At 36.6% G+C, this 144,179-nt stretch overlaps 2 protein-coding genes across 2 annotated transcripts; one reads left to right on the forward strand and one right to left on the reverse strand.

Annotated features, from left to right (window-relative positions):
• The first annotated feature begins 36,910 nt into the window (after positions 1 to 36,910).
• Positions 36,911 to 86,366, forward strand: CCDC39 (coiled-coil domain containing 39). The gene is made up of 20 exons (XM_039221198.1): positions 36,911 to 37,061; positions 44,397 to 44,516; positions 46,358 to 46,504; positions 47,647 to 47,805; positions 48,554 to 48,646; positions 48,739 to 48,867; positions 52,407 to 52,598; positions 55,403 to 55,506; positions 55,839 to 55,971; positions 58,975 to 59,169; positions 60,084 to 60,248; positions 62,885 to 63,022; positions 64,554 to 64,762; positions 77,795 to 77,918; positions 82,942 to 83,101; positions 83,524 to 83,630; positions 84,126 to 84,266; positions 84,417 to 84,596; positions 84,737 to 84,822; positions 86,207 to 86,366. The coding sequence occupies exons 1-20, from the start codon at positions 36,972 to 36,974 to the stop codon at positions 86,364 to 86,366; spliced, it is 2,832 nt and encodes a 943-aa protein (XP_039077129.1). The 5' UTR covers positions 36,911 to 36,971.
• A 220-nt stretch (positions 86,367 to 86,586) lies between these two features.
• On the reverse strand, positions 86,587 to 105,811 carry TTC14 (tetratricopeptide repeat domain 14). The gene is made up of 12 exons (XM_039221199.1): positions 105,509 to 105,811; positions 104,894 to 105,018; positions 104,595 to 104,794; positions 103,584 to 103,668; positions 103,292 to 103,421; positions 102,862 to 103,017; positions 102,418 to 102,489; positions 101,904 to 102,023; positions 101,678 to 101,800; positions 92,272 to 92,389; positions 91,236 to 91,345; positions 86,587 to 90,394 (listed from the first exon to the last, which is right to left on the reverse strand). The coding sequence occupies exons 1-12, from the start codon at positions 105,667 to 105,669 to the stop codon at positions 89,485 to 89,487; spliced, it is 2,310 nt and encodes a 769-aa protein (XP_039077130.1). The 5' UTR covers positions 105,670 to 105,811; the 3' UTR covers positions 86,587 to 89,484.
• Between the last annotated feature and the right edge of the window lie 38,368 nt (positions 105,812 to 144,179).

Here is a 144,179-nt window from a genome sequence, read left to right on the forward strand (position 1 = left end):
CTGAAGCCCTTATATCCCTTTGTCTGAAGCCCACACTACTTCTGGAAGGTCATTGTTAGTTGCAGCTGGAAGCATCCTGATTAATACATATTCCCTCTTCCAAGTTTAGTGTGATAAGCAAATAAAAGCATGATTCTTTAGTGTTTTAAACTATTGCAATAGTATGTGGTTGTCATCATCATGTCATTAGATATGAAAATGTTGCTGTCAGTATGCATGGGTTAGGCGATCACACATTTCTACCAGCAAAAAATGTTTGAGCATGCAGCTTTGATTTCTTTATTTATTAGATACATTACTGTGCATATATCCATGATAGAGTATATATTAGATATATATAACATTGCATATTATTATATACATTATAAAAATTCACAGAAAAGGAAGCAACTACAAAGAGAAATAAGAAATAACTAATTTAAAATCATTTATTTTGTTCACTTACATCAAAAAACTTTACTAACAGCATCATTATTATTAAATTTTTATAAAGTATCTGCTGATAATACCTCATTGCCAAATACTGACACAGAAAAGGTCAACATATAATGAGCAGTTGTCTTTAAAAAAGTATCACAACTCTCCTCATTAACTTCAACCACTCTTTTAAAGTGCTTTTTTTGAGGAAACTACTAGCAAACATCTATGACATACCAGACTTTTCATGGTCACTCCCAACCTAGTTCAGATGTAAAGATTCTATTTTTTAACTTTTTAAAAACTGTTTTATTTATTTCTGAGGAGAGAGAGAGAGAGAGAGAGGGAGAAGGGGAGGGTCAGAGAGAGAGGGAGACACAGAATCCGAAACAGGCTCCAGTTTCTGAGCTGGCGGTCAGCACAGAGCCTGATGTGGGTCTCGAACACACAAACTGTGTGATCATGCCCTGAGCCAAATTCAGATGCTTAACCGACTGAGCCACCCAGGCACCCCAGTCAATGGATTATCTTATGTCCTCTTTGTCTATGAGCTCCCCGCATTGGGATCCATCAGTTAGATATCAATTGTGAGCTGCTATTAAAAATTAACAAAGCCTTTATACAAATCTGTGTTTTTTTTCAAAAGCAGCAATCATGAGATAACATATCAAGACAGTTGAAAAACAGATCCTAAGCAACAGACTATTTTAGTTGACACACTGTTAGGAATGCAATGGCTGTATGCCATGCATAGATCTAATGCAGTGGCAAAGGTTTATAATGATATGAATTAGAAAGCTTGTAATCACAGTCACAAGTACAAAATAAGACTAGTTGGTGCTAACAGGGAAATGGAGGAAAAACAATACTAAGTCAATGAGATTTCTTCTACTGGGTAAGGGACAGAACTAGGAATTTATCATGGTGTAACCAAATCTCAAGAAGTATTATCTTAAACGCTTTTCACAGCAATAGAGAGCAAATAACATTTTCATTTATTTGTGGTAAAATTTAGCTGGATTGAAAATAAGGTAGACATTGATACATCTGGGTACTCTGAGCTCTTGGCAAGTGAGTTATACTATGTAGCCAAAGTGTATTGCTTCCTAAGGACTAAACACTCAACTGTCAACCCTTTTATTATATTTAAATTTTTCTAGTTTGAATTTCAATCATTTATGTACTAAGAAAACATTTCCAAGAGTCTTCTATAGGTTGTTATAGATGGCTCATCTGAACTGTGTAAGACCATTTGTTACATCATTAAGTAACTCTACACAGCCACTGTGCTCGAATTCATGCTTTGCTTTTTATCATCTCTCCTCTTTTCTTTTCCTTTTACATAGTCACTTCTTGTTAATAAACTAAGGTCTGCTTCTCCAGCCCTTCTCTCCCTTTCTAATTTGCTGCTTTAAATCACGTTTGGCCTTGAAACAAGTTAGAAATGTCCATTAAAGACTAAACTGGTTTTGATTACTGGCATTAAGTTCTCTCCTATGAGTAGCCTATAAATGTTACTGCCTGGGTATTAAAATATACATTTTGGTTACTTAATATTCTTTTTTTTTTTTTTTTTGGTGTTGGGATTGGTGAGGAGGCTACAGACCCATGCTTCAGAGTGGGTAAACTGTTACTTAAGCACACAGTGGTTTCTGCTTTTGACTCGGTGGTAGTGGATTCTTTTAAACTTGATATATCCGTTGGTTGCTAAGCCTTTAACACACAAAAGATAATTATGATTCATTTCCTGTTATCCAACTTCTTAAAAATTTTTTCTCTCAGAACAGGGAATTTGGAAAAACATATAAACATCCTAAGAAATGCCAAGAAGGAATCCTGCACTGAACACTAGTGACACTATTTAATTTTTGTTATTGCCTTATTCTAAGACCAAAGTGCAAAGTATTAATTGAACATGAATTGTTTCTTTTTGACTTTAGAAAATTCAGAGTCATTGCCTAAATTTTTGGCTGAAATAAAGAAGTAAATGATTGAAATAGTAACTAAAATAAAATAAACTATGTATTATTTGCCCTACAATAACTTTCAGATTATTTGACTACTTACCCAAACTACCTAGGATTGACAGTGTCTACTTGATATTTAAGTGCATTTCATAATAGATTTTGTTTGCAATTTTGAAATTATTTAAGACCTATTCTTTGAGAAGTTACAGAAATTTAGTAATCACACAGAATAAAGTCTAATACTACTGCTATTTTCTATCTGCTTTTCATTCAGTTTTCAAAGCATTCTGTCTATAACATTTTTTTTTTTTTTTAGCTTTTAGAACAATGCCAAGAGGCAAATGGGGCAGGTATTATAACTATTTTACAGATGAGAAAACTGAGCCACTTTAAAATTGCTCAACTAAAGGACTCACCAAGGTCATAGAGCTGGCTTGTAATTGGTAGAACTGGGATGTGAATGCTGAGTCAATGCCTTTTGCCCTTCAGCATGCTGCCAGAGGGGGCAGTTCATAGAACTGATAGAAAGTGAATGCTTGGTAAAGATCTACTGATTAGGGACACCTGGCTGGCTCCATCAGTAGAATGTGTGACTCTTGATCTCAGGGTTGTGGTTTCAAGCTCCAAATCCTAAAAACAAAACAAAACAAACAAACAAAGCAACCCAAGAACCTATGGATTAATTGATTGGCAAAGAAGCAAGTCATCTCTAACTGAAGTGACAAGAGGCCAGCAAGGATCTTAGAATAGATCAGGAGAGGACCTAGCATGTGCCTGTGTATTTTCGTTCAGTCACTGCTGGACCCTGTTTTTCTGTGGATAAAATGGCCCCAGGAGTCCTTCCCTGGCAGTGGCGGTATGTGTTATGTGTGGACCAACTCTCCATTTAACTAGTATTAAGAAGTGACCATAATAAACTATTTGTAAAAATAAATAAATAAATAAATAAATTGCAGAGCTTAAATTAAAAAAAAAAAAAAAGTGACCATAGAAGAGTGACAAAGGGAGTCATCTCCTTACTAAATAGGCTGAAAAAAAATGTTCAGATTTACTGCTGTTAGAAATAGCAGATCTTTGACATAAAACCCATGTGGAAAAAAACCGATGGAAGTTCCAGTTCTTCCAAGTTCAAAGTTCCAGGACTTCAGAGTTCTGTTGTTGTTTTTTTGAATCTTGGAAATGGACTTTAGGATGATGTAGCACATATCAATACATATGATATTTTACAATAATCAGTCCTTTGTCCCAAGAAGTTAATTTTCTTTTTTATTTAGCATAGGACATTTCCTAGGAACTTACTAAAGGGCATGCTACAATATTAAGAATTCTATAATTAATGTTGGCCAGGATTTGAATTTAAATCCTTTACTTTTCAGGGTCTAATTAAACTGAGACATTATTGTGAGTGGAATGAGACATTTTCCTGACCAACCGTATATTAATGGTTTAATGTGTAAGGATTTTATGTTAAAAGTTTAAAACATATTTGGAATAATGCGTTTTCCTTTGAAGTTGACTTGAGTGAAAAGTTATCTTGCCTTAACATAAAAGGAAATCACCTTTGATATAAGAGGCCTTATTAGGGCAAATATTATTTTATTTCTTTACAATACCCAGTAGCTCTAAAATACACCATAAGATTGTAAATATAATTATAGGCACAACAGCAAGATAACTGCTATAGTTTAGAAGGTTTTGGTTCTAAATTACTAATTCATTTTGGATCACATTTTTAGCTGTTCAGTTGAACTCTCTGGGGAATAATGTTAATATTTGCAGGTAGCTTAACTGCAAAACTGTTGATATAATACAATTGTGCATTCAAGTGCTTAATTTCAGGTTTTACTTGGGCTATAAAAGGTGGTTTAATATATGTTCTACAAAGTAAGCAATAAGAAAATAATCATGTTGATGTTTATAGTGTACTCTACAAAAGAAATACTATTCATTTTCTGGTAATCATTCCCCCCCCACCAGCCCCCCAGAACTATAAATTGTATGTGTTAACAGCATTAACATCTTAGATGTCTACAGCATTTTTTTTCTCGAATGATTCCAGTGCTTTGTACATCTATTATTTCATTGATTCTTAATATCACTGTTAGAGTTTCGTTACATTTCAAACTTACTAATCAGTGATAATTGAAAATAGTATTATAAAACTTAAACTGAAAGACAAATGCATAATCTGAAGTTTACAAACTATAAAAATTACAAAAACGACAAACCTCCAAAACTACTCTGTTCCATAAAAGAATATTCTTAGATTTCACAAAGACCAACGTATTAGTTAGATTATTTAAACTCAACTAACATTGAATAAAATCATCAGATATAAATAAAACAGCCAGAAATGCTACAAACTAAGCCTTCAATTTTTGTGTAAAATAAAAGTATATTTTCATACTCATACAAGCGTATAGTCTTCTTCTGCCCTACTTCTCTGATCTTAGGAAGAAAGGATCCAGTTCTTTTGCTTTTTTTCAATTTTGTCAAATTAGAAATCATAGATCTTAGGAGAAGGGGACAAGGAAGTGCGACACAGGTCAAACTAAGGGCCCAGTGGACTGAAAAGAATGCTGAATATGTTTTCCCTGAATCTGCTTTCTGGAGTTGGCTTATCAATGTCTTGCAGTAGTAGTAGTAGTAGTAGGTCACTCAGATCTATATTCTTCCTGCAAATAGAAAAGTATATAATATAAAATAAATAATATAAAAGTATATAAAAGGGTATAATTCTCACAAAGCCCTCAGATTAAGGCTTAGCTCAGTGAAAGGAATGGATGAACACTCAGAGATGTTTAATATAAGATTGAACTTGGACAAATTACCTTTGTCACCACCAGCAAATTCCAAAGTTGGATCTCTTGAAATTTACTATGTTTGGTTTCGGTAGCACAGGGGTAAAGTTTTCTTCCAACTGGGAGAGCATTTCTCCCAATTCCCAAGTAAGTTTATTCAAGACAGCACAAGGCAGAGCTCAAATTCTTCTGTTGAGAACTTACCACGACTCAAACCATAAGGAAATCTAAAGAAGGCTGACAAAATGCTTCTCTGCTCCCCTCCTACACCAAGAGAGAGATAAAAATGGAAGATTTGCAGAGGGAACTACAGTGTTTGGAACACACACACACATTTTTAAAAACCCTACCACTTTGTCTTATTTGCATGAGCACAAATCGCTTTCAACTTAATGCCAGAGAAAAAGGCAACATTCCCTGTGATGACTTGCTGAAAAGCTCACTGTATTTGTTTGATAATGGATTTTAGTTCATTGTCATGTACTTCACTCTTCATCAGCAGGAGCACTTCAGGGTAAAGAAACAGGCTTTTACCACACTGGAACAAAAGCTATATAAGAAAAAAAATCCTGAGCAGATGGAATATTATTTGCATTTGCACAAATAGTGCTTTTTAGCACAATTCATATTTCTCCATTGTGAGCTAAAGTAAGCCAGATGTGTCTACAGCATGCTGCAGACACAGAATCGGCTTTTTGTTTGTCAGACTCAGAGGTCTCAACCTTATGATATCTTTGTACTTGTATATCCATTAGTTTTATTTCAGTTACTTATCAGGAGGGAAAAGAAGAAAGTGGCACTATATATTTAAGACCATTGCAGAGATGGCCACATTAACTATTTTTTATTTTCATAAATGAGGATCAAATAGGTTTTAGTTATCTGAATGTCCATCTAAAGGTCTAGATGATGATGTGAAATTAAAAAGGAGAATATAAGTGCAATAAAATTCAGTTGTCTGTGATTACATTAAATAATCTTTGACATATTTTTTGTTAAGTATCTCTCAAGCAAATTATTTGACATGACAGAATTAAAACAGAATTTTAGGTCTGAAAGGGATCTTTGACACTATCTTATCCAACTTCCTCATTTTACAAGTCAGGAAACTGAGGCTCTGGAACTGAAGCGATGTATATGGAGTGGTACAAACCGGATTGGAGCCTGGGCTCCTGACCTTGAATCCAGTCCTCTGTCTCTGTATCAGCATTTAATAGAAGATTTTACTTGGGCTCCAAGCTCAAAAAGGTTTGATAATATAGGCTTTGGAAAAGTTAAACTAATGAGTTTTTATCAGCTGTTAGTGTGTGGTGTCTGCGTTGGACCTTTCGAAGAGCAGGAAATAGCAAAGCAGCCTTTCCCAAAGTTATTTGGGACCCCCTTTTTCCATTATACACACCAAAGGTCACTTGTGGAGAATATTTTTTTGGGGATTGCAGCAACGGAGCACTATATCTTCTCTATGGTAAAAATACAATAAACCAATTGAAAGAAATCACAGGGAAAAAAATGAATGACTTCACGTTTTGGGAAAGATAAAATAAAGGTATTCAACTTAAGTAAAAACAATGAATGACACATATATATTTTTAAGTAGGTTTATATCCAACATGAGACTTGAACTTACAAGATCAGGAGTTGCATGCTGTCCTGACTGAGCTAGCCAGGTACCCCCAAACAATGAGTGATATTTTTAAAGATACTAGACACTGTTTTTTTTTTTTTTTTGATCGGTTAACATTCTTTTATTTCATTTCTTAAACCTTTGCTTTCCGTGTTATTCACAGTGTCTTATATATAATAGTGTGCTCATCCATCCATGCTGATAATAGAGTAGTGGCTGCTTTCCACCTGTGCTAACCAGGGTCTAGTGGGAACCTGAGAGCCATTTTTAAAAAGATTATTTTTTATTTGAGAGTGTGTGGTGTGTGTGTGTGTGTGTGTGTGCAAGCAAAGGAGAGGGGCATGGGGAGAGAGAGAAAGAGAATCTTAAACAGGCTTCGTGCCCAGCATGGAGTGAGATGCAGATCTCGATCTCATGATCCTGGGATCATGACCTGCGCCGAAATCAACAGTTAGACACTCAACTGACTGAGCCACCCAGGCACCCCAGGAGGGCCATTTTTATTTGGCTTTGAGATGCTCTCATTCATGTTCATTTATTCATGATATGATGGAACCCCTATTATATATCAGGCACCATGCTAGACACTGAGAAAATAGAAGTAAATAAGATAGAGCACTCCTCCTCAAGGAGCTTATAGTCAGTTTAGTTAGAACAACAACAAAAAAGAAAAACAAGCATAAGAACAAATCCAAACAAGTAAAAAATATATCAAGAAAAAATAGGTATGATAAAAATACATTATACTTTAATCTATATAAAATCTCCTAGCATCCTCTCTGATATCATCATATATGATAAGTACATGTAATAGGATGCCATGGAAGCAAATGAAAGAACATATTATACAGACCAAGAGATTAAGGAACCTCTCAGCTGAGACCTGGAGAAAAACCAGATGTCAGCTATTGTTAGGCATGATGAGAAAGGGAGAAAGAAAAGGCACTCTAGGCCATTCTACAGACTAGCAAGTACAAAGAGCAAGAGGTGAGTGAGGACATGGTATGTTCTATGGGTTCCGGTGCTAGTGTTTCCATGTGCTGGGGCAGAGATTATGACAAGGAGGTGAGAAGATACAAGGCTGGAGAAGTGAGTAGACACCAAAAGATGAAGCTCTCATGAACTGTGTTAAGGAGTTGAGACTTTATCCACTGAGCGGTGCATTATCAAAGGCCCCTGAGGGATTTTACGTGGTCAGATTTGCACTTCAGGATGATCACTCAGCTTGCTGTATGGAGAGACAGGGAGGCGGCAAGGCTGAAAGTACACAGACAAGTTAAGGCCGTGAAGTCATTCTTGAGGAAGATGGTGGTGAACTAGACATAGTGATGGTGATGGCAATAAGTGGGCAGTTTGAAAAACATCAAGGAAGCAACATATGCAACTCTTAGTGATGGATGTCTAGTGTTGACTGAGAAGAGAGGACTCTAGATGACTAGGTTGCTTTAATTCGTCATACTTGGTTTAGGGTTGTTTTCTATAACCATCTGACAGCAAAGGAGAAAAAGTGCCTTTACTGAGATTTGAAATGATATAGAGCCACAGAGATGCAGATAAATATGTTTTTCCCTAAAAGCTAAAGTTAAAGGAAAAAAAAGTTTTTAAATTTATTTCTGAGAGAGAGAGAGAAAAACAATGTGAACAGGGGAGGGTCAGAGAGAGAGGGAGACACAGAATCTGAAGCAGGCTCCAGGCTCTGAGCTAGCTGTCAGCACAGAGCCCGATGCGGGGCTTGAACCCACGAACTGCGAGGTCATGACCTGAGCCGAAGTCAGAAGCTTAACCAACTGAGCCACCCAGGAACCCCTAAAGGATAATTTTTAATCTCTTTTTATTGTAAAAATAGAAATATTTGTATCTTTTTTTAATTTTTAAAAAAAATTCAAAAAAATTTATATGTTTATTTCTAAGAGAGAGAGGGAGGGAGGGAGGGAAAGAGGGACAGAGAGAGAGGGAGACACAGAATGCGAAGCAGGCTCCAGGCTCTGAACTTGAACTCACAAACTGTGAAATCATGACCTCAGCCAAAGTTGGAAGCTTAACTGACTGAAGCACCCAGGTTCCCTGGCAAAAAAATTTTTTAAACTCATTAATCAATGAAGGACTGTCATTGAAACAATTAGGATCATATATAAGGAGACTTTGAAGAGCAGAGATATGCACAAGTAGTTAGGAATGTAGAAATGAACACACTAGTAGATGGAAAACTGGTTCATATTCTTTAGGGCAATAAAGTGGTATGTTTGAGGTTATCTTTTCTACAGCGCAGAAGTCAATTATATCTCTACTGGACAAAATTTATTTCTGTTGCTATTACCAAGAATAATTTGCATTACTATTTGGGTTTTGTTTGTTTTAAAAGTAAACTTCCACCTTTACAGAATAAGATAGTTATTAGAAAATTAATTGGTGGTACTATACATTGCTACAAACACAGATAAATCTTGGATAAAGGGTCCTAGGAGGACATTAAATAATTCTTTATGCCCATTTCCAAGTTTTGGATATTTTTCCTGACACAATCATGTCCTCCCTTTTGGTTATATGTATTAAAATTTTTTTCTATTGTTAAAAAAAACTATCCAATTTGTTTCACTTTCAGGTTACCTACACATTTCTTTATGTCCCTTTATCAGTCACCTTCTTGCAAAAGTTGTCTAGACTTTCTGCCTTTAAAACCCCCCCATTGTCACTTACGCAACAGTCACTATAATCTCCTTTGAAACTCAGCATTTCACTAGAATTGCTATTACAATGATCATCCAAGTCTTATCTGCCCAACCTCATGTCATAGTTGCAGACCTTGTGCTACTGGATCTTTCTGAGCATTTGGCACTGCTCAGCATCCATATTTTTTGAAATGCTCTTCTCCCTCCTTTCCACGTCTCCATTTTCTCCTGATTACCCTCCTCTTTGACTTATCTCTACTCATGCATAAATTCCACACACGTTTCCTGAGTGGCTGGCAGGTGCCAGTTACTTTGTCAGAAAACAGAGATACAGAGATGAGTAAGACACAGAGTCTGGTAAGTAGAAATACATTTATAAACAAATAATATCTACTATTAGTCCAGTGCTTTCTGTGTGCTAGTCACCGTACCAAAAGCTTTATACGTATCCTTTTTTTTTCTCAAAATAACCTTGCTAGGGAGGTATTTTCCTTCCCACCATCCTTTTTGTGTCTTACATAGGAGAAAATCATGACGTAAAAGAGGTTAGATAATTTGCCAAAGGCCACACAACTAATGGATCACAGAGTGGAAATTCAACCCAGGTCTTTCTAAATCTGTAGTCTGTGCTCTTGTTCTCAGTGCTACAGAATAAAAGTATTATAAGAATTACAATAAGAATATTATTGTGCAAAGTCCCAGGGGCTTGGCACAAAGGTTGAACCATTCAGTTCTATTAGATGATGAAGAATGAAAGATCCAACAAAACCTCGAAGTAATATTATGATTGTGTCATGTCATTACAGATGAATATACATTCATGAGGTAGACAAAGGGAAAAGAGCACTCTAGAGGGAGGGAGCATGAACAAAGGCCTACTCTTTAAATGCTGCTGTTTTCATGTCTAGTGGGTTCACCTTTTGCTATCTTTTATTTCTCACTTTATGGGCCATCTGTGAACAATTTCATCCACTCTAGAGGCTATAAACACTGGAATAGATATATTAGTCTCAAGTCTATATATCTAATGTGATCTTCTTATGGATCACCAGAACTATATTGTTAACTCATTGGATGGCTCTATTTGGATATTCCATAAGCACTTTAAATGGAACATGATTTTTTCCCTTCCAGCCAGGGTTTCCTCCTATATATACTTAGATTAAGCTGATTTCATAATCTTCTAAGATTTCTTATGTTTCTGCAATATTTAAGACTCAAAAAAAAATCACTGAGAACTGTTATTTCCCTTTTTTAAACATCTCTGATTCTCTCTTTTCCTCCTATTCTGGCTGCTATAGCCTTAGTTCAGTTGTTTATTATTTCATTGAGAATATAGTTTTCTAATGGAACAGAAGCAATGTAGCATAGATATAATAAAATGGAAAGAATATAGACTTTGGAGTGAGAGAGCAAGCAGGGGAGAGGGGCTGAGGGAGAGAAGAAGAGAATCTCGAACAGGCTCTATGCTCAGTGTGGAGCCCAATGCAGGGCTCCACCCCACGACCCTGAGATGAAATCAAGAGTCGGATGTTCAACTGACTGAGAAGGTCTTCTTAGAATGAAGGTAGGCAAGATAGATTCTTTTATTCGGAGTTATTAGTTTGGAATGATGTTTAGCCCAAAGCTGTCAGTGACTAAATTCCCTAAACAAAAAGAGAGCACACAGGCAGAAAGTAATGAGCCCAACATGTAAAGAGAATCAGGTAAGAGAGGTGGAGAGACTAAAAGTTCCCATGTTCCAGTCTTTATTTTAATAATGCCAATCCATAATCAATCTCTCTCTCTCTCTCTCTCTCTCTTTTTTCTCAGCTGTTTTGAGTTGAATCTCTGTTACTTGAAAGAAATAGTATTTTAGGTCCTGCTTAAAAATTTCTTCCTTTGGGCAGTCTGTCTAGACCAAACGATTCTAGACCTGTTTTATTATGCGATTATGGTCTGCTTTTTAGAAGTTATAATTAAGTATTTACCCATTCCACTATGATCATTCAATAACATTGTCTAAGGGCTACCATGTTCCTGGCTGTGCTAGATTGAGAGCTTAACTCCTACACCACTCAGCACAGGGCCTTGTACACAGCAGAGTTAAAACATGCTTATTAAATTGAATTGCCAAAGGTCATTGAAAGAAGGGTTTTCTTCCCATTGTGCTTGATAACATGTATTTCTCTCTCCATTCCAAGCTCTGCACTGGTAATAGAATCATAAATAACCTAAAATATTTCACTAAAAATGTAATTTTTGAAAAAAATATGTGAACAACTGGAGAACATGAGCTACATTAGAAGCAGAAAAAGGTTAAGTTTTCAAATAATGAACTCAAGCCATCTCTATGTCTCACCTCTAAATAGCAGGTACAAATTGGTTTATTTGCATTTTCTTGGTTAATTACACACTTTGGAATGATCTTTCCATGTGGAAGTCATTGATAACAGGATCTAATTCCAGGGACCAAAGTGCCATTAGTTTCTTTGAATTGAAGCATTTTCAGAGGTTGGAGTCAAAGCCTGGGAATTAGAAATCGTGGGTTTTAATTACATCTTGGTCACAGATTGGTTGTTTTCTTGGAAGCACATAACCTCAAAGAATTCAAGTGCATGTAAAATGAAGATGAGAATCTTTGCCTCCTTCAACATCAGACTTTTAGGTGGTTTAATGAAATATTACCTAAAAAGACCTTTGAATTCCTAGGATGGTATGCATTACTTGAACAGAGTGGCTATTTAGCTTCATGAACAAATAGGTAAATTAAGGTCTCTGGTCCAGTGGAAAGCAAAGTCTAGTTGTTGTAAAGGAGGCACAGAAATAGAGAAGGGGAAAAAAGTCGCTCTGGGTTGAGTGCCTGCTATACATCAACTGGATATTGGGCAAGGCTTTTTACTTTAATCCTTAGAAAATTTTTGTGAGATAAGCAGAGAATACGTTTTACCCATAGTGAAACTGAATCTCAGATACCTTAAGTAAGTAATTTTCTTTAGGGTTATACAAACAACAGCTGGATGATGGTCTGTGTGCTGGTTTTTGTAGAATTAATTGTGATGTAAAAAGGCTATGACACTGGTCTGGCAAACTAAGACCTTTAGTTATAACATTTAATAAAAGCTAGGTACCCATTTTGGGTATCTTTTCAAAAGTCATGCTATATATTTTATTCTAATTATTGTCAGCAATAAGGGGAACTTTGTTTTTGCTCTATTAGAGTGACTCATAAATTTAAAAAGCTTGCCCCTTGCTAAAAAAATAAGTAAATAAATAAATAAAAATAAAATAAAAAGCTTGCCCTTGAGTTTGTCTCTAGATGGAACTATAGGAATGCTGTGGGTAGTCATTCCCAAACTCTACGTTAGGCATTATGTTCACTTGTGGAGCATGTTGGAAGCAGACTCTGAAGAGTGTGTGTGAGTGTGTGTGTGTGCACGCGTGCATGTGCACACGTGTGTGTCTATACTCTGGGTGTATAGACTGGGTGTCTATATTCTCGTCTCTAAAATAGGAAGATAGTAATCCCAGAATGACATGTTTCTTTTGAGAAGACTAAAGCCAGTCCTGTGGAGATGCATGGGAGTGAGAAAAACTATGAAATCTAGTCTTTAGGGTAACCTGGAGTCCCTAAACTCATTACAGTTGCAGGCATTTCTGATTTGGTTTCAGAATTGACCTGCTCCTCATATAACCCATTTGGCAGAGACATTACCTGGTCCTGAAAGGTTCTCTTCTCTCATCTTGGAGCAGGTTTGAGTCAAAACAGCTAACAGAGGTGAGGAGACAGCATTCTGGGTGAATATGCGAAGCAGCTAAAATGAGAATCCTTGGCAACAAGCCGAAAACCATGCCATTAAGAAGGATGCACCCCTTTCAACTACCAGATAAGACAGGATAATACCTTCATGTTTCACTTGGCCAGTTCATAATGTGGCACTCGAAGAGAAGCAAGTCTGTCAAGCTTGTGTCTACATTATCTGATTTTCCCCACACTTCCCCTGCCGTCCCCCATTGTGTTAGAAGTGCATTACTTGTTGGAGCAGTGAGGCTCAACCAACGTGCAGAGTGGGGCTGGGAGGATTATGGTGAAGAGCAGTGAGGCTCAACTAATGTGGGGAGAGCAGGGAGACATACAGCAACCCAAGCTCTGCTTTGACTCACACGACCAAATCCAGTTGAAAAGCCAGTTCAGATTTTGGTGTAACAACTCTATTGGCAAAAGACAGCAAGAATTTTCCCAAAGCTGTTTCTTTTGAATTCAGGTAAAATAGTGTTAGAAGGATGGAAATGCCACTCCCTTAATTTATTTTATTGAAAAGAGGTTTAGTGTGCGTGCGTGTGTATGCACATGTATGCACACTCATTCATTACTCCCTACATGGAAACATGGAAGGAGTCTATCTTGGAAATAGCTCTACTGTGGTAAAGGATAAAGCTATTTCACTGATCTTTTTCTTGTCTATAGGACACAGAAATTAACCTGATATTTCTTTCCCATGGAAATTGGCAGTAGTTAAGCAATACAGCATGGGTGTCAGATGAGGATTAGGGTATATGAGGGTCCGCATTTTGATTCAAGACTGTATCTATATGCAAAAGCAAACAGTCTGTGGCATTGTCAAAACACTCAATATAGGCCGACTATGGATTCTGAACAGTTCATAAAAATGGTTCATTATTAACCAATATAGGTATAGTAATCACATTGATTATTAAAACTGGCCTTAGAAAACATGAAGGTCATTTAAAATATTGACAGTTTAATATGTTTAAATATTTCTGGTTATATGTGATGCCTTGCTTTTTAAAATCTACTAAAGAAAAATTTAAATTCTTCAGGTGGGAATACTACAAAAGTGCATGGTAGGGCACCTGGGTGGTTCAGTTTGTTGAGTGTCTGACTTTGGCTCAGGGCATGATCTTGCAGTTCACGAGTTTGAGCCCCACATTGGTCTCAGTGCTATCAGCACAGAGCCCACTTTGGATCCTTTATCCCCCTCTCTCTGCCCCTACCCTGCTATGCTCGCTCGCTCGCTCTCTCTCTCAAAAATAAATAAACATTTTTTTAAAGTGCATGGTAACTTTTACTAGAGAACCTCAAATGTACCATTTTTTAAAAAATTAAAAGTTTTGTAATTTTAGAGAGAGAAAGTTCAGGTGGGGGAGGGGTCAGAGGAAGAGAGAGAGAGAGAATCTTAAGTGGGCTCCATGCTCAGTGCAGTGTGAGGGGGGCCTCCATCCCAAGACCCTTGGATCATGACGTGAGCTGAAATCAAGAGTCAGATGCTCAACTTAATGAGCCACCCAGGAGCCTCTCAAATGTACTTGAATTTAAAAAAAAAATTAACGTTTATTTATTTTTAGAGAGAGAGAGAGAAATAACAAGCAGGGGAAGGGCAGAGAGAGAGAGAATCGAAGCAGACTCCACACTGCCAGTGCTGAGCCCAATGCAGGACTCGAACTCATGAACAGTGAGATCATGACCTGAGCCCAAATCAAGAGTTGGATGCTTAACTGAGTGAACCACCCAGGTGTCATATGTACTTTTTAAATGAACATTAAACAGTAATAAATGATAATAAAAACAGTTATCATTTACTGTGTAATAACTATGTACATGATAAAGTGGTGTTTAATACACATTATCTCAATAAATTCTCTCAAAAGCCCTATATCCTTAGTGCTATGGTATCCCCATTTTACTGATGAGAAAAATAAAGCCTGGAGAGTTCATGGTCACACAGCTTAAATAAGGGGTGGATTTAAGGATGGAATTTATAGAAGCCTGATCCCTGGAACCAGGCTCTTAACCATTTCTCTATCCTAGAATCACAAACCCCTTTAGCATAACCCAGGAATGTAGTAAGAGGAATTAAATGGCTTGTCATGTTAAGTGAGCTTTCCCAAATCAATGAATTAGGAGTTGTTACTAGATCACATAAAATCTTCATTAAAGTTAATCAAGTAATCTTCCTTGCTTGCTAGCCTGATATCAGTAAAGGATGTGGCAAACCCTATCAAAATAACATCACATTCTTCACAGAGCTAGAACAAACATTCCTAAAATTTGTATGGAATCAGAAAAGACCCCAAATAGCCAAAGCAATCCTGAGAAAGAAAACCAAACCTGGAGGCATCAAAATTCCAGACTTCAAGCTGTATTACAAAGCTGTAATCATCAAGACAGTATGGTATTGGCACAAAAACAGACACATGGATCAATGGAACAGAATAGAAAATCTAGAAATGGATCTGTAAATGTATGGCCAACTAACCTTTGACAAAGCAGGAAAGAATATCCAATGGAAAAAGACAGTCTTTTCAGCAGATGGTGTTGGAAAAACTGGAAAGCTACGCAGAAGAATGAACCTGGACCACTTTCTTACACCATACACAAAAATAAGCTCAAAATGAATGAAAGACCTAAATGTAAGACAGGAAGCCATCAAAATCCTGGAGGAGAAAACAGGCAACAACCTCTTTGACTTCAGCCACAGTAACTTCTTACTTGACATGTCTCCAGAGTCCAGGGAAACAAAAGCAGAAATGAACTATTGGGACTTCATTAAGATAAAAAGCTTCTGCACAGTGAAGGGAACAGTCAACAAAACTAAAAGGCAACTGAGAGAATGGGAGAAGATATTTGCAAATGATATATCAGATAAAGATTTATAGATTTTTGGTATCTAAAAGTTTTAGATAAATCACTTCTCAAACTCAACACCCAAACAACAAATAATCCAGTGAAGAATGGGCAAAAGACATGAGTAGATGCTTTCCCAAAGAAGACATCCAGATAGCTAACAGATACATGAAAAGATGCTCAACATCACTCATCATCAGAGAAATACAAATCAAAACCACAATGAGATACCACCTCACCCCTGTCAGAATAGCTAATATTAACAACTCAGGCAACAACAGATGTTGGCGAGGATGCAGAGAACGAGGAACCATTTTGCTCTGCTGGTGGGAATCCAAACTGATACAGTCACTCTGGAAAACAGTATGGAGGTTCCTCAAAAAATTAAAAAAAGAACTACCTTATGACCCAGCAATTACACTAAGGATAAATGCTAATTCAAAGGGGCACATGCACCCCAATATTTATAGCAGTGCTATAAACAATAGCCAAAGTATGGAAAGAGCCCAAATGTCTATTGACTGTTGAATAGATAAAGAAGATGTGGTGTGTGTGTGTGTGTGTGTGTGTGTATTAGTATATTGCTCAATGATCAAAACGGAAAAAATCTTGCCATTTGCAACAATGTGGATGGAACTAGAGTGTATTATGCTAAGTGAAATAAGTCAGAGAAAGACAAATATCTATAATTTCACTTGTATGTGGGATTTGAGATACAAAAGAGATGAACATCAAGGAAGGGAAGCAAAAATAATATAAAAACAGAGAGGAAGGCAAACCATAAGAGACTTTTAAATACAAAGAACAAACTGAGAGTTGCTGACAGGGTGTTGGGTAGGGAGAAGGGCTAAATAGATGAGGGGCATTAGGGAGGGCACTTGTTGGGATGAGGACTGGGTATTATATGTAAGTGATGAATCACTCAGATCTGTTCCTAAAAGTATTACACTCTATGTTAGCTAACTTGGATTTAAATTTTAAACAAATAAATAAAATGGAAAAAAAAAAAAGAAAGGTGGACTAGGGAGACTAGATTTCCAGTTAAAATTTGTTCCAAGCCTGGTTGATCATGTACGCTTAGATAATGTAAGCTCTGTCCTGCTGTCAAAAAGACCCCAGAGATCTTCTATTAGATTATCTTCAGGTTGCTTTTAAAGAATTGCTATTTAGAAAAGAAGCATATTTTCATAGTAAAAAAAAAAGAAAGAAAAATACAAATATATTTAAGAAAAATTATCACCTATTCATCACTCAGAGACTACTGTTGATTTTCTTACTATATTCTTCTAGTCTGTTTTTTGTGCCCATATGTAAGTTTTTATTTTTTTTAAATAAAAATAGATCTACCATAGTATTATCTTATTTACTGTCTTCTCTTACCAATATATCAATATATGATTCTGCAGCCACAACCCAGCTTTACATTTCAAAGTTTCACTTTGAGAAAATTTCTCAATTTCTAAGTGTCCCAATTTGCTTTTCTGTAAAATAGAGATATTAGTACTTTACAGTGTTGTCATAAAGGTTCATTTTTAATATATGAAAAATGCTTAGAGCAGTGCCTGACACATAGTAAATACCAAATAAATGTTTAGTAAATGAAAAAATAAATACTGGAGCAAAAGACATGCATTTTTAAAGGATTTGCATGCATATTACCAAATTACTTTGCAGAAAGATTCTACTGATGTACAGTTATTATAGCAGGATGTAAGTGGAGTACCCACTTTCCTGTTCTCCCATAGCAAAGTGGTTAAAAGTATGGGAGGCCCGCCCACCATATCTCAAATTCTGGTTTTTCACTCAGTAACCATGATATCTTGACCATGTTAAGCTTATTTTCCTTTTTGTAAAATGGGACTGACAATATCTACTTCACTGGAATGCTGTGAGGCTAAGACAAGTTGATATAAATAAAGTGCTTAGTATAGTGTCTAGCATAGAGAATGGGATCCATAAATGTGAACTATTAATGTTTGTAGTGTCTCCATTTTATTTATTTTTATGTATGTATATATGTCTTTAAAGTTTATTTTGAGAGAGAGGGAGAGAGACAGTGTGTGTGTGTGTGTGCACTTGCGCGCGTGCATACACACACACACACACACACACACACACACGAATGGGGGAGGGGCAGAGAGAAAGGGAGAGAGAGAATCGCAAGCAGATAATGTGCTGTCAATGCAGAGCCTGATGCAGGGCTCCATCTCACAAACTGTGAGAGTGTGACCTCAGGCAAAATTAAGAGTCTGACACTTAACTGATGGAGCCACCCAGATGCCCCTTCATTTTAAAGATAAGAAAAATTAAGACCAGAAAGTATGTCATCCATGGCTGAGGCACTAAGGTAATAGGTCAAAATGACACAGGAAATCCAGAGAGAAAAAGGAAATATCTGGTTTTGGGCAATACATTTTTTGTGCATGGCTGATCAACATAGACCCCTTTTAATACGTATTTTCAGAATGCCTTCCTGGGACTGCTCAGCATATGTTAATTAGTGACATGGACAGCGAGGGCAGAAAGTATGTTCATTAAACCTGCCAGTATAAGGGAGAGAGTGAGCAAACTTCATCTTGAAAGGAAGAACCAAGAAAACATGATTCTACAACGAAAAGTAGTAGATGGCTACCTGAAAAATCATTTGCCTAAGTGCCAAATGGGGAGTGAGATTATGCTTAAACTAGGAAGCAAAAGTTGTATTTACCAGTCTGTGCAAAAACAAACAAACAAACAAAACCAAACCCAAAAAACAAAACAAACAAAAACTTATGATGAATATAATTCTACAACTTATATTGACCTAGGAGACTTGAGTTGATAAACTGACAATGGGGTGGTATCCTTCTCTTTTTGGGCACCACTGATGAGCTTTCTATAAGTAACAGGGTGGATTGGGTTCCCTAATTAGAGAGCATCTTGCAGAGTATAAGATGTCATCAGAGATCTATAATACAAATGGCTGGAAAGATAAAAGGACCTAGCATTATTCACTCTGGGGAATTTAAGTCAGGCAATTTTGATATTCTTTCAAGTACGGACAAGACTCTCTTAGAAAAGTGTACAGTTGTTTATTTCTACTGAGAATAGAACTATAGGAAGTGGATTTCAAACTCAGCATGGAAGATTTAAGTTGGAAAGACTGAAAAAATTATTAGTAATATGAACCATAAAACATTGCAAATGATTACCAACAAAAGCTATGTAATCTCTTCAGAATTATTTAAAATAGGACTTTTTTGTATTGGTTTTAAATTATTTTAGTAGGTATTAACTAAAGGCAGGAGAATTGGCTGGGTAGACTCTCAAGGCTCCTTTCTATGATTTGATGATAAAAAAGACTTGATCCTACAAAGATTGCTCTGGCTTCCTTTCTGTTGCAGCTACCCAAGGAACAGCTGTTGCCTTGACAACAAGAGACATTCTTAGGTTCCTCATATGCTAATAGGAAAACGGCCAATTTTCTTGTTCATAAAAGAAAACTGTTGGTTAATGTGTGCATCTCTCTCTCTCTCTTTTTCTCCTACCATTACTAGCTACCCTTACGTGAACCTCAGTGAGAGGTAGAGTTAAAAGAAAGAGGGTAGAATAGTTTGTATTTTCAGAAATCCTCACTGAAACTTAAGAAACTCATTCACAAAGGAGTTTGGAGTAAGATAATGACATGGAAATAACAAGAAATCAGCATTCAGTGTGCAGAGAAGAAAAACAATGGATAGCATAAAATTCTAAGTCCACAGCAGAGTATAGGCAGGCACACTGAACAGATTGCAAAAGGAAAGATTCAGTATACCTTCACAGATGTCTCAACACTGATGACATCTGTCAGGCAGTTTCAACCACTTCCAACTATCTAGGTGCATGTATATGCAGACATCATCAACTTTCGACTAAACTGAGTAGATTGTATGTGAATATTACTTCCAAACACAATTCACTAAAGTAACAGGCAGCAATTAGTTCTTCCAGGGCAAAAAACAAGGAATAATCCCTGCTTCCTCCGTTGGTATCTGAAAGATAGCCAAATGCAGGCTAAGAAACACATTAACAGCTGAAAAAAATGCTTTGAGTAAACTTAATGACATATTACGTGGACAGCTATAGTTCATTGAATAAAAGCAGGCCACCTTTCTGCAGTGTCTTTTAAAGCTTGAACTATAAGCCAAGTTTCTTAGCCCTATGGAGTGGTGATTTTTCCATATAGCAGTATAGAAGGTGCAGGCAGCAACCCCATACCAGCCTTGTTTTTATACTGGGTTCACATGGATGGTGTGTACAGCATCATGACAAACACATACTTCCTTGTATCTTTACCCTTTGTTTTTCTATATAGTAGTTATATGGTGGGTATGTTTTTGTTTACTGTTTTCACTACTCCTCTTTACTTCCTAAGGATTCTGGGGGGTTGGATATTGTTGTTAAAAGTGTTTTTCTTCTGATTTTAAAAATAATTCATGCTCAATATAAAGGTATAGAAAAGTTTAGAAAAGAACAAAGAAGGGAATGAAGGAATCTTTGTGTTACTTTGAAAAGCAATGCTAGATGCAAAGGGGCCCATTACCAGTCCATTACCAGTATTTCTTTTACTAATTGCTAGGACAGCATAAGACACAGGTTATATACTTCCTCTCTCTGTCTTTCTGTGTCTACCATAGACCCTGGATAATAACACTCTCATGATGTACACAAACATGCAGGTACCTGTGGATGTTACTATGTACTCTGATGACTTAAAGAGTAGGATTGTCAAATACATGGGAGAATACATAAGATTTGGAAAGCTAGGTGAAAACACATTTACGGTTTGGCAGTATAATTTTAAGGAATTTTGAAAACTTTGCTATTTGTGGCACAGTATTGCTGGCAGATTTTGGAGCTAGCTTTTCTTATCCCAAGCCCACTGGTCCCTGATATTTCCCACAGGATGAGGAGACTATTTTCTTGGTTAGTCCTACCTCCAAAAAGTCACAAAGTCTTACTGTCTGCCTCTTTTATTTCAGATCCTCATTACTAATCTCTTTTCCATTTGTGTCTCCCAATCACAATTATTTGATGTATCCCTATTTACAAGAAAATATTTTTGTGAGCTGGTACCTTTCAACTTTCCCTGCCTCATCTCCTGTTACTCTCCTAGGCAAATGCTACGCCACAAAAATCACCCCATTCCCCATTCAGCAGTGTTGAACTACTTGTAATTTCCCACCTCCCTTTATATCCCAGGTTCAAGATTTTCCACAACTTTTTTCCTCAACTTTTCACCAGGAACCTTTGTATCTCATCTTTGAAGTTTCAGGTAAGACCTTATTCAATAGGTGACTCATCTATCCCTGATCCCTTCCCACCTGGAGACAGGCATGCTTTTCCTGATGATTCCTGATAGCTTTTCCAAACTGTATGCACTTGGTCTACTTTAGTTAATTTGATGAAAGTTATGGAAGGTAGCATCCTAGTTTGTTCTGTTCACTGATACATGTCCCTATCACTTACTACAGGGAGCATGTCACACATTAGGTGCTTAATGACTATGCAATGAATCAGTGAGTGAATGTCTACTGTGTGCTTAATGCTGGGAAGCCAGGGTTAAATAAGCTAGACACTCTCTGACTTATGCTGCTTATAGAGTAAGAGAGGATGTGGAGAAGTAAAAAGTGTAAGTGCCATGACAGTGAAAACATGATGCTGGGGAAGCACATATAGGTCAGGGAAAGTTGACATTCGCTGGGCAAATATGGGAAGAGTGCCCAGGCAGAAGAAACAGATATGCTAAGGCTTGAAGTAGGAGAGACCTTGAGGAAAAGTGAACAAATTTATTTGAGCTAGAATCCCCAGTGTAAGGTGAAGGAGAGTTAGAGATGAGACTGGGGAGGAAGCAGGGCCAGTTTGTGAGGACCTTGTAAAACATGTTAAGGAAGCCACTGAGCTGAGGAGAGGTTTTTAATTGGGAAGGATGATGTACTGAGATTTGAGATTTAGAAAGATCTTTTTTTGCTGAGGTGCGGCGATGGTATTAGACAGGTCAAGTAAGAAGGCAATTACCAGTTAGGAGGCAGCTTCTCTACTTAATGGTTGGTTTCTCTACTTAATGGTTAAACTCTCTGAGGAAAAGAATAACTGCATTGTCAATTTTGTAACTTAAGGGTTAGGTCAATTTTTTTTAATTAAAATATTTTTTAAAGTTTATTTATTTTTGAGAGAGAAACAGAGAGAGCGAGTGGTAGAGGGGCAAAGAGAAAGGGAGGAGAGAATCCCAAGCAGGCTCTACACTGTCAACACAGAGCCTAATATAGGGCTTGAACTCACAAACCATGAGATCATGACCTGAGCCAAAACCAAGAGTCAGACACTCAACTGACTAAGCCATCCAGGCACCCTGGGCTCGGTCAATGTTTTAAGAAATGTGATGTCTCTTTTATGAATGAAAAACTCTGCTTATGTCCAATATCATATCTCAGAAAGATAAAAAGCCACTTCCTTTAAGACGTTGTGTTCCTGTGGCTCATCTAGTTATTGGGTCAATGTTACTGCTTCCAGTTAAGCTAGTTACAAAGGAGATTTAGTGGCACCCAACCCTGACCTTGCTCTCAGTAGACATATAAGTTGATTTATATTACCTTACCTTATATTATAACTGACCATATGAATTGTGTGTGTGTGTGTGTATTTTTTTTTTTTTTTTGCCTTTGTCATCAAGATGTCATTCCTAGATTAAGATCATGGCTTTTTCATATTGTGTAGCCTGCTTAGGAATAATTGATTCAATTTTGCCTCCTTCAAAAGGCACTGGTCAAAGAGTGCCTTTGACCTCCTTTGTTCAAGGACTGGTCAAAGAGGTAATGAAAATATGAATAAAGGAAAGCATAAATGACAAAATAGTCAACTGAAAGGTTACTTTTGACTCCCTTATATTTGTATTAAAATCTAGTCCTTAGAGTGATCTAATTCACTGAATAAAATCATTTTATTAAGCCTTTGGTCAGCAGATTATTAATACCCATATTATGTATAGAACTCATCTGAAATTAGTGACTACAGCTCTCCTTTTTCTTTGGATACAATGAAAGGAGTAAAAAAAATTTAAATAATGTAAAAGGACGTTATGAAATCATATCAAAGTTAACTGAATCAAAATTTAATATAATAAATTAATACAGTACTGAAAATGTTCTAATTTTTATAGTAGTAGTTGATGTCCCCTTATCCTTGATTTATACTACAATGATTTCAAAGCATTTTGAATTTGTTAGCTAATAGCATTACAATCTGCACAGCAAAAGGAGACAAAAAATATATAACTTCTGATTCAGATTATATGTCAAGTTTAGTTGTGTTTATAATATGTAATTAACATAAATTAACCATTTGCAGGTTGCTGGGTGATACAGATTATTTGTGCTGATACCTATATAGAGTCTCTACTTTTATAAAGCTTTCAGGTTTTGATGATTCACAAAGAAACAATTTATATGGTTAAGCTTAATTGCTGATTTAACAATAAATTTTATCTTTATATACCTATGTTTTTGCCATCTTTTATCTTCTGACATGGTAAATTTACATATTGGTCTACCCATTACAATCCTAAATTTAAACTTTCATTGTTGCTTATTATCATTTTTATGGTTGCTTAATAATAATAGCAAGTAGCAATATTTAGAAGAATAAGAGGAATTCTGACCCAGCATCTGGATGTTTTTAATGGATGACATACAATTCTCTGTGACACTGAAGATTTTGTCATTTTAGAGTGAGAAGGAGCTGAGGACAAAAAAAAAACCACACACACAAAAACCCTGTTAATAGATTGGTTGGTATTTGGTCCACAATTATTTCTGGGGGGTTTTCTCCTTAAGTACATCTTTAATGCTACACCCAGAGTTTGGCTCAGATGTCAGGAATAATGAGCTTTATTATAATAGTAAACCTTGATGAGAGTTCTGGCTAAAAAGGAGAAAAGATAGAAAAGAAAAAAATACATTTGCAGTACTTTACATATACAGACATGTAGCACCATCTACTGGATTAGAGTAAATGAATAAAATCTGTAAAATCTGTATTTCCACTAGCAAAAGGATGAACCCATGAATATCAAAGCTTCTTATAGTATTGGTTTAGCCAAATCTTTGGTTTTAAGGTTTGTTTTTTGGATAGGTGAGAATATTTTGATATGAAGGATCTTTTTTCCCCCTTTGTCCTTGTAGCTAGGAAATAGTCACAGACAATTGTTGGCTATTAAAGTTACCCATCTACAGAAATTGATTTTACCCGTATGCACTTGTGTGTATGCACACGTGCGTGTGTGCACACACACACATACACATACCCCTTACTGTTCCCGACTCAATTATGTAACACTTTTTTGCAAGGGAGTGGTTACCATGGGCAAAATAAATTTCGTGAACATGTATTTCTTAGAAAAGGATATTAGTCTGTAAGTAGAGAGGTTTTTCTTTTACTATATCTCTGTAATAGAAAGTGTTTTAATGGGGTGCCTGGGTGGCTTAGTCGGTTAAGCTTCCGACTTAAGCTAAGGTCAAGATCAAACGGTTAGTGGGTTAGAGCCCCGCGTCGGGCTCTGTGCTGACTGTCAGCTCAGAGCCTGGAGCCTGTTTCAGAGTCTGTGTCTCCCTCTCTCTCTGACCCTCCCCTGCTCACGCTGTCTCTCTCTCTCTCCTAGAAATAAATAAAAACATTAAAAAAAAAAGTGTTTTAAGTATAGTTACGGCCCCCTGTTACCAGGAGAAATAAATCGTTGGGAATAATCCATTCTTTAATTTAGCAAGCATTAAGTAATTATTGTGTTTCAGAAACAATGATAAAAACATTGAAAACAAGAGCAATGATTTTAAAATACTGCATAATACTGGGCTGTGAGGTGAATGTTCCTTTGTAAAGACTTATATCGATCTTCTTTATTAACAGGGAGCATCAGAACAGCCAAATACCTGAGACAGCCTTATGAAATGTACAGGTTTGCAAGATGTTATAGATAATGGTCAGTATATTCACCATTACAAAAGTGTTTCACACAGGTAGGGAGATTGAGGAACAGCGCAGTTATAAGAATCCTCTGACATTCTTCCCAGAAGACTGTTGTGTCATTATCCAAGTCATTATCTGTGTATATTATTGATTATTCCTCTGGAGGGAGTGACTACCTCAGCAGCAAAAGCGTGAAAGAATTGCATGGTGCTGAAGCGCATGTTGTAGCCACTGACGATCTTGGAAGTTTCTTCTGAATATATAATATATATATTTAAATATCATATTTAAATGTAAATATCATATTTAAATATATATAAATATATGTATATAATTACTTATATATATTATATATATTTATATATATAAATGCTCTGAAAATGAATCATATGCGACTATATTAAGAATGAATTTCATGGGGCGCCTGGGTGGCTTAGTCGGTTAAGCGTCCGACTTTCGCTTGGGTCATGATCTCGCGGTTCGTGGGTTCCAGCCCCGCGTCGGGCTCTGTGCTGCCAGCTCAGAGCCTGGAGCCTGTTTCAGCCTGTGACTCCCTCTCTCTCTGGCCCTCCCCTGCTCACGCTGTCTCTCTCTCCTAAAAATAAATAAAAAATTAAAAAAAAAAAAAAAGAATGAATTTCATAAAAGAAAATCTGAGAAAATGGAGACATTCACCATTTTTCTGAGTAGAAAGATAATAAAAGTTTTAGTTTTCTGAAATTATTAAGTATATTCAATGAAATTTCAATGAAATTCCAAGATCCTTCTCTTTTTTTGGAGGAGGAAGAGGGACTTAATTTGATTTCAAAGAAGTGTTTGAGAATAGACAAAAAATAGTTGTGCTGGTGGTGATAGATGGTGTGTTTGGCTCTAGCATATTAAGAAGCTATGTTACTCACAACAGTGTGATGCTTTTACAAAGATAGATAAATACATCAATGAAATGCCACACTTCCAGAAACATACCTTTGTATATACAAGAAATGAGTATATAAAAAGGACACATTTGAAACCAAAAAGCAAGATAGACTGTTTAACAAATGGTCCTGGGAAAATTACTATTTGTTTTTAAAAAGAACTATGAATCTACTTCCTCTCATCACAAACATCAGTTTTATGTGCATTGAAGTTTTAAGACATAATTATAAAAGTACTAGAAAAACTATTGGAGGTCATTTTTATAGTCTTCTGGAAAGGGCTTAGTGTGGTGCAAAACAAAGTTATTGAAGAAGACTGACAGATTTAATTACATAAAAATTTAGAACTCCTCTTTTAATTCATATGTTTATTCTTTTGGCAGACTTTTATTGAGCACCACTTGTATAGGCATTGTTCTAGTTTCTGAATATAGAATGAACACAGTACATATGTTTCCTACTGTCATGCATATTATAGTCTAATGGCAAAGATAAAAATATAAGCAAACAAGCAAATAAAAACATTCACTACCAGTTGTGGTGAGTTGTCAAGTGAAATTACTAAATGTGAAAAACTTGCTTTAAAAGGAAACAACAGGAGGGACGCCTGGGTGGCTCAACTGGTTAAATGTCTGACTCTTGATTTTGGCTCAGGTCATGATCTCACAGTTCCTGAGATCGAACCTTGTGTTGGGCTCTGTGATGACAGCCCGGAGCCTGCTTGGGATTCTCTCTCTCTCTTTCTCTCTCTCTCTCTCTGCCCCTCTCCTGCTTATGTGCTTTCTCTCAAAATAAGTGAATAAACTTAAGAAAAAGAGGCAATAACAGGAAAAAGCTACATTGGATTAAACGGGCAATAGTGATCTATATAAGGAGGGTATCTGTAAACTGAAGACTGTGGAACCCTGAAGAATACTATCTATCAGTGAAGGAAGGAAAATGTTCAGGGCAGAAGAATTAGCAAAAATGAAGACCCCAAGGCTCGAAGACATCTTAGTTTTTGAGACTTTAACAAAACATTTTTAAAAATCCAGAGTGGCTGAAACACAGTGAAGGAAAGATGGCAAGAGATGAGGTTGGAAAAAAAATAGGTAGGGATCAAATCACATAGGACTTTGTAGACAGGTTAAGAGTTTGGATTTAATTCTGACTAAACTGGAAATCCATTGAAGAGTTTTAACCTGGAAGTAATCTAAGTTTTTTAAAAACATAGCTCTTAAAATGGTACAACTGCTTTGAAAAAAGTTGGGCATGTTTTTATAAAACTAAACATACATTTTACCCTGTGATCAGCAATTGCATTCCTTGTTTAGGGGAAATAAAAACCTATGTCCTTGAAAAGGCTTATACTAAGTGTATATGTTAATAATTATGGAACTAGTTTAAATGTATATTGAGGTTGAAGAAATAAGTAAATGGATGATGAGTAGGGGGAGCAAGGTTTCTCACTCTTAGAAGGGAAGGGCTGGAATAAACTCTGTGGTACTGGATTGGTGTTACAGATGTCAGTAGATACTAATGCTTACTTATAGAGGTAGATAACTACACAGGCAATTATAGATATGTATGAATTCCTGGGTCAATATACATACATATATTATCTAATTCTGTCTGTGGAGAGGTCCCAGAAACCATGACAACCCCATAGCAGTATATATACCCAGGGCTCAGGCCTTGGTTTCTGAATACCATTCTCCAATAAAAGGAATCAGGGCTCCTTAGAGAAATGGCTAATTCTTAGGCTGGGTAAGGAAAAATACAGATGATTCTGGGGCATTTTGCCATGCCAGAAAGTAAGGAGGTGCTTCAAAGGATGAAGGCATGTCGAAGAGATATGGGGTCAATGGCTAAAGATGGAACAAATTGACAACAAAATAGCATAGTTTGGATTACAATCCAAAGTATAAAGTATATATCAATCCATAGGGATATAAATAAATAATTGAATAAATAAATGGAGAAGAGATAATCTTATGTACAAAAACATTTCAAATAATGTATGTGGATACCCTTAGGAGTTAGGGTGTGATCTCCCTCCTTGAGGGCAGGCTGAATATTGAATCATTTAGAGTTTGGAAGGGAAAATAGTAGCTTTAAAATGGGGTGAAATAGATAAAGGGGATTAAGAGTACATTTACCTTGCTGAGCACCGAGTAATATGTATAAAGCTGTTGATCATTATTTTGTATGCTTGAAACTAATGTAACACTGTATGTTAATTATATTTCAATTAAAAAAATGGAGAAACCTGGCAATTGCTACAAGAGGATCAAGATTTCATCATGCGCTGCCTGATATGATGTGATGAGAAGAGTCATCTCTATGGATTTCTTTCTTAGAGCCCATCATTCTGGCATAATCATGAGAAAACCATCAGATAAATCAAGATCATTCTGCAAAACAACTGACCATTGTTTCTCAATTCTGTCTGGGTCTTAAAAAAACAAGAAAAAACTGAGAACTTGCCACAGACCAGGGGAGACTAGGGAGACATGACAACAAAATGCAGTGGTACACACACTGGACTGGATGCTGGAAAAGAAAAAAGAACATTAAAGGACTGAAAAATCTGGACTTCAGTTCACAGCAGTGTATCGGTGTTGACTTCTTTGTTTTGTGAAACGTACTACAGCAATGTGTAATGACTACATAAGAAGAAACAAACTCGATGAGGAATATACAGGACCTCTATTATCTTTGCAACTTTTCTGTAAATCAAAAGTTATCCTAAAATAAAAAGTGTTTAGAAAAGACTTGTGAAAGCATGTTTATAATAGCTTTATTCATAATTGTTCCAAACTGAAAACAATCCAGGTGTTCATCATTAGGAGAATGGCTAAACAAAGTATGTGATATTATCTAAGGGAATACTACTTAACAGTGAAAAGAAATAAGCTATTGATACCACAATATGGATGAATATAAAAAATATTATGCTGAATGAACAAAAGTCAGATATCAAAAAGTACACACTTGTATGAGTCTGGGTACAGTCAGGAGGGAGAAACCACATAGTAATTTAATAGGGAAAGTTTAATATAAAAAATTGTTAACTATAAGAGGATTAGAGTAACAAGATGTTGGCTATTGAGATGTAAAGACCATTCTAGGGGCACTGAGCTGGCTCAGTTGGTTAAGCGTCCAACTCTTCTCAGGTCATGATCTCAAAGTTTGTGAGGCAGAGCCCCGGATTGGGCTCTGCACTGACAGTGAAGAGCCTGTTTGGGATTCTCTCTCTCTTCCTCTCTCTCTGTCCTTTGCCCGATGGTGTGCATGCTCTCTCTCTCAAAATAAACTTTAAAAAATGTAGAAATAGCAGATATAAGGAGCAGTCATCATCCTTAATGCTGAGATACGGTGTCCAAGGAAGAGGACCCTGTCGGGGCTCACCGAAAGGCAGAGAACTCATTGTGCTGCTGGTGAGCTTGCTATGGAGTGAAAGGGGAGATGTCTGATTAGAGGCACTCTGCTGCAAAACTGCCCAAGTTGGGGTGGGGATAGGTGCTAGGGGAAGCTGCTGTGCGCTGTGGCAGCTGGGAACTGGAGAAGTCACAGGCACAGCAGGAGCCTGAGGCTAGAGATACTGCCTGTGCAAGGCAGGACCTGGATGCTGGAGAAGCTGTGCGTGCTTCAGGAGCCTGCCATGTGGGAAAACTGGATCCAGGAAGAGAAAACACATTTTCCCTCCCCTGGTGTCTCTGCTATGCCCCCTGTTGATAAAGCTTGATTTTGTACCAGTGGTCAAAGGAGAAGTATTTATTTCTTTATTAAAAATTTTTTATGCATTTATTTATTTTTGAGAGACAGAGACAGAGCACGAGTAGGGCAGAGAGAGAGGGAGACACAGAATCTGAAGCAGGCTCCAGGTCCTGAACTGTCAGCACAGAGCCCAGTGTGGGGCTTAAATCCACGAACTGTGAGATCATGACCTGAGCCGAAGTTGGATGCTTAACCAACTGAGCCACCCAGGTGCCCCAAAGGAGAAATATTTAAAGAGCCCATATCTGTTTTCACCGAGCAGACAAAATGGGTAAATTTGGAGCTGAAAGGCAATACATTGTAAAATAGCACAGCATAGGACCTTTCCATTTATTTGAAGTTTTAAAAGAAAAGAAACTAATTTATGGGATAGACAAAACATCAGAACGGTAGTTGCCTCTGGGGGTTGGGGAAGGTGAAAGCCAGGATTGACTGGAAAGAGGCAAGTGGGAACTTTTAGAGTAAGGTTAAGTTCTACATCTTAAGAGTTTAGGTCAGCCAGATGTATGCATATGTCAAAACACAAGATTTGTGTATTTCCTTGTATATAAATGTCGCTTATATAGGAAAGAATGTAAACAAAAGTAACCGTATGTGTGATGACGTATTTGGGGTGAGTTTATTGGTTCTTGCAATATACTTTGAAGTGTATAAACACAGACCGAAAAATGAATAAATTGATAGACAAGTGTAGTAGAAAGTTAATGGTAGGATCTAGGAAACATCTAGATCAAGGGGATATTGGTACTCACTGTAAAATTATTTCAACTTTTCTGTATGCAGGAAACATTTCAAAATGAGCTGTTGGAAATAAAAATTACCTGAACTGTCCAGGGAGAATGGATTTTAGCAGAACAAGAGTGGAAGCGGGGAGATTGTTGAGGAGGCAGCTGTTGCAGTGCAGTGAGACATGATGATAGTCTGGATTGGAGTGGTGGCAGTGGAGATGGAGACAAGTAGAATCAATATAGAAGTGATATGTCCTAGTGATGTATTGGAGATGGGAGGTGAGGAAGAGGAAGGAGTCAGTATTGACAGCTGGGATCTGATTTTGTACAACTGGACATATGGTTTTGGTTCTACTGTGCTAGGGAAAACTGAGAGAGAGGTTTGAAATATGTGTGGGATGAAATCAAGAATTCTGTCTTGGACCTGTGTATTGGACTCAAGACATCTCATCTAAGAGACATCTCAATGGAACTGTTAGGAAGGCAGTTGGTTATATGTTTGGAGTGTAGAAGAAAGATCTGGGACAGAGAAATACTAATGGGAGTCATTAAAGAAATCTGTGGTATTTATCATTTTTTAAAAATTTAATGTTTATTTTCTGAGAGAGAGAGAGAGAGAGAGTGTGAATGGGGGCGGGACAGAGAGAGAGAGGGAGACACAGAATCCAAGGCAGGCTCCAGGTTCCAAGCTGTGAGCACGGAGCCTGACACAAGGCTTGAACCCACAAACTGCAAGATCATGACCTGAGCCGAAGTCAGATGCTTAACTGACTAAGCCACCCGGGTGCCCCAGAAATCTGTGGTAGTTAAAGCCATGAAAGTGAATATGATCACCTACGAAGCAAGTGTAAAAAGAGAAGAGTAGAGAGGCAAGCTTTGGGTCTTGGGGATACCAACATGAAGAAGCTAATCAGGACAGGGGCGCCTGGGTGGCTTAGTCGGTTAAGCATCCGACTTTCGCTTAGGTCATGATGTCGCGGTTCGTGGGTTCGAGCCCCGCGTAGGGCTCTGTGCTGACTGCCAGCTCGGAGCCTGGAGCCTATTTCAGAGTCTGTATCTCCCTCTCTCTCTGACCCTCCCCTGCTCACGCTGTCTCTCTCTCTCTCTCTGTCTCTCTCTCTCTCTCTCCTAGAAATAAATAAAAATATTAAAAAAAAAAAAAAGAAGCTAATCAGGACAAGATAAAGCAGCAAATGAGACTGAGAAGATTAATGGGAAACCGACAGTCCTAAAAGCAGAGAGAAGAACTAGGGAAGGAAAAGCTGAGCTGAATGCAGCCCACAGATCTGGTGAGTTGATGATAAACTTACCTGTGGGAATATAAAGCATACTAATGGTGACAGTAGCAGTTTCTGAGGTGTTTATGACAAAATATACCAAAAATAAAGTTGTAAGAACCCCCAATACAGATTGGGAGAAAGATATTGTTCATGCACACGTCAGATACAGACATACACAGAGAATACTGTCCATAAAATAGAAAGCACTGCTATAATTGAAAAAGAAGAGACAGCCTAATGAGTAAGTGGACAAAGGCTATGATGCATTTTATTTACTCATTTTTATTTTTTTTTAAATTCCAGTATAATCAATGTACAGTGTTCCATTGGTTTCAGGCGTATAATATAGTAATTCAATAATTCTGGACATTACTCAATGCTCATCTTAAGTGTAATCTTGAGCCTCTTGACCTGTTTCACCCATCCCCCACCCACCTCCCCTCTGATGACCGTCTGTTTGTTCTCTGTAGTTAAGAGTCTTTTTGTTTGTCTTTTTTTCTTCATTTTGTTTCTAATTCCACGTATGAGTGAAATCATATGGTATTTGTTTTAGGATATGATAAATTCTTAGCATAAGAAATGTGATGCTCAGTCTCATGATTATAAAATGGTCAATGAACAATAAGGTATCATATTTTTCTCTTTAGGTTGTAAAATATTACTTCATAATATACAGAATATGCAAGAATACTGCCATATTCTGTTGGTATGTAAAGTCTTTTTGAGAGATAACTTAATAGTATATATCAAAATAACATTGCTTATACATGTTTTCCATTAATTTTACTTCTAAGAATATGCAACACACATATGTGTGTGTGCATAAATGCAAGGTTATATCTTATTCACCAAATTGAAGATACCACTGATTGAAATACGTATCCCAATTTTAGAGATACTAAAATGTGAAAATAAGTATACCCCAGACTTGATGAAATACAGTATTAAAAGATGTTCATTGTAGCATTGTTTAAAAAGTTAAAATTGATGGATCATATTGAATTTTAAGCTGCCATTAAACGACCAATGATCTAATGTACTGATATGGAAACATCGCCACTATGGTTAAGTGATAATATGAATCTGCAAAAGAATATTTATAATATGATTCTGTTTCTATAGAAAAAATTAATATATCTATATACTTATAGCTTTATTTTTAAAATGCTGGTAGGACACATGCCACAGTGGCAACCTCTTGGGAATGAGGTTGACATGGAGGCGAAGGTTATCTTTTCCTTTTCCTTTATACACCTTCATCCTTCCTTCCTTCTTCTTTCTTCTCTCCCTCTTCTTTCCTTCCTTCATCCCTCCTTTTACTCCTTTCCTTTCCTTCCTTTCCTTTCTTCCCCTCCCCCCTTTTTCTTTTTTTCTTTCTTTCATCACATTATTTTTGCAAAACCAAAATCTCTTCATATTTTAGCCTGAACAGTGTGATTTGGATGAAGTTATCTAGTTGGGAATGAAGCAGTAAAGGGATAGCATCTACCTTAGCATTTTTGGGATTGAGTATTTCATGGTCAGCAACAGGGCTTGCAAAACTTTGGATTTTGTGTCCAAGTCTAGATCTGAATGAGTTCAAGTAGAGTTATAATCTAGAAGTTGTAGAATTATAAAAGTGGGAACTAGATGATGTGGAATGCTGTGGTGATGAGTTGGAGAAGCAGGAGTATCATCTTAAGGCAGAAATGTAGAATTAGGAGAAGGCACAGACATTCTGCACAAAATTCAACATTGTTTAATTGTCATCCTGAAATTCAGAAGATAGAATCCTTGAGATACAGGAAACGTGACTCTGCATAGATTTGGCTGCCAGACTTCTTATGTCCTCGGGCCTACAGAAGTAGACAGCAAAGACAGCTGCAAGCATGCATTTGGCAGCTCCTGCTAACACTGAGAGGGGTGGATCAACAGATTGGCGCAGGCCAAGGCAGCTGCCTCAGTATTCACATTAGAAATGGGGATGAGAAATTAGAAAGGAATGTTTAAGAAACATGAACAGTAACAACACTAATAATTTTAGGAAGCACACTGCCATAACACATCTCAAGTATAAATAACTATATGCCATCTTAATATATGCTGAATACTAACATTTTCATTAGTAGGAATGATTAAATTGTTATAAAATAGAAGATCATCTTTTATAAGGTTATTTAGACTCTAAAATTCCATTATTCCAAACAGGTTGAAATTTCCTTTACAAGGTGTCTTTCTCCTCCATCACGTTGGGAATTTAGGCATTGCATAGGTAAGGAATAATATGCCATGCTAATTCTACCACTTATTGAAGGTATTTCTAAGAATGCTGTATATGTGAATAAGTACAGCGTTTTTTTAAAAAAAATTTTTGTTTATTTTTGAGAGAGAGAGAGAGAGAGAGACAGAGTATGAGTGGGAGAGGAACAGAGAGAGAGGGAGATACAGCATCTGAAACAGGCTCCAGGCTCTGAGCTGTCAGCACAGAGCCTGACGCGGGGCTCAAATTCAGAACTGCGAGATCATGACCTGAGCCAAAGTCGGCCCTCAACCGACTGAGCCACCCAGGAGCCCCAAGTACAGCATTTTTTACAGTGAATGATTTTTCACCACACTGTGCTGCATTTTATATGGTCCATAAAGCCACACATATCAAAATTCTTTCTAAAAATGGTAGTTGTATATACAGATAAATATAGTATTATTTCAGTGAAGGAATGTGTTCATTAAACTTTGGTGAATGGAATACACTATGTATAGTCAAATGTATAAAAGTCATTGCTAAGAATAATAGAATTCCTTTGCATCTGAGTAATGCCATTCAGTGAAATAATGTCTGTTTCATTTATCTAAAATATGCCATGTGTATAAAATGTTTCTAGTGATAGGATGTATTATTAAAAAAATTTTTTTAATGTTTATTCATTTCTGAGAGAAGGAGCACAAACCGGAGGAGCAGAGAGATAAAGACAGGGAGGTTCTGAGCTGTCAGCACAGAGCCAGATGCAGGGCTTGAACCCACCATCCATGACCTGAGCCGAAATCGGACGCTTTACCAACTGAGCCACCCAGACGCCCCTCTAGTGATAGAATTTAAAAAGATAAAATGATTTTAAGAATACAAAAAGTTAAATCTAGTCTTTGAGACTAGACAAATATTCCATATAATTCAATATATAGAAACCATGTAAACACAAAGAGACAAAGCTACTACAAGATTTCAAAAGCATAATAACAGGGGTGCCTGAGTGGCTCATTCGCTTAAGCGTCCGACTTCGGCTCAGATCAGATCTTATGGTTCATGGGTTCGAGCCCCGCATTAGGGTGTGTGCTGATAGCTCAGATCCTGGAGCCTGTTTCAGATTCTGTGTCTCCCTCTCTCTCTGACCCTCCCCCACTCATGCTCTGTCTCTGTCTCAAAAATAAACTATGAAAAATTTTTTAAAAAACCAAAAGCATAGTAAAAAAACCAATGGTAAAAAGACATTTTCAGGACAATTGAAGAATAAAAATATGAAATGGTTATTAGATGATATTCAAGAATTGTGATATTATTTTTGACAGATGTGATAATTATACTGTATTTATGTTGGAAAACATTGAATGTTAAACATTAGTGAAGCATGCTTAGGTAGTTGGGGCAAAATATGATGTCTGTGATTTATTTTAAAATGCAAAAAAGGTAGATGAAGTGAAGGTGGCAAAATATGAGAGTTAAATCAAGATAATGAGTATGTGGGTGTTCACCATACCCTGCTCTCTATTCTTATATATATATTTAAACTTTTTTATAATTAAAAAATGTAACAAAATAATGGTAAAATAAAATTCAAAAGAGCAAAAAAGGCTAAAGATTGTTGGTTATTCGATAAGCAAAGTTAATTTATGCTCATAATGCCGTAGTAGAGGGTATTTCAGCCAAGAACACCTCTCATTACAGACAGCATAGTTTGTAGTAGATTTATATCCTTGTTTAGGTCTTGCTGACTTTAATCACTTCACCTCAGGGAACCTCAGTTTATTTGTTTGGAAAATAAAAGGATTAGATTAGTTGATTGTTTTATCCTTTCCAGTTCTGAGATGCTAACCAAAAGAGGCCATAAACTCAAATACCTACCAGTGCCCAGCAGGTAACTCAAATTACTGTATTGGTGAAGTGCTTGCCACTCTAACTGGGACGCCTTTTCAGCCAAATGCCTTCATGATAATGTGGACTCAGTGTTTCCTAGCCTTTTTGGAGATTAGGAAGAAATACAGATTTTTATGTGAAATTGAAGGTTCATGTACGTTCAAAGAAAATATAGGGGCACCTGGGTGGCTCAGTCGGTTGAGTGTCCGACTTCGGCTCAGGTCATGATCACCCAGTTCGTGGGTTCGAGCCCCGTGTCGGGCTCTGTGCTGACAGCCAGCTCAGAGCCTGGAGACTGTCTTCAGATTCTGTATCTCCCTCTGTCTCTGACCCTCCTCTGCTCACGCTGTTTCTCTCTCTCAGAAATAAAAAAAAAACATTAAAAAATAAATAAATAAAAGAAAATGTAGAGAGAAAAGTGTAGGACTGGCGAGAGCGGGGGAGACCATGAGACCCTGCTGCAGTCCACTGCAAAGGGCAGATGAACATTGAGAAGACCAGGAGATTAAAACAAAAGATCGAAACACACATCAGTGATTCTAGGGAATGAATTATTCCTCAAAATATCAGTCTCCGTCAGCCTACAAGCTTTCGTCTACGGATGAAACTCAGGAAACACCACTTGAAAAGAAAAGTCTGTTTTCGATAGCTCTCATCTTCTGCGTGCGATCCGGCAGCTGCGGGGCGCAAACGCCATTCCCGCACCCGGTGTCCCCCGGAGACTGCAGGCGCCACAGCCTTTACACTGTCCGCGAGCGCCCAGAGGGACGACCCTGAGCTGCAACTTGAGGGAAAGTTAGGCTGGGGCCGCCAACCCCCCAGAGAACCTCTGGAGTAATTGCTTCGCTTCCTTGAAAGCTCAAAAAGAAAATCGGCTCCGGAGGCAGGCAAGAGTTCTCAACCGGAAGGTTTGCTTTCCTGCTTGAGCACTTCCTGTTTGGTAACTAAGGACGCGGAGCGGTTGCTAGGGCTGGGGTGGTAATTCCCCGGGAGATTTGCGGGTGTAAGCGAGTTGCCTCGCGTGCTGCTCCCGGGCTCTACGAGAAGGCGGGTCTTTCCTCCACACCCTGTCAGAGGCACCCTATACTTCTGCCATCATGAGTAGCGAATTCTTGGCGGAGCTGCACTGGGACGATGGGTTCGCTCTCCCGGTGGCAAACGAAGAGAACAAGATGCTGGAAAATCAGGTAAGGATCAGGTGAGGAAGGCGGGGGCAAGAAGGGGTAGTTTCTTGGTTGGCAGGAATACTTCAACCCTTTTCCGTCCCCAGTTTTATCTCTTTTCTGTCTAACGCTCACCGCACCATCTCCTTTCTCCCAAATCTGTTTACCCCTTACGGTACTTGAAAAGCATCATTGAAACGATCATTGATTTTCAAGACTATAAAGCCTGAATTGTTACTCTCTCGGCTCCCACTCCATGTCGCCTCCTGGGCGGGAGAGGAAAGGCTGGTTGCTGCGTCCGCTTTTTCCTTCTTCAGAATTAAGCGCGCCTGCAAAGGGACTTCTGAGGTTTTCGTAGCAACAGTTGTTTGCGGATGTTTATAAGCAAAACACACTCTGGTTGACATTACTTTTTGAGTTCTGCCTGTGACATTTACAGTTGAAAGTGATTTCAAGAAATATTTTCAAGAGAGACGTTCTAGTAAGAATGTAAAATGTGCAGTGTACAGCTTTTCAAAGTGAGGATGCTGTCACAGAGTGATTTAAAAATATTTTACGTTGTAAGGAGTATTTTACCCCGGCTACGCACTGGTAAGTGCGTAGTAGTTGTTAAAAATAAAATTGCAACTAGCTCAGAAAACTTTTAAAAACCTTTAGCAATTAGTCTAAAGTTCTGTCACATGGCAGTGTGTTGCGTTGAGGAGGGTCCAAGAACAGATAATGTTTACATTGCTTTATAGAGTGGAAGAGGAGGTTTTCTTTCCTTGGAAAAGAAAATGAAAGTCCTTCACTGTCTTTTGAAGATTTTTTTTCAAAATATTCTGACCTGTTTACTCATGTCTAAATTAGATAGCTGCAGGTTTTTTTCTTTTTTTTTTTTGCTTTTAATGAAGGGCAACATTAAGAAATATATGAAATTTGGCACTGAGTATTGAGGAATAAGAATATTAAGAAGCTTCCAGCCCTGGGTTCAGATCCTATTTATCAGCAGTGAGCCTGTTTCTTCTTATATAAACTGGAAATAAATTAATCATGTCACAGGATTGTTATACAGCTCTAAGGACATTAATGTAGGTTAAAGTTCCATTCAAATATTAGTTTTTATTATTGCCATATTATTTATCTCATGATTTTATATACATATAATTATATTAGCTTTTTAAAAAAGATTAGGGAGCAATAAAAAGAAGAGTGAGGGCCATAATCACTTTATCTGAATAAACAGTGGCATTGAAAAGGCAACTCTAGTAAGTTTAAGATATTCAAACAGAAGGGTATAAAATAGAAAATAGGATATTCCTTCCTCAAAATACCCACTCTTGACTCTAGAAATGGCTTTCATGGCATTAAACAAATATTCCAGACATCATAGTCTACAGATGTATAGATAGAAAAGACAGACATAAGTATTATTTTATTAAATTTAAATCCTAGTTAACATATAGTGTGATAATGATTTCAGGAATAGAATTTAGTGATTTATCACTTACATATAATACCCAGTGCTATCCCAATTATGCCCTCCTTAATACCCCTCATCCATTTAGCCCTTCCCTCTACCCAACACCCCTCTAGTAACCCTCTGTATTTAAGAGTCTCTAATGTTTGTCTCCTCTGTTTTTATATTATTTTTGCTTCCCTTCCTCTATATTCATCTGTTTTGTATCTTAAATCCCACATATGAGTGAAATCATATGATATTTGTCTTTCTCTGACTTGCTTATTTTCCTTAACATAATACACTCTATTCCATCCACATGGTTGCAAATGACAAGATTTCATTCTTTTGGATCACCGAGTAATACCACATCTTCTGTATCCATTCATCAGTTGATGGACATTTGCGCTCTCTCCACACTTTGGCTAATGTTGATAGCCTGGCTATAAACATTGGGGTGCATGTGTCCCTTTGAAAAAGCACTCCTGTATCCTTTGGATAAATACCTACTAGTGCAATTGCTGGGTCGTAAGGTAGTTTTTTTTTAAATTGTTTGAGGAACCTCCATCCTGTTTTCCAGAGTGGCTACAGCAGTTTGCATTCCCACCACCAATGCAAAAGGGTTTCTCTTTCTCTGCATCCTTGCCAACATCTGTTGTTGCCTGAATTGTTAATGTTAGCCATTCTGACAGGGGTGAGGTGATATCTCATTGTGGTTATGACTTGTATTTCCCTGATGATGAGTGATGTTGAGCATCTTTTCATGTGTCTGTTAGCTATATGGATGTCTTCTTTGGGAAAGTGTCTATTCATGTCTTTTGCCCATTTCCTCACTGGACTATTTGTTTTTTTTGGGTGTTCTGTTAACAGATCTTTACAGATTTTGGATACTAACCCTTTATCTGATAGGTCATTTGCAAATATCTTCTCCCATTCCATCAGTTCCCTTTTAGTTTAGCTGATTGTTTCCTTCACTATGCAAAAGCTTTTTATTTTAATGAGGTCTCAATAGTTCATTTTTACTTTTATTTCCCTTGCCTCTGGAGACATGTCAAGTAAGAAGTTGCTGCAGCAGAGGTCAAAGAGGTTGTTGCCTATCTTCTCATCTAGGATTTTGATGACTTCCTGTTTTACCTTTAGACCTTTCATCCATTTTGAGTTTATTTTTGTGTATGGTGTAAGAAAGTGGTCCAGGTTCATTCTTCCTGCATCAGACAGAAGTATTATTAAAATGGAATCCTACTATGTGTACTATTTTTAACATAAAAATTTTTATTTAATAAAAAATTTAATTTTACTTATCTTAAGAGACAAAAAGAAAGGAATTATTGAATTTCACGTAAATATTACTTTTTACAAGAGATAGTAATAGCTAAACAAATTTCTTAACATTAAGAAAAACTATAAGAAAAAATGAAATGGTTAAATTATTGTTTAAAAAATTCTTTGTTTCATTTGTAGACCGTATGGGTTGACTCCGTGCCTTTTCATTTTTCATTTTTAAAACAAAGAAATTAGTTCTCATACTTCTTTGCACCATCTTTTACACTGTTAAAAAATAGTGGTTTTATTATTTTTATATTATCAAGCTTTATTTTATTTTTAATTCCATTTAGTGCCTTTAATTTACTACAAGTGTTTAGTCTTAGTTTTATATTTAAACTGGTTTAATGGTCCTAATGCAACCACTTTTACTCAGTTTATCTTTTCTTGGATTTTTCACTTTGATTCATCTTTTGCCTGGTTTGGGTTCTATCCTTACATAGTTGTTTCAAGAAGGGACTATTGTTTTGTGCTTTTGATTCCTTGCATCGTTGGTTGCCAATTGGTTTCTTGCATTGTTTCTTGCATATGTTTCCCTTGGGATCTTTTTACTTGTTTATCTTGATATCTTTCACATGATGTAAATTCTGATAGTCCTTGCATGTCCTTTTATATTTAAAATAGGCAGAAAAATGGGAATTCTATGGGGAATAAATGATCAACTTGTAGAGAGTTAGTCATTATGCTTCCATTAGGAAAGCATATGCTTTTGCTCTGGGTTCATTATGCAATCATAAAAGTTAGTAACTGATGAAGAAAATAAAAGTCATAAAGCTGTATACAACAAACAAAATAGCAACTAAGTACATAAAAGTAAAAACTATTATGAATACAAGTAAACTTTGACAAAAATACAGGTGTAGTAGGATACTTCAATATTGACTTCAGAATTGGACAGTTCTAATAGACAAAAATAAGAATATAAATGTATGAATAATATCTTAAAAACATAGACAGCATATATCCCTTAAGTAAACCCTTTTAAAAATATGTCCGTAAAACATTTACTATACCAGGGTAAAAACATTAATGCATTAAAAGTGAATGATACACCTTAAGGACATTATACAAAGTGAGATAAGATGGACACAACAGGACAAATACTGTATCATTCCACTTATATTACATACCTAGAATAGTCAAGTTCATAGAGACACAAGTATAACGGTGATTTCCAGAGGCTGGGGGGAAGAGGAATGGGGAGTTAGGGTTTAATGGGCACAGAGTTTCAGTTTGGGAAGATGAAAGTTTTTAGGTGGATAGTGGCAGAGGTTGCACAACACATGAATGTACTTATTGCCACTCCACCCCCTCCCCATTCTCCTCCTCCTCCATTTATTTATTTATTAAATAAATAAAGGAGGGGCAGAGAGAGAGAAAATCCTAAACAAGCTCCATGCTGCCAGTGCAGAGGCAAGGGGCATGGGGCTTGAAGCGAGTTGGATGCTTAACTGGCTGAGCTACCTAGACAACCCAATTAATGACACTCTTCTTAATATACACTGAAAAATGGTTAAAATGATAAAATGTATCTTTATGTATATTTTACCACAATTAGAGAAATGAGTGGTGGGAATTTTATTTTTTTTTATTTTTTATTTTTTTTACAAATAGTTTATTGTCAAATTAGTTTCCACATAACACTCAGTGCTCATCCCCACAAGTGTCCTCCTCCATGCCCATCCCCCCTTCCCCCACAACCATCAGTCCTCAGTTTTTGTCAGCATTCAAGAGTCTCTCATGGTTTGCCTCTCTCCCTTTCCCCCACCATTTCCCCCCTTCTCCTCCCCCTTGTTCCTCCGTCAAGTTCCTCCTAATCCTCCTATACGTGCAAACATATGATATTTGTCCTTCTCTGCCTGACTTATTTCGCTCAGCATAACACCCTCAAGGTCCATCCATGTTGCTACACATGGCCAGATTTCATTGTTTCTCATTGCCATGTAGTATTCCGTGGTATAGATAAACCACATCTTCTTGATCCATTGGTCAGTTGATGAACACTTAGGCTCTTTCCATGTTTTAGTTATTGTGGAGAGTGCTGCTATGAACATTGGGGTACATGTGCTCCTATGCATCAGCATTTCTGTATCCCTTGAGTAAATTCCTAGCAGTGCTATTGCTGGGTCATAGGGGAGTTCTGTTGTTAGTTTCCTGAGGAACCTCCATACTGTTTTCCAGAGAGGCTGTACCACTTTACATTCGAGTGGTGGGAATTTTATAGGTCACATTTTTCTGATCATAAGCCAATAGAATTTATAATAAATAATTTAAAAAATTATCTTCATTTTATGGACTGAATGTTTGTCTGCCCCTCCCATTCATATGTTGAAGCTCTAATCTCTAATGTGTTGGGATTTGGTGGTGGGGCCTTTGGGAGATAATTAGGCTTAGATGAGATCATGAGAATGTGGCTCCCATAATGGTATTATATCTTTATGTGAAGCGGAAGAGAGACCAGGGCTCTCTCTCTCCACTGTTTGAGGATGCAGCTAGAAGGCCCTGTCTGCAAGTCAGGAAAAGAGATTTCACCAGAACCAAATTGTCTAGTACCTCAATCCTGGGCTTTCTGGTCCCCAGAACTCTGAGAAATAAATTTTCTGTTCTTTAAGCCACTCAGTCTATGATATTTTGTTTTGGTGGCCTGAGCTGACTAAGACATCCATCTTAAATACTTAGGCCAATTTCTCAGAAACCTAGATAGCTCTTCTATCATGAAGAAATTGAAAGGGAAAAGTTAACTTTTAGAAAACAATAAAGACTACTTCACATCTGTATCCACTGGAAATAGCAAAAATATTAAGGAAAACTTACAGGCTTAAGTCCCTTAAATGACTTCATTTTTAAAGCAGTGCTTTAGTCGGCTTGGGTTGCTATAACAAAATACCATAGACTGAGTGACTGAAAAAACATTTATTTACTTATTTATTTATTTTAATGTTTTTAAAATTTATTCTGAGAGAGAGAGACAGCATGAGCAAGGGAGGGTCAGAGAGAGAGGGAGAGACAGAATCCGAAACAGGCTCCAGGCTCTGAGCTGTCAGCACAGAGCCCGATTCGGGGCTCGAACCCCTGAACCGTGTGATCATGACCTGAGCCGAAGTCGGACACTTAACTGACTAAGGCACCCAGGTGCCCCCCAAAACATTTATTTATTAAAAAGACATTTATTTCTCATGGTTCTGAAGGCTATAAGTGAAGATCAGGGTGCTCTAGTGAGAGCCGTCTTCTTGGCTTGCAGATGTCTGCCTTCTCACTGTGTTCTCATGTGGCAAAGAGAAAAAAGCTCTGGTCTCTTTTCTTCTAATAAGGACACTAATTCCATCATGAAGGTCCTACCTTCATGTCCTGAATTAAACCTACTCACAAAGGCCCAACTCCAGATACCATCAAGTTGTGGATAAAGCATATGAATTTGAGGGTGACACAGATTTAGTCCATAGCAATCAATGTGACAAAAAAGTAAAAAAAAAATTAAGAACTGCTCTTAGTAAGTTTTTGAAAAAGAATAACAAAGTGAACCAAAGAGGGAATTAAAAGGAAAACTGAAATTAATGAAATAAAAGCAAAAATACATATTTAGTATGATTTAGTATGTTTAATGGAATATAGGACATAACATACAGTACGTTAGTATTTTGTTACTTCCTTATTTAAAAAGTTCAAATAGTGTCTTTTGCATTTCAGTGGATCTTGTTGTGCAACTCCTTGGGTTGTAGCCCCAACTTTGGGAACCACAGATCATTATTTTTTTTTTTTTTTTTTTTTTTTTTTTTTTTTTTTTTTTTACAAATAGTTTATTGTCAAGTTGGTTTTCATATAACACCCAGTGCTCATCTCCACAAGTGCCCTACTCCATGCCCACCTCTCCCCTACCCCCCACACCCATCAGTCCTCAGTTTGTTCTCAGCATTCAAGAGTCTCTCATGGTTTGCCTCTCTCCCTCTCCCCCACCATTTACCCCCTTTTTCTCCCCCTTGGTCCTCTGTTAAGTTCCTCCTAATTCTCCTATACGTGCAAACATAAGGTATTTGTCCGTCTCTGTCTGACTTATTTCACTCAGCATAACACCCTCAAGGTCCATCCATGTTGCTACACATGGCCAGATTTCATTCTTTCTCATTGATTTGAGGGGTGACATATTCTAATTGTCCTGGGAATCTATTTTGTAGTTTCCTAAAGTTGTTTTGTTTGTTTGATTGTTATGCATTTACAATGATTTGTTTCTATTCAGGGTTTTAATTCAATGACATACAACATACATTAAGAAACAGGTCCTAAGCACATGGAAGTCTGTTCTATTCTGTTAAGCGTTGCCCTAAATCTATTGATTTTGAATAGTTCAAGGAGGAGTTTGTTATACCTGGTGTCCGCTACTTATGGTTCATGTTCTGTGTTTTTGTTATGTCTGTTATTATGCTCTTGTTTGTTCTAGAGATGTTGTGGTTTAATTATGTAATAGGTTCTCATTTTTTCCCTGTAAGTACTGCTGTATGAAAATTGTGTTTCAGCAGTGGTTCCTGAGAGATTTCTATTGTTTTAATATAGTACTAATTTTCCCACAGTAATGTCTAAATTACCACACGTATTATTTACAGTTGTCAAAGCTGCAGGAGGAAAGGTCAAGCTTGCAAGGTCAGCTACGTGACTATGAAGATCGAATTAATGCTATGACTTCTCACTTCAAAAATGTTAAGCAAGAGTTTTCATTTACACAGGTATGGTAATGTTGACATTCATGTTGAATATGTCATGTGTGGTCATGAACATTTCACATTGCATATACATCTGTAATTTTATTTTGGAGATACAAGAAACTTTAGCATAGCTAAACTATTGTGAATATAACCTTGAACCTGAAAGTAGATAGAAAAAAAAAGGCTTTTGAGGAACTCACTATTGTCACCAAGTTCAAGGAATAATTCATTCATTTGAAAGAAGAAATCATTCAGTCTAATGTAATATTAGGCAGCAAATTATATGAGTAGGGTACAGTGATGACAATGAGAAATGATTTCAAGCCAAAATAGACCTATATAGAATTTCCACCTTGTTTTCACTTTTACAGCACAACCCACTGCGGCCTTTTTGAGTGGAAACAAATAGTTCACACATTTCAGTAGCCCTTAGGATGCCACATTATTTTAGGATCCTGAGATAGTAGAAAAGTTAAGTTATATTTAAGACACTATTTAAGATAACTGGAGAAATGCATTTTAGAAATATTACTACAAATAATAAAAGTTAAAACTTAAGAGTGATTAGTTAAGTATATTTTTTTATGGACAATCTATTCATGTGTAGAACATCATTCCCTGACAATGCCCAACGTATAGCTCGGCAGGTCAGCAATGGAGAGTTTACTAACTTCCATCTCAAACTATTTTTTTTTAAATGTATCTGCCTTTCTTTGAAAGGTATGTAATTCTTAATAGTGAACAAAACGTTTTTTTAATAACAGTTTATCATTAATATTGGTAAGTAACCATTTTGTAGTTTAAAGATGTTATTAGGAAGCAGCAAATTTATAAACTTTTAGAAGCAATAGTTGAGATTTTTGGATCCTGATATGATTAATTAAAAAACTGGAACATCTTTTCTTTCTTTAAAAAGTTATTAAACCATTGAGTTGGGGATTTGATAGTCAGAGATTCTAGGGGTGACTGGGTGGCTCAGTTAAGCGTCCAACTTCAGTGCAGGTCATGATCTCATGGTTCATGTGTTTGAGCCCTACATCAGGCTTGCTGCTGTCAGCCTGTCCGCACAGAGCCTGGAGCATGCTTCAGACTCTATCTCCCTCTCTCTCTGCTCCTCTCCTGCTCACTCTGTTTCTCTCTGTCTCTCAAAAATAAATAATGTTTAAAAAAATTTTTAAGTAAAAAAAGAGTCAGAGATTCTCTGTATGTATATATTTCATTGTAGTCAAACCTCAATTAAATCAGATAATAGATATATAGAAGACAATAAACTTCCTATAGCATTAACAGCTCTAATAATGTAAAAATAATACTGATGTTGATAACTTAGAAGCACTACAAACTCAGTAGTCGATAAATAATATTTTATTAAGTGAAGCTTAACATGAAGGCATGATTGTTTATTAATATATTCTGGGAAATATTTATAACCACCAGTGTTTATGTAGTCATTTATAAATTATCTCTGTAATCAGTTTATGTCATCAGTTTATAGAAACAACCCACTTCTTAAGTATTTTTAAATAAATTTTATTTCTTATTTTTTAGGTAAGTTATGAATTATATCTTTTTAACTCCTACCACATAAACTTTGATTTTCTGCAGTTTCCCTAGACCAAATAAAATCTAAAAAAGTATTTTTTCTTAGATAATTCCATGAACTGACACTTTCTTACAACTACTAAGCAGTACCAACTACACTGAATTATAAAATCTAACATGGCTTAGGTTTCAGTGAAGTGGAATTACTAGAACTTAATCTAAGTATTTTGTGGGAACTTTTTGGGGGCTAATGGATTATTATAAATATTGTATAATATTAAATTTTAAAAAGTCTTTCTATCTTGTAAATTATTCTGTAGTCTCTTTGTAAAGCCAGAGAGCATGAGATTGAAAGCGAAGAGCATTTTAAGATGATTGCCGAGAGAGAACTGGGACGAGTGAAGGATGAAATCCAACGACTACAAAATGAGATGGCTTCAATACGGGAAAAGAAAAGTGACAAGGAAGTATGTGTTAAAATGTTACTTAAAATTTTGTGCTATTGTTCCTTTATTCCTCACCAAAAAACACTGATTTCTTTTTTTTCTTTATGGGAAGGGCATTCATTAGTTTCCTGACATTTACAAAAAACATTGTTTTTTGGACAATGAAAGGGATGCGGAGTTGTCATTTGAATGAAACAATGGTAGAATGTTACATTTATTTTCCTACTATTCATTTGCCAAATAGTCCTTGTGCAGTACCATGTGCAGAGTACCATACTGGCTATCTACTATGCAATACTAGGCATCATTTATTCATAAGTATCATCTGATACTAGGTATATATAATTTATTCATATATTTTAAAAGCCACATTAAAAAATTATTTTTAACATTGCGTTTCATTTTTCATTCAAAATTTTTATCTTTCATATTAATTTATCAGCCTATGACTCTAATATTAAGCCACTGTCATCTCTTTTTCTCTTTTCCTTCATTTTTACTTACCTGATTTGGGAGTTCTTTCCAAATTTGATTCTTCTCTTTACATATGGATATACATATAGAAATGCACATGTATATGTATATGTATGCATACATATTTTACTATATTAATTTATACTTGTTTCCATATTCATTTGTTTTCTTTTGTGAATGTAGATTTGTTAAATGAATAAATTTACAGAAATATTTTTATTTCCTTAACAACTGTACTTATTTCAATTAGAAATGCTTCCAAAATTTCCATACAAGAGACTACTTAGTGGCAGCTATGTGATTGGAAATGGAGCTGAAGGGGACTTGTGTTGGGCTTGAGTTAGCATATCAAGTGCATTATTTTTATTAAGATTTGGTGGAGTGACTAATATTAGAGATTGCTCTGGGGGAGTCTCCCTAAAGCCTTTTTAACCAACCTATGGCTCAACTATGATTCTTATCTTTTATAATCATCTCCCTTTTGTTTCATAACTAATAACATAATTAAATACAAGTGTGGTAGGTACATGATTAAATATGGTATGTTATATATACATATATATGGAGGTATGAACAGGATTTCTTTCCTTTTTAATATGTTCTATAGTATGTAATGTTATGTTTTATTTTAGTTTGTGTAGTAAATAATATTTTGTAATCTCTCCCTGCCCCTTTTCTTTGGAAATTAGACTAACATATTTAAAACTACTCAAAAATTGGATAGTTTGAAACGTCAGATGAACTGGGACCAGCAAGCCTTGGAAGCCTGGTTAGAAGAATCAGCTCATAAAGATAGTGATGCTCTCACTCTTCAGAAGTACGCACAACAAGATGATAATAAAATTAGGGTGAGAAATTACAAATTGTAATGTTAGGTTTTTTCTGAATCTGTGGTACGTGAACCATTTTACTTAGATTTATAATTTTAAAGTAGTAGTTCTTAAACTTTTTTGAGTCAGAGACTCCTTGTACAATCTAATAAAGCCAAGGATCTTCTCTTTAGAAAAATGACTGTACTCAAATACTTATAAAATTTTGCTGAAAGTTTTATAGATCCTCTGACACCCTCTGACTATTTAGGGATCCATGGACTCAATTCTGATTGAGAAGAGTTCTCAAAAGCATTTCAGAGAAGAAAGTTTTATACTAGAATTCTGTATAAGTATTTTAACTACTTTTGTCTAAATAACAGTTTGAAAATAACATAGTGTTTGCTGATTTGAGACTATAGTGCTATTGATCACTTACTATATTATTATAACCATTACTTAAAATCTACTTGTAATGAAATCTGTTAATACTTTTGTATTATGAAACATGCTATTTTCTAATAGATATAATACCAAATGCATTATTTTAAATAATTTAAAATGAAAAATTATTAATTTTTTCTAACTAAAAAGTATTGAAAATCTTTTTAGAAACAATTGAGTTTTCATTGTAACCCTTTGGGGGTTTTAGATAGCAAACAAATGTGTATCTATAATATAGTACTTAATGTATTAATGTAAGGTATGCTTAATGTAAGATATGCTAATAGCTTTTAAGTTAATAAAACAACAATTATGAATATTTTTACATGTAACTCCATCATAGGCACTGACCTTGCAATTAGAAAGACTGACCTTGGAATGTCATCAGAAAAGGAAAGTACTTGACAACGAACTTACAGAGACTCTAAGTGCACAGGTTAGTTTAGTGAATAATTTTATTTCTTGTCAAAGTGATGTATGCAAAAGCACTTAAATTCACAAAAATGTTATTTGCTCTGTATTTGACAGTTAGAATTGGATAAAGCAGCACAAGATTTTCGTAAAATTCATAATGAAAGACAAGAACTCATTAAACAATGGGAGAACACAATAGAACAGATGCAGAAGAGAGATCGAGACATTGATAACTGTGCCTTGGTAAAGTAGTTTGGTCCTTGCAATGTTCAACTGTATTATTCTCTTTTTTGTTTAACTCCTTCAGTTCAAATGTAACTCACATTTGAGGTTGAAAGTCACTTTTTTAGCAGGGTTCAATGGTTTTGGTAAATGTTTTCCAAGTCTCTTTTCATTTAGATATGTGATTTTTTGAAGATTATTTGCTTATGGTATTATGATGCTGAAGACTGGATCCTGCCATCTCTGAAATGTGGAACAAGAGAAAGTCAATAGATAATATTGGTGCCGTAAACGCAATACTGTGACTTACACATGGTTATCCACAGTGCTTTGTTTTAACATATGTGCTATTTGGTAGCAATCACTGGTGTAGGGAAATGAACCTCATGGATAGTCAGGAAACGAAGAGGGAGAGTCAGGAAAGAAACTTAAACTGTGATAAAGTTTCACTTCTGAAACTGAGGCACCCATAATAGGTTAGAAGCATGGAAGGGAAGGAATACCACACTGAGTAAACACAGACCTAGTGTTATCTTTTGCTATTTTAAGAGGTAATTTAGAAGGTTTTTTTTTGAAAATCATTAAGGAGCAAAATAGTGGTGAGCAAAAATGGGAAGATTAGGGAAAGTTGGGAAGGAGAAGGAATTGAGGAGGAAAGAGAGCAGATGAGGAGATGTTTTAACCTCCATTCTGAATCTATTGCATGGAAAGGCATTTGGCAAGCAGCTGAGGTCATTGGGAGTTTGGAATCTTCATAACTGTATGGGGTTTACTTGTTATATGTGATTTGTATGTAAATATGTTATTATTTTATTTTAAGTTTCAGTAAGTAACCAACATTTTATCAACAAAGTGGCCTATGCCTTCCTTGGAGGGACAAAGGAGAACCAGTTTTGACTAGGAGTCCCTCGTAATTCTTAATGCTGATCTTGGTTTCAAACATCAAGTCCTGACTGCTTTCTCTGTGTAAATCAAATGTGAAAGATCCAAGATTGTAGATCTATCTGCAATAGAACTGCATTCTCCTGCAACCCCACAGCTAAACTGACTCAGCCTGCTGATTGAGCAGAATATACAGCTTGTAGGTCTCTGGTCATATTCACATTGGTTCCTTATTGACACCTCCTGGTTGTCTGTATTGGAAGAGAATAGGGAGGGTGCTAAGAAGTGGTGTACTTGTAAGTGTTTAACAACTGACTGCCCATTTGTAGCATTTCTGATTTCTGTGGTGAAACTACTTCCATACCAACGTGACTCCGCTTAACACAGAGTTGAAAAGAGATTTGTCAGTTTTGGTGAGCCAGTGAGCCAGTTCATACTACTAGAGGATTTAATCACTTGTTCCTTTTCCTCCAAAACAGCTCCTGTCTTCTTAGTGTCTTCTTGGCAGGAGTCTGAGCATATGAACTGAAATTAGCTTTTTTTTTTTTTTTTAAGTTTATTTATTTATTTTGAGAGAGAGAAAGAACGCTTGTGGGGGAGGGGAGAGCAAGGGAGAGAGAGAACCCTAAGCAGGCTCTGGGCTGTCAACGTGGAGCCTGATGTGGGACTCCACCTCACAAACCATGAGATCATGACCTGAGATGAAATGAAGAGTAGAACGCTTAACTGAGCCACCCAGGCCAACCCTGAAATTGGCTTTGTAAAAGAAACTTTTACATCATTTAGAAAAGGAAAAGTATTTTTCTGTTATGCTTTTATTCCAGTGTAGAAATTTTGGAATATTACTGTACTTTTCAGCATCACCTACAAAAACTTAACTGTGAGTAGATAACACAGTTAAAAAATGTGAATGTTAAATGAAGTAGGTATTAGAGTATCTGATTAAATGGTAGAAAAATCAATATAAGGCAGGAAATTCTAGAATGGTCATTTGACATGTATAAACTTAGGAAGTTATGATCTGTCTTTGGTTGAATATACACAGTAGATATATAGAATGCTACATTATAGAATGTTAATTGTTATAGAAAACATATGAATACTAAATTGATTAAATTAAAAATGTTTTTTAAAATGTAGTATATTTCAGATATATATCCATTTAATATGCTAGTATGTACAATATTACATGCAGCATTTCTAAAATTTACTGATTCCAGAACATATACCCTCCCCAACCTGATTTTCTGTGATTAGTTGTTTGGTGGGACCCCATTTTGGAAAACTTGAAAGAAATACATTTTAGGGTAAATTTTCCTTTTCCCTCCAATTCATTCAATATATTGCTGCCAACATCACTTGTAAAAACCATAGATGACTTTTTTATTCCTCAGCTCTAAAACTTCTTTGTTCTACATTGCTTAAAAATTGAACCTCTTATGGGCTCCTGGATGGCTTAGTTGGTTGAACATCCAACTCTTGATTTCAGCTCAGGTCATGATCCCAGGGTTGTGGGATTGAGCCACGCACTGGGCTCTGCAGTGAGCATGGAGCCTGCTTAAGATTTTTCTCCTCCTCTCTCTCTCCCTCTCTCCCTCTGGCCCCTCCCAAATTCGGGCTCTCTGTCTCTCTTTCTCTCTCTCAAAAAAAGGACAAAAATTTAAAAATAATTGAAGCTTTTTAAGATGGCAGTTGAAAAATTGAATTTCTGCACAGTTGGGCCCTACGCTCTAACTTTCCAGCTTCATTCCTTTCATCTGTACCTACCTCTTCTTAATATATCCCCATTCTATGCCCAACTTCCCACCCTACACCTTAACCACATTAGAACTTTTTTTTTTTAATTTTTTTAAGTCTGACTCTTAGGTGATGCCGTTTAATAATTCCTCTCTGGTAGACTTCATCATCTCTTTGTTCCTATGGTGCTTTGTTTACATCTCTGTTTCTACTTTGTATATTTTATCTATTTTGTATCCCCAAGACCAAAGGTCTTGAGTGAAGGTATTCCTATTGAAACCAATAACTAAAATGTTATTCTCAAAAGATGAAAAAAAAAAAAAAAACCAACCTAGTCCTGTGAAATATTTGGAAAAACCATTGAAATCCAACTTTCTATGTAAAAATATTCAACAGTGTTAATGTTCTTTTAGAGTCACCTTTTCTTTATAAAAGATTGACATTTTTCTCATCTCTTTAGCAAAGTACCAGATGAAAGAAAAAGAAATTTTAAAAAAAATGAACTTATAGATACTGATGTATAGCCTATTAATATTTTCCTTTTATTCATACAAAAATAGACTTTTTAATAAATTTTTAAACTGTTTTACTTATTTTTGAGAGAGAGAGAGCGTGAGCGAGCACACGTGGGGGAGGGGCAGAGAGAGAGAGAGAGGGAGACCTAGCATCTGAAGCAGGCTCCAGGCTCTGAGCTGTTAGCACAGAGACCGATGCAGGGCCTGAACCCATGAACTGGGAGACCATGATCTTGAGGTGAAGTTGGATGCTTAACCAACTGAGCCACCCAGGTGCCCCTAAAAATAGACTCTTTAAAGAAAATATTGTCTTAAGAACTTTTGATAAAATACTGAATATAATTTAATAGAAAAATAATAACAGTTTCCTTTTAGTTTGTTTTGTTCATCCTATTAAATATATATTCAACATATTTTTAACCTTAGGCATTAGCAAGGATAAAGCAGGACCTAAGAGAAAAAGAAAATTTGGTTAAAGAAAAGATCAAGTTTTTGGAAAATGAGATTGGAAATAACACAGAGTATGAGAAAAGAATTTCTGTTGCTGATCGTAAAGTTTTAAAATACAGAACGGAGTATCAGCATCATGAAACTAATAGAAATCAGCTGAAGGATGAGGTATGTTAACTAACAAGACTGGTTTGTGTGTTTGTGACAAATTACTATAAAAATAAGCATAAAAGCTCTCCTTTGACTAAGGAATCACCATATAATTCTTTGTCTTATATCCCTTCATGTTGTGGAAATTTTAGGGTATTCCAGTTGAGCCCTGTTTGGTGAAGGCAGCAGGGGGCCAGTCACATCACAGGTGGTATGAAGGGTTCCCCTGGAGTTTTATAGCACACACTTTGCCTGTCATACATGATGTTTTGTAAGTGACTTGAGGCAAAAGGCTCCTGAGGGGTCTAGACTGCAAATCATAATTATAACTTGTAAAGGGGCAGATGTGAAATGAATATTGTAGTGATAACCTGCAGTAGACATGATAACATGTCCAGTGCTACATGGTATGGTGGTTTTAACTCAGACTTTCAGCCTACGTTCAGTTTCTCACTTTGTGAAGGGATAATATTTCAGTCTGGTAGTGAGACAGTGTAGGGGTAAAATACCTTGAACAGAGAGCAAAACTTCTGCTTTGTTCATTTCTTCTTTTGCAGACACACATGCCCAACTAGATTGTTCCATAGGGAGTGTTAGAGATCCCTTCAGTTAGCAACAAAGGGATTTTTATGAAATTTATGTCTTCAGGTCATGTTTTCTGAACTTACTGCTATTTCACCAGGAAATTGGAATATTGTAGAGCATTTCATTCTATAAGTTGTTATACTTTTTATTTCTGATACAGAAGGAAAGATTATTTTCCTGTCCAAAAAAAAAAAAAAGAATAATTACTTAGGATCCTAAAAAAGTAAAATAAGGAAACTTCTTACCTAAATTAAATGTCACTGCTAATTGTTCTTTCTTAAAAACTTTAAAGTTTAAACCAATTGCATAAAAGAATGCAAGGATTCATTCATTCAATCATAATTTGTTTATTGAGATATAATTCACATATAATAATTCACCCTTTTGAAATAGATCATTTAGTGGTTTTTAATATTTCATAGAATGTGCAACCTTTACCACTATCTAATTTTAGACTGTCCTTTTCTTTCAAAGAAACCTTTACCCATTAGCAGTTACTCTGCTTCCCTCCTCCTATCCAGCGTGGCAACTACTAATCTACTTTCTGTCTTCATGGATTTGCCTATTTTGGACATTTCATGTAAATGAAATCACATAATACAGAGCACTGTATATCTAGATTCTTTTACTAAACTCATGTTTTCAAGGTTCATCCATGTTATACAGCATACATTAGTACTTTATTTTTTTTCTCCAAGTCTTAAATTTTTGGTAAAGTACATATAACATACAGTTTACCATCTTTTTAAAAAATATTTATTTTTAAAAGAGAGAGAGCGAGTGAGAGAGAATGGGTGAGGAGCAGAGAGAGAGGAGTATAAAAAATCCAAAGCAGGCTCCAGGCTCTGAGTTGTTGGCACAGAAGGGTTCATACTCACAAGCTGTGAGATCATGACCTGTGCTGAAGTTGGGTGGTTAAGTGACTGAGCCACACAGGTGCCCCTACAGTTAAGCATCTTAATCATTTTCCAGCATACAGTTCAGTGGTATTAAATACATTCCTAATGCTATCCAACCATCACCATCATCCATCTCCATAATTCTTTTCTTCTTGTAAAACTGAAACCCAGTACTTATTAAACACTAACTCCCCACTCCCCACTCTTTCCAGCTCCTAGCAACTATCGAACGATAGTTTCTGTCTCCAGGGGACTACTCTAAGTACTTCACATGAGTCAGACAGTATTTATCTTTTTGTGACTGGCCTATTTCATTTATTTTACTTAGTAGAGTGTCCTCAAGTTTCATCTATATTGTAGCATATGTCAAGATTTTGTTACTTTTTAAGGCTGACTACTATTCCACTTTATGTGTAGACCACATTTGGCTTACCCGTTTATCTGTCAGTGGACACTGGGTTGCTGCCATGTTTTAGCTCTTATGGATAATGCTGCTATGAACATGGGTGTACAATTACCTCAGGATTGCTGGGTGGTAATTATGGTAATTATATTTTTAATGTTTTAAGGGGCCACCATACTGTTTTCCATAGTGGCTGTACCATTTTACATTCCTACTGACAGTGCACAAAGGCTCTAATTTCTCCGTATTCTCACCACCAGTTGCTATTTTCTTTTCTTGGCAGTAGTCATCCTCATGGAAGGGTGTGAGCTGGGATTTCATTGTAGTTTTGACTTGCATTTCCTTAATGATAGATGATGTTGAACATCTTTTCGTGAGCTTATTGGCCATTAGTATATCTTTTGGAAAAATGTCTATTCAAATCCTTTGCTCTTTTTTGATTCAGTTTATTTTTGTTGTTGGTGGTAAGTTTTAGAAATTTTCTATATATTCTATATATTAATCCCTTAGCAGGTATATGATTTTGCAAGTATATTCTCCATTCTGTGGACTGCGTTTTAACACTGTTAATATTGTCTTTGGATACACAGAAGTTTTTAATTTTGATGAAATAAAATGTGTCTATCTTTCCTTTTGTTGCCTGTCAGATCCAAGAAATCATTGCCAAATCCAATACTGTGAAGCTTTTGCTTTATGTACCTATAACACATATATGTGGGACCCTATAATGTGCCAGTGTCACATAATAAGTTATTGAAAATGTAATATCAGATCAAAAAGAAAAACTGTTAATATGTATTATGGAAACATGGTTACTGTGTTTATGGGTGTGATGTAGGTTAAAAATTAATATGTTCAGAATAGAACTTCTCAAAAGTGAAATTCCTTTATAAGATATAGAGTAAAATATATAATTTCTGTCAACTAATGAATAGCTGGATTCTCTAAAAGCCACTGTGAATAGGAGTTCCAGTGACTTACAAGCTCTGAGGAAAAACATTTCCAAAATAAAGAAGGACATTCATGAAGAAACAACAAGGTAAGAAAAATATATTTTAAAATGTTTATAGTTTTGGACTACTTCTAGAAAAATTATTGAGTATTTAAGTTTTTATTAAAAAAACTGCAAGATTATAGCTACTAAATTATTAAATTGAAAATAAATTTTCCTGGGTTTTTCATCATAAAGGTTTAAGAATAATATTTTTATGGCTTATTAAATATGTATTTAATAAATAAGGTTTACATAAATGTAATAAGAAGATGTATGGCAAAAGAAATCTTCAAGTTATATGAAGATAAACTATTCCTTGTTTGTACGTGTTACTTTTTAGACATGTTTTCTATTTTTTCTTCATAAATTATCTCCAGGTTACACAAAATTAAAAATCATAATCAGATTGTAAAGAAAAAATTAAAGCAAATAACTGAGAAAACTATGTCTGTAGAAGAGAAAGCTACCAATTTGGAAGATATGCTAAAGGAGGAGGAAAAAAGTGTAAAGGTAAAGTTTAGTTTCTGTTTTTAAAGAGTCACAGTACATTTAGCAATAGTGAATGAGACTCTTGCTATCAGGGGGTAGGAGGTCTTTTCAGAGGCTCTGCTTTCTGATGTGATCACATTTGTAATTTATAATCAAACTTTGAGTTATTAGACCTCTTTTAACGTGTGGCTTCCAAAAATGTTTCTGACCTTCTCTCTCCAAGCTTCTAATTCTCCTTTAGCTTCACTCTCAGCATTTAATATTGATGTTTCCTAAGGGCGCCTGGGTGGCTCAGTTGGTTAAGCATCCAACTTTGGCTCAGGTCATGATCTCACAGTTTGTGGGTTCGAGCCCCGCATCAGGCTCTGTGCTGACAGCCAGCTCAGAGCCTGGAGCCTGTTTCAGGTTCTCTTTCTCTCTCTCAGAAATAAACAAAACATTAATACTGATGTTTTCTTTTTCAGGTTTACAGGTAGCCTCCCTACCTTGGATTTCATGCCTTCCCAATGCCTAGTGTGTCCACGTCTCTGCTTTTCCTTCATATATATGTTCTCATATTATAAATGTACTTTGAAAGATGCCTGTTTTATAATGAATTTCCACCTTTACAGTTGGCTGTCAGTTTTTGTGTGTTTGTGATCAAATTCCCCCCAATGGTCTACATTTATTACCTGTATTTCTTTATCATTTAATATCTATGACAGTCTGGCACCATTTATTAGTAAATGGGCTCTTAAGTGCTTTACTTTACTAACTCTATTGGACTCTCTTTGACATCTTGGTAGCATTTAGGTCAATTTTGAGGAGCGGGAAAAGGCTGGTTCACTATTCCCACTTTGAAAACTTAAAAGTGACTTTTGTGACCTGACAGAATTTGCACTACTACTCGCTTTTAAGCTTTCTCTGAGGGGCAGCTGAAGATCATGGCAATAATCCCCCATTTGCTAAATACCAAGTATGGTTTCACTTATATTTAGATACAATCCAGCTTCCTCAGTGTGCTGTTGTATGTTTAAATTCCAAATAATGAAGTCAAGCAGCAATATGGACTTGAGCAGTATTTTGAGTCTAAATCACATAACATTATTTTTAAAAAGTTTTGTTTTTGTTTGTTTTGTTTTCTCCTAAGACCATGATTTTTGGTAGTCCATGAGATGGGACTGTATTAGAACTTACTAGAAATCTGTAAAGACTAAAATTCATATGAAATAGAACTTTTGATTATGACATTAAAAACAAGTGACATTGTTGAAGAAATTAGCTAAATTAGAAGAAAATAGGATTGGCAGCGTATGTGCTGCTTGTGCTATAGCAGGGTTATATTCACAGTCTTGAGTTTTGTAGCTCTTTGTTTGGAAAAATCCTAACTCTATATGTTTTGGAGATGTACTGTATTATTCACCACCAAGCACTGGCTTCGAAACACTGGGGGATCTTTGGGAAGGAGTTAAAACTAATGAAAATAGTCTATTATATAAAAATGCATTTTATAAGATTATATCAGATTGTATTTATTAATTTGTGTAAATTTAAATGTGCCTATCACAGATTTTTTTTTTTTCATATTGAAGTTTATTTGTTGTCCAAGTGAAATATGCTTATCTGGCTGTGAGAGCACAGAGAGAAATTATTTTAGCATTTTAAAGTGATAACTTTCAGGGTACCTGGCTGACTCAGTCAGTAGAGCATGCACTCTTGATCTTGGGGTTGTAACATCCCATGTTGGGTGTAGAAGTTACTTAAAAAGAAATCTTAAAAAATCGCAATGATAACTTTCAACAGATGTTGGCAGAGAAGATGTTTGAAGCCTTGAGCACGTGGTTGTGAAGCCTTGAGGTTAAGACAAATCTACCTCTTGAGAAATGAGCAGTGAACTGGAAATAAGAATAGGAATTGGGGACTGGTTTCTATTTCCTAGAAGGCTACACATGTAAGGAGGCCAATGGAGGCAAGGTGTGAGTAAAGGGTAGTACCAGTAGTGTGTTGAGCCCACTCTTACCAGCTTACAAGAGCTGATAATTAAATTTTCTGGGATGTTGCAAGTCAGCTGCTAAATGTAGCTATTATTAAAAATTAAATTATATAGACTTATAATTAAATACATAATATTAAAAACAAAGTAATTAGCACTGAGTGTTCATCACTTCCAAACTATTTTACTATATTTTACTATTACCTATTTATGCTCTTAAGTTAACTTAAGAGCTTACATCTGTACAGTGGAAATGCTACATAATGATCTGCTACTGTATATCTCTTCCCACCTCTGCATTTAGGGAATAATGTTAGTAGCTTGAAATTGGCCATATTGGGAATATTTATACAGTGAAAATCAGCTTCTTCCCTCTAACCTCCCATCCACTGGCAAGCTGGTGGTGGTGGTTAAATATTTACCTGCTCACCACTGGATAGTGCCCAGAAGAAGGTGGGAGATTGAGTGATGTGATTTCTTCCCTGTAACACTCTCAAGATTTTAGCAACTTTTGTGAATTTACAAGCTGTGTGTCACCAATATATTTTCTTTATTTAATGTTCATTTATTTTGAGAGAGAGAGAGAAAGAGGCAGGCAGAGAGTGAGGCACAGAGAGAATCCCAAGCAGGCTCCACGCTGTCACCGCAGAGCTCAGTGTGGAACTTGATCCCACAAACCATGAAATCATGAACTGAGCCAAAATCAAGAGTTGGGCGCTTAACTAACTGAGCTACCCAGGCACCCCTATTTTATTTTCTAAGGAAACCTGTGGAATATCCAAATTCTAAGGTCAGAGTGACATGGGGTAGAATTAAAGATGATAGATGAAAGTACATGATGTGGGGATAGAAAAGTGCTATTCTAATCTGCTGGAATAGAGTAGACTACAAGAAATATTGGAGATGTATTGAAATTGTGGGAAGGGCATTTTTATATTCTCAAGGGCTAAATGTTGGGAGGTTAATTTGTGTCCCCCAAAATTATAATGTTCATATAATAAAACCTTTCAAAGTATTATAATTTCATTGATCACTGTTATTCTTATCATCAGGAAGTGGATGTTCAATTAAACATAGTGAAAGATGTGCTATTTAAGAAAGTTCAGGAATTACAGACCGAGACAACAAAAGAAAAAGCCATTGTATCAGAAATTGAAGGAACCCGTTCCTCTCTAAAGCACCTCAACCATCAGTTACGTAAACTGGATTTTGAAACCTTGAAGCAGCAAGAAATTATGTACAGTCAGGTAAATGATACTCTTATTAATATGTTGGTTCCATATTGATTTGTTACAGTTGTGATGGTAATGATACTGCAGTGTCCTGAAAGCACAAAGATTTTTAAAGCACTCTTGGAGGGATAGATGAATGATGGGGTTTCGTGTTTGGTCAGCCTTGAAAACTATTTTTTTTCTTGATCTCAAATAAACAGGTAAGAGGACAGACTACTCTAGTGAGGAACAACCATGTTTTATTTAAAGGAACCTGGGCAGCTGGGCCTGGACTAAAATAAAACAGGGAGTGAGATATCTGACACCTGGAAAACTGTATGTTGAGTCTTAGTTGTGCAAACATAGGCGTCCCCACCTCAACCCCTAGCTAATATTTTAAAAGTTTTTTCTTATTTGTTCTATTCATAGATTTTGTCTCATGTCATTTCCTTAGCGTGATCCCTCTCTACATCTTAGTTTCCCCGTCTAATGTATTCATAGTTTCTCAAAATTACAGATGCTAAAGTATTATTTAAAAAATAATTCATTGAAGTTCATTATATTTGAGCCATTCGTGGCTAACAATTTGTGACTCTTTTTCTGTGTCCCTTGGAAAATGTACCCTCAAAAATCCATGTCCGTGTAAATCCAGTGGATTTACTCCATCCTGGTCGTAGGGGAAATAGCCTCCTAGCTGACTTCTTATATTTTCAGAAGATTTCTTACTTCTATGTCACTATCATGTATCTTGGTTGTTGAATAGTTTTCTGTTTCTCCTCTTAGAGTTAAGAAGGATTTTATGTTATACATTACTGAAGGATTAAAGTGACTTTAGTAAATGATGACACCTAAGACTAAACTTATAAGAAAGTGTTTATTGTGCTTTTCCATTTATAGAAATGGTTTTAACTTTGTTTCTCTTGACTATCTGTTTTTAAAATACATAATAGGATTTTTACATTCAACAAGTGGAACGCCGAATGTCACGGTTAAAAGGAGAAATTAATTCAGAAGAAAAACAAGCTCTTGAAGCAAAAATTGCTGAACTTAGAAAGACATTGGAAGAGAAAAAATCTACATTTGGCCTTCTGGAAACACAGATCAAGAAGCTTCACGTAACTTAACCAAAATACTTTTGATGCTTCAAATACCCTAGTCATTAGTCATTATGTTTTACGCTTGATCTTAGCCAAAAGGCTGAGAAGCGATTAATCATTCTGTTTTAAATCAACATGTTCCTAAGACTTTACTTTGGATAGGATGATTGCCAAGCTACCTGCATATAAAACAAATGTATGACCTAATGTTCGTGTTTCTATACTGATTATGAGAATATAACATTATTATTGATTATGCATTTAGTCTATGTATCAAATCTTGTGAAGGAGATATTATTATTCATGTGACAGATTAAGTAGCTTGTCCTTGGTTACACAATTAGTATGTGGAGAGCTAGGATTTGAACCCTGTTCCATAGGACTTCAAAGTACTCTTAAATAGTCCACAAATTAAAACATTGATAAATTCAATTTTCAATTTTGTTTTTGCTAGAATAGCTTGATTGCTGTTTATCACTGAAATGACCCTTTATGGATCATCTGTTGTTGTTATTCATGTATTGGTTACAATATTTTGAATGACTATTTTGTTAATAAGGTAAAAATGTTCTTCATCTTTCAGTATTTTAATATGTATGGTCATGTAAAACCTGTACTAGGGGAACCTATGTAATGGAACAGTGAAGGAGTGAGATCATGGAGCTGAATGAGAACCCCAAAGAATTTAAGTGTCATGTACAATTTGAAAGGCTTGTGATGACTGTCCTCTAGTGGTTATAAACAGAATTGCCCTGAATTCCTTTAGGACAACCAAGGTGAAAGGGAGCTCTTATTTTTTAAAACAAACAAACTTTATTTATTTATTTAAATATTTTTTTATTTAATATATAGTGTAGTAATGGTTTCAGGAATAGAACCCAGTGACTAATCACTTACATATAACACCCAGTGCTCATCCCAGCAGGTGTCCTCCTTAATGCCCATCACCCATTTATCTCATCCCCCCACCCAACACCCCTCCAGCTCCCTCAGTTTTTTCTCTATATTTAAGAGTCTTATGGTTTGCCTTCCTCCCTGTTTTTATCTTATTTTTCTTCCCTTCCCCTATGTTCATCTGTTGTGTTTCTTAAATTTGACATATTAGTGAAATCATATGTTAAAAAAAGAAATCATGTTATTTGTCCTTCTCTGATTGACTCATTTTGCATGGCATAATACACTCTACTTCCATCCATGTTGTTGCAAGTGGCAAGATTTTATTCTTTTTGATCACTGACTAATATTCCATTGTGTATATCTACGTCTTCTTTATACATTCATCAGTTAGTAGACATATGGGCTCTTTCTCTAATTTGGCTATTGTTGATAGCTCAAATGAATTTTTAAAGATTTAAAGCTAGTTAACCTTCTAATGAAGGTTTGCTCTTCTAATAGCAGCATGACATTGTGAAGTCATTCTGCATTACTTCTCCCATGCCACTTCTCTACTCTTTTGCATAATAGAAACTAAGTCCTGGTTGAAAATCACCTTCAGTTAAAATTTCTAAAAGTTAATTTTATGAAATGACATGTTTCTACAAAAAATTTTCTACTATCTTAACTACAATCTTAGGGCTTAAAAAAAAATTTTTTTTTTTTGAGAGGGAAACAGAATGTGAGCGAGGGAGGGGCAGAGAGAGAGGGAAACACAGAATCCAAAGCAGGCTCCAGGCAATGAGCTGTCAGCACAAAGCCCGATGGAGGGCTCAAACTCATGAAATGTGAGATCATGACCTCAGCCAAAGTCAGAAGCTTAACCGACTGAGCCACCCAGGTGCCCCTACAGTCTCAGGTTTTGATTCCTCAGAGAAATACAGGTAATGAGAAAGGCATAGGAGGGAGAGAGAGAGAAAGAGAAAGAAAAGACAGAGGGAGAAAGGAATAGAACTAGATCTTGGAACTAGAAAGTTTTTGCTTTAGGTACCCAGATGGGACTGAGAGCACAAACTTTGTTCTGAGCTCTGGATGAGTGGAGAGGACAAACTGTTATAAAGCCAGAAAGCTGGTATGTGGGTATGTGTGACACAGTTAAGCATCTGATGGAATTAGATCTTTTCTAGCATTTTTCTCTCTAGTAAGATGTGATCATACATGTAATTAGATAATAGTAATAATACATGACACTTCTATGTCAAATACTACAGTACCCCAGGGAGGTAGGTATTGTTATCATCTCCATTTTAGAGATAAGGAAAACTGAGGAAGAGATTGCCCACCAGGGTCAGATGACTAATGTGTAATTAAGGCCATCTGCTTCTAGAGCTTGTACTATTAACAAGATCCTATGCTTTTTTAGACTGTTAAGGTTTTTACCTTCTGTGACTTGGATTGAATCAAATAATGAACTTCTTCCTCATATTTCTACCCATAAGTGGCAATCACTCAGTAATTGAGGTTGAACCATACATAATATTTCCCAGAATAAGAACCTAAACCAAATCCAAAGAATTAATAGGTGATAAAATGAAAATGTTTCTATGTGAATATATCCATGTGTATTATATTAGAGACATTAGAACGTGAAGAGTGAGATTTAAAAATCCAAGTATCATAAGTATTCAACGGAGCATATAATTTAATGTAAGATATGTTTAGTGCTATGTGTTTAATGTTATTTAAAATCTGTATTTATGTACCCTTTTCTCCTTTTACAGAATGATCTTTATTTTATCAAGAAGTCACATACTAAAAATTGTGATGAAAAAGAATCCCTCATGACCAAAATAAATGAACTAAACCTTTTCAATGACAGATCAGAGAAAGAATTAAATAAAGCCAAAGCTTTGAAACAGGTGCAGTAAAATCATATATGTATATAATATTAAAAACCACATGTTTTAATACTAATTATAGAAAAAATTTAAAATACATCAATTTATAAGTAAGTAAACTAAGTCACCATAGTAACTGTATACTAGGGAAAGTGTTAAAGGTATATTATTTCCTTTCAGTCTTTTGAGGAAAATTGTCTTTATATATGTTATTTAAAAAATTAAAAATATTTATGTTTAAATAAAAATGTTTAAAACATTTTTTCTATTATGTTATATTCCATAATCTTTCTTTTTTGGATTTCTAGTTTATTATCTTGGCCCATATTTCCATAAAATATATAAATGTATATATATAAATAAACATTTTTTAATATTTATTTTGAGATAGAAAGAGACAGCATGGGTGGGGGAGGGGCAGAGAGAGAGGAACGCACAGAATCTGAAGCACGTTCCAGGCTCTGGGCCTATAGAGCCCGATGTGGGGTTCGAGCCCATGAACTGCAAGATCATGACCTGAACTGAAGTCTGATGCTCAACCGAGCCACCAAGGCACCCCAGGAGTTGCTTTGCAAAAGACCTTTATACGTAAAAATATTAACTCTGTCATAAATATTGTCAATATTTTTCCATTTATGTTTAAGTTTTTATTTAGTGTTTTGACATTAAAAATGTAAAAAAAAAAATTTTTTTTGTTTGTTTTTGAGAGAGGTAGAGACAGAGCATGAACAGGAGAGGGGCAGAGAGGGAGACACAGAATTTGAAGCAGACTCCAGGCTCTGAGCACAGAGCCTCATGTGAGGCTTGAACTCACAAACCATAAGATCATGACCTGAGTCGAAGTTGGACATTTAAATCAACTGAGCCACCCAGTTGTCCCATTAAAAATTTTTTTTGATATCAAAAATTTAAGTGTTTTTCCCTGCATAAGTTTTATGTTTAGGAACTTCTTTGTCATACTAAAAATCAAACAAATGTTACATTGGTTTCATCTCATACATTAAATTTTTCATGCTTCTGGAATTTACTTTTGGTACATTTGAGATGTGTGGATTGAATCTATGGATCTGTGTTTTGAAATAATAAAGTCTTACATTCAGGAGGGTTTGTTTCTGTTCTGAAAATTGATTTATTTATGTATTCTTGTATTAGTACTCTATCCATGACTGAATTGTTCAGAATAAAAATTTATTTACACATATTTGTGAGATTTAATTTAGAATATAAAAGTGTTTATCCATAGGACTTTATGTATTTTCCTGGATAGTAAATTTCAATTTTTAGGAATAATTCTTTTTTCTTTTTGTAAAAATTAAATTTCAAATTGAATTAAATAAAGACTTGAAATAACATAACTCCTTCTTAAAATAAAAACTGAAGAAAAACCTAATCATCACTCAGAGTAATTTAAATTTAATCCTAATTATTTTTGGACAGTGGTCAAAGTAGAAAATGTTATATTTTCAAGTTTGGCTTATGTGGCAATAAGAAAAAATTTTGGTTTGGGTATAACTAATTATTTCAATGTCTGACAATTTTGTTATATTGATAGGATCTGATGATAGAAGACAATCTTTTAAAACTTGAAGTTAAACGTACTCGAGAAATGCTTCACAGTAAGGCAGAAGAAGTCCTTTCTCTGGAAAAAAGAAAACAACAATTACACAGGGCTATGGAAGAAAGAATTGAAGAAATTAAGGTTCATAAAACAATGCTTACATCACAAATAAGATATGTTGATCAAGAACGGCAGAACATAAGGTAATAATTCCAGTTTAAAAATACTGCTAAAAGTTTTTGAAGTGTAAGGGTGGTGTTAGAAGGACTGACTAGATGTTTATCTTTTTCTTGTTTGAAAGGCTTTTAATATGTAGTGCATATTTTAGTCATAAATCTATTCTTTTTCCTCTCTCTTTTTAAAAAATTAATTAATTTTTTAAGTTACATCCAAGTTAGATAACATATACTACAACAATGATTTTAAGAGTAGATTCGTTAATGCCCCAGCAACCCTCTGTGTGTTCTCTATATTTAAGAGTCTCTTATGTTTTTTCACCCCCCCTTTTGTATTGTTTTTCCTTCACTTCCCTTACATTTATCTATTTTGTCTCTTAAATTCTTTTTTTAATTTTTAATTTATTTTTATTTTTTTATTAGTTTATTGTCAAGTTGGTTTCCATATAATACCCAGTGCTCATCCCCACAAGTGCCCTCCTCCATGCCCATCACCCCTCTTCCCCTCTTCCCCATATCCGTCAGTCCTCAGTTTGTTCTCAACATTCAAGAGAATCTCATGGTTTGCCTCCCTCCCTCTCCCCCCCATTTACCCCCTTCTTCTCCCCCACGGTCCTCCATTAAGTTCCTCCTAATCCTCCTATATGTGCAAACATATGGTAGCTGTCCTTCTCTGCCTGACTTATTTCGCTCAGCGTAACACCCTCAAGTTCCATCCATGTTGCTACACATGGTCAGATTTCATTCTTTCTCATTGCCATGTAGTATTCCATGGTATAGATAAACCACATCTTCTTGATCCATTTGTCCGTTGATGGATACATAGGCTCTTTCCATGTTTTGGCTATTGTTGAGAGTGCTGCTATGAACAATGTGGTCCATGTGCCCCTATGCATCAGCACTCCTGTATCCCTTGGGTAAATTCCTAGCAGTGGTACTGCTGGGTCATAGGCAAGTTCTATTGTTAATTTTTTGGGGAACCTCCACACTGTTTTCCAGAAGGGCTGCACCAGTTTACATTCCTACCAACAGCATAGGAGGTGCCCATTTCTCCACATCCTCGCCAGCATCTAGAATCCTCTGATTTGCTCATTTTAGCCACTCTAACCGGCGTGAGGTGGTATCTCAGTGTGGTTTTGACTTGTATTTTCCTGATGAGGGACACTGAGCATCATTTCATGTGTCTGTTGGCCATCAGGATGTCCTCTTTGGAGAAGTGTCTGTTCATGTCTTCTGCCCATTTCTTCACTGGATTGTTTGTTTTTCGGGTGTGGAGTTTGGTGAGTTCCTTATAGATTTTGGATACTAGCCATTTATCTGATATGTCATTTTTAACTATCTTTTCCCATTCCGTTGGTTGCCTATTAGTTTCATGGATTGTTTCCCTTGCTATGCAGAAGCTTTTAATCTTGATGAGGTCCCAATAGTTCATTTGTGCTCTTGATCCCTTGCCTTTGGGGATGTGTCAAGTAAGAAGTTGCTGCGGTGGAGGTCAAGGAGGTTGTTTCCTGCTTTCTCCTCTAGGGTGTTGATGGTTTCCTGTCTCATGTTCAGGTCCTTTATCCATTTTGAGTTCATTTTTGTGCATAGTATGAGAAAATGATCTAGTTTCATTCTTCTGCATGTTGCTGTCCAGTTCTCCCAGCACCATCTGTTAAAGAGGCTGTCTTTTTTCCATTGGATATTCTTTCCTGCTTTGTCAAAGATCAGTTGGCTGTGAGCTTTGGGGTCCACTTCTGAGTTCTCAATTCTGTTCCATTGGTCTATGTGTCTGTTTTTGTGCCAATACCATACTGTCTTGATGACAGCTTTGTAGTAGAGGCTAAAGTCTGGGATGATGATGCCTCCCGTTTTGGTTTTCTTCTTCAATATGACTTTGGCTATTCGGGGTCTTTTGTGGTTCCATACAAATTTTAGGAGAGTTTGTTTTAGTTTTGAGAAGTATGCTGGTGCAATTTTGATTGGGATTGCATTGAATGTGTAGACTGATTTGGGTAGTAATGACATTTTAACTATATTCTTCTGATCCATGAGGATGGAATGTTTTTCCATTTCTTTGTGTCTTCTTCAGTTTCTTTCATAAGTTTTCTATAATTTTCATCATACAGATCTCTTATATCCTTGGGTAGGTTTATTCCGAGGTATTTTATGGTTTTTTGTGCAATTGTGAATGGGATCAGCTTCTTGATTTCTCTTTCTGTTGCTTCATTGTTGGTGTATAAAAATGCAACCGATTTCTGTACGTTGATATTGTACCCTGCAACTTTGCTGAATTCTTGGATCAGTTCTAGTAGGCTTCTGTGGAGTCTGTCGGGTTTTCTATGTAGGGTATCATGTCGTCTGCAAAAAGTGAAAGTTTGCCTTCTTCTTTGCCAATTCTGATGCCTTGTATTTCATTTTGTTGTCTGATGGCTGATGCTAGGACTTCCAGCACTGTGTTAAACAACAGTGGTGGGAGTGGACATCCATGTCGTGTTCCTGATCTCAGGGGGAAAGCTTTCAATTTTTCCCCATTGAGGAAGATGTTAGCTGACGGCTTCTCGTAGATGGCTTTTATGATGTTTAAGTAAGTTCCTACTATCCCGACTTTCTCAAAGGTCTTTATTAAGAAGGGATGCTGTATTTTGTCGAATGCTTTTTCTGCATCTATCAACAGGATCATATGGGCTTTATCTTTTCTTTTGTTGATGTGATGTATCACATTGATTGATTTTTGAATATTGAACCAGCCTTGTGACCCAGGAATGAATCTCACTTGATCATGGTGGATGATTCTTTTCATGTGCTGTTGAATTCGATTTGCAAGTATCTTGTTGAGGATTTTTGCATCTGTATTCATCAAGGATATTGGCCTGTAGTTCTCCTTTTTTGCTGGGTCTCTGTCTGGCTTGGGAATCAGAGTGATGCTGGCTTCATAAAATGAGTCTGGAAGTTTTCCTTCAATTCCTATTTTTTGGAATAGTTTGAGAAGAATGGGTATTAATTCTGTTTTAAACGTCTGGTAGAATTCACCAGGGAAGCCATCAGGTCCAGGGCTCTTATTTGTTGGGAGATTTTTGATAACTGATTCGATTTCCTCACTTCTTATGGGTCTGTTCAGGTTTTCTCTCTCTTCCCATGTGAATTTTGGTAGTGAGTGTGTGTTTAGGAATTTGTCCATTTCTTCTAAGCTGTCCAGCTTGTTGGCATATAATTTTTCATAGTATTCCTTGATAATTGCTTGTATTTCTGAGGGGTTCAGTGTAATCAGTCCATTTTCATTTATGATTTTGTCTATTTGAGTGCTCTCTCTTTTCTTTTTGAGAAGGCTGGCTAGAGGTTTGTCAATTTTGTTTATTTTTTTTTAAAAACCAACTCTTGGTTTCATTGATGTGTTCAACTGTTTCTTTGGTTTCTATACTGTTTATTTCTGTTCTGATTTTATTATTTCTCTTCTACTGGTTTTGGGGTGCTCTTGTTTATCTCCCTCTGGTTGCTTTAGGTGCGCTGTTAGATTTTGGACTTGCACTTTTTCTAATTTCTTGAAATAGGCCTGGAGTGCAATGTACTTTCCTCTTAGGACTGCTTTTGCTGCATCCCATAGAGTTTGGATTGTTGTATTCTCATTTTCATTTGTTTCCATATATTTTTAAATTTCTTCTCTAATTGCCTGATTGACCCATTCATTCTTTAGTAGGGTGTTCTTTAGCCTCCGTGTTTTTGGGAGTTTTCCAGACTTCTTCCTGTGGTTGATTTTGAGTTTCATAGCATTGTGATCTGAAAGTGTGCATGGTATGATCTCAATTCTTTTATATTTATTGAGGGCTGCTTTATGTCCCAGTATGTGATCTATCTTGGAGAGTGTGCCATGCACACTTGAGAAGAAAGTGTATTCCGTAGCCTCAGGATATAGAGTTCTAAATATATTGGTCAAATCCATCTGGTCCAATGTGTCATTTAAGTCTATTGTGTCTTTATTGATTTTCTGTCTAGTTGATCTATCCATTGCTGTAAGTGGAGTATTAAAGTCCCCTGCTATTAACAAGTTCTTATCGATAAGACTGTTTCTGTTTGTGATTGTTTTATGTATTTAGGTGCTCACATATTTGGTGCATAGACATTTATAATTGTTAGCTCCTCCTGATGGATAGACCCTTTAATTATTATATAATGCCCTTCTTCATCCCTTGTTACTGTCTTTACTTTAAAGTCCAGTTTATATAAGGATAGCTACTCCAGCTTTTTTTTTTTTTTTTTTTTTTTTTACTTCCTGTAGCATGATAGATATTTCTCCATCCCCTTACTTTCAATCTGAGGGTGTCCTCCTGTCTAAAATGAATTTCTTGTAGATAGCAAATAGATGGGTTTTGTTTTTTTTATCCATTCTGCTACCCTATGTCTTTTGATTGGGGCATTTCGTCCATTTACATTCAGTGTTATTATTGAAATATATGGGTTTAGAGTCATCGTGTCGTTTGTGGGATTCATGCTTGTGGGTGGTGGTGTCTCTAGCATCTTGCGTTCCTTGCAACATTTCCCTCAGAGAGTCCCCCTCAGGATTTCTTGTAGGGCTGTTTTAGTGGTGACAAATTCTTTCAATTTTTATTTATTTGGAAAGACTTTTGTCTCTCCTCCTATTCTGAATGACAGACTTGCTGGATAGTGGATTCTTAGCTGCATATTTTTTCTGTTCATCATATTGAAGATTTCCTGCCATTCCTTTCTGGCCTGCCAAGTTTCAGTAGGTAGATCTGTCACCACTCTGATAGGTTTCCCTTTGTATGTTAGGGTCCTTTTATCCCTAGCTGCTTTCAGAATTCTTTGTCCTTCTATTTTGCCAGTCTCACTATGATATGTCATGCAGAAGACTGATTCAAAATTATGTCTGAGGGGAGTTCTCTGTGCCTCTTGAATTTCAACGTCTACTTCCCTCCCCAGGTTGGGGAAGTTCTCTGCTAAAATTTGTTCCAGGACTCCTTCAGCACCTTTCCCTCTCTCTTCCTCTTCTGGGATTCCTATGATACGGATATTGTTCCATTTGATTATATCGCTGAGCTCTCGAACTCTTCTTTCATGTTCCTGGATCAGTTTATCTCTTTTTTTCTTGGTTTCTTTTTTTTCTATAATTGTGTCTTCTAAATCACTTATTCTACTTTCTGCCTCTTCAATCCGTGCATTGGATGCCTCCAGTTTATTATGTATCTCATTTATCACATTTTATAATTCATCATAACTATCTTTAAGCTCCATAGTGTTTGTAGCCATAGTTTCTCTGATGTCCTCCATGCTTTTTCCAAGCCCAGCGATTACTTTTATGATTATTGTTCTAAATTCTTGTTCAGTTATGTTGCTTATATCTGTTTTGAGCAGTTCTTTAGCTGTCAATTCTTCCTGGAATTTCTTTGGAGGAGAGCTCTTTCATTTCGTCATTTTGGTTAGCTTTCTATCTCTTGTTAGTTTAAAAGCTTGTTATGCACTCTGCACCTGTGAGCGCTGCTGTACCAAAGAAGGCTCTTTGACACTCCAGGGCCTGTCCGTTCAGAAGTTGTTCTTTGAATGGTATCTCTTGGTCTCTCTTGTTGAGACCTTGGTTATTTTGTTTTCCTCCTCATAGTGGTATTTAGGAGTCTCCACCATGTGTATTTTGGCTTGTTTCTTGAGGTAGCCCTGGAAAAGAAATCAGACAGACAAACACACAGGGAACAAAGGCACACAAACTTACAGACAAATCCAACAAACACGCAAACCGAAAGGGGAAATTAGAAAGAAAAGAGAAAAGAGGAAGGAGGGAAAGTGAATAATCAGAGATAAAAATATATAAAAAAGAAGACTTTGTCCAGTGGACAAAGAACAGTTTAAAGCATGTAACCAGATTTCCCAGCTACAAATAAATAGCCAGGTGTATGCAGTGCTGGTGGAAGAGCATAGAGAACGAGAGAGATGACAGGGCGGGGATGAAGTGAAATTGGAAATGAAATGAGCAGACAGAAGTAATAAGAGGCTTTTTTCAAAGAGCGAAAGAGTGGAATATGATTGGAGAAGAGGCGAAAGAAGTGATGATGATGCTATCCAGAGAAATTATATAGTCTGATTACTCCAGAGAGAAAGAGATGAAAAGGTAGGTAGGTGTAGAATTTACATCTAGAGAATGGATTAAATGTGACTGTTTAAGCAAGCCAGTGGCCAGAATTAATGAGGGCAGTGCATCCATGTTGGTCTTGCCTTGGCTCTGGTTAAAAAAAAAAAGGAAGAGGGCAGTTCTCTAGCAGGATGGTTGTGGTTTCATCCAGTGCGTCCCGCGGGAGTCCTGCTTTGGTGGTTGTGGGTAGAAGCGTGGCAGTGCCCCATTCCCTTCTTGAACCAAGTGTTGCAACTCACTTTTTTATGTGTGTAAACTCCCTGTGCTGGGGGCTTAGCTGAGGTGGGCAGTGCTCTATATCCTAGGCCAGGCCTCGTTTCCAGATATCAGTCTGCTCGTCCCATTGAAATTGCCAGAAATGTAAACTCGCAGGCGAGCCCCTCAGGGTAGTTTTTCCCCCTGGGGATCGAGCCAGAAGCTGCTGCTCCCCTCTCCTCCAGGTCAAGCTGTCGGGCGGGGAGCAGTTTCCCCAGGGGTCGCCTGGGACAATTGCGTTCCACCTAGGGTCAGCTGGAGAGCAGGAAACTCTCTGTGTCCTGTCGCCCGAATATAAACTCGTGGGCCAAAACTCTCAGAAGTTTTAAGCCTTTCGGCTACCGCCTAGGGATCCAGCCAAGCCAGAAGCACAAAGGCGCGGCAGCCACGTGTCCCCTCCAGGTCTAGCTGGTGAGTGGGGAGCAGTTTCCCTGGGGGTCGCCTGGGACGAGTGTGTCCCACCTAGGGTCAGCTGGAGAGCAGGAAACTGGATCCCTCTGTGTCCCAAGCAGAGGTTTTTTTCTTCTCCAGCGACAGAGACAGTATCTTGAGCAGTTTCGGCCACTCTCCCCCCCCCCCCCCCCCCCCCCCCCACCCTCACTGCAGCTCCCTGCAGAGGAGGATCCCCCCCCCCCCACGTGTCTCTGGTCCTGGCCCGATTTTATCTTCCCTTGTTCGCACTCACGCTAGATGGTTTTCTCAGCGGACTCTGTCTCTTTTTCCTCCCAAACTCCTGGATTCTGTAAGGGTTCCTTTGCCTTCAGGCCTTCTCCGTGTGAGATATGGGGGCAAGTGAGATGTAAGGAGTTCCCTACTTCTCCACCATCTTGCCCTGAGGCTCTCCTCTCTTAAATTCTTCATGAGTGAAGTCATATGATATTTGTCTTTGTCTGGCTAATTTCACTTATCATAATACTCTCCAGTTACATCCACTTTGTTGCAAATGACAGGATTTCATTCTTTTTGATTGCTGAATAATACTCCATTGTATATACACCACATCTTTATCCATTCATCCATTGATGGACATTTGGGCTCTTTCCATACTTTGGCTATTGTCGATAGCGCTGCTGTAAACATTGGGGTTCATGTGCCCTTTGGAAACAGCACACCTGTATCCTTTGGATAAATAACTAGCAGTGCAATTGCTGGGTTGTAGGGTAGTTTTATACCTTCATACTGTTTTCCAGAGTGGCTTGCACCAGTTTGCATTCCCACCATCAGTGCAAAAGAGATCCTCTTTGTCTGCATTCTCGCCAACATCTGCTGTTGCTTAAATTGTTAATAGCCATTCTGACAGGTGTGAGGTAGCATCTCATTGTGGTTTTGATTTGTATTTCCCTGATGATGAGTGATGTTGAGCATTTTTTTGTGTGTCTGTTTCGCCATCTGAATGTCTTCTTTGGAGAAGTGTTTATTCATGTCTTTTGCTCATTTCTTCACTGGATTATTTGTTTTTTGGGTGTTGAGTTTGATAAGTTCTTTATAGATTTTGGTTACTAACCCTTTATCTGATATGTCATTTGTAAATATCTTCTCCCGTTCTGGTGGTTGCCTTTTAGTTTTGCTGACTGTTTCCTTTGCTGTGCAGAAGCTTATTTTATTTTGATAAGTCCCAATAGTTCATTTTTGCCTTTGTTTCCCTGGCCTCTAGAGATGTATTGAGTAAGAAGTTGCTGCAGTCGAGGTCAAAGAGGTTTTTGCTTGCTTTTTCCTCTAGGATTTTGATGGCTTCCTATCTTATATTTAGTTCTTTCATCCTTTTTAAATTTGTGTGTGTGTGTGTGTGTGTATTGTGTAAGAAAGTGGCCCAGGTTCATTTTTCTGCACGTTGCTGTCCAGTTTTCCCAACACCATTTGCTGAAGAGACTGTCTTTATTGCATTGGATATTCTTTCCTGCTTTGTTAAAGATTACTTGGTCATATGTTTGTGGGCCCATTTCTGGGTTCTCTGTTCTGTTCCATTGATCTGAGTGTCTGTTTTTGTGCCAGTACCATACTGTCTTGATGATTACAGCTTTGTAATAGGTCTTGAAGTCTGGGAGTGTGATGCCTCCAGCTTCAGACTAATTAATTTTATTTTGGAGAAGTGTCTGTTGATATCTTCTGCCCATTTCTTCACTGGGTTGTTTGTTTTTCGGGTGTGGAGTTTGGTGAGTTCCTTATAGATTTTGGATATTAACCCTTTATCTGATATGTCATTTTCAACTATCTTTTCCCATTCCGTTGGTTGCCTATTAGTTTTGTGGGTTGTTTCCTTTGCTGTGCAGAAGCTTTTAATCTTGATGAGGTCCCAACAGTTTATTTTTGCTCTTGATTCCCTTGCTTTTGGGGATGTGTCAAGTAAGAAGTTGCTGCGGTGGAGGTCAAGGAGGTTGTTTCCTGCTTTCTCCTCTAGGGTGTTGATAGTTTCCTGTCTCACGTTCAGGTCCTTTATCCATTTTGAGTTTATTTTTGTGCATGGTGTGAGAAAATGATCTAGTTTCATTTTTCTGCATGTTGCTGTCCAGTTCTCCCAGCACCATCTGTTAAAGAGGCTGTCTTTTTTCCATTGGATATTCTTTCCTGCTTTGTTAAAGATTAGTTGGCTGTATACCTTTGGGTCCAGCTCTGAGTTTTCAATTCTATTCCATTGGTCTATGTGTCTATTTTTGTGCCAATACCATAGTGTCTTGATGATGACAGCTTTGTAATAGGTCTTGAAGTCTGGGAGTGTGATGCCTTCAGCTTCAGACTAATTCATTTCATTTTGTACAATATTTGGTTTTTGTTTCCTTTCTGAAAAGTTTTGCGATGCTCTTTTTATCCTTAGGGTTTCAGAATTTCCCTATATGTCTGGATGGTTCTTTTCATTTTTTGTTTTCCATTTTTCTTGTTTGAGTTTTGGCAAGCTCTTTCAATTTCATTCATGCTTTTCTTCAGGTCAGAAAAATATTTTTCTAGTCTTTAATTTTTTTCTCATACTTTCTGTTTTCTGCATTTGTTGCTCGTTTTTAGTGGAGGTTGGTCTTTTTAGATCTGTCTTCAAGATTTCTTAACTTTCATTTTAAACTTTCTGTTCTTTTTATTCCACTTTTTAAGATAGTCTCATTCTCTCACTCCCTCTACTCTTCCTTTTTGCCTCCTCTCCATTCTCTGCCCCTTCTTTCTCTTCTCTCTCTCAATCACTGATTTAATTTTCTTATTTACTATAATTAAATTGAACTTTAAGTCTGTGAAAGAGTAGAATTAGATCTTTCTTGAATTTTCAAAGATCTCACCAGTAAAGCTGTTGGAGGCCGTTTTTTTCTCCTTCAGATTTTAAACTATTGGTTCAATTTATTGGCTGTAGGACAATGCATACTTTTTAAAATTTCTTCTTGAATCAGTTTTAGTAAATTAAAATTTTCCCTAGGAAAAAAATTTCCATTTCATCTAAATTTTCAAACTTATTGCCATAAAGTTGTTCACTGTATCATTTTATTATTTTTTAATAGCTATAGTGTTTGTAGCTTTTCATTCCTGGTAATGGCTTGGGACTTTTCTGTTTTAGAGGGGATAATCTTTCTAGTAGTTAATGAATAGTATTACTATTTGAAAAAGAAACATTTCTTGATTTTTTTCTATTATGAGTTCATCTATTTTATTAGTTGCTGCTGTCACATTTACTGTTTTGTCTATTTTTGGTGGGTTTGTGTTGATGTTCTTTAACTTTGTGAGAGAAGTGCTTAGCTAATTATAATTTTCACCTTGAAGGCTAAAACAAGTTCTTTAATTATTCCTTTAGCTATACCTCACACATTTTTTTTTCTTTAAGGGCCAAATAGTAAATATTCCAGGTTTTGTGGGTCTCTGTTGCAACAACTCAACTCTGCCATTGTAGAGTGAAAGCAGCTATAGATAGTATGCAAATAAATGAGCTGGCTGTGTTCCAATAAAGCTTTTGGACACTGAAGTTTGAATTTCATAGTATTTCCACTTTTCATGAAATACAATTTTTCTCTTGATTTTTTGGAATAATCTTACATTTAAAAATGTAAAAGCCATTCTTTGCTCATGGGCAGGGAGTCAGGTTTGCTGACCTCAGATTTTTATCACTGAGTAGTAATATTCCATTGCATACATTTACCCCAATTATGTGTACATTTACTTGATGAACATTTGAATTATTTCTGGGTTTTGGCTATTACAGATTACATTGTTATGAATATATGTTTTCTTGGTATGAACATATACTTCCTTTTCTCTTGAGTCAATACCTAGAAGTACATCGTCTGGTAGGTATTCTTTTTGTCTTTCCAGTCTTTCATTGGTTTTACTGAATTTTGTTTTGTTGCAAGGATTCTTGTTTCATCATTGGTCCTTTCTTTTTATAGCAGCCCGTTCTTGTTTTATGGATAGTTTTGGATCAATATTCTCTCATCTTTTAGGGATACTAGAATACTTTGAAAGTTCTCTTTTGTTCCATGCATTATTTTTGTATCTCCTAAGGTATGTTCTGTGTTTGCTAAGTTTGTTCTTTTCATTCATCCCGTTAACTTCCCAGAATGTCTGATAATCCTTGGCTTTCTGTTATATTTATTAACAAATGTTTAATTAATAATCATGGTGATTGATATAGTTAGCTAGTATGTGTGTCTTATGCAATTAGGTAGATCTTTTTTTCCAGCTGGTCTCTCCTCTAAAGGGAGGGCTGCTTGTAGGTGCTGGACTACTCTGTCCCTTAGGGGTCACAAGGAGTTTTTCCCTTAAAAGGTTTATTTTGGTTGATAAAGCTTTATTTTCTTTATGGATGGAATTTTATTTTTTAATAACCTCCACTTTTCTGGGGTCCTGGAATTACATCATGCTCTTTTCTACTTTTCTCTCTAGCTCCAATGTACAATGTTAGGAACTCTGGTAATTTGGGAGGTTATCATTGGAGCAAAAATAATTCCTGTATACTTTGAGGTGTTGAGAGTGGCCCAGATGTTCTGTAGGCAATCCTTTTATTAATTACTTTAATAAATGGCCTCAGAGATCATTCTTGCTTTTTCTTATTTCTGGGCTTGAATTTTCTACACACTTTTTGGTGAAACATGGCTCTTTTTTTAAAAAGAAAAATTTAAATATTTATTTTAGAGAGACACAGAGCCTGAGCAGGGGAGGGGCAGAGAGAGAGAGGGAGAGACAGAATCCAAAGTAGGCTCCAAGCTCTGAGCTGTCAGCAGAGCCCGATGTGGGGCTCAAACCCATGAACCACAGATCATGACCTAACCCAAAGTCAGATGCTTAACCAACTGAGCCATCCAGGCACCCCAGTGAAACATGGCTCTTATTTCCCCAGCCAATCATGTCCCATTTGTTTCTCAGTTTTTTCATGGATTCATGACAAAAATATGTGTCTTTCTTATTCCCAGAGCTGTGGTGAGTTTTTTCCCTTTTTATTCTTTTCCATTTTGGGAAGGAGGAGAGATATACTTGTGCTCAGTCCACCGTCTTAAACTGGAAGGCCAGTCATATAAAGGATGAGTATTTTTTGATAATACAACAGTAGTACTGTTACTACAAAACTATAACTTCTGTCACTTAATATATTTTACCACCAACTTTAAGAGTAGAAAAACTGGTAGGTTGAAGATTTCTGTTCACCACAGTTGGATGGTATACCTTCATGAGGTTGTAGTAGGCAAATGAGTCATTCTTCATGTTGCCATGTGTATATTAGCATTGTTAGTATTATTATAAAACAAGTTTTAAAAAGTTCATAAAATAGGAATTTGCTGGAATAAAAGGAAAAAATAATCAGCAGAAAAATATTCTAAATCTTGGGAGACAATTCTTCCTGGGTTTGTCATTTTTTGGTATGCCTTGCAAGGAAAGACACTAACTTTCCTATTCTGGACTATCTTTAAAATTTTTTGGTAAAAGACATAAAATTTACCATCTTAACCATTTTTAAGTGTACAGTTTTGTACTTAATATATACTTAATATTCACATTGTTATAACAGATCTTCAGAACTCTTTCATTTTCTGAAACTGGAACTCTATATGCTCTACATGCTAAGCTTCCATTTCCTCCTCCCATAAGCCCTGGGTAACCACCATTTTTTCTGTCTATGAATTTGATTGCTTTAGACTTTTCATATAAATGGAATCATGTAGCATGCTATCCTGAGGCTGTGATGTGATACTATGGTTTTGATTTACATTAAACTATCTTTAAAAAATATTTGGATAGCAAATAGCTTCAGAAGCTAGAGGCAGTATCCTCCCTCTGGAGTAAAGATTGGATATATTTGCTTAGTTTCCATTAAATTATTTGGCTTACCTAGCTTGAGGTTTCTCAGCTATGATGTAAACCTGTGGTATGTGTAGCATCCATTTGAGCCCCTTCTCACCTGCATGGGATTTCAAGAGCACTGAAAGCAGGAATTTCATGCTTCTTGGTATGCCATAAATGATAAAATCCTTTTTCTCTGACCTAGGAATCTTGTCTTCTGCCAACATCCGTGAAACTATGACAGGCTAACTAACATCTTAGCTTTCAAATAGGGTAAAGCCTGAGACCCCTCCCACTAATTATAAACTGAAAAGGGAGAACATGTTTAACCTGTTGGAATTCAGTAGTAGTAATACAAATGTCATATATAAGAACTCTGTAGTCCTTTTAAAAAAAGTATGTTATTTGTTTTTCAGTGTTTAATTTTTTTCTTTCCACATTAGCGCTGAGTTTCATGAGAGGTTAAGTAAAATTGATAAGCTGAAGAACAGGTATGAAATCCTTACTGTTGTTATGCTGCCTCCTGAAGGAGAAGAGGAGAGAACACAGGCCTATTATGTAATAAAGGTAATCTTAATGAATTCATAGTTGTGATAAAGTGAAGTATATTTTTTTTGCTTCACTTTGTTAAAAACCAAAATGTCATTTTCTCTTTTTTGCCATGTAATTTCAAATTTCTGTCACTCTCATAGCTACTTATACTCGATTAGAGCTGTAAAACATTAGCTGTTAGGTAGAGATACTGAAGGTATTATTTTTATACACCTCGAGTTCATGAGGTCAAAGAGAGGTCTGGATGACTTGGATCCTTTTTTTTTTTTTTGCTATCATTTGTGTCATGTCATTTTCTCTCATTTACTCAAGATTTATAATCGGCTTTATCCTGAGACCTGCATGTCTTTAATAAATACTCATGTAACAACCTGTTCAACAGCTCAGGCTCCAAGCTTTACTTACCCAAAGCTATCTGCTCATATGGCTATATCCTAGACTATATCATCACCTGTAGCTACACTACCTATGAAATCTTATTCTCTACCACTGCAGCTCTGGTAAGGCAGATATCAGAGAGGAAGAGGGCTCCTTTGCCTTCATGTTAGATGTGAGACAGACAGGTCAGGTGAATCTGCTCTGTTCTGATGTTTGAGAGTTGTCTGCCATTTCATGGTTATCTTTACCTAGTAACCCATAAGGAGATATGGAGAAGTGATCAGGAATTGGATGCATTTCCTTTCTGAGTAGTGCTATATACATCTTCCCCATGTAGAAAATACCCTGAACAGGTGTGATTTACTTTACACAGAGGCCTGGGAAGTTACTCAAGACACTAAAAGAGAGTGGAAAATTTAACTTTAATTCATTTTTCCTCTATCATACACTGATAGGAATGGGGACATCTCCCAATTCACACCTTTATAGAGGATGGCCCTTGTGGATGGATGTTCCCTTTCCTTTGACTTGTACTTAATCTTCCAAGTTTCCTTCTATAGCCCTTCTTTGAGTGTGCCCTTAACACAGGCACGGAGTAGGATAATGCCTGCCACTCTACCTCAGCAAATCCCACCTTTATGAGAAAGGAGTCCCAGCTATCAAACCACTCTTGTAACTACTCATCAGTCTGTATTACTTGAGGCTTTTGCCCTATACTAATGAGACTTTCCTCTTCTCCCGTTCTGAAAATTCCTGAGGGGTGAAGGCTAGGCTCTACTCTGTTCAGTGTTGAGAAGCAGGTAGATGTTGCAATTCCAGTTGTTTGCTTGTAACAAGGGCTGTGATGAGTCACCTAAACGCACTGGTGTTAAGAGTGCCTCTGTCTATATTTTGGTTCTTTCATTAAGTAAATGATCTTGAATAAGTTATTTAATCATTTGAGGGGCTTAGTTCTCTCACTTGCAAAATAAGGATATTATTAATTTTATCGTGAGAAGTAAATGAAGAAATATGTGTAAAGTCCTTAAACAGTGTCTGGAGTAAAAGGAGTCCTCAGTAAATTAGCTGTCATTATTTTTATTGCTGTGATGGTGGTGATAATGCATCCACTTTTCAGGAAAACAGGCACATTTTTTAAGAGTATATGTTTTCTGTTCACAGTGAAGTTGCTAGATAAATGTCACTATAAAGGGTATATAAGATGAATTGAGATGATCAGTTACCGTTCCAATTTCCTAATGCCATTCTTCACTTTCCATCCACTCCATGGTCCACAGCTTGCCACGTTATTCCATGTTTCATTGTGTAGCATATTTAAATGTTTTACTCTTAACACTTCACTTGTGCCAGATATATTAAAATGAAACTTTATTTCTTTGTAACTAAACTCCATGTGTCTTACATAGTCAAGGAAACAGCTCAAATCTGACCACAATTTAATGAAACTATTAGAAAATGAAATTACTAGAACATGCTTTAAAATGCTGAAAGAATAAAAAAATTCATTCTAATATCAAATTTTTAATTTATGGTAAAAGGTATATATTCTCTAATCTGATTTTTTTTTTTTTTTTTTAACATTTTGGGATTGCTTATTCTAGCTCTGTGAAGAATGCTCGTGCTATTTTGATAGGGACTGCATTGAAAGTGTTTATTGTGCTGGGTGGTTTCGATATTTTAATCGTATTTGTTCTTCCAATCCACAAGTATGTAATGTTTTTCCATTTCTTTGTGTCTTCAATTTCTTTCAGAAATCTGTAGTTTCCACGGTATGTATCTTTTACCTCTTTGGTTAGTTTTATACGTATGTATCTTGTGGGTTTTGGTGTACTTGTCAGTGGGATTGACGCCTTGATATCTCTTTCTGCTGCCTCATTATTGGCATATGGAAATGAAAGTGATTTCTGTACATTGATTGTATACCCTGTGAAGTTGCTGAATTCATGTATCAATTCTAGCAGTTTTGGGGTGGAGTGTTATGAGTTTTTCATGTATTGTGTCACCTGCAAAAGAGTGAAAGTTTCCTTCCTTGCTAATGTGGATGCTTTTTACTTCTTTTTGTTGTTTAAGTGCTGAGGCCTGGACTTCCAGTACTATGCTGAGCACTAGTGGTGAAGAGTGGACATTCCTGATCTTAGGAAGAAAGCTCTCAGTTTTTCTCCACTGGGGAGGATACTAGCTGTGGGCCTTTTATATACGGCTTTTATGATGTTTGGGTATGTTCCTTGTATCCCTACTTTCTGGAGGGTTTTTATCAAGAAGTGATGGTGTATATTGTCAAATCTTCTGTCTGAACCCACTGAAAGGATCATATGGTTCTTATCCTTTCTTTTATTAATGTGATGTTTCACTTAATTGGTGAACATTGAACCAGCCTTGCAGCCCAGGAATAAATCCGACTTGATGATGGCAGAGAATTCTTTTGATACAGTGTTGAACTCAATTTGCTGGTATCTCTTGATAAGTTTTGCATCCAGTTTCATCAGGCATATTGGCCTGTAATTCTCGTTTTCAGTGGGGTCTTTGGTTTTGGAATCAAGGTAGTGCTGGCTTCATAAAATGAGTTTGGAAGCTGTTTTTCCATTTCTATTTTTGGGAAATGTTTGAGGAGAATTGGTCTTCTTTAAATATCTGGTATAATTCCGCTGGGAAGTCATCTGACCAAGGACTCTTATTTGTTGGGAGATTATGGATAACTGATTGAATTTCTTTGCTGGTTATGGGCCAATTCAAATTTTCTATTTCTTCTTGTTTGATTTTGGTAGCAAAAATGCTTTATATAGCAAGGTTGACATTCAGAATGGAAGGAGAGATAAAGTGATCATCTTTCCTAAAGGAGACGATACCTTGTAAGAGCGGTGGTGGCATAGACTGCATCTTTGCCCGAGCCCTGTCCCACAGTCTGGTCAGCAGGATGGCTGGCTGGCTGGCAGCCAGCTGGCGGGTCTGTGAGAGATGGAGTCACAGCGAACCACTGCTGGCCTTCCTACCACCGGCAATACCGCTCCTGGACCTGGTCACATTGGCTGTTGCCTCTAATCTCTGATTTAGAACCAAGTAGGATCATGGAGTTTTTAGAAGTTTAAGGTGTATATGGAATTAGATCAGGAAATATATATAAATGTACAAATTCTGCCCCTTTGTTTGACAAAGAAACTGAACTTGGAGAAGAAAAGTGAATTATTTAAGATTAAATAATTATTAAATGTTAATTTAACTCACTTGTGAGAAATCCTACAGCTAAAACCTAGCTGTTTTGATTCATTCTAGCTTTATCCCACTACAGTATTTTTCAAATAAAAATCTTGCCAATTCTATATTCAATGTACAGGGATTACAATTTATCTAAGACTTTTTTTTGCTAAGCTATATTTTTTAATATGTACTATTTACTACAAAAATATGTGTAACATATTTTGAAGCATAATAAATACAAGTGAAAATGTTATGAGTTAAAGAATTACCAATCATTTTTTAAATGACCACTTTCTGGTTTAAATACACATACCTAGGGATTGAACAAATTAACAAATTATTAGTTGATTTTGATTAAAGATGTCTTTTGGCACACGCACACATGCACAAACTATCCCTGTCAACCTTTAATGAGAGAGATTCTTGAAACTTTTTGGATTCAACTCTAGACACCCTAGCCCAGTGACAGAGTTAAGCTGGAAAAAGTTACTGAGTATGTCCACTACTGAGGAATTTTTGTTTTTCAGCAATTTATAGACTGCATTTCCCCCCAGCCACATTTAGCAATTATCTTTCTCTAATTTTTAAAATGTGGTAAAATATACATATAATTGGCCGTTTTAACAATTTTTAAATGTGCAGTTCAGTGGTATTAGGTACATTCCCACTGTTGTGCAAACAACACCAACATCCATCTCCAGAATTTTTTCATCTTCCCAAACTAAAACTCTCTACCCATTAAACAGAGTCACCATTTTCCCCTCCCCTCAACCCCTGGCAACCATCATGCTACCTTCTGTCTGTGAATCTGACTATAGTAGGCACTTCATGTAAGTAGAATCATGCAGTGTTTCTTTTAAAAATATGGAGTGCTTCACAAATTTGCACGTTATTCTTATGCAAGTGTCATGCTAACTTTTTCTATTTCTGATTTTAGTATGTGCTGTTGGAGTGAGTGCTCAGATTTTAGTGTTACTTAACTGTTAAAAGATGTTGAAATCCTGGGTTGGAAATAATAAGCATTTACTTTCCTAAGTGTACCTTGCTTACCACTTTTATCCCTAAGACTTAAAATGAGAAAGTATTCCTAAACCTCTTTCGGGCTAGAAACATACATACTCCTAATTGAATATCTAGTCTGAAGCCACCTCCAAGTTAACCCTATCTCTTCTCACTAAAGTTTATACCTGGTTAACTTTCTGGTAATTTTTGTGTAAAGTCTTTAATGTAAACTTTGGTTAGTTGCTACACTTCCATCACAGTTTGTATCCTATGTGCTATATTTCAAAGGTCTTGGGGATTTAGTCTTCTACTCTATATCAAGTACAAGAAATAAATGCTTGATGCTGCTTGTAGGCCCCAAGGTAAATTGGTATTGTGAGTAAACTATTTCTTGCCCTGAAAACAGACATTCTCCCCCATAATAAATAATTTTATTTAGTCAGTTCTATTTTGTATTTCATAGGCTGCTCAAGAAAAAGAAGAACTTCAAAGGGAAGGTGACAGTTTGGATGCTAAGATCAACAAAGCTGAAAAAGAAATCTATGCTCTAGGAAACACCTTGCAAGTGCTGAGAAGTTGCAACAACAATTACAAACAGTCTTTTAAAAAAGTGACTCCATCTAGTATGTGGGAGTTACTAAAATTTTTTATGAATATATGCAGTTAAAGTTTTAGCTATTTATTTTAAAAAGAGGAACATTGTGAGGCAAGGAAAACAAAAATGTACCATCTTTGATGGAGTCATAAAAACTAATCACCTCCCCCCTTTAAAATAAGGGCTAAGGTGTTATTTCCATTATTAGTTCTGGTGATACTCAATATCACTTCTCTAGGGAATTTCAAATGTGAAGAAAATTGCAGCACATTGGCTGCTCTATGTTGACAAAACAAGAATGGCTACTACATGACCAAATTGTTTTTCACTAAGTAGACAAAGAATTTAACCTATTACAAAAAATGTTAGAAGTTTAATGTATAGAATACTTGAAGCTTGCTTTCTACACAATTATGTTAAAAATTTAAACTAAGATTTCTCTAATTCTAGGTGATGAGTATGAACTAAAAATCCAACTAGAAGAAAAAAAAAGAGCTATTGATGAAAAATACAGATACAAACAAAGACAAATCAGGGAACTACAGGAAGATATCCAGGTAAATTCTACAGGCTTTGGTAATAAGTCCTTAGTAAAAGTTAACTGTCATTATTATTAGAGCTGTCTCGTTATCTTGTACAAAGAAGACAATTATTTTAGAGAGTAAAAGTCTCATTTAAATGAGAAAAAAGTGACCAAAGAATTAAATAAATTAATTAAAATCACAATACTAAGCACAGGAAGGACTGCTGATAATGATTAATTAATTAGCTGATGAATTTATAGCTGGTTATCTCTTAACTTTAATAAATTTTTATTTCGTTTAATTCCTTAAAGATCACCTTAAAGATTGCTACTTAAATAAAATTTGAAAGATAAAAATAATCTGGTAGAACAGTTAGTAAACCACATTACTGAAAGAGAAAACAATGTGCTTGGTAAGCAAGCTTTATATAAAATAAATGAATTTTAAATTAAATGAATACTTGAAAATTGGCAAGTTGTAAGTTATTGATTCTAACCAGTAAGTACGTTAACACTTTATTTTCTGCAGAGCATGGAAAATACTTTAGAAGTTATAGAACATTTAACAAATAACGTCCAAGAAAAATTATCAGAGAAGCAGGCTTTTTCATCACAGCTAAATCGAGAAACCGAAGAGCAGAAGCCAAAATTAGAGAGAGTAACTAAACAGGTATTGCTGTCTTTTTAAAAACTGACCTGTCATATTTGTATTTTTTGGAGTTCCAAATGGTAACTCCAGATCTTCCTTCATCCATCCATCAAAATATATTAAGTTCTGGAAAACAGGTTTAAATAATAATTGACTACTATTGACCAACAGTGTGCAAAACTCACCAAGGAAATCCGACTTTTGAAAGACACAAAAGATGAAACACTAGAAGAACAAGACATCAAACTTCGTGAAGTGAAACAGTTCCACAAGACCATTGATGAAATGCTAGTCAATGTCACAGAAGAAAATGCTGACATCCGTATTATCCTTCAAACATATTTTCAGCAGGTAATAACCACCTTCTAGTTAAAAATGTTTTTTGAATACTTCATGAAATAAAGTTTCTGGCACTTATCGTAAAGTGAAGTCTAAAAATACTCTTCTGAAAATGCAATGGTACTAATGATTGCTGTTGACTATTCTTCCAGAATGGTTTAGAACTACCTACCGCTGGTAGGAAAGGCAGTCGCCAGAGTTCTAGATCTACTTCACAGACTTCACTGTTATCAGCAAGGTAAGTGGATGGTTAGAAACCATCTCATTAATAACCCTCTATCCTGTGCAAACAGAGACAGAGCCATTGGAACTGCCCTTGCTGTCCTTACCGTTACCCACCTTTCTAGGTCAGTGTCACATATGCAGAAAAAGCCAGCAGAGTAAGACTCTTTCCTTCTGATTTCTGTCTGATGTCAGTTCCTATTAGAGCAATGGAGTGCTTTGGGACTACCAGCTACTTCGGTATGATAACAGAATGAAATTCTGCAGGTTACATCTTGCATTGTCAACCCTGAGTGGGAGAATTTTTTAAACCACAAAAAGGCAACTTATATGTACAAACATATGGAGTATGATTTTTTTTTTTAAATGTTTTTTTATTTATTTCTAGGGGGGAGAGAGAGAGAGAGAGAGAGAGAGACAGTGTGAGCAGGGAAGGGTCAGAGAGAGAGGGAGTCACAGACTGAAACAGGCTCCAGGCTCTGAGCTGGCAGTCAGCACAGAGCCCGATGCGGGGCCCGAACCCACGAACCGCGAGATCATGACCTAGGCGAAAGTCGGACGCTTAACCGACTAAGCCACCCAGGCGCCCCTGGAGTATGATTTTTATAATTAAAACCACATTATACATTTTTAAGTAGTCAGAATTATACTTTGTTTTTGCTGATTTTCCAACAAGAAAATGATTCTTTACTTTGGCAGTTTAGTTTTATCCAGAATTCTATCAGGTAGATAGATGTTTAACCAACACTCTTGTACTTTGCTGACAAAATGAAATTAATGATAATCCTAATTTTAAAATTTCTAATCTCCTACACTCAGTAGCTATTTGCTTTTCATTAGTCCCCATAGAGTTTTCAGAAAAAGGGAACATCAGAAAACATTATGTTTAAGTAAAACAAAACTGTTTCTAAACATGGGAAGCAGTCACCTGAACATTGCTGTACTTTCATATTTTTAAAACTTAGCATTTCAGAATTCTATAGTTATGCTTTTCAAATGACCCCCCCCCTTTATCCTGTCAATAGGGCTCTCATTTTCTTATCTTAAATTACATAACCTATTATTATAGTTATTCTTGCCAGCACCCAAATTCCCATGGCTCTCTTCTTTTATCTTTCACACTTAATGATTGTTGCAAAACTTTTAATGCTTAATGGTTCCACTTCTAAAATGATTATAGTTGAAAATATTTTTTTCAGATTTGTTGAACTAGTTGAAACTCTATATTCTTACCTTTTTTCTTTAATTCTTTTAAGGGTTATGCTTTTAAAATTTAGTAGTACTATTAAGAATATATATACTTTCTGATCTCTTTATTTTCTTGGGGGATTATGGTATCATTTGCTACTAGTGAGAGGGTCTCTACTAAATTAAAATTTTGCTTTTTTTTCCCTCTCTAGATCATCCAGAAGTACGAGTACTTCTGCTTCTCAGACTTCAGTTAAAGTATTAGAGCTGAACTTCCCAGACTCTTCTCCAGGAACTAGCAACGGAAGTAATAGGCCAACAAGTGCTACCAATATCTCCAGTAACGGTAAAAACAAAAAGGGCCGCAAATAAACATTTTTAATCTCTTTTATAGAAGCTGTAAACACAAAAAAATCTTTTAAAATAATGACTCTCCCCTATGCTTTTGGGTGCTGTGTAATGTTATGATCGAGGCCTACTGAAATCGTGTTTAGAAATACGTAATGACTAGACAAAAGTTTTATCCAGTGAAAGATGTGAAAGCTGATGGTTAAAAAAAAAAAAAAAAGTCAAGCAATTTAGGTCCAAATACGTCAAAGAAACATTTAATTTTCTTAGCTTTTGCCATACTTTTTTCTTCAAAGGAAAGCAGCAATAGCAGATTCTTAACAAGGCCACATGTTCTATAAGCATATAGAGAAAATTATGTTTTTCACTGTTCTTTTGATATTACATTAGTAAATAGTTTACTTCATTATTTCACGCTAGCCACGAAACTACACTCAATTCTAATGTAACACAATCTTTCTGGCCATTTATGAAGATTCACTGTCTATGAATAGTTTATAACACTAAAATTCTCACTTACCCTAAAAAATCCTGAAATTAAATTTTCTTTATTCAAAGAAACAGGTTTTTGGACTTCTGGGGGAGAAGTCTGTTAGCGTCTTCTTTTGATATGATTCTAAAACTTAACCAAAAGAAATATAGCATTCCCCACCGTCCGCACCCCCCCAAAGAAAACAATGAATAGGAAAAGAGCACTGTGTCAATAAAAATGCAGTCTAATTTCCTAGAAATTACTCAACTCTGATCTTGAAAGAAGTCAAACACATTAAACATTTTACTCTCAAGATACAACCAAGCATAAAGAATAAGAATGTATTTTAAGACTTTTTTCCCCTAAGATTTTCTTGATTTAGTAAACAAAGAGAGCTAGGGGTGATTTGATTTGCAATAAGAATTCCACAAATTTAGTGGAGGTGTCCCACCAGATTTAGAATTAGTTATTCAATTTGTACTTTACTATATAACATGTGCCCAACACTTCTGTACTCTTAGAACAGAATGTGGATTATGATTGTCATAAAACTGGCTTTTATATAAATGTATTAGAATCTATGTATTTTAATGGACAGTGTTTCTCCTTCAAACCTTGGAAGTATTTATGACAGTTGTCATTGTTTAAAAGTGTCATTTGCAGTTCCTTTTGAAAGGTAGTAGTGGCAATAAACCTGTTTTTCCTGATCATTATTTGAATATTTTATTATTATTTTTAGAAATAGCCAGGAAACAGTATAGCCAAGTCTGATGAATAATATTTTTTTGTAAAACATAGTTCTAAATGCATGAGATTTATGAGCTCTAAAACCGGGTTAATTTTATGGTCACTTTGTATGTTCACTAGCTCTTATTCTCTGTCCTCTATTACTTTGTAAATTACTTACAACTTGCATTTCAATATTAAACACTATCTTCTAAGGAGGCAGGGATTGTCTTACTAGCTCTGTGATCTTGGGAAAGTTACTTCTCTGTACTTCTTTCCTTATTTGTTATACTGAGACAGTAAGTTACTTACAAGTTTACTGAAATAAATAATATATACAAAATGTACAGGGCCTAACACATAGGAACCGCACAATCCTGAATGTAACATTAAGCCACAAAGACACCTTGGACAATTACAATGCGGGTTCACAGTGATACTGAGATTATAGTACATAAAATGGCATAAGTAAAATACGAAAGATGTACTAGCAATTCTTAAAGGTCAAAGACTATGTTAATATAGTTTTCATGCTTAACAAAAACCACTATGTAAGACTGTACAGAAGTTATAGGAGCTACACAGAAAGAGCCACAGACTCTTTTAAGATGAGCTTTTTGGTACAAAGATGAATGTCTGAGTGACCTTTCTACTGCTATCAACTATGATTTTTGACCAGTTTTTCTCTGTTCAACTGCAAAACAAACTTTAGCTTTTTCATTAGGCTCCCAATGCTGAAGTCTGGAGGCCACAAACAGTACATACTTAGTAAGAGTGACTTAGAATGATAGCATTGAAGGTCTATTGTCATTTATAGTGTCTAGAATCTGAAATTGGAAAGATTCTAAAGACCATTATAAATGAATCCTCTATTTCCAAATCTGTTTTCAAATTTGGGAGGATCTTTAGATCCAAGTCACTTCTTCAGCTCTAGTTGCTAGAATTTAATCGGAGTAAAACCAGGGTTTGTTGACCTAGTCATTTATTCAGACCTATGAAAGGTGGCATGAAGGGAAGCATCAAGAGAGAGAGATTAAGAAAAGAAGACATGCAGGCCAGTTCTAGGCTAATTTAAAACATGCCCAGTGCCTTCCCAGCTGAACACATGCAGTACTAGGACAGTTTCTGAATTTTCTTACCCTTAGGAGAAAAGCAGACTTACAGTGTGCTTCTATTGCCACTGCTGTTTTTGCTAAAAGGATTCTTTTTTATTCTGATGTATTCTTGCCTGGAACATAGTCTCTAAGTGTCTTGCCAATACTTAAGAAATCTCTTAACCTGCTAATAAGGTTAAAAAAAAAAAAGAGTGAGAGAAATAAGCAAAATGGGCTCCTATTCAATTTTCATGGCTTTATTCCTAAGCTGGTGCACACACCATTTTTAATTAAGTCAAGCTTCAGAGGTTGTTTAGGCAAGACAATCTATGTATAATCTTAGAAGTTATACAGAAATTGTACTCAAATAAATGATCAGTGAAAAAAAGTATGTAAGGAACAACCAAATACTGTAGATATCTTTCAAAAGCTGAGGGAAAAGAGTTTAACAGAAAATACCATAAATAATTTTTGAAGAAAACAATCCAAGTGTTCAATGAACAAATTTAATTTTCTTTCAAACAGCAGGATAAGATGGACCCAAGAAATTCTCATACACTTTAATACAGTGAAGAAGCAACACTTTGAGAATTATCTTTAGGTGAAGTTTAAATCATCACAGTAAGAAATACTGTACACATGAAATACACATGAAAAGCCTAAAAATCAAGCTGTGAGAAGGACACCCACAACTGAAACAAAAATACTTTGAGAATAGCTGAAAAGCATTTGCTTTCTGCAATCTCTACAAATAAAATAGCTTTTGGAGCAGACATTTCTGCACTGGACTACAAGACCCAAAACTCTCATTAACAGCCTTTTGTGTAACAGTGCTAATTCCATTGGCATATTAATTTTTTGGCTTATTTCCTTTTTCTTTTTCAAATGCAGCTATCTGATTAAATATATTGAGTAAATTTTGAGGTAAATTTTTTTTAACTCCACTTTCTGACTGCTCTTTGCTATTTAGTTCATCTGCTTCTGGAACCTCTGTTTTAATGTCCTCCTCGTAATTATCCTCTATATCATATTCTCCTTGATTTTTATTTAATTGGTATCTTTGTTCATGCCTACCAAAATCACGTGATCCAGAATAAGGATATTTTTTATATTTTTCAACTGATTTATAAGAGTAGTATGAGCTGGCTGGTGAAGTGGAGTGCCTCACGGAACCTGGCTCCCACCTTCTACAATGCTCTTTTCTTCCCTCTGTATCTTTTTCAAATCTTCTGTAACCGTAAGTTTTCACCTTGTCCTCTGAATTCCTATAAAAGGACTCTGAGGAATCTCTTCTACTGGAGAAATGTTTTTCTGATTTATATGGTTTTTCGGTTTTGCTACTACTTGCCTGAGTATAAAAATCTCTTGGATCTTCAGACCTACCTCCAAAATCATCCGGAATTTCAACTGAAGATGAAGAGACAGGGCATCTATCTTTCTCTTTTACCTGTTTCTTTTGATATGGTAACCTGTCCTGCTTTTCCAGTAGTTTTTCCACTTCTTGCTTTTGGTTAAGAAAAGATGCTAAAGTATTGGTTGGAACTGGGAAGAACTCATCTTTCCTATTCTGATCTATCTGACTTGAGGATGCCTTATTAGCTAAATGCCTTCTGGAGCTTCGAGAAGACTCTGAACGGTTCCTCCTATGTTTCTTATGCCTTTTGTGACCAGAGGAGGAGGAAGATGATGATGAAGAACCAGATTCATCAGCAGAAGAGACACTTGAAGAAGAAGTTGATTTTCTTCTTTTCTTCTTTAGCCTAAAAAACATAGTTAACCCATCAGATATATTAAGTACAAATATGTTTCTTAATTATTTATAAAGATTTTAGTTCTATTTTGTTCTCCTTAAAAGTTTCCTAAAATCTATGGCTTAGATAAGCAATTATTGTAATAATCTTAGTTACTACAAGGTCCAATTTTACCAGAAGGCATGACTTTGGGAAAAAATACTGTGTAGACAGTTGTCACTGAATGTAAATCCATCATTTCTGAAGACAGTCACATTTCCAACATTATCTAAAAAACTTAAGCCCGTCTGAACACATAAAGAAGAGAACTGAAATTTTACATCTGGCTAGCTGTAATATATGAGGTTTCTTCACCTCAACACTATTGGTATTTTCAGCTGAATAATAATTTGTTGGGAAAGTAGGATGATGGTGGGGAGTATCCAACAACATCACTGCAGGATGTTCAGCAGCCATCCCAGACCTCTAGCCATTATATGCTAGTACTACTCCACAGTTATGATGACCAAAATGTATCTGCGGGAAGGGGGTGGGTAGGTTAAAGCTGCCCCCAGTTGAGAACCATTGCTCTAGTTCTAAAACATTTCTCTCTAAAACACAAATAATTAAAACTTATTATAGATTTTAATCCTAATTTTTTTTTTTTTTACGGAATTCTACCTTTAGATGCCACTTTCCTTAATTTCTTTCACAGAAAAACTTGTGGTATATATACTTACAAAGTATCACTTATTATGACTCAACATTTTTTTTTTTTTTTTTTTTTTTTTACTTACTTTACCTCCATATGGCACTGTGGTTCAACTCAGCAGTTGCTTTAAGTTAAAAAATACTGAATGTTATAGTTTACCTTTTCTCCTCTTTTAAGAGCTTACGCAACTTTTCTGCACTTGTTTCTATTTTCTTTGTTTTCTGCTTTTCTTCCTTTTCAGCTTGTTTTTCTCTTAATTCCAAAGATTTCTTTTAGAACCCAGATATCGGAAAAAACCACACGTTAAAAATAGCAGAATACATAAAACCAAGTTTTCAAAAGACCACCCACCCCCAAGCCGGAAATCAAATGGGGTATACCCAAATCACCATATATCCAGCATTAATGAAATATTTTTAACATATAAAAATTAATCATACATGTGTTTGGCATTAATCATTGGAAGAGCCAGAACAGCATTGAGGACCATATTGCAGTTGGTAGTCCATGAAAAAAGGGGAAGCCATTGCATTGGTACCCATGACCCAGAGTGCAAGAAAGGGAAAAAAATAAAATATATAATACGTGAAAAATTAATTTAAAAAAAATTAAGAAATTTAGGACACAAATTTTATAAATAAAATTCAAATAAATTCCATTGAGGTGAATTGAGGGGTATCACCATGTTCAAATACAAACCATTTAAAAATAGCACAGCCCAGTTGGATGCATGATTACATAAGAAATCATTTTCCAGTTTGAGGATGGGGATGAGCAGCACCAGATGTCACAGACACAGCAGCAATGGTCCAATTCAGAAGAAAATGCATGAGAAAACATTATCATCAGTATTACAGGAAAAGATAGTTTAAAATATTTCTCAAAGAGGTTTTTATAATTAACTCAATTATAGCAACAACACTGAATTTGTAACTATGAAGAAAGCGCACTACAAGGACAATTCCCAAAACCACATACCACAAGTAGGTAGTAGGAATTTTCTCATAGGGCTATTTTTACTTTTGAGTACCAACAAAAAGGAAGAAGCACTATGAAACAATGTTAAATCCAATTAGGAAAAGCTGTATCTAAAAAGATTAACTAAGTAATCTAGAATAGTTTTCCCTAGAAGAAAGTTAAGTTTTGGTATTACTTTCAAATATCACTAAATTTCTAAGAGGAAATAAAGAATCACCTGCATATATTTATGAAGCTTCTGCAAAGCATCCTCTGCATCTTTAAAAGTCTCATCCAAAGCCAAAGCTTTCTTATAGTAACTTTCAGCATTTAAAAACTTTTCTTCTTCTTCTAACCTAAATTTGAAATAAAGGTTTAGCTTTTTTCAAAAACAAAACAAAAAAATATTCATACAGGTCAGAGGCTTATGAAAAAACTTAAAGAAAAACGTTTTTAGCAAATCATTTTCCAAACTGACCAGTACTTAAATCATGTACTTTTTACTATTTCTTTGGTAAAAAGACCACATAGAACAAAAAATCAACTCAGATACAGAGAACATTATTGGGCTGGGGGCAGGGGGTGGGGTTGGCAAAATGGGTGGAGGTGGTCAAAATGTACAATCTTCCAGTTAAAAGTCCAGGGGATGTAATGTACACCCTAGTGACTACAGTTAATAATACTGTACTACATATTTGAATACTGTTGGGAGTAGATCTTAATAAGTTCTTACAAGAAAAAAAAATTGTAACTATGTATGATGATGGATGCTAACCAAACATTGTGGTGATCGCTTTGCAATATATACAAATACCAAATCATTATGTTGTACACCTGAACCTAATGTAATGTTATATTATCAATTAAGAAAAAAAAAAACAGAAAAAAGAGAGGAATCCATTACTGGTAACTAAAGCTATACTGAAAGTCCAGCATTGGGATTTTAGTCTGATACATGAAAAAACATCATCAGCCAATGTCTTCAGTAAATTTAGGATAGTCTTGAGATTTAGCATAGATTACATAGGTTGGGGGCACCTGGGTGGCTCAATCAGTTGGGTGTCTGACTTCGGCTCAGGTCATTAGATATGAGATATGTCTCGTGGGTTCAAGTATCACACTGGGCTCTGTGCAGACAGCTCAGAGCCTGAAACCTGCTTTGGATTCTGTGTCTCCCTCTCTCTCTGCCCCTCCCCAGCCTGCATTCTGTTTCTCTCTCAAAAATAAACAAACATTAAAAAAAAAAATTTTAAGGGGAGAGGGAGGCAAGATGGCAGAGAAGCAGAGAGCTCGGTGCATTTTGCTAGCCCCCATCTCTCAAACAGAGAAGGCCTGAAGCTATAAGACACTAAGCCGCAGGAGTTTGGGAAGAAAAAGAGAGTACACTGGGAAGGCAACCTCATAAGTATGTGAGTGGGACTGGGGAAGATAAAAGCTGGCCAGGACCGGAGATATGGTGGGAGGGAGCCCTGGTGAGGGGAAAAGAACGAGCGGCTGAAAATGCTCATAGAACTGTCCCTGGAGAAAAGAAAAACCTTGGCTCGGACGGAGAGTGTTCTTAGTTCTAGCTGGGATGCTTTGAACTGGATGCCCTGGGTCCCAGGTGGCGCCAGGAGAAACAGCTCTGCTGCTCCCCCAGCTTGACACCCCCCTGCCCCTCCGCCTCCCACAACCCCAGCAGCGGGAAGCAGCCCACCTGAGGTCGCATCGCTGCTCCCCCTGCTCGACCTCGGCAGTGGCCCACCTGAGACTGCACCGCCACTCCCCCAGCTCAACCCCTGGTGGCAGGGAGGCAGCTGACCTGTGAGACTGTGTTTTAGGCAGTATCAATAAAGCAAGTGAACAAGGACCTGGAAACGAGGTGTGGTTTGGGACACAGAACATGGCCTAACTAGGCTGCACCCAAGGCACAAGGAGACCGGACCCAAGGGAGTGATTTATGGCACTTGGTTCCAGAGGGAACTGGGGCACCGGCATTTTGCTCCCCACAACCACCAAGGTGGGACCTCAGGGAGTGGCTGGCGGGGACTGCAGTGGAGGCTAACACCTGCCTACACCAAACCATGCCCATCCCCGCTAGAGAGTTGTTTTTTTTTTTTTTTATAAATTTTTTTTTTTTTAATGTTTTATTTATTTCTAGGAGAGAGAGAGAGAGACAGCGTGAGCAGGGGAGGGTCAGAAAGAGAGGGAGTCACAGACTGAAACAGGCTCCAGGCTCTGAGCTGGCAGTCAGCACAGAGCCCGACGCGGGGCTCAAACCCACGAACCGCGAGATCACGACCCAAGCGAAAGTCGGACGCTTAACTGACTAAGCCACCCAGGCGCCCCCCCTTTTTTTTTTTAACCGGAGCCTGGGGCAAGATCTACATGGATGCACTGCTGTGATTAATTATAGATTAATTCTAATTCAATTCTTTTTATTCAGATATATTTTCCCTTGTCTCATTTGTATCCCTCCCCTCTGCTGGACTGGTCATTGGTTTGCTTAAACAGTCACATTTAATCTATTCTCTAGATGTATATTCTACACCTCCACCACTACCTTTCTCTCTCTCTTTCTCTGGAGTAATCAGACTATATAGTTTCTCTGAGTAACACTATCCTCATTTCTTTTTCCTTGCCTCCTACCATATTTTCCTCTTTCTTAGAATTAAGCCACTTAGTCTCTGCCTGGTCATTGTCCAATTTCGCTTTCTCCCCACACTTAACATTTCTCTGTGTATGCTCTTCCATCAGCACTGCATACACCCTGCTCTCTATTTGTAGCTAGGAACTTTGGTTTTATACTTTTAGACTGTCCTGTTTTTTGGGTTTTTTTTCCCTTCTTCTTATCTTCTTATTCCCTTTCAGTTTGCTCATTTGTTGGATTTGTCCATACGTCTGCATGCCTTTGTTCCCTGTGTGTTTGTATGATTTCTCTTCCAGGGCTACCTCAAGAAACAAGACTAAGTACACATGGTGGAGAGTCCCCAATACCACTACAAGTAGGGAAATAAAATAACCAAACAACGAGAGAACAGGAGACAACATTAAAAGAACACTTCCTGAACACATAGGCCCCAGAAAGTCAATAAGCCTTCCTTAATATAGCAGTACTCACAGGTGCAGAGTGCATAACAAGCTTTTAAAACTAACAAGAGACAGAGGCGCCTGGGTGGCTCAGACAGTTAAGCAACTGACTTCAGCTCAGGTCATGATCTCACAGTTCGTGGGTTTGAGCCCCATGTCAGGCTCTGTGCTGACGGCTAGCTCAGATCCTAGAGTCTGCTTCAGATTCTGTGTGTCTCTCTCTCTCTCTCAGAAATAAACAAACACTAAAAAACAAAACAAAACAAACCCCCAAAAAATCACTAACAAGAGAAAGAAAGATAGTCAAAATGATGAGATGGAAGAACTCTCCTCTAAAGAAATTCCAGGAAGAAATGGCAGCTAAAGAGCTGCTCAAAACACATATAAGCAACATAACTGAACAAGAATTTAGAATAGTTATAAAATTAATTGCTGGGCTTGAAAAAAGCATAGAAGACATGAGAGAAGCTATTGCTACAAAGAGTATGGAGCTTAAAAATAGTGGTGATGAATTAAAAACTGCTATAAATGAGGTGCATAATAAAGTGGAGGTGTCCAATTCACAGACTGAAGAGGCAGAGAGGGCAATAGGTGAATTAGAAGTCACAATTATAGAAAAAGAGGAAGCCAAGAAAAAGAGAGATAAACTGATCCAGGAATACGAAAGGAGAGTTTGAGACTTGAGTGATACAATCAAAGGGAACAATATCCATATCAATATCCCTATCACAGGAATTTCAGAAGAGGAAAAGAGAAAAGCGCTGAGGAGTACTTGAACAAATTATAGCTGAGAACTTTCCCAATCTAGGGAAGGAAACAGACATTAAAATCCAAGAGGCACAGAGAACTCCCCTCAGACGTAAATTGAATTGATCTGCATGACATATCATAGTGAGACTGGCAAAATAGAAGGACAAAGAGAGAATTCTGAAAGCAACCAGGGAGGGATAAAAGGGCCATTAACATACAAAGGGAGACCTATCAGAGCAGTTGCAGACCTATCTGCTGAATCTTGGCAGGCCAGAAAAGAAGAGCAGGAAATCTTCAATGTGATGAACAGAAAAAAATACGCAGCTAAGAATCCTCTATCCAGCAAGCCTGTCATTCAGAATAGAAAGAGATAAAAGTCTTCCCAAATAAACAAAAATTGAAAGAATTTGTCACCACTAAACCAGCCCTACAAGAAAGCCTGAGGGGGACTCTATGAGGGAAATGTTGCAAGGAATGCAAGGTACCAGAGACACCACCACAAGCATGAATCATACAAAGAACACAATGACTCTAAACCCATATTTTTCAATAACACTGAATGTATATGGGCTGAATGCTCCAATCAAAAGACACAGGGTGGCATAATGGATTAAAAAAAAATCCATCTATTTGCTGTCTATAATAGACTCATTTTAGACCTGAGGACACCTTCAGATTGAAAGTAAGGGGATAGAGAAATATATACATGCTATTGGAAGTCAAAAGAAAGCTGGACTAGCCATACTCTTATCAGAAAAACTGGATTTTAAAGTAAAGGCAGTAACAAGGGATGAAGAAGGGCATTATATAATAATTACAGGGTCTATCCATCAGGAAGAGCTAACAATTATAAATGTCTATGCACCCAATATGGAAGCACCTAAATATATAAAACAATCACAAACAGAAACAATCTTATAGATAAGAATGTGCTAATAACAGGGGACTTTAATACTCCACTTACAGCAATGGATACATCAACTAGAGAGAAAAATCACTGAAGACACACAATGGACTTGAATGACACATTGGACCAGATGGATCTGACATGTATTTAGAACTCTACATACTGAGGCCATGGAATTCACTTCCTTCTCAAGTGCGCATGGCACATTCTCCAAGACAGATCACATACTGGGACATAAAGCGGCCCTCAATAAATATAAAAGAATTGAGATCATACTATGCACACTTTCAGGTCACAATGTTATGAAACTTGAAATCAATCACAAGAAGAAGTCTAGAAAAACTCCAAAAACATGGAAGTTAAAGAACACGCTACTAAAGAATGAATGGGCCAATCAGGCAATTAGAGAAGAAATTAAAAAATATATGGAAACAAACGAAAATGAAAATACAACAATCCAAACTCTACAGGATGCAGCAAAGGCAGTCCTAAGAGGAAAGTACATTGCACTCCAGGCCTATTTCGAGAAATTAGAAAAAGTGCAAGTAAAAATCTAACAACGCACTAAAGGAACTAGAGGGAGAACAAAAAGAGCACCCCACAACCAGCAGAAGAAGAGAAATAATAAAAATCAGAGCAGAAATAAATAATATAGAATCCCAAAAAACCAGTTGAACAGATCAATGAAACAAGAATTGGTTTTTGAAACAATAAAATCGACAAACCTCTAGCCAGGCTTCTCAAAAAGACAAGACAGAACACTCAAACAGACAAAATCATGAATGAAAATGGACTTATTACAACCAATCCCTCAGAAATACAAGCAGTTATCAGGGAAATCTGTGAAAAACGATATGCCAACAAACTGAACTTAGAAGTAATGGACAAGTCCCTAAACACACACACAGTAGCAAAATTCACACGGGAAGAGACAGAAAATCTGAACAGACCCATAAATAGTGAAGAAATTGAATCAGTTATCAAAAATCTCCCAACAAATAAAAGCCCTGGACCTGAGGGCTTCCCTGGGGAATTCTACCAGACATTTAAATCAGAGTTAATACCCATTCTTCTCAAGCTATTCTGAAAAAATAGAAACAGAAGGAAAACTTCTGGACTCATTTTACAAAGCCAGCATCACTTTGATTCCCAAGCCAGACAGAGACCCAGCAAAAAAAGGGAACTACAGGCCAGTATCCTTGATGAATACGGATGCAAAAATCCTCAACAAGATGCTTGAGAAAGTCGGGATAGTAGGAACTTACTTTAACATCATCAAAGGCCATCTAGGAGAAGCCCTCAGCTAACATCCTCAATAGGGAAAAACTGAGAGCTGTCCCCCTGAGATCAGGACCACCACAGGGATGTCCACTCTCACCACTGTTGTTTAACACAGTGCTGGAAGTCCTAGCATCAGCAATCAGACAACAGAAGGAAATCAAAGGCATCAGAATTGGCAAAGAAGTCAAACTTTCACTTTTCGCAGATGACATGATAATCTACATAGAAAACCTGACAGACTCCAGGAGAAGCCTACTGGAACTGATCCATAAATTCAGCAAAGTTGCAGGGTACAAAATCAATGTACAGAAATCATTTGCATTTTTATACAGCAATAATGAAGCCAACAGAAAGAGAAATCAAGAAACTGATCCCATTCACAACTGCACAGGAAACAATACCTAGGAATAAACCTGACCAAAGATACAAGAGATCTGTATGACGAAAACTATAGAACACTTATGAAAAATTGAAGAAGACACAAAGAAATGGAAAAACATCCCATGCTTATGGATCGGAAGAATAAACATTGTTAAGGTGTCATTACTACCCAAAGTAATCTACACATTCAGTGCAATCCCATCAAAATTGCACCAGCATTCTTCTCAAACCTAGAACAACTATCCTAAAATTTGTTTGGAACCACAAAAGACCCTGAATAGCCAAAGTAATACTGAAGAAGAAAACCAAAATGGGAGGCATCACCATCCCAGACTTTAGCCTCTACTAAAAGCTGTAATCATCAAGACAGTATGGTATTGGCACTAAAACAGACACACTGACCAATGGAACAGAATTGAGAACTTGGAATTGGACCCACAAATGTACAGCCAATTAACCTTTGACAAAGCGGGAAAGAGTATCCAATGGAAAAAAGACAGCCTCTTTAACAGATGGTGCTGGGAGAACTGGACAGTAACATGAAGAATGAAACTGGATCACTCTCTTACACCACAGACAAAAATAAACTCAAAATTAATAAAGGACCTGAATGTAAGACAGGAAACTATCAGAACCCTAGAGGAGAAAGCAGGAAACAACCTCCTTGACCTCAATTACAGCAACTTCTTATTTGACACATCTCCAAAGGCAAGGGAATCAAGAGTAAAAATGAACTACTGGTACCTCATCAAGATAAAAAGCTTCTGCACAGCAAAGAAAACGATCAATAAAACTAACCGGCAACCGACGGAATGGGAAAAGATAGTTGCAAATGGCATATTAGATAAAGGGCTAGTACCCAAAATCTTTGAGAACTCACCAAACTCCAGACTCAAAAAACAAATAATCCAGTGAAGAAATGGGCAGAAGACATGAACAGACACTTCTCCAAAGAGGACATCCAGATGGCCAACAGACACATGAAACGATGCTCAACATCTCTCCTCATCAGGGAAATACAAATCAAAACCACACTGAGATACCACCTCACGCCAGTCAGAGTGGCTAAAACGAACAAATCAGGAGACTCTAGATGCTGGTGAAGATGTGGAGAAATGGGCACCCTCCTATACTGTTGGTGGGAATGTAAACTGGTGCAGCCCCTTGGAAAACAGTGTTGAGGTTCCTTAAAAAATTAACAATAGAACTTGCCTATGACCCAGCAGTAGCACTGCTAAGAATTTACCCAAGGGGTACAGGAGTATTGATGCATAGGGGCACATGGACCCCAATGTTCACAGCAACACTCTCAACAATAGCCAAAACATGGAAGAGCCTAAGTGTCCATCAACTGATGAATGGACCAAGAAGATGTGGTATATTTATACAATGCAATACTACATGGCATGAGAAAGAATGAAATCAGGCCATTTGTAGGAATATGGATGGAACTTGAGGGTGTTATGGTGAGTGAATTAAGTCAGACAGAAAAGGACAGATACCATATGCTTTCACTTATAGGAGGATTAGGAGAAATTTAATGGAGGATCATGGGGAGGAGAAAGGGAAAAATAGTTGGGGAGAGGGAGGGAGGCAAACCATGAGACCTGAATGCTGAAAACAAACTGAGGGCTGATGGGGGTGGAGGAGAAGGGAAGGGGGGTGATGGTCATGGAAGAGGGCACTTGTTAAGAGGAGCACTGGGTTTTATATGGAATCCAACCTGACAATAAACTAGGAAAGAAAAAAAAGCAAAGTGTATGAATAAAAAAAAAAAAATTTACGAGTCCGACTCCTGATTTTGGCTCAGGCCACGAACCCAAGGTTCTTGGGATCAAGCCCCGCATTAGGCTCTGTGTGCTAACAGCTCAGGGCCTGCTTGGGATTCTTTCTCTGTCTCAATATAAATGAATGAAGGAAGAACTGAATGAATAAAATTAAAAAAAAAAAAAAGAATTACATACATTGGCTTTTTCAGTAGTTTATGAAAATTTTTCCTAGAATATTCACTGATGAAGTTGGAAATACCAACATATATATGTGCATCTCAACCAGGCTATAGAAAGAAGTACTAGATTACATATATCTACACTATGAAAAATCAGAATTAGAAAGTTGGATACAACTTTGGATACAAAGCAGAAAGGATTTGCAAAGTATTTTCAGTTTTTCAAAAGCATAAAAAAGTAAATACTGTGAAACGAAAAAAAACAAAACACAAAAACCCAAAGGTTTCAATGGGATCAATTCTGTATCTCTGGATTTGGGCAATAAAGGACCAGCTGAAGACTATCAACATTTTTGGCTTGGATAACATATACATGGTGTTACCATCCCCTCAGCTGAACACCTATATGTGGGTAGTAAGATAACCATATCTAAGTAGTTATCTCCCTAATAAGAAAGTAAGAAGGTGATCCAGTCACTTGGGTCCAAAAGAAGTCCTTGAAGTTGAAAACAAATATTATAAAACTCTTAATTTAGAATTATGGAATGACCATAAAACTGGATTAATTAGGCAAATTCACGAAACAGAAAAGTAGTAATTCTATTTAAAAAATTAGTTGCAAAAAGATGGTATTAATAACAAATTGGTTTTTAGTTACTGAAGTAGGGTATTACCAAAAATATTTATACTGGAATATTATGTTTCTTCACAACATTTTATAAATTAGCCTAACCTATTAGTCATTCATGTTATCATATATATTTATGATACAACAATGCCAAGTAGTATACCAGCATCTCAGGATAGTAACAAGTTAATAGGGTTTGTTCTTAATGACTTGCTCTTCCATTTAACCTGAGTTTGTGGATTTTAGTGCACAGAGCAGAGCAATAACCTGAATAGCAACTCATACTTCTGGCATTATACTGCTAGAATGATGAAATGAATTAGAAATCAAATTCCTCTCTATTAAAACAAAAACTTCTTGTGTGTGTACAAGAAAGAATACTTAACCTAATTTTTGGGTCTTTCATTTACATTTCTACGTAATGAGAATATTCAAAACAATGAACTCAAGACACTAAAATATCTTCAACTTCCTATCATAAAGAACCTCAGTAATGAGGGGAAAAAAAAGACTAAAAAGTTTAAAAAGGACTATATTTAAAAATCATTTTCAATCAAAATTAAAATTAGGAGTGTTCTGAATTAATGAGTTAAAGATGCTACTTCCTTAAGTTTAAGATTTTATAGTAGTTGGTTGAATATTAGATCTCTACTTAATATTTTTAAAAATCTGATACTTACTGCCCTCCTCTTTCTACAAGTGTCTGGCAGAGGTATTTTCTTGCATTCCTATGAGTTGGACAGTTTTCCAATGCAAGCTCAAAATCTTCTATTGCTTTGTTCAGACTTCCTTTTGTTGCGTATCTAGAGATATGAAATAAATTAGAGGAATTTATCTTGTGAACTATTAGTAAATCTTATATTCATTTACCTTATAAATATTCCTTAAAAGCCAAGATCCACTTACAATGCTCCACGAGCTACCAAAGCTTCCACATTTTGTTTGTCTATTTCCAGAGCCTTATTATACTCATTCATTGCATCTACATGGCGTCCAACCTTAAAATAGTCAACTCCAATCTTCACACTAAAAAGACATTTGTAAACCATCACATGCATTTTTCAGAATATCTAAACATAATGTTAGCACAGATAAACTTTTAAAACAAATCTAATTTGGCTAATATTTAGTCTGCAATGCTCTCAATACACAGACAGTATTCTGCCTTTTGATAAGTTCATAACAAATATTTATGAAATCCATATCAATATACTCTTTTGAAAACATGGAAAATGTTGGTTAAAACTTACTTCTGTTAAGCTTACAACACCATTCACACCTATATAAAAGTTAATGTCAAAAACGTATCATTCTAATTCATTTCTAAACAAATTTGGTATTAATAAGGACTTAAAAATGCCTGCCTTATCCTAACCTTTATACTAGACAATGCAATTGTTGGAAAGATAAAGTTTCATACCATTTTAAAGCCCAAGATGCAGACTGTTTCTTTCTTAATGCAGAAGCAAAATCATCTTCAGAGAAATTTTTGCTATTCAAAGAAAACAAAAGTCAAACTGTATACTTTTTTTTTGGTAACAATACTTCACTATGACAGATAAAACTTCAATACTGAAAAAGTAAATTACAGGCAAGAGATCTGTATTCCATGTACAAAACAATGTTCTGAAACTCTCAAGAATGACTATATTGTTAAACAGTATTTTTAACCTAAAATTCTTATAAAACTTCTGCATCGTTCTCTACACATATAATCACAACAGACTCCATTCCGGAAGGAGATGGGATCATCTAGTTTACTCATAGCGGCTTAGAATAGTCAAATATGTTCCTTGGTTATATAGCTTTTGATCTCAGCACCATTTATTCACCACTTAAAAGAATAAGAACTAACTTACTATACCTCTGTAAGCCTCGCATTAAAGATGGTGGATTAGATTCATCTATTCCTAGTTTTCCCAGAAGGAATTCAACTACTCCTGGATTAGCAAATCCCAAGGAACTCTGCATGATATTTTCATAAGATTCCAAAGAATTGCTATTTAGTTCAACACTTTTCCTTAAAAAAACAAAACACACATAAACAAAAACATAAAAATGACTAACATAATTGGCATGTTCCACTTCTATTAAAGAAATACTCATATCATTTTTTTACATGAAGGTGTGGTAATATTATTTTGGTTTCTTTTACTTAAGGGTTATAAAAATGAGCATATTTTGAAATACAAGAAATTAATTTTCTACTTTGCTGTCACAAGTTGGACACAATTTGCTATTTTAAATCAAGCAACTTTTGCAATTAATTTGTTGAAATAATGTGGATAAATTACCTGTAGTACAAAGGTAGCTCTTCAGAACTAATTACACCTAATTTGATACCAGACAGATGTGGTGGAAGAGATGAACTATATAGAGACACTGCAAGCTTTTCATGGTATCTGTCAATATCTTTGATTCCAGCTTAAAAAAAATAAAGAAACTAAGCTGATTAAAAAAATGCAAACTAACATAAAAACACATATATTTTTCCAAACTCTTCTCTCATTAGATAGATTTTCAAAATTAATATAAACAAAAATCTGACAACTGTTACTTTTTTATTAATAGGATGAAACTGATCACCTCGAATAATGTCACCAGTTTGGTAATATGATAAAGGATCCCCGTGGTTACTGTGAGAAGGTACATCTCTTAATGGACAAAGAGCCTGCAATGAGAAGTATTTTAAAATACCAGACATTCCATTCTTTGGTGAAAAATATCTTTTATCCTAGTTGTTCAGTACAATGAGCTAATAGTTGACATGAACATTAAAAAACCAACACTTTAAAATCTAAATTTAAATAAGGATTTTAATTATAAGCAACTTCTGTGCACACAGAACAAGAAGATCTCTGGTTCAGTTCAAAAACTAAAATCTCATGAAATTTGCAATTCGTTCAAGGAACCAAATATAAGTAGGGACTATGAAACACACAGATATTTTGTGCCTGTTAAAAACAAAACTAAAACTGTTGAGAAAGTATGAGAATTCCAGTGAAAACTAAGTGCAAATTCTCCAAAGTTTATGTCTGTTATCCAGTCTGTGATACCTTCTGCTTTTCTTCCCCTATCGTCTACACTGACAGGCAGCAAATACCAAACCTTTTAAATTGACACATTATTTCAAATTCAAGACAATTCATCTTGGGCAAAGTATCTTATTATAACTACAAATCATTTACATTTACCTACCTTAAAAATAAAAGAAATTTGTTTCTAAATTATCCACATGCAAGGATCTAGTGCCAAATACTAAATAATTAGGAACATGTTCAGCTAAAAGAAATAAGCCTGTGATACCACTCAATCTCACCACATCCACTAATATCTCTTTGCGCATTTAAAGAAGGAACCTACTCCTGCCAACCAAAGGGACCAGATATACCCCCCAAACCATAAATGGAGGAAACTATGGAAGTAACTATATCACCGCTCTTTCAAAAAGAAAGAGTATTTTTTCTCCAATATTTATTCCTCGAAAATATGTCAGCAGGGTACACTTAAGCATAACTGGAAGCAAAGACACAATTCTTGCACTGCGATGACTCTTATCAAAAACAGAAGCAATTAAATAACTGAAAAGTAACTTACTGTGATTTCTAAGTGGGATATATCTCTCATGATGCCACTGCCTAAACAAATCAACACCATAAAAAACCCAAATTCCCGAATGGAACTAATTCTTCCAATCACTATATCACCACGCTCAATATCTCGGAAAAACAGCTCTCTCCGGTCCACGCTAGGGATCTCCATGAACTGCTCTAAAGGTGGCATAATTGCATAACCGTCTGAAAAAAAAATTTTACGAAATTACAACAGCTTTGTGTTTGTTTCTCAAATGCCATTAAAACAACCCAAACCGCAATCAAATTATTAACAAAGCTCACCTTCATTGTCTTCATTGACGTCAGAAGTTGCAGGTGCATCTGCTTTCCAGGAAAGTGCAAAAAGCAAATCCGCCTTTTTGGAAATGAATTTTTGTATTTCAATGTTGTCAACTCTCTTCTCTTTTCTTCAAAAAAAAAAAAAAACCAACAAAATTTATGAAAACTGGTTTATGGGTAAAGCCTTTGTTAGCAAGTCCAAGCTTATGCCCTTGGCTTTCCTTGCCCAATAGGATTCCTCCTAAGCTCTGGGCCGCACTTCCTCTGCGAAAAAGTTTTAACCAGGGATTCCCTCATTCGCCAGCCAGTAGATGGGGGGCGGGGAATGTTAAAAAGTAACGCCCGCAGCTCCGGGTAAACGAAAGCCCAAGGGATTTTGGATGAAGACTCCGTGCCTCTGCTAGGCAGTACAGGGAGAAAAGTTCGCTCCACATCCCGCGTTTCCCTCACACCCGGAGCGCGGACCCTCCTCCATCCAGCCCTCGGCACCAGCGCGGCAATCCTCACATGCTCGCGGCCGCTGCTCTGCTTCTCCAGGACTCAGCCACCCGGCGGCGGTAGTGGGGCCCTGACCTGCGTCCCCTCCCCCGTCTCGCAGCGGCGGCGCCGGACCATTACCTGCCCTGTAACTGCTGCTGGGGCGGCGGGCCCCGGGCCGGCTCTGCTGTTGACCCCAGGAGACTCCGGAAGTGCGGATTGTCCTGCTGTTCGCTTCGGAGAAGGGAGAGCAATGACGGCCCGTGGTAATTCAGTGACTGCCGCAGAAGGTCCCGGTCCATGGCTAAAGACTGCTGGACCCAATGACAGGTGGGCTGCTAGGCGCCCCCCGCCCCCACGCCGTTCTGCGCTCACCACTTCAGCCTGGCGGCCCCTGTGGCTGAGGAAACAGCCGGGAAGCCGCCGGAAGCGCACATCACTCTTAACCAGTTGCCTGCCGGAAGTGTTCCTGTTCGCCCCAAGCGGCGGCGCGGAGGAGCTCAGCTTCGGTCTCGCGAAATGGGGCGAGACTACGGAAGCCGGCAGCACTGGGCTAAGCATATCCTGAACTAAGGGCGGTCTGCGCCTCCGAGGTAGTGCTGTTTAAGAAAGTTTTTCAGAAGTTTTGTGATGTTATTACGTTGAAATGGACCTGACTCTAAATAATAATAAACCTTCCTACTTATTGAGGCGATTTTAAGTGCCATTGCTAAGGTGAGAACCCCATACGAGTTACAAAGGTTCTTCCTCCAGAGTATTCGTGGCATAAGCCCTTCTCTACGTCTCACACACAACCACGTTAGAGTGAGTGCTCTGGGAGAGTTCTGGTAGTCTAAGGCCAGAAGAAAGGAAGGACACTAGCATTTATTAAGTACTGGAGTTGTGTTCTCCATCCATACTCCATTCACTGTGTCGATTTTAGAGTTAGCTTAAAATCAGAATGGCTTTAATGTCTGTAGGCATATGCATACATACATTTCTCTTTTATTTCTTTAAGTGATTTCTAAAGATTTAGTGCTCATTAGATTTACTTTGCAGTGTTATGTACATTAAAGTCAATATACTGTATTTATGGGTAATTCAAGTGATTTTCAAATATAATTGTGGTTTAGGCTCCCCACCACCTAAGTTAATGACTTTAGAACCTAACGCTTTAACTCCTTATACTCTCTCTTTAGAGATTGAGAAAGCAATCCCAAGAGTCTCAATAAATTGCTCAATGCTACCCACCTGCGAAAAGGTTAGAGTTAGGATTCAAACATAGGTCTGAATAGATCTTCACAGACACAATTGCTGAAGAGTATTTTTATCATATAGAAGATCTAACTTACTCTGATTTTGAGATATTATAGCTTTGTTTTATTTCAATATGTTAAAATCTGCTCCACGTAAGTATGTATAGTTTAGTATAGTCCTCTTGAACAAAAATAAATGGTAGCAGTTATTCTACCTCCTCTCCAGCTTTCGTTGTCTCACTACTTGGATAGAAAACCCAGCCCAGGGGCGCCTGGGTAGCTCATTCGGTTAAGGTCCTACTTCGGCTCAGGTCATGATCTCAGGGTTTGCGGGTTTGAGCCCCGCATCGGGCTCTGTGCTGACAGCTAGCTCAGAGCCTGGAGGCTGTTTCAGGTTCTGTATCTCCCTCTCCCTCTGAGAGAGGCTCTCTCTCTTTCTCTCTCAGAAATAAAACGTTTTAAAAAATTAAAAAAAAGACCTAGCCCAGAATATAGTGTATGCCTCCACACTATTTTTGTGAAAAATCCAGGCAAATAGTTTACTGAGACTTGAGAAGATGCAACAAAGAAGAATGCAAGTTTAAAAGATAATAAATTTTAAGCCACTATGGGCACATCAGGAAAGTTTGATAAATGGCACAGACTGACTTGGATTAAGCTATAACTAGAGAATGGCTGTTATTGGGAAAGAGGGAATTACCACTGAAAGGCAACCACTAAAAATTAACTATATAGATATTCTGGTAAATAGGTGATTTTAGTTAGAGTTGATCTGTTATTGAGGATCTAAATATCTCCAGAGGGACTGAGAAGCCCAGTGTCTGAGAAGCAGATGCCAGACAGTAGCACCTAGTCTGAGAAGGCCACCTTGTGAAGCCATTCTTGAGTAGCACATGTCTTCATCACTATGGAATCTGTCTAGTGTTTTTCCTGACTTTAACACCAGCGTAAACTCCAACCACACCATGTCTTGAACATCTAAAATTGCTGTGGTATAACCATGAAAACAGGAATAAGTAACTGCTTTTAGAGGGAAAGCAGTATTCTTCCAGAGTGAAATTTATCAAATGCTTGCTGTATACACAGTAGTGATGAGAAAGGAAAAAAACCAACAGCTTCAAGCAGGTGTAATAAAAACTCAGGCTGGATCTTATCTTTGCTTAGTGCCAGCCTTAAATGGAGGTAGTTACAATAGTTAAGGGCCAGAGGCAATCTTGTTCTTCATTTTTCAAGTACTGCTTTCACAGGATGGGATTGAGCCTTTTACAGTTACAAATTTTTTGAATGAATTTTCTGCTGGGATAGATATCCTTTGACTTTTAAGGGAACTGAAAATTGGATCTTTGACATAGGACTGGAGGGAGTGAGGAGAGGAAGTGAGGGGATTAGTTGCTTTTCATCTTGGAGAAACTAGTCCCACAGACGGGATTTTTCAAGGTGGACATAGAAAGAAAACACTTTACTTTTCAGTTCTTCCTGCAATATTTTTGTTTACCGGTTTGACCTTAAAAGGATCTTTAAAAAATCTTTTCCAGTAAGTTTTCCAGATTAAGCATTATGAATCATCATGTGACTATATGGGAAGGAAAGAGAGAAAGGATTCAAGACATTCAGATCTTTGGTGTTTAGATCCTGGGCCTATTTTTATTGTAATATCAAATTCCATTTTTAAATAAATATATATGTACATCTCTTAACAAATACTCTTTAGGCCCTGGAAATATAAAGATGAAAAAAACTCCTGATTCTTGAGTGATACACAGTCCAAAAGAAGATTAGAGATAAGAAGAAATGTGACACATGGTAAGTACTGTTGTTATGGACGCCTACTAGGTGTTTGCTTAGATCCCTTATTTTTCTTGGGGGATGAGGTAATGAGAGTTGATGGGGGTAAGGAGGAGAAGAGAAGGCAAGTGCATTCCAGGGAGGGGAGGGAGTAATATGATTAAAGAAGTAGAGATGTGGAAAAGCAGGGTGTCTTTTGGACACAATAAATATGAAATTGAGGTGGTAGGGTTATTTTAGTTATGGACATTTTAGTTATATACATCATTACAGATAGGCTGTAGATTGGTGGGAAGAGACCCCTATTTCCTCTGTGTGAGAACACACACACACACACACACACATACACAGGTTAAATGCCTGATTTTTTTAAAGCAAAGAACATAAAAACTCAGCCAGAGCAAGGTAACCACATAAAGCAAAGGCAAAAGCAGCATATCCCAAATTAGCTTTTCTTGGATCCCCCAAGTTTCCCAAAATAACATGCAGAGCTGCTAGTAATACAGTATGCAAAAGATGAAGTCTATCTGGACCTCAGAAACTTGTTTATTATCACGTGGGAAGGACTTATACAAATAATCTGTGATTATATAAGAAATCTGTAAACAGGTTCTTTGTAATTCTTGAATCTGATGTAAACAATTTAAAAAAGCATCATCCTCATCTGGGGTTGAGGATAAGATGTTTGTATCAGGAAAGTGTGGGTAGGACCAAATAAGACCATGAGTATGTTAATACTCTTCTCTTTAATTTTTCAGTGTTTTTTTCTATTTTTTTTCCTTAAGAAAATCCATTTTTGTTGCTTAAGCCAGCTTGAGTAAGTTTATGGTGTGGAACCAAAAGAATCTTGACTATACTAGGATGCCACCAACTAGTCGCTTCTGCTGTTTCTACTCTGCCATTTAAAAAAATTAAAATATAGATATAAGAATGTTAAGAATTTGTTCAGAAGCAAACTTTAGAATCCATATTATCTTACTGTATATCTAGTACTCTTTCAACCGTAAGGTAATTCACTTAGAAGGTAATTCACTTTGTTCTATTGAGAATTATATTTGGAGTCACCTTGGGTTAACTTAAGGAAGAATAAGGAATACTGGAAAATATGGCTAGGTCAGCCAAAAATCCATCCTCATTTTTAAGGAAATAATTCAGACTTGTTCTGATAAGGGCTCACTCATCCAGTAATCTTTGTTTGAAAGGATTATACAACCTTCTCTTTTTATTTTTCATATCACAGATTAACACATCTCTTTAAGAAAAACATTGGCAAATATTTATCCACACGAGGGTGCTGTAAGATCATTGTGGATATCAAGTTTTTTATCCTTCACCAGAAAACCTACTGCCTATTAAAGAAGGGGGAATTGTGGCCTACCATGTAGAGTCATTTTAAGATGGTTATGTGTCTAACACCTTCTCCATATTTTAGTTACTGGCAGATGTTTTGAGGATATTATTTTAATGTGAGTTAGTTCATATCTCATTGTCTGGGATTGATTAGCTCTGTAATTTTGAATTTTTCCGAGAGGAAAGATCACTAATTTTAGTTACAATTTAGGCCGATTAGTTCTGAGCAGACCCAGAGGTGAACACTGCACAACTCCAGGGCAGGATGGGGTGTTTGCAGTATTAACATTTACTTCATAATCCATGTATGACGTCTGTGGAACTCCCAGAGTTGTGTAATATTGGACCATGTACAGTGGCCATCTGCAGTGTTATTCCAAGCCAGCCATTTTTCCCGTGTTTGTTTACAAAAAGGAGTTGGGAATAGGATGAGTATATTTCAGAATGAATCTGTCATAATTATTGGGGAAAAGACAATTGAAAAGATGTGTGCGATACTGACATAGAATAGGTCAGTGTGCTTACCTTCAGGTACTTTGTAGGACTGCTTAGAAAGATACAAACATACACATTTTTTAGATTCTCATTTTGTGGCAGTTTCTCAGAATACTATGCCAGGGAACATGTCAGGATCATAACCAAAAAAGTATTGACAGTTTGGCGCTAAATAAACAGTATTCTTTGTCAATACATTCTGGATTGGTTTGATACTCATTTTGAATGTAATTTGGACATTTCTTTGAAAATGAGTAATTGATCACCTTTTAATTATTAAACTATAATTTCTTTTTGTTTTATTGATGGGAGCACCAAAGGATAATTTTAGAGACTAGAAGTGTATTATTGGTTTAGTATATTGCTGCCTCCTTAATGGAATCCACTGAAGATCTAGCATACCTGGGTAAAGACTAAACTTTGATCCTACCCACTTTAGATATGACATTTGATTATTGGTAGATAGAGTCTGATTTCTAAAGGCAATTAATTGAATAAATGCATGAGTGAATGAACTCAGCAAGTATTTATTGAGGTTTGGGCACTGTTTCAGATTTTAGGAATATAATAGTGAAAAAACAATAAAGATTTCTGCTTTCAAGAGATTATATTCTGGTGGAGAGAGACAATGAGCAATAAACATAATAAATAAGTAATGATCTAGTATATTGGAGAGTGATAAAGCCTATAAAAAAAGAAATCAATCTGGGAAAGGGGCACTGGAAGTGCAGAGGTATGGGTTTAGTAGTTTTAAATAGAATGATTAGGGAAAGTCCCACTGAGAAGATGACGTTTGAGCAAAGACATGAAGGAGGTGAAAAATTAGTCCTTCAGCTTATTTGGGAAAAAAGAGTTCCAGGCTGAGGGAATAGCCAGTACAAAGGTCTAAGGCAGGAAGGTATGTGGTGTATTGAGGAACAGTAAGTAAGACGGTGTGGCAGAAGCATGGTGAGCATCAAAGTGCAGTTTGTAGTGTATGGGAGAAACTTGGCTTTGACTTTTAGTGGAATGGGCATTGCTTCAGGGTTTTAAGCAGAAAGATCCATTATGACTTTAATTGCAAGACCATTTTAGCTGTTGTAAAGGTTGGAGTTAACTAAATAATTGTTGCTTATAATAGAAGAGAAAAACTTTTAATTTTTTTAATGTTTATTTTTGAAGGAGAGACAGCATGAGCAAGAGTAGGGCAGAAAGACAGGGAGACATAGAATCTGAAGCAGGCTCCAGGCTCTGAGCAGTCAGCACAGAACCCGATGTAGGGCTCGAATCCATGAACCATGAGATCATGACCTGAGCCAAAGTCAGGCATTCAACCAACTGAGCCACCCAAGCACCCCAGAAGGGAAAAACTTTTATAGAAGACTAAATATATCTTGTTTCTTAGGAAACATAATTTTAAGATTTACTCATCATTGCATCACTGAAAATATGACGTTTCAGTGGCTCCAAGAAGATTAAGAGTGTCAGCAACTATTATGATGAGGTAGGGAGTTATCAGAATGGAAACAGTTTAGGTCAGGAGTCCCAGCTTCATCTTGGGGGCAGATCATTTAATCTCCCAAGCCTCATGTCACCTTTAAAACTAAGGGACTGGACCCTTTACATTCTCTGTTCTATGATTAAAACAATCTAAGTGCTAAAACTTCATGTTTCTCTTTAAGCCACTCTGCATCTTCTTCTACGAAATCAGTATGATGTTTTTTTCCTGTCACATTGGATTACTGGTGTCAGTTCCTACTGTGGATGGTCTATTTAAGGGAATGAGTTTCTCTAATTCCAATTGATTGTGGCTACAAAAGAGACCACACATAATGAATCACTGTACTGTACACCTATTAACTATACAGGAATTAAAATAAAAATAGGAAGCAAGCAAGCAAGGAAGGAAGGAAGGAAGGAAGGAAGGATGTCACACAGAGAGATTGGCTGGCCAGCCTCAGATAGTCCCCGTGTGGCAGTTCCATGACATAGTTCTTGCATTCAGCATACATTTTTCAAGAGTAGAAATTCAAGATAGGCTTTGCAAACTGATAGACACTAATGAAACAAGCTAGACACTGATTTAGAAACCATATTGATAATGTTTTAATGGTGAAATATATATGCTATGTGGACCCAAAACTCATACTGAATATCAATATATTCTCCCATGAGAAGCCAACTTTAGTCAGAAATTTATTTGTGAGCCTGGAATCAGAGCAAAAGCAGTCTGTTAGGTGATGTTAATGACTAATTCCATCAAACTATGTAATCTGATGCATTTATTTCCTCTATATGAGTATTTCTCCTAAGACTATCAGATACTCTGCTCAGTAGGCACCAACCAACTCTCCCTCTCTCCTTCTCTGTCTCTTTCTCTATTAGCAGTTATATTCTTTTTCTATATATAACTGCTTTTGAAGCAGTTTTCAATGATTTTTTAAAACTTTCTTAAAATGGAAGCCCAGTATACAAAAGAGATAACAGCAGAACTACCTTTGTTGAAGCAGTGACAGAAAGATAATGAGAACTCAACCCGTTATTCCCCACCACCCCTCACCCCCACCATGCACATACTAAGTGGTGGCTGGATAGACACCTTTAAGGACAGTCTCAGACTTGTTAATGGATTACTTTTTCAGGTGGAATCTGATATCATTGATTATGTTTCAGCTTAAGTTATAATCATATTCCAGTCCTTCTTCTGTGTGTCTAATACCATATCACTCTGGAACTGTTTATTTCTCAGACTTGCTAGTCACACACCATTTTCTCCTTCCAGGTTTCATTTTTTCAGAAGGTAATCTGATTTCCAAGTTCAGGAGGGCTCTGTTCTTTGCCCTAATAAAATCACTATGGATCTCTTTATGGTTTTTTTTTTTAATGTTTTATTTATTTCTAGGAGAGAGAGAGAGAGAGACAGCGTGAGCAGGGGAGGGTCAGAGAGAGGGAGTCACAGACTGAAACAGGCTCCAGGCTCTGAGCTGGCAGTCAGCACAGAGCCCGACGCGGGGCTCGAACCCACGAACCGCGAGATCATGACCTAGGTGAAAGTCGGACGCTTAACCGACTAAGCCACCCAGGCACCCCGATCTCTTTATGTTTTGATCTCTGCCTATGTATCCTATCGTATTTTCAACCCTATCTATAAATCACTAGGATTCAACTGCAGAGATTTCCTTTTTTGTTCAACCACATAGATTTTCTGATATTTCCAAATATTCCAACTTTTTCTCCACCTTAGAGCTTCTGTGCTTGCTGTTTTCTAAAATGTTCTTCCTTCACTTTTTAAAAATTTTATTTTCATTTTCAGGTCTCAGCCAAAATGTAGCCTCTTCTCTGTCATAGCACTCCATTTATTTCCATAACAGTTTTCATAATTTTTTTTCCTATACCCCACTAAGATCCATGGAGGCGGGGCCTTATCTGTATTGTTCATACCTCTTACTCAATAACTAGCTCAGTGCCAGCATATATCAGGAATTAAATAACTGTTTAAATGAGTGAAAGACAATGTACAAATACTTATGTGTATATATCATACAGTAAAAGGTAGGTCAGAGTATGTCATTATATGTCCCCCCCCACCTTTTGTTTTCCTGGTTTACGTTTGGCTTTTGTCTTTTATCTTGTATTAGTTATTGTTAATTTCACTGTGTTTCTGACTAAGGATAGTTTCTCTGAGGTGTTCTGTGCATGTAGGACAAATATCTGCATCCTTGTTGTATTAGTCAGGGTTCTCTACATAAACAGGATCTGTAGCATGTGTATGTATAGAAAGAGATTTATTTTAAGAAATTGGCTCATGCGATTATGGAGGCTGGCAAGTCCAAAATATTCAGGGTGGGCTGGCAAGGCTGAAAACCTAGAAGAGTTGATGCTGCAGTTCAAGCCTGAAGGCCACTGGGCTGGAGATCAAAGAAGATCCAGTGTTGCAGTTCAGAATCTGAAGGCTATCTGCTGGCCAAACTCTGTCTGCTGGCTGAACTCGCTTTTGCTTGAGAGAGGTCAGTCTGTTGTTCTGTTTAGACTTTCACCTGATTGGATGTGGCCCACCCACATTATGGAGGGCATTCTACTTTACTCAAAATCCATCAACTTCAGTGTTAATCTTATCCCAAAATACCCTCTCAGAAACATCCAGAATAATGTTCAACCACATATCCAGGCACCATGGTCCAGCCAAGTTGACACAAAATTAACTCTCACAATTGTGTTATACTTCAATGCCTCATTTTAAGACAGTGAAGTTTATTTGGAGTAATACAATCTCATGATGGTGAAGCAGCCACATGCATATTATATGAAGAATAGCTGAAAAAACTGAGAATGTTTAGAAATTCTCCATTGTTCAATATACAGAGTTTCACTCTTGTTCATACCTACTATCTTTCTGAGTTGAACCACCACTTTTTACTTCTACCAGAATTATAATATGAATTATAAACATTTTACTGTCTTTTGGTTTTAAATTAATGTCAGGTCAGGTTCTTTACGAGCCTTTAGAATTTCTAAGCTTGTAATGCTTTTATTTTTGCTACTTCTAAGATGTAGAACTTAAGGAGATTTCTTATCCACAACAGTGATTTCTGCAAGATAACTTCCATGTGAAGCACTGAGTGAAAAATTATCTACCGTTTTTTATGACTCATTGACTCCAGTTGACTTCCCTTTCTGAACTATTAAAACATCACTCCTAGAACCTTTAAAACATGACTCCTAATTGTTTTTTTACAATTAAAAAATTGTAAAAATTTTTTTTACTTTGCTGTTAACTCTGTTATATCCATTTCTGGGGCTACATTTTAACCCTTTCCCCAACAGTAGTAAACAAAACCAAACACTATGATGTTAGGAAAATTTTTTTTGTTTTTGTTTTTTGAGGTTACTTTTCTATGACACTTAGATCTTTCAATAGCTGGTGATCCAGAATTTATCATATTCATTTTCATTGGTATCATAGTATCTAGCATGAATATGAGAATTGTACTTCATTCATTCACCTAATGTTTATGGACTATTTACTTGTGCCAAACAGCTCTAGGTGCTGAGAACTCAGTGATGAACAAGTCAGAGAAACATCCTAAATAAAAAAAGGTAGCATGAATGGTTATTGCTGATGATCCTTTATCCTGTATTTGTGGACTTACATGTTGAAGAAAAGTGATTATTTTTATAGCTTTTATCAGTTTCACAGAATAAAAGAACCTTTGTTACAACTTGAAGATTTAGTGGAGAATAAAATTCACAGTAGTGTAGTATAGTATATATTTATGTAGTATATAGTATAGTATATATTTATGTATATTTATATAGTTATTTCACAATAACAAATACCATTGCATTAATTATCTCTGTATAATTAATATATTACCAAGTCTTTGCCATTGGCTCTTACTTTTGGCCAAGCTAAGGATAAGTCCCTGAGGGACCCTTGGAATTAGTGACATAAGAACCAAGTCCATGAAATTTTTATACTGTTTCCTGGAAATTTATTTTATGGTATATTCTCAGTTGACATAATCCCTTTTCCCAGTGTTCAGAGAGAGAGAGAGAGTAGAATTGTGAGCAAATGTTATGATTGATTGTATTAAAAATGATTAAACAAAAATATATTTTATGTAAGAAATACTGAACGTATTGATACCATATTACTGCTAAAATTCTCTGGGCAATCTGAGGATTTATAAACCTATTTACCTATGTGTTTTTTTCTTCTCAGAACTCATATGTGAGATTTTTTGGCATGCTTGTCCATTTAGATTGAATACCTTCTCTCAGTTTTCTTAAAACTATCATAAGTGTTCATTTCAGTTTCTCCTTGAATTCATGCAAGACCCATGGTCACCTGGGTCATGTGATATACTTCTCTAGGGCTTCCCTACCACATTGTATCTCAGGTCTTTGAAGGAACCATGAGACTCCTCTTAGATCTTCCTCACTGGAGCCTCTATTTGCTGTCTTGCAGTGTATTACGTTTTATTTTCCCCAAGTCATGCAGTAAGGAAACACCAGCTCCTTAATCTGTCATTGATTGTAGACTCCTGAATTATTAAACTCTGAGATGCTTCAATTTTATTAGAAAAGAGGAGAACTAAATCCCTCTTTTCTTCTCCAGGGAATTACTTTTCCTTTGTTTTCTAAGAAGTCTCTTGGTTCTCATCTTCTTTCTCTCTCCTAGTAAGTTCTCTTTTGTCTTATTTTGTGAATGAGTCTTCAAGCCCTATCTTTCTACATCATATATCTGGATTATAGTCATTAGAGTAATAATAATACTGACTAGGCAATACAGTTTATAAATCTATGGAAATTGGAGATGCGGTATGACAGTATGATTTATGAATTATTGATGATTTTTTTTTCTGGTCCAAATGATTAAACAGTGATCCCCTCCTTGGTTGAGCACCTACATAGAAGGATATCCACTATTTTAAGGATTGCAAATAATATTATAATGGAGAAAATCAAAAGCCTTGGCTTTTATTTGTAGCTATGACTGATTAACTGGTGCCAGACTAACCTGTTTATTGTAAACAACCAAAAAAAAAATCTAGACAAAACATATGAAGTAACTGTTTTCAGACTATACAACAGACAGTCAACACCGTAGTGTCTGAGAGAAGGGAATCAAGCTGGGTAAGTCCTTCAATTGCCCATTTTCTGGACTGAGGCAGCACTGGATAATGATGCAGAGAGGTGGAACTGGAAAGAGCATGGCAGCCTCACTGAGCTGAGGAAGCAGATATCAGAATTCACAGTCTTAAGCAATTGGAGTTTATGGGACAGAGGGCCAAAGAGGAGGGGGCTAAGCATGGAAAGAACTCTGGAAATCTGCATATATGTCCGTTTGAGTATTTGACTGAATACTAAGCTATATGTATATAGGGTGAGACTCTGCAAGTCTAGAGAAAACAACTATGAGGAAGCTGTAAGCTGAACAACTATCAGACCTTTATAGTGGTTGGAAGATGTTTGAATTCTGACCAACTAGGGTGGAAAAGCCTATTAACACTCAGAATTAAATTGAGATCCTAAAAAAGATATACTTTACTCTAGTCCTAACGTAAAGTCTGTTCTAGACCTGCCTTAACAAAGTAGAAAAAGCTTAAAAATGATCAGGTTAATTTCCAAGTAAATTAATTGTCTGCCAGCATAAAACTCAACTCCATTTAATGAAACACATAAAAATCACTCAACAATAAAATTCACCATGTCCAACATCCATCAAAAATTACTAGACATGCAAAGAAGCATGAAAATGTGACCCATAGCTAAGTTAAAAAAATCTATCAATAGAAACAGAAATGACAGAGATGATAGAATTAATAAACAAGGACTTTTAAAGCAACTATTATAAATATGTACAAAGATTTAGAGTGGGAATGGAGAGAGAGGAAAGGAAAGAGCTTCAGCATTTTGTATGTGCATTTCTCCCTCAGAATGAATTTTGAGGCAAGTATAGGGAGAGGAGGGAGTGGTGATAAATCCTTTCTTCCTGTCTTCATCTGATAGGTTTATTCTCTATGAATCATCCTTTTTCTCTGGGACTCTGATAGGCTTTCTGAGTTTCCCTACACCATAGTACAATGGTATAGAGAACAATGGTATAGAGGATGCTGGAGTAATGGTATGGCACAGCAAATGCATGCTGACAATCCTAGATCTAAGAGGTACATGAAAAAGAGGGCATTTCTCTGTGTCAACAAGCAAGAAGGACTGAGTAGACTTGTAGGAGTTTTATCAGTCTCAGCCAGGATGAGAAGACCCCTAGGGAAGATGGAGAGAGATCAAAAGAGGATGTTGCTGCATTTCAGTATATTATCAATATAGTGGAGAAACATGATCTCCAAGGATACCGCTTCAAAAATGAGACCCCTTAAAATCCAAAGTGGGCAACCCTACCTGGATGTCATAGTAGCATTATTTAGGTCCTCCAGCCCAATACCAACCAGAGAGGAGAAAGAGGACAGAGGGAAGGTAATCTCAAAACTACAAATACAGTAGTTAAGGTGTGGGGAGGGGCGGAGTAGGGCTTAACCATGGTTTTACTTTCTATAGTTTCAGTTACTCATAGTCAACTGCAGTCAGGAATCCAGTGATCCCCCTCCTGATGTATTGTCAGAAGGTCACTAGCCTAATGCTAAGCCACAATATCCACATCTTACCATCTAGGTGTTGTACATCTCTTAATGTCTCAAGAAGGATGAGTACATAAAGATTTTTTTTTTTAATGTTTTATTTTATTTTTAGGAGAGAGAGAGACAGCGTGAGCAGGGGAGGGTCAGAGAGAGAGGGAGTCACAGACTGAAACAGACTCCAGGCTCCGAGCTGGCAGTCAGCACAGAGCCCGACGCGGGGCTTGAACCCATGAATCACGAGATCATGACCCAAGCGAAAGTCGGACGCTTAACTGACTAAGCCACCCAGGCGCCCCGAAGGATGAGTACATAAAGTTTTGAGAGACAGACCACATTAACATGACTTTTATTCTAACATATTATTATAATTGTTCAATTTTATTATTAGTTATTATTGTTAATCTTTTACTATGCCTAATTTATATATTAGATTTCATCATAAGTATGTATGGATAGGAAGAAACACAGTACATGTAGAGTTCAGTACTATCTACAGTTTCGGGCATCCACTAGGGGTCTTGGATGTGTCCCCACAGATATGGGGGGGGGTATACTCTGTTAAAGTTTTCATTTTGGTACATCTCAATTTATTTCTTGTTAAATGGCTAAACGAAAATGATTTCCTGCTCCCCAATCACTTTTCTAAGCATCTAGCTCTAGATTCATTACTGGATAATTTTAGAGATGTGCACATGAAGCCAGCCTACAAACTTATGAGAAGCTAATGAACCTTGTGTAGGTAAGCAATTTAAAAAATAATATGTAGGTATATTATTGAGAGCAAAGGTAAAAAAGCACAGTAGACAACTAAAAATAGTCTCCTGTATCCTTTTAGAGATGTGGTGATTAAGTACTTGCTTTCTTTACTTTGTCTTCTCAGCAAATACACAGCTGCAATAAAAAAACTCCACTTACCCTGTCACTGTGATCTGAGAACACCGAATCCTGTATCTACCTGACTAAAGCTTGTCTTCCTTAAACAGGATGATGTAAGGATGAAACACATCTAGGTTCAACCTTAATAGTCCCTTACTACTTACATGATAACATTCACCGTGGTTTGCAAGTTTATATAGTGTCCCTGGTTAAAATATAACAGCTCAACTCATTACTTTATTATACCATAATTTCTCTGGGACAGACTTTTATTTCTTTGGGATTGATTTTAAAATGCTGTCTAGTTTTAGGTCACTTGAACTTTATTGATTCTCAGTTCCTAAAATAATATGGGCCTTTCCAGCTTTAAATTTCTGTGTGATAACACACATAAATTGACAGTGTGATAATTTGGGGTTTAAAACCATTTATGTTGGGGGAAAAAGATACTTCAGAGAAAAATACCCCAAAGTGTAATGGGGAGATTTATATGTATACTTATATAAGTGTTAACATATACACACATGTATATATAAGTATATACATATAAATAAATGTGTCATGGAATCATTGACATAAAACGTGGAAATTAGAAGAAAAGTGGAAGTTGTTACTACACTTCCTTCCCTTCCCTTTTCCTTTTCCTTTTTGTTTTCCTCTTCTTTAAAAAAAATGTTTTTTATAGTTTATTTATTTTTGAGACAGAGAGACACAGAGCATGAGCTGGGGAGGGGCAGAGGGAGACACAGAATCTGAAACAGGCTCCAGGCTCTGAGCTGTCAGCACAGAACCCTACGCAGGGCTCAAACTCACGAACTGCGAGATCATGACCTAAGCTTCGAAGTTGGATGCTTAACTGACTGAGCCACCCAGGCACCACTCCTCTTCCTTTTCCTTCCTGCTCCATGCCAGCACAAGACCCAGTACAGGTCTTGAACTCATGACCCTGAGATGAAGACCTGACTGAGATCAAAAGTCGGTCACATTAACTGACTGAGCCACCCAGGCACCCCCCTCCCAACTTTTCTAATGCTACTTTATCAGTCCAAACTAATCAATTCATATATTCTTGAATTCCACAATAATTGAGAGCTAAGAAGCAAATTGAGTTACCAAACAGGTCTCATTGGTCATTTGTTGTCTTAGCTTCCTAGCATCCATTTTTTCTAATTTTGGTAACCCACTTTTCCCCCACTGTCTGTCCTTGGGCTTTGGGTATCTTATACTACTGAATCTAAGGATAGGCATGTGACTTAGTATAGGCCAGTCATCATACTTGATTCTCCTGATAAATTTGATTGGCTTAGGAATGGGCAGTGACTTGATTTAGGCCAGTGAGAGTCAAGCCCAGGAATTCTGATTAAACTGTTGAAAGAACCTTTAGCTTTTACGATTTTTTCTGGACTTCAATCTTAAACTGCTATCCGATATTTTGCCACAACATGGAAACTTTGAATAAAGTCTACATGGAAGAGAGCAGAGCTAAGAGATGGAAAGATACTGAGTCCCAGTTGTATCCTTTGAGATCTTGGATGAAGTTGGATCTGAAGATAGAGCTACATTAATAGTTTTCAGATACATAAATTAATGCATTACCTTGTTTGCTTAGATGAGCTTGAGTTACATTTTCTGTTACCTGTAGCTGAAGAGTAGTATATTGATTATTTTCCATTTGTCCTTCAGATTCACTATGTACTCTTCACTCTCTGTACCCCAAGGTACTGACCTATCGGGACTTCATCAAAGAGTTCTTTTGCCCTGTGGCTTCTGGTTATGTTCGGCCAATGGAAATCTCCCTATAGAGTAAATCCAGGGCATTTATTCCTTAGGGGCTCTCCCTGTTAGATCATAAGTTGGGTGATCTAGTCCCTCTTACAAAGGCTGTATGTCCTCTCTGGTGCCCTTCTCTGTCCAGGTTTGAGTAGCCATTTTCTCCCTTCACACCATCAGATGTAGAGCAGTAATACATTTTCACTATTGCTAGTCCTGCGGTAAAGCATTATTCGTAATCAACTTCCTATAACGCTTCTCATGCTTTTGTAGTCTATTAAAATTTCCTCAATTATCCAATTTGAGTGAGCCATCTCTTCCTGATAGGACCTGAATGATACATACTGTATGTATTTTGGTCTTCAAAATAAGTGGAAAGTGCAGTAGTTTTAGAAGACATTATCAGATTTGCCATTTGAATATTTATTTCTTCATAGTGAATGCCCAATTGAGTATCAAGATAAGAGTTCCAATTTTTTTCAATGCATGGAATTTTAGTAAGTCTTTAGTGAAGAGAAGTGAGGGCTGTTAGTATTTATATTAGGTGGGACTTAATTTTAGATTTTGGATTCTTTTCCAGTCTGTCACTCCCAGAAACTACCTTTTAATGCAACCATCGTAGAATCCTTCTTCTTTATTGTCCATGGTAGCTTTGTTTAAGCATCATAGTGCTCTCACAAATTTACATTTTCACTTCTCCAGGTCCTAGAAAAAGGACTACTTGAATTTCTATGAATAAATGAATAAAGAAGTAATCTAGAAATGCACACCAAATTAAATGTCAATAATGTATATGCAAGTAAGGTATTCATTTACACTCAGTGAATTTATATTTTGTGATTACTTGGTCACAATTTTCTCTTGTACCATCTACATAAAAACGTTTCCTAAGCAAATTGACAATATTAACAAAATTTCAGGTATATGTTAAAAACTACATAAAAGAATAAGCTTTCCATGGGTCTTTATATATCCTGGAAGGATACAACTACAAATATGCTAATTTCAAATGTATTCATTGAAGCAATTTTTGAAGAACTCAACTAGGTATCACATAATTAGTCTATGTACTTAGTAAGATTACTTTAACATTATCATTCAGATTTTTACCATGGTTAGCCTTTTCTTTACTTAATCAAAATGTTGACTACTGATGAACTTTTTAAGTGATACAATATTTTAAAAAATTAACTATACTGACCATATGTAAAAGATTAACAATAGCTAGGTATTCAATATTAGTCTGAAGGTATAGAGTATATTAAGTAGTCAAGATGAAGCACAATATTATTTACACTTTGAATTGAGAACACTTTACTAAATTAATCAAGATACTTTTTACCTCATCTGGTTTTCTTGGCTCTTCACTTATAGCATGACTTTCGTATTTGGACAATTTGAACTGATAATAAAGATATGGTTGCCATATTTTTTTGAGCCACATCATCTATTGATAGTGATGATGCAACAAAATATTTGAAATTGCCCTTGACCTAGGAAAAAAATCCAAGCTATTATAAGGTTAGTATGTGTATTGTGTTACATGTGTAGCATACTTCCTCTTGATTTCTCTCAACAGCAAAATAGCTTAAAAAATATGTGCCAGTATTCAGGGAAATCTAATAGATTTTAGAAAATATGTATTATAATAATAATGTTAAACAAGTGTTCTGTAATAGAGATTAGTACTTCACTGTCCTAGGTAATTTTGTTGATTAAAAAGTACAGTAAAGTATGATTTCTGCTCTTAAGGAGAGCATAATCTGAGAGAAATGAGCTATTAACCCAAGCAACGTTAGAAGCCATGACATTTCAGAGGACAGGATTACTGAGGACTGTTAGATATAGAAAGAGGCAGTATATACAGAATGCTAGCCCTGGTACCTGTAATCTGAGGTTTAGTGCTGCCTATATCACATGCTAGGTATGTAACCTCAGCTACATGTTCTGGGACAAGGTTCTCTAAATAGATAGTTACTGATCTGGCTGCCTCACAAAATCATTGGGAAGATCATCTCATACCTTCAACTTCCCCCACTAAACTCTCTTTTTTTTACCCCTTCAGTTGCCTCTGATATGTCCTCTAGAATCCCATCCTCAGCCATCTTTTCAATTCTATAATATATCCCAAAGAAACTTCCTGGATGTACCAAAGGTCCCTTAAGCCCCACATGTCCAAAATCTGAATAGATAATCAGATTTTTTAGATGGAATATCTTTAAGATGATAGCACAGTTTTCCTAGTTGTAGTTTTCACACCTATAACTTTAATTACCAGTACATTTAGATTGGGAAAGTTTAAAAAAATGTGGCCATAATCCCTTTCTTCCTTCATTCTTCCCTCCGTCTCTTTCTTTTCCTCTCCCTTCCTCTTCCTTCCTCCCTTCCTTCCTTCCTTCTTCCTCTCCCTTCCTTCCTTCCTCCTTTGCTTCCTTTCCTTTCCTTTCCTTTCCTTTCCTTTCCTTTCCTTTCCTTTCCTTTCCTTTCCTTTCCTTTCTTCAAAAAAGTAATAACCCATCATCAACTTGTAGGAAAAATTAGAAAGAATGGAGAGTCCCAGTAAAAGATTATGAGAATCTGAGTACAGGCAATGGTAATAGGAGTAGATCATAGAGCCAAGTGGAAGAGTTATTTAGGAGAATAGGCAGTTCCTGTGTTTTGGAACATAAGAGCATTGGGACAACCTGATCTTTGGAAGTTTCCTACAAAGGATTCCCTTGTGAAACGATTTTGACTTTGTGATTTTTGTGTGCTAGTGTTTTGATTAACTATCTCTATTTGGTTTATGGAAATTAGTTTGACATTTTATATCTACTAGGGCCAGTTGTTGGAATGTATATTTCATCTAGGTTTTGCATTTATTTGCACAGAGTTGTACCATACAATATGTTATGATTTTTAAAAGTTTTCTTTAAAAACATTTTTTAATGTTTTATTTTTGAGAGAGAGAGAGAGAATGGGGGAAGGGCAGGGAAAGATGTAGACACAGAATCTGAAACAGGCTCCAAGCTCTGAGCTGTCGGCAAGAGCCCAATGCAGGCTTGAGCCCACTAGCTGTAAGATCATGATCTGAGGTGAAGTTGGATGCTTAACTGACTGGGCCACTCAGGCACTCCAAAGTTTTCTTTTTTATGATTATTTCCTTATTATTTTTTATTTTGTATTTTCATGGCTCTGTTTTGCTTGATTAATTAGCTAGTGGATTCTGTACTTTGTTAGTTCTTTCTAAAAAAACCAGCATATTTATTTTTTTATTCATTCTACTTTTTGTTTGTAACTATTTACTTTTTGCCATTATTTAAATATTTCCTTCATTCTGTCTTATTTTTAACTGCCTTAGAGATAAATTTTATATTACTCATGAAGAATTGACATTGTTATATTAAATAAATACTATTTAAGAGCAAAGAATGTCTTTCTATTAATTCAAGTAGATATTTATTTTAATTCTTTCATATTTTGTCTGTATAACCATACAAAGCTATGATTCTTTCCTCTTGCTTTTGCTTTACCTGTATCTCATTGCTTTTGATATATAATGTCTTTATTACCATTGCTTTTATAAATTTAATTTTGAAATTTCAGTTCAGTTCTCCTTTGAATCAAGGTGTTTAATAGTTATTTAACTTGAGATACAAAGGCCTGCTTATGTTGTGATTTTGTTATTAGTATCTATGCCTTTTGCTAAAGTGATTGCTGTGAAATTTGGTACATAAATATCCAAAGTTGTTATTTATCCATAGTCTTTTGAATAATGGCTTGTCATCTCTTATCTTCATTATATATTCATGGTCTTTTGAATAATGACTTGTCATTTATTGTCTTATTTAATGCTTAAGGTACTGAGTTCTAGTTTGTAAGATATTAAGATCACAACTCCTTCCTTTTTTTCTTGTTTGTTTGCATTTTTTGGGGGATATCTTTGTCTATCTGCTTGTGTGTGTGTGTGTGTGTGTGTGTGTGTGTGTTTAAGTTTATTTATTTGAGAAAGACTGAGAGAGTGTGAGCAGGGGAGGGATAGAGAGAAAGGGAGAGAGGCTCCATGCTGTCAGCACAGAGCCCTTCATGGGGCTTGATCTCACCCAAGTGTGAGCTCATGACCTGAGCTGAAATCAAGAATCAGATGTTTAACTGGCTAAGCTGCCCAAGAGCTCATGCCCATCTACTTATATTTAAAGTTTCTGGATTATTTTGTTTTAGGGGTTCTCTTACATATAGCATAGAGTTGGGTTTTGCTCTATAAGCTGAAGTAACTTTTTTCATTCCTTCTTAAAATTTTTTTTAACATTTAGTATTCTTGAGAGAGACAGAGAGCAAGCAGGGGAGGGACAGAGAGAGAGAGGGAGACTCAGAATCTGAAGCAGGCTCCCAGCACTGAGCTGTCAGCACTGAGCATGGTGTGGGGCAGGAACTCAGAAACCACGAGATGGTGACCTGAGTTGAAGTTAGACACTTAATCAACTGAGCCACCCAGGCTTCTTCTTTTAATATGTTAATTAAGTCCATTTGAATTTGTTAATATTATTGGTAATTTTGGTCTCTGTCTTTCACACTTGTCATTTTCCCTTTGTCTTTTTTTTATATTCCTTTTGATATTTAGGAAGGTCTATATTCTTTGTTCTTGTAGTTACCTTTACACTAATTGCAATAATTTTTTAATATAATGCTCTTAGTATTACTATTTCTTATTTAGGCTTTTGTTTAGCTCATGAGTTTCAGATGATATGCTTTGACTCTCACCTGTTTCCTATGTTGATACATAGACATCTTATAATTTTGTCTTAATTTTTGATGTAATTTTATCTTTGTTAAAAAAAAATTCTCCCAATGTTTGGTTAACTACTTCACATCTTTCTGTTGCTTGTTCATTTATAGACTGAATTTAAAATTTTCTTGTTTAATTACATTAATTTATGTTGAAGCATTGCTGATTTTCTCTATTTTGTGGTTGACATCTGCCTTCTTTCTGTAGGTCTTTTTGCCTTTGTTTTGCAATTTCTGATAATGTTTGATTTCTTTTCATTTTTGGATGAGATTATTTAAGGTACAGGAAAATTTAATGACGAGTTTGGGAATTACTAATTAATTAAAGAAAAGAGATTACCCAGATCTTTTGACTTCCAATGTACAAACTTCCTGAGCTATACTAAATTCAAAAGGACACTATTCCTGTGAATAATAGAAGCAAGGCTACTGAGAAACTGAATATGCGAATAGACATTGGCCAGACCATATATATGAATAGAATTCTGATCCATAATTTGTAACATCTTGTGCAGGAACCTAACCTATTATATACAATAAGCAGTCTGGGAAGCCAGCTTATTATAAATCAGACTTACAGGAAATCAGGCTGTTATCTCTGGTAACAATCAAGAAAACCAAAAATACCACCTGTTACAATCTGTCCCAAGTGACAAGAACTTGATTAATAACTAATAGCTAATTTCCTAATTTTTCCCGTTTCCAGTTTAGGACCAACCAGAGAAAGCTACACATGTACTAACCAATCACATAGGATCTCTCACTTCTAGTTAGATAGCTTATAGCTTCCCCGTGCCAACAGCCTCTGTTCAAGGCATACATGAAGGCTTTCCTTTTTTTCCACTATAAAGCTTTCCCAGTCTTCTGCTTGTCTTTGAGTCTCTGTCAAAATGCAAGTAATAGTGGCTAACTCCTTTGCTATAGCAAGCTCTAAATAGCCTTTGTGACCTACATGCAGTTGGTCTTCATTTATTTACACACGGCTATTACTTGTAATGAAATATTTCCTTAAACATAGCTCAGATATAACTCTCTCCAATAGGACTACTTTCCTCTTAACCTGTTTATAGTGGCCTTATCTCATTTCTTTCTCCCCGCAGTGTATTGAACTACCAACAGAGGTCTACTTGTTGCTTCCTAATGTCATTTTTAAGACCTTTATCTGCCACTGTTCTTCCATTTCTCATCCAAGTTTCAGAAAATCCCCACTTCCAACATTCCAACTGGCTTCCATGACCTATTCCTGTCTTTACTATATTGCATGGATATGTTTACATTCTCTGCTCTGAGTTGTCCAGTGAGGAAGCTACTATTCATGTGTGGCTCTTAAACACTTGAAATGTAGCAACCAAATTGAGATGCTGCAAATGTAAAAAAATACATTACATTTTTAAAGATGACAAAGATACAAAGAATGTAAAATTCTCAATATTTTTCCTATTAATTGCAAATCGAAATTTTGGGTTAAACAAATATATTATTAAAATTAATTTCCTCTATGCATTTTACTTCTTAATGTAGCTACTAGAAAATTTTAAGTTACATATGTGGTACACATATATCTATTGGCCAGTGCTGATATCACTAATCTTTGACTTCCTCACTATCCTAAAATCTGGCTTTACTGAAAATTATTAATAGCTTCCAAATTTATAAACCTAATTTTTTCTTGGACTCCATTTTCATTCGTCTTTTTTTCTTGTGCTTCATGCAACTGAAATTCTCCTTTTTATGATTTTCTTTGTCCCTTGACTTCTACTTAGAGGTACTGCAATTCTTATCCAATTTCTTTGACTATTATTCTCCTGTTCCTTTCATTGGTTTCTTTTTTTCTTACCTTAAGGGTCTAGAGCCATATGCTCTGTTTTTCTTCACTCTTTCCCTTTAGATGTTTCATCCATTTTATTGCCAAACCATTGCATAAATGAAAATAATCAAATCACCATCTCAAGGGTTGCCCCCTCTCTTTAGCTGTAGTATTGTATCTGCGGTTGTCTGTTAGACATTTCTATTTGGGCATCCCATCCTGTTATCAGTTTGAGAATTTTGTGTCTTTTGAAACACATCAATTTGCTCTCAAAATCAGTTCTCCTTTCTATTTCTGTTGGTGGTATCATGATTCTCTTTATTACTCAGCTTGAAACCTCTGATTTAAGTAGGACTTTAAATCTCTTCCAAGGCTCTCCTATCCTTGCAGTCAGGAAGAACTGAAGGCTGTTCCTTCATAACAGTTCTTCCTTCATAATGTCCCTCCTATCCATTTTCTCTCTGTGGTGCCACAGACGGATGTTGCTCAGACAGCTGTTGCTTTCTGAACCTCGAGAACCTGGGAATATTTCATGGGGATGGAACATCAAGTGATGAGGTGGGGCGAGATGATGGCCATTTCCTAGATAATTGCTCCAAAGTGATTTACTCACAGAATTTGTTGTTGTTGTTATTGCCAACAGATATCATTTTATCTCACAAAGGAAATTAGGATAAAAAAGGTACCATTCTTATACAGTTATAGTCAGAGGCAGCATTATACAAATAAGACTGACCCCTAATTATTTTCTATTTAAGATGTTAAAAAAATGTCTTCTAGAAGAAATACATATTTCAACACCATTTAAAAACTTTTCTTTAAACCACTATAACCTTCATATATCAGGTAGACTTTTACTTTGCTCCTAAATATTTCCCACAGCTATGATATCTGAAATTCCATGTATAGGGACATAAAAATAGTATTCTACAGTAGAAAATAGCAATTAATCTGCACACATGACTTAGGAAAGGGAATGCATTTTCTTAAATTTGCTAAGCCAGTTTTGCTCATGGTATGATCTTAATAACATCCTGCATCACAATAACTAGAGAACCAACTAAAATTCTTATCCTAGACCCACTGAGTCATCATCTATTAGATGGGTGACTTGTAACCTGCAGTTTAAATTAACTCCTCTGAGTTGTATTTATGCACACTAGGGTTTGAGAACCAGTAAACAAAAACATATAAATGATACCAGTATGAGGAGTATCTCTCTTTAGAAAAGCAGATTCCTGTCTGATTACAGGACAGAAACATGAGACTAGGTACATGGAAATCTAAATCAGAGCATGTCTTTGCCAAGCCTAGCCATGTAGTTACTGATCTTCTAAGAGAGACAACATTGGACCAACTTACATAACAAAACAAAAGAGCAAAAACTTTCATGAGGAGATGCACCAAAGGGAACAGTCTGTCTTTATGAGGTGTTTGCAGAACTTGAAGGAAAAGCATAGTGTGTCATGTATCAGCGGCAGGAACAGTGACAGGGCACAATCCCTTGGCATTTTCCTCTTTGACTCACCTGCCCAAACTCAGATATAACTTTGTAGTCTCCCTCCTCCCTCTCTCTCTCTTTATTTCTCTCTATATATCTATATCTATATCTATCTAGAAGAATATATATTCAAATTTTATTTGAATTGTCTAACTAACTTGTGTCCAGAGCCCCCAAAGATCTTTATGCTTAACTTCCCTACAGTTTTCTGTCTCACATCTTTGAAAATGGTGGATTATCTTTTTGTGGGTGAAAAATATCATATAGAAGGTTCAAAACAATTAAAAGACTGCATAAAGTGGTTTTTGTCTCTTTAGGAGCTACTTTTCTATCCAAAAGGAAACAAAACAAAACAAAACAGTGAGGAGAGGAGGACTTAAAATCCATACTAACAAAATGTTAAATAGTTAAAAATACTGTCAGTGATGCAAAAGTAATAGTGTTTACACAGCCTTTTTCACAGCCCCAATATGTATCCTATAACGAGGATTTCAGAGCACTCTGACAGCAGTATATTTCATAGTCAATGTGGTTTGAGTGATAAAGCTCATGTCTTCCTTTAAACTCTTCTAATGTCTGTACTGTGCTTTCATTCTGTCTTTTCTCCCTGTCTGTCTATGTTTAATTCTTTACCTCCAAATAAGGGAAGATCCCTCTGACTGTGACTATTTAAGAACAGTGCCTTTTAAAAATCCTAGTTTCCCTTGTGAGATAAAATGATATCTGTTCATTTCTGAAAGTTTATATGCTATTTATATATGTAAAATTTCTCTAGCCCCAGAAACCTGCTTGTAAAGTGGGTATACGTGCTTGCAGAACACAAAAATCCCTGGGTGGAATGTCTGCTGCATTATTATTTATTTATCTTCTGTTCTGACACAAATAACATTCTTGCTCAACGGACAGTGAAGTCTGCAAGTGAAATACCACTCCGGAAATGGAGTACAGGTTTGCCAGCCAGTGATCTGGAACCAATCCATATGCAGTAGCACCACAGCATACATAATACAGAGGTGTAAGAGAAAAATAAAAATATATCAGAGTACCCATTAAAGCCGTAACAGACTTGTTTCTAGCTCAGCTCTTTCTACCCTTAGGAGGAAAAAAGGAAATCTTATCAATGAAGAACCAAAAGGATTGTGTATAAGGTGGATGCACTTTCAAAAAGAGTTGTAAATATAGGCAGAAAGAAGATAAAGAGATTGAAGCCTTTGTGGATAACTGGGTTCAGCAGTGGCCTAGCAATGAGAGAATGTTGCTTTGGGTATCTTCTCTGGGCAGTCTTTCACTCCTCCCATCTGTGTCTGCAATCCCACAGTATCCTAGGAGTAGCTCCTCATACCACCCCTCTCCTGGTTTGAAAAGAAATAAAGCCCTCTTCTAGTCCCTCTTGATTATGGAGAAAAGAAATAGTTCAATAAAAGCAAAGCAACCAAGACATAAGAGATATAATGAACCCAGAGACAATGCTGCTTTAGAGGAAAAGGGAATCGATATGGGCTGATGCATTTAGAAGCTGACTCAGGCTGAAGTTGGATGGGCTGGGGGAAGGGCTTCAGCTGGAATTGAAGAACAGGTAGGGTCTGAATAGGTGGTGACAAAAAGAAGTTCTCTCTGAGATATGTTAACTGGTATCAGGCCAGAGATGGAAGGCAAACAGATTTTTTTTTTTTGGGGGGGGTGTCAGTACTTTAATATTCTTTCTTGAAAGAAAAGAAAGAGAGAAATAGAGAGAAGAACATGAATGACACTTAAATACAAGCAGCTCTCTATAAACACTTGCGCAGTTATAAAAAAAGCTTCCTTTCCTTAAGTTTTTTTTGAGATGACTAGACATCACAGCTTGACAAGATTATCTATTTTCAAGGACTTGTTATAGTGTCAGGAACAATTTAGTCACCTCTTTCAACTTTGCAAACTGGGTCAAACTGTGTAAAACTTGCAGGTTAAATTCTGAGTACATGTCAGAGGATCAGGGTGGGGTTTGGCAGAATCATGTCTTTAGATTCTTTGAAAACTTCTTGTGCAGAGGTTGTCAGAGGAGTTAAGCACATGAAGGATCATAAGATTCTCTATATCTGATGAATTTATTGGTAGTTTTGCAGTTTTCCTCTTATCATCAAATCAGCAATTCTAATGAGCAGCTTGCGAATGTGCACAATAAATACTCACTAAAGAGCAATTAGAACAAATAACCATTGAACATTCAATGAAGAGGGAGTTTACACATTTCCCTAAAGTAATTAACACTCCTTTGCCTTGTTTTGTTTAAATTTTGTTTTTACCTAAATTACCTTAATGCTGTCCTTAGTGAAATAGTTTAAAATAAGAGTCACTGGAATTGGATCTTTCTTGATTAAGTGCCAGAAATATGGAGGTTAATGAATACAAAAATGTATCTGAATCTGTTGAGTACAGATCAGTGGCTCTAACATTAAAAAAAGTGTTTTTTAATGTTTATTTATTTTTGAGAGAGAGAGAGAGAGAGAGACACCAAGTGCAAGAGAGGGAGGAACCGAGAGAGATTTTGGAAGACAGAATCTGAAGCAGGCTCCAGGCTCTGAGCTGTCAGCATAGAGCCTGATGCAGGGCTCAAACTCACAAACTGCAAGATCATGACCTGAGCTGAAGTCAGATGCTTAACCAACTGAACCACCCAGGCACCCCAGTCCTGACATATTTAAAGAAAGTCTTGCTCAAGTCTCACATTATTTTGTCTGCTTTTAAGACATGGAGGTTTGCACCATCATCCCTGGAGCTCCATTTTGTACCTGCATGTTTGTAAAAGCAAAATACACAGAGAACTAATGACTTGGAAGCATTATCTTCAATTGGGAGGATTTTTTCTTCCTCATATCTTGCCTTAGAAATAGCCAGTACCAGTTATATTACCTCAAGTGGAGCTGAGGTGAGGCTTAGCTAAAATGTTCTGTAAATCTAGTCTTACAGTAGACAAGAAGCATGAATGAAATGTCTATGAGCCCTGAAACAAAGAGTGTCAACTAAAAGATACATGTCCCTAAAATTCACAAAGCATATCCCTTGTAAATATGATGGCTCTCAAATCTTTTGACCATTGTCCAGTGGAATAAGAACTTAGAGGTAATAATAAAGCCTTAGTCTTCCCTCTCTATACTCTTCCCTTCACCCCAGGTGTAAATTTCATATAACTTTTAATAATAGAAGTGTGAATGACTCATATTATAACTACACTTCATTCTTGTCTTCAAGACCTGTCAGTGCAAAATTATAGCCCAAAATACTGTGGGTACAAACATGACATTACAGGCAGTGGTGTAAACAGACAACCATCAACAAACTAGATTGATAATTTTGAAGCTAAGTGAAAAGTTATTTATAATTAAAAAACAAGAATTGAAGCATTAGTGACCAGAAGCAATTCATTAATTCATTCACCTAACAAACCTGTTTTTGTATGGCCTGTGAGCTAAAGATGGTTTTTACATTTTTAAATGGTTGAAAGATGTATTTAAAAAAAAGTCTTTTGTGATATGTGAAAATTACATAATATTCCATTTTTGTGGTCCATAATAAAAGTTAATTAGGACACACCCACACTCTTTCATTTATGTCTTGTCTCTGGCTGAATTTGTGCTACAAAGGCAGAGATGAGTAGTTGAGATCTTATGATGTGTAAAGCTTAAAATGTTATCATCTGGCCCTTTACAGAAAAAGTTTCCCAACCTCTGGCAAAACTGTAACTATTTATTTATTTATTTCGCTGTTTCTTTAAAAAAATTTTTTTCTGTTTACATCCAAGTTAGCATATAGTGCAACAGTGATTTCAAGAGCAGGTTCCTTAATGCCCTTTATCCATTTAGCCCATCCCCCCTCTCCCAGAACCCCTCCAGTAACCCTCTGTTTGTTCTCCATATTTATGAGTGTCATATGTTTTTGTCCCCCTCCCTGTTTTTATATTATTTTTGCTTCCCTATCTTATGTTCATCTGTTTTGTATCTTCAAGTCCTCATATGAGTGAAGTCATATGATATTTGTCTTTCTTTGACTGACTAAGAGACTGTAACAATTTAAATGACCTCCTATTAGTAGCAGCATCAGTCCTTCACTTTATAGCTTTTCTCAAAAGGTCTTAGATTAATGGTCTTTAGAATAAAATAAGATCCACAGAAACCTAAACTCTTCTGATGGTTCATTTTATGTGTCAATCTGATTGGGTTATGGGGTACCAGGGCATTTGACTTGACAGTGTTTCTGGGTTTGTCTGTGGGGATATTTCTGAATGAGATCAGCATTTGAATTTCTCTAAGTAAATCAGTTTGCCCTTCCCAGTGTGGATGGTGTCATCCAATCTCTTGAGGGCCCAAATACAACAAAAAGTCAGAGGAAGGGAGAATTTGCCCTTTCTGCTAACTATTTGAGCTGGGATATTGGTCTTTCATGCCCTTGTACTGAGACTTACACCTTTGGCTCCCTTGATTCGTAGGCCTTTGGTCTTGGACTGAATGAACTACACCTTCAGCTGTCCCAGATCTCCAACTTGCAGATGTTAGATCAGGGACTTCTTAACCTCCATAATCCCATGAGTATCTCTCTTCCTCCCTTCTCCCTTCTTTCCTTCCTCTACCCTTTCTCTCTATTCACGCACACACATACACACACATACTTGGTTCTGTTTCTCTGGAAAACCTTGACTATATGTTCTTATTTATAAATGCCTAATAATGGATTGATGTATATAGTAAGGCCAATAATCAGTTGGTGTTGGGCCAAAATAAGAGTGAGTTAAAAAATTCCGATATGCTGATTCATGAATGGAACAAACTGGACTGCATGGATTGTCGATCAGTCAATTGCAACAAAAATGTATGGTTATGAACCAAGCAAAGATTCTGACAGAGACACCATCTCAGCAATCTAAATTTTATTAGAGACTTTCCCTGGGAATTAGGAAACATGGTGAAAACATATAAGACATCAGAAAGCCTACTCTTAGATTTTGTTTATTTAGGAGACCTTGAGACCTGTTGACTTCTCATAAACATACTCAGACCTATGGCTACTGGCTAGGTGAGCCTACATGGTGGGGATATCTCTGAGCTCCTAGACTTTCTCTGAGAGTTGACCTGTAAGGAGGTCTCCAAATTTTGCTATTTAGAGAGCCCTGCCTTAGATTATCCTTTTGGTCTTAACACTCAATGGGCAGTTGTTTTAACCATCCCCTTTCTTCTCTGAGCCTTAATTAAACACTTACAAATTGATATTTGGAATTTTTATACTACAAAAGGAGCCATCATCAGATTTGCCCCACACAGCCTGTCTCTGAAATTTTTCAGCTTCTCTATTGGCAGCCGCACTCCCCCCGCAACTTTTATCCACTTTCTCTGAACCTCTTTTTTTTTTAAAAAATTTTATTTATTTCAGAGAGAGAGAGAGAGAGAGAGAGAGAGAGAACATGAGCAGGGGAGGGTCAGAGAGAGAGGGAGACACAGCATCTGAAGCAGGTTCCAGGCTCTGAGCTAGCTGTCAGCACAGAGCCCGACGCGGGGCTCAACCCATGAACCATGAGATCATGACCTTAGCTGAAGTCAGATGCTTAACCTACTCAGCCACCCAGGTGCTCCAGAACCTTTTTCCAAGTGATTATCCCAAACTGAGATTGCCTTTAGACCAATGGATATTTTAGGCCCGACTTGGTATTTCGCCTCCTGTTTCAAGCCTGCTTTATCCATCGGCCCAATCCTGTCCTACAGCTTCCCAGACTTAAAATTTATTTAGATTTAAAATTTATTTTTCTGTTTCATAAGACAATTAAAGAACATTTAGTCAGGATTCTCCAGAGAAATAGGGTATGTATGTATGTATTTATATATACATCCATATGTAAATGGGGGGATAGGATGTATATGTAATAGGATGTGTGTATATACACATAAATTGTGTGTGTGTGTGTGTGTGTGTGTATGTGTGCACACATATACAGAGAGACAGAGAGAGAATAAGGCATTGGCTTTTCCAGTGTGGGCTAGCAGGCTGGAGACCTAGGAGAGCCAGTGGTGTAGATGACGTCTGAAGACAGTCTGCTAGAGAATTCCTTCTTGCTCAGGTTCCCTCTTGCTCAGGGTGGTTGCTTTTTTATTCTGTTCAGCCCTGATTTCATGAGACTCGCCCTCATTAGTAATCTATTTACTCAAAATTGACCAATATAAATGTTAATCTCATCCAAAAACATGTTCTAAGTTGACATATTAAACATCATATTAACTATGCCAAATTCTGCTTTGGTTTGGATATTTAGCTAGCATTTATTAAGTGCCTACTGTTTATAAGGCACTTTATTCTATTTGAATCATACAGCAACCAGCAGGTTGGGCAATACTGCATCATTTTACTGAAAAAGAAACTTAAACTCTGTGAGGTTAAAAGCATTGTTGAAGATTATGCAAACCCAAAGTGATAAACTCAGATTTTTCTTACTAAAAAATTTTGGGGGATGCCTGGGTAGCTCAGTTAGTTAAGCGTCTGACTTCAGCTCAGGTCATGGTCTCATGGTTTGTGGGTTTGAGCCTTGCATCAGGCTCTGCTGACAGCACAGAGTCTGCTTCGGATCCTCTGTCTCCCTCTCTCTCTGGCCTGACCCCCTCCCACCCACCCACCCCCGTCTGTCTCTGTCTCACTCTCAAAAATAAACATTAAATTTTTTTAATTGAAGTATAGTTAACACACAATATTACATTAGTTTCAATGGTACAGCATAGCAATTGGACAGCTCTGTAAGTTATGCTGTTCTCAAAACAAGTATAATTACCATCTGTCACCATATAACACTATTACAATATTATTGACTATATTCCTTATGCTTTACCTTTCATTCCTATGACTTAATCCATAACTCGAATCCTGTACCTCTTACTCCTCTTCACCCCTTTTGCTCATCCTTCCATCTCCTCCCTTCTGGCATTTACCAGTTCTGTTTTTATGGGTCTATTTTCTGCTTTTGTTTGTTCATTTGTTTTTTTAGGTTCTACATATAAGAATCATATGATATTTGTCTTTCTTGCTCTGAGTTATTTCACTTAGCATAATGCCTTCTATATCCATCCATGTTGTTGCAGAACGGATGATCTCATTCTTTTTTGTGGTTGAGTAATATTCCACTGTACATCTATACTACATCTTCTTTATCCGTTCATCTATCAATGGACACTTAGGTTATTTCCATATCTTGCCTATTGTAATTAATGCTACGATAAACATAGGGGTGCCTATATCTTTTCAAATTAGTGTTTTCATTTTCTTTGGGTAAATACCCAGTACTGAGGTTGCTAGATCATATGGTATTTGTATTTTTAATTTCTTGAGGAACCTCCATACTGTTTTCCACAGTGGCTGCACAATGTACCTTTCCACCAGCAGTGTAGGTGGGTTCCTTTTCCTCCACATCCGTGCCAATATTTGTTATTTTTTGTCCTTTTCTTTTTTCTTTTCTTTTTTTTTTTTTAGATAGAGAGCAAGAGAGCACAAATGTGCATGTGAGCAGGGGAAGGGCAGAGGGAGATGGAAAGAGTATCTTAAGCAGGCCCCACCTTCAGTGCAGAGCCTGACATGGGGCTCAGATGTGGGGCTCAGTCTCACCCCTGTGAGATCATGACCTGAGCTAAGATCAAGAGTCGGATGCTTAACAGACTGAGCCACCCAGGCCTTGCTGTCTTTTTGATTCTACCCATTCTGCCAGGTATAAAGTGGTATTTCATTGTGGATTTGATTTGCATTTGCCTGCTGATTAGTGATGTTAATTAAGCATCTTTTCATGTGTCTGTTGGCCATCTGTATATCTTTTTTGGAAAAATGTCTAATCAGGTTCTCCACCCAATTTTAATTGGATTATTTGTTTTATGGGTTTTGTTTTGTTTTGTTTTTGTTCTTGGTGTTGAGTTAAAATCAGGCTTGTTTGACTCTAAAGTCTATGTTTTTTTTATGTTGTGCCATGGTATCTGAGAGGTCAGTATTAGCTTCTGACTTCTTGGTTGGGTGATACATTATAGAACCAATAAGTACAACTTACTGATATACAAAGCCATAATCTATGCAACTTCGTCAGCTGTATGTTTTTTTGGTACTTAGAGTCGAATATGGCAGATGTCAGGAAGCAACAGGCATCTGTTCTAGCCAGAAATCTACACCCACATAAACATCAGTTGCCTAATTGTTTTCCTTCATATATCCTGATATTTCTCAGAAGTACACCATCTGCTCATGGAATAGATACCAGAATATGTCTGCAGCAGTTTTTTTCTTGTCAAGTTATCTTTCCTCTTATAATGTATTGCTTTGGTTCTTATGCATACTTAATCCAGTCCTCTATGGAAGCACAAAATATCTGCCAGCTCATCTACCCCAAAGAAGGGGGCATATGTAAAATGGATTAATCGTGAAGAAGTAGAATGTGTGGAGATTGATTTTGGCTCCTGGGGTTTGATAGGCCTGGCTTTAGATCTTTGTTCTACCACTTGTTATCTAAGTCTTATTTTCCTCATCTACAAAATGGGGACAGTGAACATACTGCTTACCTCATAGGATTTTGGGAAAATTAAATAAGGTACTAGTGGACACATTTAGCACAGTGAATATCTTGTAGTAGAAACTCAATAAATCTTAGGTATTTTTATCATTATCTTTTTTTTTTTTTTTTTTTAACATGCATGACTCTCTCCCTTGCTGTGAGTAGACTATGGATAATTGCTGTTTCATTTTGCCTTATATAGTGGGTAAGATTTTTTAAAAATCAAAATGACTTTTCCATTAAGTTGTTTATTCAAAAAATATTTAGTGTGCATCAAGTATTTTTTCTGGTTCCTAGAAAGAAAATGTGAGTCAAAACACAAGATCTAATACAAGGCCTAAAACCCCCTGCGGCCTAGAATCTAAGGAGAGGAGACATTGAATAAATAACTATTGAACAAATACCATACATACAAAATTACAGTGAGGGGAGAATGAGAACAAAGAGGGTGGGGGATTTTATGTTGGGAGTGAGGAATTTAGCTTTATAATTCTAATGGAATTTTTTTTTTTATTTTTTTTACAAATAGTTTATTGTCAAATTAGTTTCTACATAACACTCAGTGCTCATCCCCAAAGTGCCCTCCTCCATGCCCATCCCCCCCTCCCCCCCACATCCATCAGTCCTCAGTTTTTGTCAGCATTCAAGAGTCTCTCATGGTTTGCCTCTCTCCCTTTCCCCCACTATTTCCGCCCTTCTTCTCCCGCTTGTTCCTCCGTCAAGTTCCTCCTAATCCTCCTATACGTGCAAACATATGATATTTGTCCTTCTCTGCCTGACTTATTTCGCTCAGCATAACACCCTCAAGGTCCATCCATGTTGCTACACATGGCCAGATTTCATTGTTTCTCATTGCCATGTAGTATTCCATGGTATAGATAAACCACATCTTCTTGTACCATCTTGTCATCTGTTGATGGACACTTAGGCTCTTTCCATGTTTTAGCTATTGTGGAGAGTGCTGCTATGAACATTGGGGTACATGTGCTCCTATGCCTCAGCATTTCTGTATCCCTTGGGTAAATTCCTAGCAGTGCTATTGCTGGGTCATAAGGGAGTTCTATTGTTAGTTTCCTGAGGAACCTCCACACTGTTTTCCAGAGGGGCTGTACCAGTTTACATTCCCACCAACAGTGTAGGAGGGTGCCCGTTTCTCCACATCCTCGCCAGCATCTAGAGTTCTCTGATTTGCTCATTTTAGCCACTCTGACTGGCGTGAGGTGGTATCTCAGTGTGGTTTTGATTTGTATTTCCCTGATGAGGAGGGACGCTGAGCATCGTTTCATGTGTCTGTTGGCCATCTGGATGTCCTCTTTGGAGAAGTGTCTGTTCATGTCTTCTGCCCATTTCTTCACTGGGTTGTTTGTTTTTCGGGCGTGTAGTTTGGTGAGTTCCTTATAGATTCTGGATATTAACCCTTTATCTGATATGTCATTTGCAACTATCTTTTCCCATTCCGTTGGTTGCCTATTAATTTTCTGGGTTGTTTCCTTGGCTGTGCAGAAGCTTTTAATCTTGATGAGGTCCCAACAGTTTATTTTTGCTCTTGATTCCCTTGCTTTTGGGGATGTGTCAAGTAAGAAGTTGCTGCGGTGGAGGTCAAGGAGGTTGTTTCCTGCTTTCTCCTCTAGGGTGTTGATAGTTTCCTGTCTCACGTTAATTCTAATGGAATTTTGATGGAATAGGATCTCATAAAAGGAAGAGAGCTGCCAAAGTAAAAAAAATATTTTAGAGGGACTGATCTGTTCATTGCTCCTCCCTTCCTTTCCTTTCCCCCTCCCTCAGTTACTCAAAGCTCATGACAGTGTGAAGGGTAATGTTCAATTGGCATGCATTGTATAGCTCTTCCAGGTATTAAAAGTACTGAAATATTTTTTTACTGCTTGGTAAAGAGTTTCTTCTACTCCACACATTTTGAGTGGCCCTACTTTCACTCCCACTGCCTTGGCCCTAAATTCTCCTCCAGAACCCATCAGATTTCCCTAAATCAGCCACTAACTGGTTGATGCTTGCCACAAAGGGTCCTCAAAGACCAAAAAGGACCTACTTCCTCTTTGGCAAGCTTGTCTATTTACTAGGTCAGAACTGGTATCATCCTGGTTTTAAATAATTTTAATGTTGTGTCTGGTTAGGTCAACATTTCAGTCTCTATTTTATCATCTGGGAGAGGTATGATAAAGTGACGAAATGGTCTAAGTAAGTCTTAAGAGTTAAGTTCTCTTCCTTTGTCTCAATTTGCTTATAGTTTTTAGTTTATTATCTGTAACCTTTGAAGCTGACAGCGGGGAGTCTAGCATCCATTGTATGAATTAGTAACTTAGTATTTCATCTTAATTCCTTGGTTCATTGTGATTACATGTTACTCTGGGTTTGTTTATTGTAATAACAGAGTCACAGAAGCTGTAATCTTTTATCCAAATAGAGTTTAAAATGTGTAGCTCTAATCTCAGTAGAAGGTTTACAGAGGGCACAACTTCAAATCTTTTACTAGAGAATTAAAAGCACAGTTCTAGTTAGCACATACAAAAAGGCTGTTACTCCTAATACTATTTTGGATATTGAGAACTAACTTGTTTCAACTCCTTTGAGATGAGAAATCAGCTAATTTAGACATTTTTAGTTTTATTATTTCCTGTGTATATGGAAGTGGAATTGTAGAATTTGCCATGTGGTATTTAATAAAAAGAAAATGGGCTTTATCTATTTTATGGTCTTTAGAAAAATGTTTATTTAGAGGCATCTGGGTGCCTCAGTCAGTTAAGTGTCTGAAGCCGACCTAGGTCATGATCTCACAGTTTGTAGATTCAAGCCCTGCATTGGGCCCTGACAGTTCGGAGCCTGGAGCCTGCTTCAGATTCTGTGTATACCTCCCTCTCTCTCCACCCCTTCCCAACTTGTGCTTTCTCTCTTTCTTTCTCTCTCAAAAATAAATATTTAAATAAAATAAAATATTTATTTAGTGAGAGTGTGTGTGCATGTGAGAGAGAGTGGGGGAGGAGCAGAGAGAGGGAGAGACAGAATCCCAAGCAGGTTCCTCGCTGTCACCACAGAGCCCAGTATGGGGCTCAGTCTTATGAACTGTGAGATCACGACCTAAACTGAAATCAAGAGTCAGACACTTAACCAACTGAGCCCCCCAGTTGCCCCCATTTTATGGTCTTTTAAATCACTGGATAGTTATTACTTCTGTAGATGTTTAAGTGAGGAATTAAAGCTTTTAGGACATGTGAGTGAGATCTTCTAGGACACTTTACTCAACTATCACGAGAAACAAGGGCCTCTTTTTCACTTTTTGTGTATTAGCTATATTTGACCTATTTGATCTCTCATGATAAGGTAAATGAGTTCTAGGAAGCAGCAGCTTTTCCTTTTCATACATTGTGTATGCATGCCACCTACCTAACCACAGGTCTCAAAAATAAGCAATATTAATTATTCCAAAGTTTCCATCTAAGCTGACAAGCATCAGTCTTAGCCAGCAACTTATCATTTGTAATGATGAATAGGCAGTATTTGGAGAATAAAAGACTGCTGAGCAAGTAGCCTTTGCCACATTAAAAAAAAAAAAAAAAAGGAAATCTCAAGGTAGTGTAGAAAATTTCCAGAGATTGTAAAGACCAAAAGAAGCAGGGGGCAGCTTTCATTTCTGTATCTTCACATGACATGGAATTTTAACATAGTAATTATTTTAGCATTTAATGTAAATGAGTTAACTTTTATCCAGCAGATACATAGCATTTATATTTTGGTAGGAAAAAATACAGAACATTACAGTAGAAGTTCAAAGACTTCAGGAAGTTTTACAGTAGAAGTTCAAAGACTTCAGGAAGTTTTATTGAGATAACAAAATGGGTAACAAGACCATGAAGGAGTATGCCCATCTCAAAGAAAAAGGAAGCAGTGAAAGCCTTCCCTGACTATCACTGGGGGAAAGATACAGAAGAGCAATACCAATGGAGGGGATATAGGAACATCTAACTGCATTTGGAAAGAAAGATGGCATCATGGGCAGCCAATCCAAGCAGTCTGCCCTAAGATAAATAGGGGGTGAAGTTATTACTCTATTCAGAATCTGACAGAGCATGTCAGTCTACTCCATTGATCCTGTGAGTATCACAGTGTCATAAAATGATGGAATTTGGAGGATAATTCATTTGGTTTAATATTTATTGAGCACTTAGTATTATAGCTGGCACTGTCTAGGCATTGAAGATAAACCAGTTAACAAAACACCCTAGGTTTCTGCCCTCAAAAAGGTTATCATTAACTAAATTACAAATATGATTTTGAGTAATGGCAAATGCTATGAGGAGAAATGAAGAGCAGGGTAATATGATAGTGAATGAAGGATTGAGTTGTTTTAGATAGGTTGGCCAGAAATTGGTTTTTGTGGAAGATATAGTTAGTGAGGGATTTGTTTTCTTTTCTTTTTTTTTAATGTTTTATTTATTTCAGAGAGAGAGAGAGAGAGAATGAGAGCGTGAGCAGTGGAAGGTCAGAGAGAGAGGGAGACAAAGAATCCGAAGCAGGCTCAGGCTCCAAGCTAGCTGTCAGCACAGAGCCTGACATGGGGCTTGAACCCACAAACTGTGAGATCATGACCTGAGCCGAAGTCGGATGCTTAACCAACTGAGCCACCCAGGTACTCCAGGGATTTGGATGATATGGAGGTACCAGCCATATAAATGTCTTTGAGAAGAACTTTCCAGGCAAAGAAATACCAGTGAACTGAGTCTGAGGTGGGAATGATTTTGCATATTTGAGGAAAAGCCAGAAAGTTAGTGCAGTAAGTTATAAATTAGTGGGTGTGGGCAAAGATGAGATGGGAGAGATAGTTGGAGCCAGATCATATAGAGTTAGGCCTTAGTAAGGAGTTTAGATTTTATTCTAAATACTGTGGGAAGCCATTGGAAGCTTTGAGTAGGGGATGTGATCTATTCCATGTTTTAAAAATGATCACTCATATGTAATGTAGAGGTTAGACTGTAGAAGAGTAAATATAAAAACAAGGGAGGCCAATTAGGAGGAAGGGTAAATATAAAAGCAAGGGAGGCCAATATTGCAAAAATAATTGCAATATTTCAGATGAAGATATGAATGAAGATGGTGCCAAGTGGTAGCAGTAGAGTAGTGAGAAATGGTTTGATTCTGGCTTTGTTTTGATAGCAGACCTAAGAGGACTTGCTGATAGGTTTTGGAGTAGGAAAAAGGCAAAAGCCAAGAATTATTTGATTTTTAACCTGAGAAACTGTATGAATATTGGTGCTCACTTCTATAAAGTCTCTAAGAAACCAGTGCCAAGAAGGATGCTGTAATTAGAAGTTATTATTATCCATTTTACCTTAAATGACCATACAGAGTCAGCTTAATCTGTCATCATCAGCCCCCCAATCCTGCCAGGTCATCCATCATCAGAGAAGCATGATTACAGTGTTGTACAGAGCCAGAATTGGCTCAAACCCTGATTCTTCCACTTACTATATTACATTGGCATGTTGCTTAATCACTGTGCCTCAGTTTATTCATCTGGAAAACAGGGATGAAAATAATGGTGTTTATACATTAAGAAAATCATTTACCATGATCAAGTGGGATTCATTCCTAGGATGCAAGGATGGGTCAGTATTCACAAATACATCAACATGATACATCACATATGTCTGGGGTGCCTGAGTGGCCCAGTTGGCTGCACATCTGACTCTTAATCTCAGCTCAGGTCTTGGTCTCAGGGTCATGAGCTTAAACCCCACATGAGCCTCTGCTCCTGAGTGTGAAGCCTACTTAAACATAACCTAAATGTATGATTATTTCAATAGATGCAGAAAAAGCATTTGACTAAGTACAACATTCATTCCTGAATAAAAACCCTCAACAAAGTGGGTTTGGAGGGAACCTACCTCAACATATAAAGCCCATATTTGAAAAACCCACAGCTAACATACTCAATGGTGAAAAACTGAGAGCTTTTGCATTAAGATCAGGAACAAGACAAGGATGTTCACTCTCACCACTTTTATTCAATAGTGTACTGGAAGTCCTAGCCATAGCAATCAGATAAGAAAAAGAAATAAAAGCCATCCAAATTGGTAAGGAAGAAGTAAAACTTCCACTGTTTGCAAATGACAACCTGCAAAACCTGAAAAACTACAAAAAATCTACTTGAACTGTTAAAAGAATTCCGTAAGGTCATAGTATACAAAGTCAGTATACAAAAACCTGTTTTATTTCTATACACTAATAGTGAAGCAGCAGAAAAAGAAACTAAGAACATAATTTTATTTATGACTGCACTAAAATAATTGAAATAAAATAAAATAATGGAATAATGAACTTAACCAACAAGTTGAAAGACCTGCAGCATGAAAACTATAAAACACTGATGAAAGAAATTGAAGATGACACAAACAAATAGAAAGATGCTCCATGCTCATGAATTGGAGGAACAAATATTGTTAAAATGTCCCTACTACCCAAAGCAATCTATAGATTCAGTGCAATACCTATCAAAGTACCAACAAGCATTTTTCACAGAACAAATAATCCTCATATGTGTATGGAACCACAAAAGAC

The sequence above is a fragment of the Hyaena hyaena genome, unplaced genomic scaffold (genome assembly GCF_003009895.1).
Source record: "Hyaena hyaena isolate Hyena2069 unplaced genomic scaffold, ASM300989v1 scaffold_958, whole genome shotgun sequence".
Classification (NCBI taxonomy): Eukaryota; Metazoa; Chordata; class Mammalia; order Carnivora; family Hyaenidae; genus Hyaena; species Hyaena hyaena.

Excerpts from the sequence above, each read along its gene's own strand:
- CCDC39 (XM_039221198.1), top strand. The coding sequence starts at position 36,972 with ATGAGTAGCGAATTCTTGGCGGAGCTGCACTGGGACGATGGGTTCGCT. Across the intron at positions 46,505-47,646 it reads AAAAGAAAAGTGACAAGGAA|ACTAACATATTTAAAACTAC; the intron begins GTATGTGTTAAA and ends TTTGGAAATTAG. Across the intron at positions 83,102-83,523 it reads TAAAAAAGTGACTCCATCTA|GTGATGAGTATGAACTAAAA; the intron begins GTATGTGGGAGT and ends CTCTAATTCTAG.
- TTC14 (XM_039221199.1), bottom strand. The coding sequence starts at position 105,669 with ATGGACCGGGACCTTCTGCGGCAGTCACTGAATTACCACGGGCCGTCA. Across the intron at positions 103,669-104,594 it reads TATCCCACTTAGAAATCACA|GCTCTTTGTCCATTAAGAGA; the intron begins GTAAGTTACTTT and ends TTCTCATTGCAG. Across the intron at positions 101,801-101,903 it reads TTGGTAGCTCGTGGAGCATT|ATACGCAACAAAAGGAAGTC; the intron begins GTAAGTGGATCT and ends TCATATCTCTAG.